The sequence below is a fragment of the Haemorhous mexicanus genome, chromosome 2 (assembly GCF_027477595.1).
Source record: "Haemorhous mexicanus isolate bHaeMex1 chromosome 2, bHaeMex1.pri, whole genome shotgun sequence".
In the NCBI taxonomy this organism is placed as follows: domain Eukaryota; kingdom Metazoa; phylum Chordata; class Aves; order Passeriformes; family Fringillidae; genus Haemorhous; species Haemorhous mexicanus.
In genome coordinates, this window is record NC_082342.1 from 44,640,727 (window position 1) to 44,784,905 (window position 144,179).

Sequence of the window (144,179 nt, forward strand, 5' to 3'; positions counted from 1 at the left end):
ACTGCCAAGATTAAGCTATGTATTTTAAGCTTTGAAAAAATAATATTGAAAATATATGCTCACCCCAATGTACTAAAACATGAGATATAAACTTCTCTTTTTCAGAAAGGTCCTGGATTGGCAACAAGAATTTAGTTGCCATGTGCTCTGTAACAGAGTTTTGGTCATGTTTGTGATAGATTTGGTTAATGGGTGCTTTTGTTTATGCTGACCCACAGCAACACGAATGAAGAAGGAAAAATGAAAATGGTGCAGAGCAAAGAAGATCCCAGCTCATCCATCATCCCTGGGGGATGGGATGGATTCTTGGGAAGGCAAGTTAGATCCTGCCCTTCTCAGTGACTGTCCCCATCAGTTCAAGCCCTTCCAATGAGACAATAATTTGTGATGGTTCATGGCCTGGTAGTGCTCATGAGCTGAGTGCTGATTTCTGACAAACTGGGACTTACACTTCAATAGAAATGTTGCTAATAGCTAGAGTGGCTTTTTCAGAGTAAAAGGAGATAAATGGTCACTTCTACTATATGACTTATCTGGAATACCTGTCTACCTTAAGATGACACAAAATCATGCCTTTGACCATTTCTATCCACTGAACACAAAGAAAGACTAGACAAGCTCAGTTGCATAAGTCTTCACGGCTGTCGTCTAAAATCAGATGAATCTGTAGATGCCACTTCTAAAACCAGTAGCATTCACTGGCTTGGCCTGTCAGCGCTCTAAAACATGGTGTAATGCAGCAGATTTTTACCTGGAATGTCAGAACTTTAATTTGAAATCCTGTAGCTTTTTCTCAGCATCTGTCACTGTAAATCTTGGGGACCTTAGGCTTGCATTGCATGATTGATCTCTAATAAAATTTCCAGTCCTCCATGATGTAAAAGCTTTTTCTCAATATTTTCTCAATATCCAGAACAGTGTGGGAAAACCTTGCACAGACATTGATTTGGGGATTTTCTCACTTCATTGTCTTGGCTTCAGAAGTTCTCAAGTCCTTCCATACCTTTTAGTGAAATACATTTGGGTGAACAGAAAGGAGATTTAGGGATGACGAAATTCACTGATGATATTTCATAATTCAAGTTTAAGACATACTCGGGGAAAAAAATGCATAAAAGGCAATACTTCATAGCAGGTCTGGTTTAGATGTGGAAGTTGCTGCTACAGAAACAGAATTGCTAAGCTCAAGTAATTAACAAGGTTTAAAGAAAAAATTAAGTAGCTTAGGTAGCAAACTATCTTCTTATCCTAATAATTCACAAAAAAAAATCTGGAAATATCTTCTGATCAAATTATTGTTTTATTAGAAACGAAAAGGAGAACTATGTAAGGTGAAAATTATGTTACTGCAAATGTTCTGAAACATCTAGCATCAGGCACAGTCACAAGAGGCAAAATACTTGGCCTTGAGTCTAATTAAGTATGAAAAGACTTCTTTGAAATGTTTTTTTTAATATTAGTGTTGTTAGCAAATGAAAGTTTTTTACCATATCAGTCTTCCAAGTGGGAGCAGCCAAAGGTTCCCAGTGAAATACCAAAATGTTCATACAATGGATCACAAAGGCATTTTTAGTTTGGTACATTTAATTTTTTTTTTTAATCAGCATAATATATTTGGTATTGTGCTCATTTTAAATACTACATTGCTTGTCACACTACATTTGGCAATAGACCTCTTCCAATATATTTAACAAATTGTTCAATGAGTAATAACTACATATAAAATATCTTCAATGATTAAAAAAATCCATATGTATTTTCTTCATGAAATACAATATATACATTACGATCTTATCGTTTTAAGGTACATCAAATTTTGAGTTTAAACAAATTCACAGTGTACATTTGACCTCTGTAATAAAAATCTTCACTTTAAAAGTGCCTGGATCTCAAACTGTGTATATGTATTTCCTCTCTCTGGGTTTATGGAGAGTGAGGGTTTACCATCAATGAGCACTACAGCAGATCCAAATTGTTTGTTACAATGACCAAAAATTAAGACTTCTGATTATTGAAAGTGAACACTGACTGTCCCTGTTACCTCTGATCCTGACCAACAGATTTTCTGAAGAGCTTCTCTCAGATGGGAGATGTGCTTTGAGCAGCATGGCCCCTAACACAGCCCTTCAGTGGAGCTGAATGAACTGCCCACTGTTTCAGAAAACCAGGTCCAAAATCCTCAGGTAGAACTTCAATGCAGAGGCCAGTCCTGGCCAAGGGAGATGGCCAGGAACCATCCAGGAGCCAAAATGCAGTGAAGTTACCATCACACTGCCTCCAGCCTGAGGTCACACCAGTTGCCTGTGCTCTACTGCCTTTGAATCCTCACCTTCCTCCTTCTCCGTCAGAGGAAGAAACCTTAGAAGTTTCTAAACCCTGAGTTCATTGCACCTGAGGCCCACAGGACACACATTGCTCCCCATACTCCCCTTGTGGCTAAACTTTCGTGCCAAGCTCTTCCTCCAAAGCGTGACAAACACTCACGGGGCAAGCTGACCTCACTCCCCCACCTCCACCTGTCTCCAAGCGATTTCAAAACCCATTCTAATATGTCTTTTTTCCCTGAAAATACACAGTGATTCCATCAACAATTTTTAAAAAAGAACTATCAATAAATCCAGCTGGAAGCTAATCTAGACCCAATAAAAATAATCTCCAGCCTGAAAGGGAAAGGCAGAAACATTCTAATACATTCCACAGTACGTAAGTTTCACAAAGCTAATTTTAAAGCAATTACTGACAAGCCTTTTAAAGTCTTGTTTCATACAAGTCTTTTACAGGTGTGTTATACACCTGGATGCCATGTTTTAGTTTTTCACAGCCCTTTCACTAATCTCAAAAAAAAAAGCTTAAAGAGAAGCAGAGATGCCCAATGTAATGTATGTTTATAACAGATTCAGAATTAGTGACTGTCCAAAGAGAGAAACACAAATTACTCTATTAACCAAGGGAAAAATTATGGAATGGAATTTATGCTGTTTCTATCTGGAAAGACAGAAACCATCTGACTGTCCTGCATGGACATTGTTACACAACAAACAGCCAGACAGAGCATGGGATAGCTCATCTGCAGTTTAACAGAAAGAGACTTTTAACTATTGCAGTGGGCAGGGTGAAAATGTTGGAGCTTTCTTTACCACATGGAGTGAAGATTCTTCATTAAAAGAGTCCTAAAAAATACAGCACAAGAGCTGAGCTGTCACCAGTGGAAAAAAGGACAAGGGATGCAAATCCAGAGAAGAGAAGATTTCATAATTTTTTGCAAGAAGACTGTTTTGTTTGCTATCCATTTGTCTGCAGAAAATTTAATCATTTAAACAAGTTTAACATAGAGAAACATGATCCCCCACGCATGACATTCCCAGAATTCAAAAAGAGGTTTGCACTTAACACTTTAGTATCTTCCACCTCAAAAAAAAATGTTGCATTCAAACCCCTAACCTGCAGTTTTGGAGGTTCAGTTCAAGACATAAAAGCTGGAGAACTTGGGAATTCTGAAACAGATTGGAACATCAAGGGTTAATTATTTTGGGTTAAAGAAAGTTTTCTTCCAGCCTCAGAATTAGCTTTTCAATAAACTTGGTGAAAAATATTTCTTTCCTAATGCACTGACTCCCATTGGAACCTAGGTATCTCACAGGATACTCCAATGCTGACAGGGATCAGTAGGGAAAATACAACACAGTGCTCTGAGTGTCCTGATATCTACTTCTACATGGAAACGTTCATAAGTTTATTTTAATATCCTACACATTCTTAAGAAAGGGAGTTAGCTTTTTTTTCTTTTTTTGCTAGTTGGGAATGCTGGAAAAATGAAATAGGTTTTGATATATGTATATATTTAAAAGCCTGGATTTTTCTCTTTTGCTTCACTAAAATATACGTAAGAATGGTTACAAAAGGAAATTTGCAAAAAATAAACAGTTAACATAGGAAAAGTTTCAATCTATTCTTTTAATCCTTCATGGCCGATCTCATCAAGATTCCACTGGAATTCCAGATGGTAAATTGAGTACTTGAATTATCTCAAATCAACTATTCTTCAGCAGGTAAAGAATAAATATCTTTACTGAAGTGGTATGGTCTCCCTACTGTAGATCTAGAGGATTTGCCACTGTGTTCTTTCAATAAAGAATTGGAATGATTTAATTTCTGAATCTTTTTTAGAAATGTGAGCTAGACTTGAGGAAAACAGAAATATGGCTTTAAGTGAATTGTTAACATTCTGTTGCATATCTTATTTTGGTTATCTCTTGCTTTCTTCTTCCTTAGAGTCGAGTGACAGTTTTTCCCCAAGTTTCCTTATAAGTTCTGCCAGATCTTCAGAATTCTGAGATTTCTCCTCAAGGAGTTCATACCGGAGACTTGAGATGTCCTGTTTAATTTCCTTCAATTCACCTGTAACAGATTTTAAAAGATCACAATATTAACAAAAGAAAAAACAGCATACCCAAATATCTTACAATTATGGTTTTTTTCTGTATTTCTTTGTTGAAACAGAAGCAGAAGTAGCTACAGAAGTAGCTGCCCATTGGTGCATCACAGGATAGTCTGAGTTGGAAGGGACCCACAATGACCATTGAGTCCAGCTTTAAGTGAATGGTCCACACAGGGATTAAACCCAGAATCTTGATGTTGTTAGCACCATGCTCTGACCAGCTGAGCTAACCTCAGTGGAATGGGGTCTTGGGGATAGGAAAACAAAGATGCAGTTCAGGAATCAAGGAAATCTGAAGGCAAAAGTGTGAGAGACCATGAGTTCACAAAACTCACATGATCTATTTGATGGAAGATGCTGTTCTGCTGCAAGAGACATCACAGAATCATAGTAACAGAATTGGAAAAGACCGCTAAAATCACTGAATCCAATCATTAATCCATCACTGCCCAGCCCGCCAGATCTTTAAGGAACCAGATGATCTTTAAGGGCCCTTCCAAACCAAACTATTCTATGATTCTATTATTACTAGATGTAGCAACACATTTTACTGCTTGTCAGATCAGTGATAGTTTCTGATGGGAGAGAAAAGACATAAATCCCATCCCCTCTTCAACAGCATGTTAATTTTACCTCTTGTACTTGTAAACATGTGAGGTGGATTAAGTATTTTGGAAATCTATAATCACTTTAGTTTGATTCTCTGATGAAATATACAATTCCTCAGCATACTCACCTTCATTGACTTCATCACTTTCCTTATCGATCTGAGCCTTCAACACGTATCTTTTAATTAGACGCTTCATTATTTTCTGCAGAGAAGAAACAAAGAAAGGAAAAAGGAGTTTTCTTAGTTGGACTAGTATTATTATGACATTTCAAAGTAAGAGCTCTCTTCCTGATTTCAGCTGGGACAGAGTTAATTTTCCTTTTAGTAGCTTGTACAGTGTGAGTTTGGGTTTAGTACGAGAATAGTGTTGATAACACCCTGGTGGTTTAGTTGTTGCTGAGCAGTGATTACCCAAAGGCAAGGACTTTTCAATGCCTCATGCTCTGCTGCTGAGCAGGTGCACAGGAAGCTGGGAGGGAGAATGGTTGGGACAGCTGAACCAAGCTGGCCAGAGGAATATTTCACACCATAAAGTATCATGCTCAGAATAGAAACTGGGGGAGGCTTGGCCTTGAGGGCTGATCACTGTTCCTCTATCTCTCCTTTTCATTACTACTGCTGCTACCACTACTACTGCTTTCTTTTCCTTTATTTAAATTAGTGAAGTATCATTATCTCAACTCACAAGTTTTACCTTTTATGATTCTCCTCCTCACCCCATGCACTTGAAAGGGGCAGCGTGGGGACAGTGAGTAAGCAAGTGTGTGGTTGACAGATGGGTTAAATGATGACACCTCTGTTACCTTCTGTTGTATTCAGATACTTCAGTGTAAAATTTGACACATTAAAGAAATTGAATGTAAAATCTCTGCTTTCATCTGCAGGTGATATTTAACCTCTATGATTCTGCATATATATATATATATATATATATATATATATATACACACTTGAAAGTTAGAGGACTAAAGACAATCTTATGAATGCTGCAATTCAAAAGCTTAAACCTACTACTGGAGGTTGTAAGAGCTATTAATACAGTTGCATCTTTGATCTCCAAATAGATGAAGCCATCTGGCCTTTACTGTTACCCAAAGATGATAATGACCCTGCTTAGCATTGCTAGTTGCTAAATCCTTTTGTTGTTAGTTTATTTGAACCTATTTTGATATATTTGCTAAGTTATGCTTTCCCAATGTACAGAAAATGGGATCCAAAATTCTAAGTCATTTAAGTATCTCAGCTGGGACTCATCTAACCAAAGACAGAAACTTTCTAAGATAAATATATGTATCTGTCATCTTCATTTCCTTCTATGGACAAAATGAGCAAACCTGAGAGCACAGCTCATCTGAGACAACTAAAAGTGATCAAATAGCTCATACCATGAGAATGACCAACCTCTCTGCTAATAATAAGGGGACTCTAGGCCAGCAAATTTATTGTAAATTTTACCTTTCCAGGAAAAAAAATGAATTCTGGCCCTGATTCTCCCAACAGTTCAAATGACTTAAAAAAGAACAAGGTATCCAACTACGTTTTAGGATATGTATTTCTGCCTTTGGCTTTAATATTTTCATAGGGTGTAGTCCATGACAACACAATACTTCTTCTTTTCCATTTTAAGATAGAAAACATTAATAGATTTATATGTCTACTTTTGTCTCCACAATAATAGAGCTGACCAGAGCTGGTTTTGAGGTGAGTCATCTCAGATTAGTGGTCCCAGGCCATCACTGCAGTCACGCTTGCAAGGTCAGCAGCTGTACTGTTTATTATAATGATCCAAGAATCTTTCAAATACAAAGTCACACTACACATGTTTATGGGGTACATTTTTAATCTTAGTATCTATCCCTGCATCATAATGAAATTGGCTGTGAAAAAGTGAGGGAGTTTTTGGAACAGACTCCTGTAGACACTGCATAACATAAAAGTGGAGCGGAGCTAGCCTGCCCAAGGGAAAGTCTCTCTTGTGATCAATAAAGTATACTCATTTTCTGTACCTTTTTCATTCAGATTGTCCTTTTATACTGCCCAGGCACCTCTTGCTTCTTCCTTTCCACCCACTTTGTAGTATTACAGGAAGGAAAGAAGCAGTCTCTGGACCAGAATAGCTGAGATTTATGAGGACTGTGCTGGGTCTCTTTATAGTTAACTGCACAAAGGTTCATTGCAGTTGTTTAGGAGGCAAAGAAAAATCAGACTGCATTGATAGGATAAAGGCTGACAGACACTTGCAGTGCTTGAGGCACTTGTATGTAGAGATGTGCCACAATAAGCTGATCTGCTTCAGAAAATGGAATGGAAAGATTTGGGGTTTGTTTTTGGATTTCTCAGTTCACATTGTGCCGATGAGGACTCAACTCTAAAATTAAGAACATTTTTCTAAAGCACATAAGTACATTGCACTATAAGGGTACCATTTAAGAAACTAAGAGCAGTGAAAAACACTCTCAAACTGTACTGCAAATACCTAAACCATTTCATTTATTTCTGAGATATACAAGGTCTGTGGATTTATTCTTGACTCATGTTACTTAGCATAAATTCAAAACTGTCCTCATGCCATCAGTCTGCCAGTTCTACTACTTCTTGATTTTATTTAAAAATAAACTGGTTTTTACCTGGTATTGTCTTGGAGGATTGTTTAAACTGTTTAAGTGGATTTCATCTGAGCTTCTTATACTCGATTGCTTCCTTTGACCAAGCTGAAACAGAAACATTATTTATAGTGCAAAATAAACAGAAGATCAATATGTATATTTCATGTATATATCCTGTGACAGAATACCTAAGGCATCACAAAAGGGTGACCTGGGACTCCAGCTGAATGACTGGGCTGTAGTAACAGTGAACAGAAACTGCACAACCAAATGGAATTACTTTAGATAAAGAGTGGGGCCAGTTCAACAAATGGCACTGCAAGAAATATAAATCATGGTGGATGTGGATGAGGAGTAAGTGGGACTGTCACTAAAAATTCAGTTCCCTGAAATTATACATGGTCTAACCCAATTTTTACTCTTTCAAAGGACAGGACCATCAGTGCAGGGTCTCAAATCCCATAGGATCGTTTTGTACTTCCATTGAACCTCTCTATGTTGTGTCCTAATACGTCGAGCAGACTGAGGAACTTTGAAGCCTGTTAAATATCTGTGGGATATGCTGGGATATAATTTTTGTGGACATGCTTACGCTGCTGTACGCTGGGAATAATTTGAATACTATTAGATTTTGTCCAGCATTCCATAGAATCACAGAATGGTTTGTGTTGGAAGGAACATCTAAAAACAGGTAGTGCAATGCCTCTGCCATTGGCAGGGACACCTTCTATTAGCTCAGGCTTGTATTTTGATACAAAAATTTATTAAATCTATTGGTAAAATATATTCATTAGCAATTAATGGAAGTGTACACTGAATTTGGGGATTCTCGGTTCTTCAGAAAGATTCAAAAATCTATTTGTCCATACTTTAAAAAAAACATTATTTATCTATTCAGTCTTTATTTATTTGACTAAGCAAAAGTAATGATAAAAGATAAATAGTGTAAAACATAAAAAACAATTAATATTTCTCTGATATATTTATCCACATGTGGACAGGCATGTATAAAAAGGGCAAGTTACTATTTTTTCGTGCTTGAATAAAGCTACTTCAGATATTTTGAATATATATTAGAAAGTATAATCTTATCAAAATGTTTTAACTTAAACTAGGTATCTGATATATAACGAAAAATAATGACAAGTGAATTTACACAGTCACTATCTAATCACTATGTTTTACAGGATTTTAGAATTGATTATACTTTCTTTGGCCTCATCTACAATACTGGGTCAAAAGAGAAAAACAATCTTCCTGCTATTTCAGCTCCTGGATTTCTCATGCATCATTTTTTGAAATAAGATATTAGAATAAGAGTAAGATCACACTTCCTCTGCAGCAGCAGAGGACAGTTGCCTTGACTATTTACTATGTATTTTATTACATATTTTAAAAGCAATGCGTCACGCTGGTTACCAGTTTCAAACTTATGTTACATTGTTTCACCTCAAAGTTAATCCACTGCTCAATTACAATTTGATTTTCATGTGAAATAGCAAAATTGGTAATATGTGGCCAGATGAGTTATGACACTGTAAACTTGTAAAACCAGGCACACTGTAATGCCTTCATCTTAACCTTCACCCTCCAGCACAGCTTTGAGATAATAATGTACCTTTAATTAGCTACCTTGAAAGTTGGCAGGTAAATCAGAAGTGTGTAACTTCATTAGATCTTCTTATGTGTACCAGTAACAGGACACCAGATCCACTGTAAATTGCTGAATGACCACTTGGTGGCAGAGGCTGCCAAGACTTCATTATCACATTTAACATTTTTTAACTCTCTTTAAACTCTCTTTCAGCTTCCTGCCTATTGCTTTTTTCTTTCTCCAAAATTAGTACTAGAGTGCACTCAGATGGTGACGTTGGTGACTGACCTAGAATCCGTATTATTAAGTTAACATTTATTGAATATGAGTAACCAGAGGGAAAATTATGTAAATTAAATAAAACAATGATATAAATCCCAACCAAAATAACTCTTCTTCTAGAGTGTGGAAATATGAAATGCAGGATATATGGATCATTGTTCTTTGAAAACACCTGCATCTTTAAACTTGCCTCTCATTTCATTATTCTCTTGTATTACTTAAAATTCAATGCAATCAGAATAGTAATGAAATTACTGTTGGTGGTTTTTATAGCACTTTAATAATGTCTTAAATCAGAAGCTGCTGTCAACTTGCAATTCCAAAAGATTGTACTTTCTTGGATCAAAAAGGAGAGTTCCCAGAAAGTGACTCAGTTTGTGCTCCTATAACCAGACGTCACTCCTGAAAATTTCAGAAATACTGTCATACACTAGGAAAGTTAAAGTTAAGATATTTTTCTTGTTTGAGTGAGGGCTTAAAGCTACTTCAATAAATAGTTGTCCCTTACTTCTTTTCTGAAGGGCTATGTTTACTGAACTAAATTTAATTATATCATCTCTCACTGATGATTTTTAGCTCAGGAAGATGAACAAGTTCTGTGACACTTGAGCAATAAACTTTCTCAATGCCAAGGCAATTTTAAAATTTAGAACAGAAGTCAAAGTAGGGGTTTTTTCAAAACTCTCTTTTTTTCTTCATTTCTTTCTTCCTTTCTACTGGTTTGAGTTTCTCACTCACTTCATGTTTAAAATGCCAACTCTAGCCTGAAACAAGAAATCTATGGATTGTAATCAACAGCCTGAAAGAAAACATCTCCACAGTCTTTAGTATTGCATTTAGATATGGCTCAGAAAATTAATTTCTGGTGTACTGCACTTTGAACACAGCTATGCAAATTACTTGCTGTTTAGCACTGGCAGCATCTGGCTTCATTTTCTGCTGGCAATAATCAGGGCAGAGCTGGAGCTAGGAGTAGCATTTCCTTCCTTCCCACCCTAGTTCTTGTCTTCCCCCCCACTCTGAAGCTGCTGCAGCTTTTGCACTGAGAAGATGCAGGCTCTGCAGCAGAACAAGCCACAGGCTGGGTGTGAATCAGAAAACACCAGGGTGTGTTAACCTTACTGGGCACTGCAGTGCAATGTCTTCCACCAGTAAACTTTTACTGTCCTCCAGGCAGGACTCACACCAGAGCAGCCTTCTATCTTCCTAGGTACAGCCTGGCAACTGGAATGGTTTGGGGACAAGAGGTTTCCTACTTTGTGAGGAAAACTACCTGAATAAGGGCAAGCCATTCCCAAACTGGTCTCAATACCCAGATAAGCTTCCAGTGTTTTACTGGCACAAACACGGCCAGCAAGTCTTGGGTCTGGTCTTGCCAAATCTTTCCTCATCTTTCCACTGCTCATTTTATTTAAAGTAGCTCCCTGCACGGGTAGCTCCTTGCTCAGCAGTCATGGCAGCATCAACCCACTCAGTACTAAGTGAATCAAAAGACAAAATCCCAAAAGCCTGAGAGTGCCTTTGAGAAGATGCCATGACAGCCTCAACAATAATGGATTGTCAACAGTGGATCAAAAGGTAACACAAAACCACTTAGTTACTTCTTGGAAGTGCATAGGATGGCAATAGCCCAGAGATTCAGATAAATTCAGCATGTAGAAGCCCAGAAGGTAAGTAAAAATGCAATCATCTGCCAGTATCTGCTGCAAAACCTGAGAAATTAATAAATACAACTCAGACACTTTATTTTTTTCAACGTAAAATTTTTTTTTTAAATTTGATTTGCATTTTTATAGCTGCTTTGGCTGCAGAGTAAGCACACTTCATTTAGGATTACTCATACTAAAATCTGAACTCAGTGTAAAAGCATTAATATTTGAAGACTAAAAATTAATTCAGGGCTAGGAAAAATCTGATAAACAATGTTTGCATCCCTACAACTCTCTTTCAGAGGGACTGCTGTAAAAGCTGACAAACCTGCTACTGTTTTATGTAGAACTGGTAATTATTACACTTTGCACCTTTCTAGAAACATGCTAGAAAACATGAATTGCTAGGTTTGAACGGAATGATAAAAATACATCTTCTTTCCTTAGTCTGTATAAATGGGACTCAAAAGAGTACCTGTTTTATGGGAACATAAATTTCATGCTAAAAAGTCATTAACACAAGCTTGTAAGTTACTTATGCGCTTTTCAAATTCACAGAATAAGTGAACTAGGAGAAAAACTATTTGTTGTTTTCCACCACCACTCAATTTTAAGTTTATATGCATCTCCTCAAATGCACAATATTTTAGTGATGGCTTTATCACTCACAGAGGTTTTAAAATTGGGTTGCATCAGGCAGCTTGAAGAAAAGTTTTGCAAATGTCAGATTCATTAAAAACCTGAGCAAATGCATGTGTCATTTCTGTTAGGTCCTAAATACATAAGGATTAGATTTTCCAAACAAAATGAAGTGAGATCTGTGAAACACTAGAAAAATTACTGGTAATAGAGATGAGACCCTTGAACTTAATAACAATTTTGACTTTGATAACAGTGTTTGTAATACCTGTATTTGTTTTCATAAACTGTATAAACTTACCCAGAGGCACAGGATTTTTCTCTAAAAGTCAATTTTTTCTTTCTATGGTTGTGAGCATTTTTTTCTCTTTTACTCTTCAACTAGTAAGTGTAAAAATGTGTTGGTCACACTGGTGACAGAGAACTGATAGATGCATTTAATTCTTTACTGGTCCCCAGTCTAATGACTAATGGCTCTTGACTGCAGACTCAAGAACTCCTAACTTTGAACAGGCCTCTGCTCAGACCACAGCTCATTTTAACAAAAATCCTTCCACACTTAAATTTCCACCGAAGAAAATTTTGTTTTGCCACCATTACAAATTTCTTTTTTTTTTTCTGTATGTTAGCATATGCTCACCTTTGCTCACTACATCTGATCAGCTGCCTTGCACAACTCTTCTTCCCTAAAACATTACAATAGTGCTAGAATAGTGCCAGTCTTTACATTCCCAATACCACCTAACATTCCATGTTTTTCTCAAGCAATTGAAATGATCTATGCCAAGATAGTGCAGGAAAAATACACCTGCTACAAACTAAGCAAGTCCAAGGAATCAACTCAAGTGCTTTTTTCTGAAGCTGTGTAAATAAAACAGGTAACAAAATATTTTACAATAAAAGAAAAGGGCATTTTCAGGGGAAGCACAGACAGGCTACCAAGGGGGAACTCTGGAAACTACCCTGGCATGTGAGGGTGGCGTTAGGAAAGACAAAGCTTGGCTTAAGCTGACATCGGCAAGGGCAGTAAGAACTATTGCTACAGCAGCAATATAAGGCAGCACAAGGAAAATGCAGGCCTATTGGCAGTGGGGAAAGGGACTTAAGTGACAGCTGGATGAAGGTAAGAATGAGGGACTTGATGCCTTTTTTTGGCTCAGGTTTCATCAACAGTTTCTCAGGCCTCTGTGCTTAGTGAAGGCATTTGAGGAGACAGGAAGAACTTGACCCAGGCAAGCCCAGAGTGCTACATCCACAGGTACATCTGAGAGAGCAGGTGCACCCCTTGTAAATATGCTATCATCTCTGAAAGACCACGGGTATTGGGAGAGGTGCCCAAAAGGAGAAAGGCAAATGTCAGATCCATCTTCAAGAAAGGTCAGAATTATGATCCGAGCAACCCTGGGCCACTCAACCTCCCTTCAGTAACTGGCAAAATAATGTAAGGAAGCATGAAACTTCTTGGAGCAAGAACAGATGGTGACTGGAAAAAGTAGGTGTGTATTTATGAAAAGTAAAATCTGTCTGACCATCTAGATGGTATTCTGAGATAAAATGACTTGTAGATAAGAGGGAAGCAGGAGATGTCATTGGACCTGAACTTCAGCAGGGATTGTAACTATTCTATTCTATTCTATTCTATTCTATTCTATTCTATTCTATTCTATTCTATTCTATTCTATTCTATTCTATTCTATTCTATTCTACTCTCCCATATTAATGACTGATTCAGTATGAATTAAATATGTTGGTAAATTCATAAAAAAAGCAGGGCAATAATAAAAAATGAAGTTAAAATTGGCTTTATCTTCTAAAAGTCAATATATACAAGAAAAAAAAATTACCTTGTTCATCTCTGCATCTTCCTGAAAGCTTTTCTTTTGGCACAAAAATGGTTTAGAAATACATTTTTTTATTCTGATTAGGAGATACAGCAAAGATTTTGGGCTTGGCACTAAGTTGAAGGGTACTGGAAGAGTTCTCCCTTCTTCAAAGTAAGAAAACCAAAGTTTAGCCCTTGCAAATTTCCATTCTACATCAGCATCATCCTATAAAACAGAAACACAGCAGTTAAGACACTGTAAATGCCACTTTGACTATTGAAGATGCTCTAGCTAAACTTTATGTGTATTTTAAGTGTAATTGGTTGAAGTAAATCTCAAACAGATCAGGATTTATGAAACCCAAAATTTCAATGAATGGAACTGTTCTTATTAATCCATTTAAAATAATGCAACTGCAGAAGAACAGAATGGATTTAATGTAAATGTTGTTTATTCCAGAGTGAGTGCTAATAGTCCGCAATACAGCAGCACAATGACAGACTCTATTACTAGTCTATAGACTCTATTACTTTAAACATGAAGTTAAAAAACATAAGGTGATTCTTACCTAATTCCTTCAATTTTCTGAAATGTATGATTAAACCAGATTTGCTATCATCACCATGGTTTATGTTTATAATTTATGATCACCAAAATATTCACTTTATTTCCCCCTGTAAAGTTTAAGAGGGTTTTCTGCAGAAAGGACTGACATCAGTTCAAGGTCATGACTCAATATTGCTGTACCTCTTTTTAGAAGCTGTTTTGCCCAGTCACTGTATTTTTAATGCTCCAAAGCTGATAAATTCGCCCTGATCCAGAAGAATGTGAACATCCCTAGACAGTGTATTGCTCTTGCTCTAGCTTGACAATGATACAGGCCCCAGTCAGAGCCCAGAATGTGGGACCAAAGTGGAGTCAAACCTGAGTTTGATGCTTTGGCCAGAGCATCCCCTAGGAAAGTCTGGGATGGCCCAGCTCCTGGAGATCTGCTTACTTTTTCCTGCACAGTGATAATGGTTTAGCCCTCTGTTTTCCATGGAATGCAAAAGGTCATGTTGGATTTCAGTAGCCCTGTTGATTACTTTGCCAAGTAAAGTTTTGTTCACTGCAGAGGTCTAGAGCAATGCTTGCCTCAGTGAAAGAAGAACACAGCATGCTGGAGACCTGCCTGCATGGTCGAGGCATGGGACCTTGCAGCAAAAAGGACCCTTATCAAGTAATTACAAATGAGGCAAATGAAAGCTTCACAAAGTCACATCATATAGCCCATACTCTTCAGGAACATAACACAGTTCACCTGTAGTTTCTTATTCCAGTCTGGTTCTTACTATTGCAAGCACATGCAGCCAAGTAATTGACAGGTTTTTTACAATAAAAATGAACAGTGGCATTAATATTTTCTTCTAAAATTTTCCAAAAGCTTATGTGGTACTTGTCTTGATGTCAACAAGAAAATTTTCCAGGAGCCTGAGACAACTAGTTGCAGCAGTAAACAGGGTGACATTTCATCACAAATGGACTTTTTACCTCAATTTCCTGGAATGAACTGTTGATCATTGCGATAAGCATGTTCAGTAAGACGATGACCATGGTAACATTATAGACTCCATAAAGAACATAACCAATATTTTCAATAAATTTGTGTTTATAATTGATAACAACTGATTTAACTTCTGAGAGTCCAAATATAGCCCAGAACAATGTTTTGAAACTTTCTTCAACACTAAAAGGAGAAATTGGACACATGCATACGTTATTGAAGAAAAGCTGTATATTCTTATTGTAGAAATTGTCAGTTATCATTTTTATACAGTGCACAAATTTTTCCACTATCATCATGTTGAACTCCACCTTTGTGCATTAAAGTAGACTGTCTAATTTCATTGGTACAGGCTGTTTCATAACACAAGATTCCTAACACTTAGGACTAACAATAAAACTATTTGATTTGGATCACATGGTTTTAGGAATCATATATCCACCCTCAAAAGAATATTACAATGATTCACTTGTTAACTACTTTAATCTACATATTACAAGCTTGCTGTTAATATGAAAATAAATTTAAAAAATAATTAACCTGTAAATACTTTATTTAAATTGCACCATTAGTTCACGTACTGGGAATTATTTCACCATTACTATGACAAATATTCCTAAATGACAAAGAAGACAGGATATCTGAAGGCAAATCATCAATTAAAAAAAAAAATCTTAGTTTTATGGACCATAATCTTCTAGCTGAGTTTTTACTATCCCACAATTCCAGGGCACAGTCATGGTGTAGAAATAGTGATTTTTATTTTTTCTTTCAGGTTAGTTAGTTTAAACGCATGCATTTCCTCCTGATCAGTTTATAGATAAACATAAGTCCAAACCTCTGAGGTACTTTTTCCTATTTATTTCCATTTGTTTGAAAACTTATTTTCTCTTGCTTTGATAAAGAGATCTCAGCTCCCCACATCCAAAAATACAGTAGCATTGCAAAGAACATTCAGTATTTTACTGAGTTAATGTTAAGAAAATAAAGGTTACAATTTAATCAGTTGTACTTACGTTGTGAAAGCTTCATTTTGTTTTGCTCCCAGATAGTAGGAGTAGAGATTAAACATGCCAATCATGAAAGCCACAAACACCATGATAAATATCACCATAAACTTGAAGATGTCTTTCACAGTTCTGCCAAGTGATATCTGCAGTGGTCCAAAGCTTTCATTAGCTGGTAAGATGTAGGCTATCCGTGAGAAACTTAACACCACTGCAATTGCATACAGCCCTTCAGAAATGATCTGAGGATCAGATGGATCCCAGTTTATTCTGGCTGGAAAAAAAGATGAGAATTCCTGTCAGTATAATGTGCTTATCCATAGGAGCCCTTTTTGGACCACCTCCTGCCAGTGCTCTCCCTAATGTAGCCCAGGATACCACTGGCCTTCTTTGCTGCACAGGCTCATGTTCAACCTGGTGTCCATCAAGTTATGTTTGCTACCCTATGAAAAAACCTGGCATTAAATACTCACTATTAATACCCCAGATGCTCTTCAAACACACTTCAGTGTACATGCATACACACAAAAAAAAAAAGCCTCAACTAGCTGCTTTTAGGACTTAGGTGAAATTTAAACCCTTCCAGTAAAATTTATAAGACTACAATTTAATGTGTTTTAGAATATAGACATTTTAATTGGTCTGCTTTTCTGCAGTCTGGATAGTGCAAAAATGCAACCTTTTCAGAAACAGTATCTGAAGCACAGAATAAAGACAGAAACTGATGTAATTTAGTATCTAGAGAAAAATACCTACTAATGGTAAGAGAGATGTGGTGGTCTTGAGAGTGAACACAAGTCAATAGTCCTTCATTTTTTCCTCCTTTGGGCAAAATACCTTCTAGGACTTCCCAAATATCCCAAGCAAGTTTCTTAACTTTTTCATCTCTTACTGGTAAAGAGTGTGGATTGAGAAATATTAAAGAAATACAATAGAGTCTCTGAGCAAATAATATATAAAAGATATACTGGCAAAATAGGTTTATGAACTTCCTGCATCTCATTGCTCAGTTCTGTCCCTGCATTACAGTGCATTCCATTCAAAGCTGCACCACCACAGACTGGTTTGCAGGACAGTATTGTATATTTGAACAGATTAAAATGATCTAGAAAAGGCGTGGGTGACAGTGAATTTATTTTGGTATTACTTCATCTCAGTGCTGTCTAGAACAGTCTACAAAAATATGTACAAACTTAGCCAGGGGAACTATGATCCAATAGAGGAATCAGAAAATCACAGAATGTGCTGAGTCAGAAGGGACCCATGAGGATCATCAAATCCAGCTCCTGGTCCTGTGCAAGACCATCCCCAGGAGTCACACCATGTGTCTGAGAGTGTTGTCCAAATGCTTCTTCATCTCAGACAGGCTGGTGCTGTGACCTCTTCCCTGGAGAGCCTGTTCCAGTGCCCAACCACCCTCTGGGTGAAGAACCTTTTCCTGATATCCAACCTAAACCTGCCTCAGCTTCAGGCCATTCCCTTGAGTCCTGTCACTGCTCACCACAGAGCAGAGATCAGTGTCTGCCCCTCCTCTTCCCCTCACAAGGAAGCTGCAGACTGCAGTGAGGTCTCCCCTCAGTCTCCTCCAAGCTGAAGAGAGCGAGTGACCTCAGGCACTCCTCATACGATTTCCCTTCAAGGCCCTTCACCATCATCACTGCCCTCCTTTGGACACTCTCCTATAGTTTAATGTCTTTTTTATGTTGTGGCACCCAGAACTGCCCCCAGCACTGAAGGTGAGGCTGCCCCAGTGCAGAGCAGAGCAGGACAATCCCCTCCCTTGCCCAGCTGGCCAGGCTGTGCCTGATGCCCCCCAGGACAGGGTTGGCCCTCCTGGCTGCCAGGGCACTGCTGGCTCATGCTCAACTTGCTGTAAGGATAAGAAAGAGAAGCAGTGGGAATTTCTTCAGTACTACATTGTAAAACAATGGTATTGGAGACTAATTAAAAGAAAATCAGTTTGTTTTGGCCCAATAAGTGTGCAATCAACTCACCCAAGGTGTAGTATTTTATGTTGGGCTCCAGTGTTGGACTTGTCAGATCTTTCATATTTGCATCAACGATGTTCTGGGCTCTGGAAGCATGCCAAAATGCCATAAACCTTGCTATAAATGATGCTGCAAAAATTGCTAACATACCAAAATCAAGCATATTCCATAACTCAAAGAGGTATTCCTTTGGACCTTGAGACCAAATTTCTTTACATTCAGACCATATCATGCCTGTATAAGACAGAACAGAGAAAACAGTGAGCACACTGTTTTATTCTTTATTCTTTATTCTTTATGCTTGTTTTATATTTTTATTATATATAGGACATGATCTTGGTTGCAAAACTACTTTGATCAGTGGGAGTTTGAACACAAAATTAAATCCTTGGACTGGCAAATTCATAAAGATTCTGAGACTGCTTTCTCATCTGAGTAGTAATAACAATCTTTCAGACTGCTTTTTCCTGTAAAACTACAAAAGCTTTCCAAGAGAGGAATGGGATGTGAGTATTACCATCTGTTACAGACACAGGATGAGACAAGAAATGCAGAAATGCTCTGGCATGAACATACAATGGTGGTAGAGCTAAAGCATAACTCAAAATTTCTTATTTGCCATTTCCCTGGCTACACTCTCTCTTATATATGTGACAAATGATCACAAAAAGTAAGACTCAGACCTAATCCTTCTTCAATAGGAGAAAGGTATCTGTTAGATTCCTAACTGCCCCATAGTATTAAAATGAAAGTACATTATCAGATTATGACAGCTTTTTTTTATTGTAAAAATCCTTTTTTCTTTTCAAGGTAAAATTTATGTAATTATGAAGCAAAATTCTAAAGAGTTAATAACTGAATGGAATAATGTCACTAATTTTTTCACTTATCAAATTGAAAGCACTTTTCATCATTTTCAGATAAGGACAATAATAATGTCAATTACAGTACCTAAATTCAATGTCACATCTCTATGCATGAATCAATTTTTCATAAACTGCCTTATGCATGACACTGATACAAAAATAGATTAAATTAGTAAAGTAGAACTTCAAATTGAGAATTTATTAGTTACTTCTTTATTACCAGATGAAAATATTGATGTTTATAGACTTTGGAAACAGAAGTGCTATATTCTTCCTAAAATACAAAATTATAATAATTTATAAATAGTTTTACAATTAAAAAATTACTGCCAAGGTTTTTTAAAGCTATAAGAATCAGTTGTTATACAAATTTCAATCAGAGGGAGATCATAAAAGCAAAATCCTTTAAATGCATAAGCCCTTCAATGGATAGCTTGAATTAAGCTCTTTTTACTGACATAACTAACAACCAGATCCTTAAAATATTTGGGCATCCAAACCCTACTGGACTAAAAGGTAGTACTCTTGTAAGTACGAATTTGACAGCTAAAATGTTTTGGAAGGTCTGTGCTCAAGTTCTGGTGCTGAAGAGTTCCAAGTCACCAAGGTGAATGGGTCAGCTCAGAGTACTGCTCATAGCACTCATTTCATTCCTGTGTTGGGATGGAAAACACCTACCACCAAATCTCTTCAGGGATCTATATTCTTCTCTTTTGTCACTAATTTATTCAGCTAAACACTATTAGTTCTGCAGGCATGCTTGCAAAATACAAGATTAACTGGACACAAAAAAGTCTTGCCTCATCAGGTAAAAATCTTTCCTCCTGGAAGCTCACACTGGGACTCAACCACCCCAAAAACTGGCAGACACTTTGCTTTGATATTCATAAAACTGAATTAATTAATCTTCATATAACATACATAGATTTCACCTAACTACTTAGTCTGCATGTTTGTAACCAACTAAACACATGAATCCTGCTGCCATCTAATAAAAAACACAAGGCCCATGTGGGAATGCAGACAGCTGAATAATTTCCCTTTGTTGCAGCTTTTACACAAAACATTCAAAGGAAAGGGTTCAGTTGGGTTCAGCTTCACTTGTAATCATAGCAATTTAAGCAAAAATTTTTACCTACTACCCAAGAAATAATAAGCATCTCCATCCATGAGAAACAGGATGTTTTCATCCTAAAAAGCTGTTTTACATTGTCTGTTGTTTCATTAGGTCGGAGTTTGGTGCCATCAAACCTGTCAGCTGCATTCATGACCAGCAGACCAAGAAAAATGGTGAAAGAGGCTGCATGGGCTACAAACTTCATGAATGGTCCACGCATTATCCTCCCCAGCTGCAACAGAGATTAACAAACACAAGGATATTGCACTGATGATTCCAAATAAAACATATATAAAAAGAGAAGTAACACAGATAATCATATATTTCAATAATACAAAGAAAGAAATATCTGAAAATGTTTATATACTATGATGCCCTGTTCACAGTCATCTTTAGAAGTTTCTATTGATTTGCTATTTTCAGAGGACTAATCCATCAGTTTAACTTTTAGGTTATCAGCGATAGATTAACAGTGAAACTGAAATGAAAAAATAATAAAATATGCATTTTCACACAGTGATTTGAAATAATGTTTTAATTATTTTGTGCATCCAAGTCTACTATAGATAATCAAGAGACAAATCTATTACAGTTGGTGAATTTTTTAATATTAGCCAGCTTCTTTGTGAGGCAAGACAGAAAATAAGATTTTGACACACGAAAAGCATTATCACTACGAGTGAATTATGAAGAAAAGAATTCCCTTTCCTGACTGATGTGATACTCAATTTAGCACAGTTATTGTGCAGTTTTCCCAACTTATTTTCTTTTTTTGAAAAAGTCGTGACACCTCAAAAGATTATATTTGTAGTTCTGTAGAGTCCTTATTTCCTCCTGACTTGTACAAAGAAAAAGTTCTCAGCTTTGTAAGGACTACGAACAACTTAAAAAATAGTTTAGTGCAACACTTTAAAACCTGAAAGTTTCATACAAGCTCACATAAGGTTGAACTTTTAGCAATTCTTTATTTTTGAGAGCTCCTATATTAATATTAAAAGTCTTAGCTTGTCCACTTGGTTGGCAGCTGCAGAAAAGTACTTTTTAATTTTAGACTGACTGCATTTGTATATGACAAATAAATCATTGAAAGAAAATAGCAAGAAGATAAGTCACTGCTACAGCAGAAATTCAATTACTGAAATGTGTTGTATCAAGGCATTTCAAGAGAAAATTATTCATAAAACCCCTAGTCATAATACCAAAAAGTGAAAATAATGCAACTGATTTTTATTGTCTAGATTGAAAGAGATGAAAAAATATGGCAAAACATAAAAGGCTACAGAGTTCAACCTGCTAGAATTGTGGCTCTCATACTGCAACATGGTGAATAATCCTTATAGGAGGCCATTTGTCCCCCTAACATACTTTCAAGGGAAATTTTCCATTGGTGTCCACTCAAAAGGGATACTGGCCAGCTGAAACAGGGGTTCAACACAAAGCTCAGTGAGGTCAGAAATTGCAACCCAACTTTATTGGAAAGGTTTTCCATGCTGTATATAAACCCAACCAGATATATTGGTAGCACCTAATCCCACACAGAGCATTGCAAGTGAATGCAGGGCAGGTTGCACAACTTCTCTGAAGACCTCATGAAATATGATGAATACTAGCACTGTCTTGACTTTTATAGAGTTATTTTTGATAATGAAAAAGAAAATTTCTTTTCAGGCAATTAGAATCAACCCAGAGCTTGAGCTTAGTTCACATCTGAATTAATGGAAAATGACTATCCTCTGCATCTGCCTGCTAAGGCAAGAACTAAATGAAAACCTGTTTTACTGGTTTACAAAGTAGGATTTCCTCAATGTAACACTTGGTTGACCACTGTTACTTAGTTTACTTCATATTGCAATTAACACAACACATTTGCCTGTCTTAATTACAACTGCCTCAACGTGCAACCTTGCATCCATTCCATTCTAACTTGGCTTTAAAACAGCCTGTTTCTGAAGAGCTGTGTAAGTGTGTCTTTGTCATACAGGAATCTACATGCTGAAGGATTTATTAGGAGGCCCTGGCAAGGCTTCCCAGGCTGACCTTACTGCAGGGAGCAATCCAATAGGCCATGGAGAGGAAGGGCAGTCCAACTGCAACCGCGAGGACAACCAGAAACTTCACTGCCATCGTCTGCTGCCGCAAACCCGACAGATTCTCGTACCAAATGGAGAGGAGCTGCTGCTGGCAGTTTGGATGTGCTACAAACTAATAAAAAAAGAAGAGCACAAAAATGATACTGCTTTCAAAATAACTTCTCTTAAAACACAGCAAGAGGAAATGGATTAAGAAGGCTGGAATAGTGAAAATGCAGCTTAAATCCAAAGGAGCATTTACAGGGGCATAGGAAAAACTATTTTGATAAGCCAAATCTCCAGCAAAATGGTATGTTGTCATCAGCAACAAATATTTTAACTTAAAAACTTATTTATGAGCACTCTGTTCCATCACAACCTATTAATTTCCTCTAAGGCTAATTTATCTGGGCAAACTCTAGTTGTTTCTGACATTTATAATTTTAATTTTACTGCTTCAGAAATTCCAACACTTTGAGTCTTCTGTTCTGCAAAAAACTCAACACAATCTTCATTTGGGAAAGAAATAATATATCCTATTTTCACATAATTAACACAGAAAATACCTTTTTTTCAGCTGGCATGAGAAAACAGCTGTCACATATGCAGGAAATCAGATGAGGATTACTTACAACTTGGTTCTGGAACCATTTGGACAAACTGCAAAACTGAGAAGTCTGTCCTATAAGGCTCTTTGTGTCCTCTGGACAGTATAAGAAGCACCTTACAAAGGTAGATGTTAAAAAAATTGTAGATTCTTGTGCACTGTACATTTTTAAATCCAAATCTATAAATAAAATAAAAATTATTTGAATGTAGTATTTTTTTCTAGGTCCATTCCCTATACTTAAAAGATGACTGCCTGAAGGTACAAGAAATGTCTTTATTGAGATAAGAGAAAGTGTTGCAAGAAAGTTCACATGTGCAGAAGCACTAAGACCCAAACAGTAAGAAGGACTCAAGCTCAATGTAATCTGTTCTCTTCAACAGCTGTTTCAGCTCTCCTTAGTGACTGTAGCTTGGCAAGTGTTTTGCAGGTTGTGTTCATATATTGGTTCAGACAAAATGGGTTTTTGTCTTTTCTTCCCTGAATCAACACATAAATACACCTCACATGTAAATTTTTGTGTGTCCCCCAGGGATGTGAACTCAATTTCTGTAAAAATTTAGGGTAACAGGCTTTTGAAGTATACTTTTTATCTGTGTCTTCTTGATCTTTGGCCACACAAACTTCAAATCTCCCTGGTTGACACAAGTCACCTAGAATTTTACAACCTATATTAGCCAAGACAAGTTTCCTGGGAAATTTCAATGTTTATGCAGCTACAAACTCAGCTGGTTTTACTGAGCACTATTCAGATGGAGAGCAGAGTATTAAACTGTCAGTAGAAATGAAAGCAAGCCAAAGAAGGGACAACAATTCCTGTAGCTGGCACTGCCTAAAGCCTGCTTTCTCCTGAATTAAGAACCACAGTACTAATATTCCTAGGTTGTGCCTCTGATCCCTCTGTACAGACACAAACAGTTTCTGTGAGACATGCAGTTTCTCCAGGTTTGCTCAAATTCCTGAGCAAGACACAACAGCTTGACAAAAATCTGTATCAATACTTATTATGTAGTGCACTGGTGTGCTATTCTCCAGCTTTTATTAGATCTTACATTTTTCAGGCTTCAGAAGGAGTCCAAAATTTTTCCATCTTTTTTCTTTAAAAAACAGATTTAAAATAAAAATATGTATCAAAAACTTTTGCACATGGCTACACACTGTTTTAGAGTCATTTGCTCTCATGCTTATTGTGAAACCAGTATTCACCTTAAATATCTGCTTCTTGTTCATATTGCAAACAAGGATTCTTTAGATTGTAAAACCACTGTACCCAAAGGGCCCAAATATTTCAGTGTCACAGGCTACCAAAACATAAAATTTAACAAAAGCATAATTTTATACCACCATCATGACACGCCTGTTTGACCAACAGAATTACTTACTTTTTTAACTTCGTACTTGATGGCGAGTTTTAAGCGGCTGAGGCTGGGACGACCATGCTCTCCATTATTATGGCTCATCTCTACATCTCCATTCAGAATAGCTTCCACTTCTTCTGTATTTCTGCATAAATCAAGCAGTCCAACTACAAAATCTTTGCATTGCATAGACAGTTTCTTGTAATCATTCTAGAAAACAGAAGCAGAAAGAAAAAATCTTGGTGTTTAGATCCAGCATGAGAGAAGAAATTCTACATTCCACCTACACCTCTGTGAACATGAATAGCTTCTTTGCATCTTGTTATGCTTTTTTTCCCCTAAATGTTCAAGGAATGGGATTCATCTCACCTTGGTTGTCTTGCACATCTACATTATCAATTTTCACACTTGAGTCACTCGTCTAGACATGCTTTAGAGGAAATTAAAGTAGAAAAAAAAAAACCAAAACATTTTCAGAAACATCGTATGACACATTTTAATGACCAGTTGAAGTCGAGATGTATAGCACAGGGGAAATTTTTCTATTCACTGTTGCAGAAGTCTAGAAAAGATGTAGAAAATTGCACTGTAGAGATTTCAATTGGCCAAGATGAGCATCCTACGCAGAAAACATCTAAAGAAATTCCCAACCTTCTTCAGAATTGCATAAATATACTGAAATTTCTAAGGCTTAGAATTATTCTTGTAAACTTTGTCTTTCCCCTTTGCCAGCATCTATTCTAGCTTGCAAACACAAGGTTTGATTGCTGTACTTCAGCAACACTGCTAGCAGTGGTACAGCTTGTGTGGTGATACCACATCTCTGACTGCAGGTCTGCTCTAGCTCAAGGACCTCTCAAGAGACTTCAGCACATGGGCCAAAATGTTGCTCTTCAACTGCAGCTTCAGTTGCTTACTGCTTTAGCTAACAAGTGTTGTCCTTGGGCACTGTTTTCTAAAAGGCAGAAGTCAAAACAGAAATCAGTATTTTTTCATTGCAACCTGCAGTTCATTAACCACTCCTTACAGGCAGCATAAAAGTTGGGTATAGCTGGGATTTAGGTATAGATGTGTATCTAAAACTAAAAAATCTCACAAGAGATTCAATCACACATATGTCAACCACTTCTGCTGTGACTTTTGTGATTTTTGCCCATTTTAATGTCTAAAGATGATGAAATTACTTTAGAATTTTTCCTAAACAAAAGAATGGAAGAAACCTCCAACCACCCCACACCACACAGGACTGCTCATGTAGTCTCTGTGGCATGTTCAAAGTAATTTTCTACAAAAGCTTTTATCACATGGACACATTTCCCCTTCTCCCAGTCTGTTCTTCAGGGTATTTCCCCTTCTTCCACTCAGTCTCAAGTTAGCCCCCTCTCTTTAAATACTTCCTTCATACTGACTGCCATTGAATGCATCCAATACTTCATCTTAGAAGAGAATGAGCACACAGGACACCCTAATTTCCTTGCCAAGGGTGTACTTCATGCATCTTTGTGCTTTATTACCCACATTACTATAATAACAGTTTATTACTTGGATATATTAAAGGATTGCATCCAAGTTTTACACTTCACTTTGCTTAGATGGATACAAACATTCACAGACAAATATTTACAGACATCTACATAAAACTGCTAGTGATTTATTTTTTTAATAATATAACATAAACAAGGTAACTCAGATCTCTCATAAGAGCAAAAGGCACTTCAATGCCATTTATCCACAAAGACTACAGAAGCTAAATACTAAAATTAATAATTTCCTGTCATTCTGAATAATTTATTGTTTCATTTTTTTTCCTCTCCATTCAGATGAATAACAGGAGATTTTAACCAAAATCCTAACTTCTGGCACTACAGAAAGACATTTTTTTGAAAGTAATACTTCACCTTTTGTTTGGCTTTCATTTTTGTCCAGAAGCTAAAAATCACTATTCAGTATTTTCAACACATGAATTTTCTCTTCCAAATAAAAGGAAAATTAGCCATTTCAAATTCACAGACAAAGGAGAAACAGAGGCAACTACGCACTCTTCCAACCTGCTATTTGACCCTTGAATACCAATATAAAAAAAAACAACTTTCAATAAACATAAGAACAATATCCTTTAACCTTCATAAGAACTTATGAAGCATTGTAATATATTTGTATGTGTGTTTTTTCTGGTAGAAGATAGGTACATGCATCCACACTCACACACACTCTTCATCAGGACTGTCCAGCTTAAGTGACTGACAGGGGACATGGAGTTTCCAAACTGTATGTGAGGAGATCATTACTCTACAGGGGAATTATCCCTTCTGAATTATGTTTGTACATAGTACCACAGTATATTGGCACTGTACATTCATCCATAAAATCCATCTGTTTATTTTCTCATTTGCAAATGCAATAAAACATTTGCCCCCTCCCATGAAACACCATGACAGTTGTGACCAGTGGTGTTAGCTGAGATGAAAAGTTCTCAGCAGTCAGGTTATGGCAAATGAGCTTTGGGAAATTGAGCACTGCCCATCACTCCCTCCACCTCTGCTGTGGCACAGGAAAAGTCAGCTGAAGGCAGAACAAAAATGAAATGACAGCAAAAATGATTGATATACTCTTCAATGTGTCTCTGTCACACACACAAATAAAGGTCCCCCTCCCTGGGTCTCACATGTCTCCTACCATTTATGTGAGCCAAGGGAATGGGGCAATTTGTTTGGCTTAACTTATTTTCAAAAATGGACAAAGGCATGGATAATGAGTTCTCCTTTACTGCATGTTGTAAAGGTAGTGATTTTTAAAAAATCCCACTCCTGAGAAACTTTAGGTGGTAGTTAGAAACTAAGTTATCCGTGGAAGCTTTAAAAAGAATCAGCAATGAATTCTGCAGTAAAGCTTTATTCTCTGCATGTGACAACATTGGCTCAAGGCTCCTCAGAAGTTTAGGAAAAAAAACCAAATTGTGCCAAATTTCACAACACCAAGGATGAGGGAGCAGTACTAGCTGCTCCCACCTGCAGAAGGGAGGTGATGATTTGTGGTGAGCACTATGGGGGATGAGGAACTAGGGGTGAGAGTGAGAGTGGCACTGCTTACCAGAGTCACCTGCCCTTAATGCAGCAAACTGTCTTGGGGTGCCAAGCAAGGGAGCAAGCAGGCTCTCACCACTCTGAAAACCTCAGCTGACCATGCCCTGCTTCACCTCTGACCATGCACATGAGACCACAGCCAGGAGAGCAGGAGACCATCACTACAGCTGTATCTCCCAGAAGAAAGAATCTTTTTTCACACAGTCCCCTGTGACCTGTCACAGGCTCCTGCTGCCCCCCAGACTGTGCCTGGGATGAGAAAGCTCTCAGGATGCAGGATGACACTGAGCCCCATGGATGGGATGGAGCAGTGCTCCACACCATGTCCTGGCTCTGCTCGGTGAACTGTAGAGGACAAGATCAGAAATATGGACAATGCTATACTAGAACTTAGGATTTCAAAGTGGGATGTAATGTTGAATTAGTTGTCACAGCAGGTAGCTAAATACATTTCCCTTTCAAAGGTGGCCCTCATGCCTTCAGTGCTTCACTCCTTCTCTAACTAGTGATGTTACTTTTTCTTCAGGAAAGCTGACAATAGCTGTAGTGAAGATGGGGGTCCCATTTCTGTAATCGGGGTTGTAAAAAAAAAAAAAACCTAGAAAATTAAACTTTTGAGATGGCAAATTGAATTTCACTTCTCATCAGAAAAGCAAAAAAGCAAGTTCGGACAATCTTATTAGGGGGATTAGGGAGTACCTTAAAGAAAACAGTAATATATCTAGGTTTAACTTAAAAACACATTTTCTATTTCATCCCTTTAAACAATAAACCTGTCAGTTGCTATTGTAGTTGCAGTGGACTTTATAATAAATGCTAATCATATCCATTTTGAACAGCACTGGGCCACAACTGTCCCTCTCAAAACTTCTGGCCACATCTCTGCAGAACAACATTTGTCATATATCATCTACCTCTTTATGTAAATAGTAAAGATATTAGCTCTTAGATGGGCAAACCACTGAGATGACAGAAAACATGAACACCATCTCCAAAACTAAAAATATTCTACATAATATCAAACTTTGTAAAGCTGCACACTAAGCCATATCCTACACGTGCACTGAGGCAATCCCAAGTGCAAGCATGAGCTGGGCAGAGAACAGATCAAGAAAAACCATGAGAAGTAGGACTGGGAATGGTGTGGATGAAAAACCCAACATGAGCCAGCAAAGCCAGACTGCAGCCTAAAGAGTCACCTGTGTCCTGGGCTGCATCCAGAGCAGCGTGGGCAGCAGGGCCAGGGAGGGGATTCTGCCCCTCTGCTCTGCTCTGCTCAGGAGGGGATTCTGTCCCTCTGCTCTGCTCTGCTCAGACCCAGCTGCAGTTCTGCATCCAGCACTGGAGTCCCCAACATAAAAAAGAGGTTGCCTGGTTGGAGCAAGTCCAGAGGAGGCCAACAAAGACAATCAGAGGGCTGGAGCACCTCTCCCATGCAGGCAGGCTAAGAGAGATGTTCAGCCAGGAGAAGATGAGGCTCAAGCGAGACCTTATAGAACCTTCCAGCACCTAAAGGGGCTCCAAGAGACCTGGAGAGGCACTTCAGGAAAAGGTCCTATCCTGGCAGGACAGGACCAGAGCCAATGTCCTTAAGCTGAAGGAGCATAGGTTTAGACTACATATTAAGAAGACATTCTTTACTTTAAGAGTGGTAAGGCACTGGAATAGTTTGTTCTTAGAGGACTTTCCATCCCTGGAGATGTTCAAGACCAGGTTAGGGGGGGTCTGAGTAACCTGGTCTAATGGAAGGCACCCTACCCTGGCAGTGGGGTTGGAACTAAATGATCTTTAAGGTCACTTACAATCTTAACCATTATATGGTTCTATGACACAAAACTAAATTAAATGGTCTTCAGAAATACCTGGAGATTTCAGAATTACTTAGGAAGCTTGAATTAGCTATTTGTTTGGTACAGAAATACTTCTACGCTGTGCTTTACATGTCTATCCAGTTATTCTTCCTTCAGAAGTAATCTCCTTTTTTCTGATTTTACTCCTAATAAAGTATTTTTCTCCAAAACACTCTTAAATAATGCAACATTTTTAATACCTGCAACAATATACATGTAATGCTGGATGACACTGCTGCAGAGGTTTGTAGAAAAAAAGGGGTTTATTCCACAGAATAATGGATTCCCCTGACTGTGGCATTTCTTATTTTGTATGAATCACAGTTTCATGGCCAGTGTTCTCTCTAATATTAGAAGAGATAAGCAATTCATAGGACAGTCAGAAAACAACCAGCATCACAGTTTAGCACTGATCCTTCCTATTGCCTCTGAGGAACACCTGGAAATTATCTATGTCACTGGCTGCTGTAGGCAACCACTTGAAAGTTTCCCTGCTACAATACCCTATCAGAAAGCTCAGCTCTAATTTAGGTAAGATTTGAAATACTTTAAATGGCCCAGGCTAACCCTAGGTGGAGCTAAAGATTTGCCATGTCCAGCTAACCTATGCAATAAAAATATACTTGTTTTGATTACACTAACACATGTAAAGCATTTTTGCCAAACCCACACTTTTAGGCAGTGACAACACTCTCCAAATTATTGTAGCAAACTCCTGAAATAAAGCAAGGGTAACATTTTTTTTTAGATTAATTACTGCAACCAGGGATAGAAGCTTGCAGGAGTGCAAACAAGCCCAGACTCAGTAGAGCTGACAGCCTCCATTTCTTGTAACTTTTAAACACTTGCACTGCCTCCCCTGAACTTAAGGCAGGGTATTTTGCAGTCAAGTCTCTGGCCTGACTAGATATTGTAAATATCACTGCTTATCAATAGTGTAAATGTCAAGTCTCATAAATTCAGTTATAAATGTACTTCACAGTCTTTTAATATTTATCCAAAACCACTACATGGTTTTAGTATCTATAAAAACATTCCCAAAAGACCATATGTTTCCAGCTGCCCACTCCTGGTGAAACCTTAAGTTATTGGAGAGTTAAATTTCCACACTGTCTTGTGCTTGTGCTCCTCAGTGTTCCTATTCCACTCCACTCCACTCTATCCAAAGAGTATGCATATTCCCAGCAGAGCCTGGATGATTAATGCCCAGCAGTATGGAGCTGCTTTGTCTCTCATCTCCTGTTTCTGCTGAGGGACAGTATACAAAATCTGTTAAAGTTCTTTTTACAACACTACACTAGAAGGGAAGCTCTCATTTTGGAGAGAACAACTGAGACAAAAGAGGAACTGGAAAAACAGAATTCACCAAAGAAGGACCTCCTCATGGCACTTCAGAGCTGGCTGCAGAAGCTTGTTCTGTGACCCAGCCTACTTGGGTTCTCACCTGTGTGCTCCATTCCCTGCCTGGTGGTGCCATGGACAGGTACTGTCCTCCCACTCATCTCACTGATTGTGTTCTGCAGCATTTGAAGGGCACCTCTTGCTGGCTGCTCCAGATGATGAGTTTACTTATCTTTATAATAATCATAGCTTATGTCATTCCAACTGTGGTAAAGGGATCTATACAGTTCCTACAAATCAGACATGCTATTTAGCTCAACATAGCTGTGAACTTAACAGGCTGCACTTATGGTTTATGAAAAGCAGTTTTTAGTTCTGTTCTAAATTTGCTCTGCTTTAAGTTAATCAAGTCCTTTTGTTGCCATCAGCAGCTGCTAAAGAGAAAGAAGTATGTGGTTTCAATACTCTTCACTGAACTGCACATAAAATCAGTGGATGAAATCTCAGCCCACTGAGGTCCTAAAGGTTTCTGCCAAGGACTTCATGGGGCAGATATTCATTCTCTGCAATAATCTCAAATGGTCCTCCAGCATTTTGGTTTTTTCTCCTTCCCTCCAACTTCAGCAGTTCAGCTGCTGTTTTTAAGATCACCTTGTACATTCCTCTTCCTTATTTTCCCTTTCTTATAATAGAGTGGTGCCACCTATGAGCACAAGTCCAGGGGAATTCATTCAGAACTGCAGCACCTCAGCTCAGGTTGGCTGAGTAGAGACAGGCTCACAGTTTTGTGAACTGTACCACTGTCAAGATTATTGTTAAATATTGATCATGCTAACTTCAAACACTTGCTAACACAATGTAGGAAATTATTCTGTCACACCTTTGGAAGGATGTTGATCTCCTGCTAGTGAAGTCTATATATATTGCTCTGTCACAGGATCATCTGCTTTCGACAGGGTCCCATGAGGCAAACCCACGCTAAGTGATTGCAGCTAACCCAGGGCATAAATAACATTGGCAATGTTTGCACAAGGCCTGACTTTGCATTTACTGACAGATAAAACCTTACATTCTTACTGCCTTAACTCATGCTTCAAGAGTCTGTGGAGCCTGGGTCTCAGCTATTAATATTTTTTTTCAAAAACAAGCATTTTATGAAATACGTTTATGAAAACATTTCTATGTAACACTGAAAAAGCCTTTTAACTCCACAGAGTTTACATATAACTAAGCACAAAAAACTAAGAAAGAGGAAGAAGTGAACAGAAATAACAGAACAGCACATTAAAAAGGGGGACATTTATTTAGAATCCTCCTCATGAAGGAATGCAATACACTGTAAGTATGAAAGCTCCAAGTCCGAATACGTGAAACTAAAGAGAATGCACGAGGGTTTGATAAAAACATGCAACTTGTCTGTCATAAGTGACTAAAATGTACCTCTTTAGTCTCCTCTTTCCCCTGCCCTAAACCAGCTTCAGCCATGGGTTTGAAGGGCCTCCTTCACCCTCCTGCCTGGTAGGAAGTAGAAAATTAGTTCATTGGCACATTCTACATGAGCAGCATGAATTACAATTGGCACACAGCAATAAGACATTCACAAAGATTTAAATCTTCCACTCAGTAAAAAACTGTATCTTTTCCCACATTATATCGCTGATTTATGAAGGATAAAGTCTGCAGCTCCGCGTCTGCCAGAATCAGCATCCCCCTACTCACCTTGAACTCTTTTTCAATGTTGGCAAGCACAGCCAGCTCATTGCTGAGCTCTAAGGCAGTCATGACAGGGTCCTCACTGGACAAAGACAGGTAAGCAGGGCTGGCCAGGCCTTTGTAGGCATTGATCCTGGACCTAGAATGGCTGAAAGAGTCATGCTTCTGTTTCTGGTTGCACTCGCCGCACTTGCAGAAGTAGTCGTGCGGCCTGTCGATGCGGGCCCCCTTCCGCAGCAGGGTGTGCACGATCTCGTACTCGTGGCAGTGAGCCGCCAGGATGATGGGCGTCACGTCGTGCGAGAACCGCGTGCCGTCCTCGTCGTACGCGTAGAAGTCGTCGTGCTGCAGCTCCGACTGGCTGGGACTCAGAGCCAGCCTCTTGCCCTCGGCAAACGCAGGGTGGCTCAGGATGGCCTCCACTATCCGAACGTAGCCCTTGCTAATGGCCAACAGCAAGGCGTCCCCCACCCGGGCCAGGTTCTCCTTCTTCAGCAGCAGCTCGGTGATCTCCAGGTGCTCGTTGGCCACCGCCAGCTGCAAGGCGTTCTGCCCCATGTAGTCCACGCAGTTGACGTTGAGCGAGGGACATTCCTCCAGCATTTTGCGAACCACCGGGATATTTCCGTACTCGGCGGCATCCAGGAAGCGCTCCTCCTCCAGGGAAAGGCTGGTGGAGCGGTCATTGAACATGTAGGCTGGCCCCCGGCTGGCCTGCCTCCTGCCCTTCTCCCGCAGAATCGTCTGCCGCCGCAGGGCCAGTCTGTTCTCGCTGCCCCGGCTGTGTGCACACAGAGAAATCGTTAGTTCTGCTATATGCAAGGGCATTTTGAACAATAATTAATAAAAATATCCTAATTCTTTATCTGCTGTGTATTTTGAATGCAGCACGGACACCAGAAATCCTGCCTTCGATGCTTTTTGTAACCACCGTTACTAGAATACCTGAGAATCAGTAGCCAGCTACGTTCTATTTCAACAAGAATGAAAAGCTGCCATCAGTCATCGTTTAAAACCACCCTTTTTTTCCTTATTTGTCCTCCCAACTCAGAGTGAGAATAAGACACACTGCAGAAGGAGTCAGCAGTCATGGGATGGGAAATGAGGGATTGCTCAGGACAGCAGGGCACACAAAGATGAAAAATGCCTAAATTCCCTTTCTGCTTCCCAAAAGCAGTCAGGCTGACTTCCCTTGCTCTTACTCTCCCCACTTCAGCAACCATCTAACTTATATTTTGGTTCTGGTTTCTCCTCTTCCCCCTGCTGATGCTTTTCTGACATCTATAATGGAGTGCTCAGGCATAACTGCATCTGGACAAGATAAAAGCACATCAAATACATTGTATGGCATCTCCTACATCCCATCTCTGCCATTCTTTTCATTATTTCAGTCCATAACCTTGATATGCTATTTATACCTTCGCTCAGGGGCTTGCCAACAAATCCTGCTAATTCTTGATTCATGATAGCTCTGAAATGTTGTCCAGTCTGCTACTACTGAAATCCTCAGCCATTTCCAACCATAATTATTAAATACCTCATTAATAATTATTTAGTCATTATTATAAAGCGAACATGGCAAACTTAAGTTTTCTGAGAATTGCTACAAAATATGCTACATTCTCTTTAAAAAGAAGGAAATCTAATTCGCTAATTCTATCTTATTTTTTCAGCCTATTAAGATTCCAATCTTCAATATTGATTAAATTGCAAATAATTTTCTCTTCTAGAATTACTCTGCTAAACTACTTAATATTCCCCACAATGTCATCTTTTTTCTTTATTGAATAGTAATAACGAATTACTATTCAATAGTAATTATTCTTTACGTGCATATCCTCAAATACACTTCACTACATTCAGTATTTCCCACAAAAAATAACCATAATCAATATTTTGTTCATTAAATATTTAATGAATATGAATTTAAATTTCAGTTTAAAAATTAGTCCTTTGTGATTCAAAATTTCTTCACAAAAAGTAATATTACAAGGTATTTATTCTAGGTTGTTTAGATTTAGCTTTAGTATAAATTTCTTTTCTGCTTCTTGCCTTCTCTGTTCTAGAGATACAGTCTTCTGCAGCACTGGAAATACTTGAAATTTCCAAAGTCTTAAATATAAAAGGATGATTTTTCTGCAAGGTAATAATAGGTATGGAATGTGGAATATATCACAACTGACAACAGTAACTATTAATTATAATTATTAATTTCATTATTTGACATTTTAATAAATAATTATTCAGAATTGCTAGTAGGGAAGCACAAAATATTTAAATCAAGCAAAGAAATGTTTAGTTTTATATTTAAATTCATTTTGAAAGCAAACTTTTTTCCAAGTGATAAATGAGGAACCTATGAACCGTGAAATGTAGCTCTGAAAAAAAAGCTGTATGAGCTTTCTATTATATTTAGCCTAGTTTTCCTGTGTATGTGTTGAATTTTGTAAGCTTGCTATATTTTCACAATACAGTGTGCTCCTGTGACATCACATTTGTAGAAAGTCTGAAAAGCAGTGCAAAGTTTTCATACACATTTTTTATTGATTTGTTGTTTTGTACCAGAGAAGGTCCTAAGCAGTGTGAGGCATTACCTACATTTAAGGTAAACTGACCTGGGCTTCAATTTAACCAACCGGACACAGAGTCCTGAGACTCCAAGGGTGCAGAGGGAGAAATCATGGTAAGGTTGCTCTCTACCATCCTTTAAGTGCACCAAGTTTTCCAACTTTCTTTCCTCCACATTGGCCTCTCAGTTTTGAGTAAACTGATTATTTAAATGCAGTAGTTCCCTATCTATCTTGAACTGCTTCTTTCTTCACTGCAGCAACCAATTACTGCTGAACATAATTTAAATCATTTATACTGAAGTTATTTCACAGAAGGACAGAATCATTTAGGTTGGAATAGACCTCCTAGATTATCAAGTCCAACTTTTGACTGATCACTGCCTTGCCAACTAGACCAAAGCACTAAGTATCCAGCACCAAGTGACTTGCACTCCTTTCTGATGCTTAACAACCCCTTCCATGAAGAAATTCTTCCTCATGTCCAACCTGAACCTCCTCTGAACGGATTATAAACAGATAAATTCAACTCATTAAAAAATCAGAATATATTTTTTAAACTTCTTCCAAACAAAAAAGATGTGTTCAGTGTAGATTCAAACCTTAGTTAAATTGTCAGTAACAAAATCATTGATATAAAATATGTATCTTTATGTGCCTTGCAAAACTAACCCAGCATAAAACTATTTTGATAGTATTTGATCCTTGAACAAGGAAATAGACCCTTCACCAGAATCTTGGTCATTATTTTTTCCTGAGATGCATCAGCTTCAGCAGTCTGGGGTGACGACCTGACCCAATATAATGCTTGTGGGGACAGATCTTACTGTTTAAAACTGAGGCAAAGGAAGCATTGAGTACCTCAGCCTCACCTGGGTCCTCTGTCACTGGGTGCACCAACATAATCAGTCTGTGGTGGTGAACTGACACAGCCCACAGCCAAAAAGTGCTGTTCATTAAACACTTCCTCTTCCATTTTTCAAATTAGGGAAAGAGATTCTATTTCTATTCTAGCAATACATTCAGTATGGTTTATCAAAGCAAAGGGTAATCATTGCAGTGAAGAATACTTTGAATTAGTGTCTTTGTCTAGTACCATTTCCTCTTTCCTTACCTGCATTTAGAAGAAAATTATTGCTTAAATGGGATATTAAATACATACATTCCTTCTACAGTAGCTCATCAACAGAATTAGAACCTATTATAGAATGAAATAGAATATATTTTTATTGTTTGCTGGCCTGTACCACATGTCTGATGCAGACCACTAGAATCTCAATATACCCAATTTTTCCTGCATCAATGTATTTCACATGTATGAAATCAAGGTCCTGATTTGTCCATTTGCAACTACAGTTAATTAAATTTAAAGATCTGTCATTGAAACTGGTTCTTGCAGCACAAGGCTATAAGTATGTTTAAGTGCAACACAGAAAGCTGAATTTCCTGGTTTATTATTTCTGCTTAACTAGACAGAGAAGCAAACATTGCTTCAGGAGTTTGTTTAGAAAAATGTAAGACACTTGATTGCCTCCAAGCGCAGGGAAAGGAATTTGACGATCTAGAAGAGTATGTTCAGTCTTGTTTTATTCTGATTTTCTTACATTTATTTTACACTCAATAAGTTCCTTTCAGTTCATTTTTTCTTAAATAGATGCTCATGTCACAGTACTGGCCACATAAATCTTAAAGCCACTTGAAACCTCATCCTTCTCAGACTATAACTGTTGGTTGCAAGACACTACCAATGTACTTTGGGGAAATGCAGCCTGAAGTACCATACTCATTACTCCTTAGCACTGAAGAGCCAGTATGACCAAGGCTGGAATATTGTCATCATTTTTGATATCATATTGCAGGAAGGAGTTCTACAAAATTAGAAATTAAATGCAAGAGAGCACCAAAGGTCACACAGTCTCTACCATATCTTCCACTTGAAGCACAGTAAGATTGATTTTGTGAATTATACAGGATGGTACTCCACTCAGACCTCACTTCCACCACTTCGAGGATCAACAGAATTCTAGTATAAATTAGTCATTTCTATCTCCTCTGTAGATAAAGGAGAGGCATTTCTCCTACCTACTTTTTAAATGGAGAACCTATATTTTCCCATTGTTTCAAAGAGAATCCCAGCAGATTAGGTGAGAGGCCTCCTTTAATGCATAGAATTTAACAGGAATATAGACCACAGAAGGATGATGGAGTGAAGTTCCTTACAAGAACAGATATCACCTCAAACAATTCCCATTAAAATATCAGCCTCTGTCTTGAAAGAAAAGGCTGTCTTGCTGAAATTTTATTGTCTGTCACTAATCACACAGAAAGACTAGTCTTGAATTTGACTGTTCTAGAACTCAGAAACATTAACTTATTTTTCAGCCTAAATTTAAAAATCACAAATTTAGATCTATTTTATTCAAACTAAGTATCACTTTCCCCTACAGTAGTCACCTGCCAAACACGAACTCATAGCAATCATATCTCCTCTCAACCTTCATCTTGCTGAGTGAAGCTTCTCTCATTTCCTGCTACATCCATGAAGTTAAGTCTGCCCCAAAACCCTTCTTGAGTACACCTTCCTAAACTTAAAATACAGTAATCCCTTGTGTCAGTGTCTGTAGTAAAATGATTAGTCACCTTTTTTGGTGCAGTACATCTTTGGCATCTCTCAGGTGCATTTACATCCAGGAAATCATTTAGGCACTATGGATTCTCCTGTGAGGAAGAATTCTGCCTTTGCTGACTTTCCTTAATCAGGTCTCAGACAATGAGTCTCAGATTTATGAAGTGAAAGAACTATGCTGAAAGATCTGATTTTGACCTTCAACTCCCTTTGAGGATATGAATTGTCATTACAACGAGTTGTGCAGCTGGGAAAGTTTGGCATGGGAAACAACTGTGAGTATCCACAGCATTAGAATCCAAACTAAAATGTTTTTTAGGAGATCCTCCAATATCTGCTAGAAGCTGAACAAGCTGGTATATTGCCAGGTTAGAGTCCTCATCTTCCTTTACTCACTTAAAAGAGCTTATAATACTTTAAAATTACCTTTTAAGAGTAATCTCTTAATGCATTTAAACTTGAGGCTTGGCTTTCCTTCAAAAGTTTTTAACCTATAGAAGAAGACTGACATCTCAAGGAATTAGAACATATAAACTCAAAAGATCCAACTTTGCTACATACTCTTCAGGACCATGCTTTAGTTAGTAAGAGACTGCACTGAAGTCCCTGAATATGAATATTTTATATATGAATATAAAACCAGACATAAAGCCTGCTGTTCTCATGAAAAGAAAATAAATGTGTACTCATGTACACTGCCAGCAATGCAAATCTACCGGCTGGAAACATGGCAAGGAAAAAAGGAGGCTGACACTACTGGCAGCATCGTGAAGGAAAAAAAAAAAAAAGTCACAGACACAAATGCTGTCAGAGCAAACCAAGTGGAGAAAGTTGTGTTGACACACTGGTTTAATCACCAACTCCTCAGTCTTGTGAAGCTCAAGAATTTTGAAAATTGTCCAATCACTGTGACAATAGTTTGTTCAAAGTCAAGTACTCAAGTACAACCTTGTTCTGAAACAAGGTTGAAACCATTAAGAATCACTTCTGAACCAACTCTGTGGGGAAGCTTCCAGAAAGCTTCGAAGGCCATGAGCCTGTTTTTACAAAGAGAAGAAAACAGCTAAACTAAATCAGTCATTTTCAAATTTAATTCTCTTATGCTATTGGTAAACTGTCCATAATTAGAAATTAGCTAGGACATCACCTAGGAAGTAATACCAAAGAAGATCATCAGCACCAAACACCCAATAATAAATTAGCTTGAAACTATCTAATTATTTGAATTTGGATGTTCTGTTCTTCTACTGTCCTTTATCATACTTCTATATAAAAAATTTAAAAAATATATGTACTATATAACATAATAACATATATAATCTGCCAAACATAAAATTCTATATTGATATACACAAAATAATAGCTGCATATATAAAATTAAATAATATAAACTCCAACTAACTAGAGATAGGATGGGAGCTTAGACAGACACATGGTGGAAACCTCTATATGATACCATGCTAAGGGACAGAAAATGACAGGCTGTAGAAAGCAAGATTAAATTAAAATTCTAAATGTAAAGATTGTAAACATCTTGAGACAAGTATCTGAAAAACTTTGGGTTTTCCATCCTTTGGCATGAGCATCCAAGGTTCCTCCATAACCCTTAGGAGCTGGTGGTGAATTGTAAGTGAGCTGAGGCTGAAAAACACTGTACATAACAAGCCAAAACCACCTGTGGACATGTACAATAAAGCTTACAAATAATCAGTGACAGCGACTGTCTTAGAAGTAAGAAAACCCCATAATGAACAAGCCTTAAGTATTTAATTTTTTAGCAGATGAAAGGTACAAGTAAGAGTATTTTTACTCTTGTGGGGTTTTTACCAGAAGATGTACATCTAACACACAGTATGAAATATAAAATCTTTAAGACTATTATTTGAAATTTTGGTGAAAACTGATTTGCCTTTTGCAGCTGTCCCAGAGGTCTTCCTTAGAGCTGGAATGTCAAAGCTTTCTTGCTTACAGACTGCTGAGAAGTGTTTTCTCCAAGCTGATTGATTATGTTGTGCAAATGCTTTTGTACAGAAGCAGTTAAAAACAATTATGTTTCACTGTGTGTTTCATCAGTCACAGTTTATGAACCTGGAAGGGTAATAGTCTGACAAGCACTTTCTTCAGGAAATAACAAAAGGTTTTTCTCTCTCTCCTGAAAAGTAGTTTAGTGGCTATCTAATGGATGATGGAGAGAAAGAACCCAACAAAAGGCAAACAGCTCCCGGGTAACTTATTTCATTTGTCATTCATTAACCCTAATTTTTACCCTTAGTTGAGTAATAAAACCAGTGGCTTATTATTGATGAAGTAGCTTCCAACCACGGAAATGGGAATGACAAGTAAATAGAAGCATTTAGGGAAATGATTGGGAAAAGTGTGTCTGAATAAAAATGGCCTCAGGAGAAAAAGTAGCCTGGAAAGCTGGAACCGAGTCAGCTTACAGATTTATCAGGAACAACACACAGAAGGCTGTAGCACTCACATTGCCTGAAGCTTTTAAAGAGGGGTGTGAGACTTAAATTCTTTCCCAAGAGAAAAAAAAGAGAGAAGAGAGTGCTTTACCAGCCCAGAGGCTTTTATACATCACAATTGCAAAGTGAAGCAAACAGATTCACTGAATATTCTGAACTGGAAGGGACCCAGGAGAATTTGAGTCCAGCTGTGGTGTAAATAGGCCATATGAGGAACAAACCCAGAACCTTGGTGTTACTAGCACCATGCTCTGACCCCCCGACTGAGCTATCCTCAGGGTCAGCCTAGGATGGAAAGGCAAGGCAGGTGACATGAAGAAATGGTCTGAGACTGCTTAGGATGGAGTGTCAAAAGATATCACCCTTTTCTTTGAGGATTACTATCATTTTAAGGTTTTTAAAAGACTTCTATGGATCTGGATTGTGTAGGTCTGAAGATTGAGATGTACCTGAGCGCATTCATAATTTCATTCTGGCTGCTGAAAATATTTGACAATAAACTTTAAATACAATTTTAAAGCCTAATTTTAGTGTGATTACTGAAAAACTGAATTCCTACTTTCCAGTAGTTGATCTTGCTCAGAATGGTGTCTAGCTATGTCTGCAAAACTAGTTCCTCTATGTGTAACACCTGCTCAAACATTTTTCCTCAACTGTAAAAAAATGTTGAATGCATTCACCCTTTAAAGCATAGTTTAATTAAAGTGTAATTGACTATTTTCACAGCTTATTTGATCAATGTGCATCTTCAACTCTGAGGTTGCTTAGAATAGGAAATATTTATTTTTCTGCACTGTTTCTTGTAGAAGGTGGCAAAGAATACTGGTGTGTGCCCACCAGATTAAACACTTTATTAAGCTTGGAACTGGATAACACCACTGTTCTCCTCTATACCCAGCATCTAATAAAAAATACAGGATTCCACATTCCTTACATGATTTTCGGGAAGTTCCTCTTGGTGCCTCCTATATAAGTTGGTTACATCCTCTGCCCTTCTGGAGACAGACCATCCAAAGTTCATTTGTTTAAGAATAGTAAAACAAAGATCAAACAGTTTTAACAATTCAAATTAAAGCGTGTATTTTATCTTCTGGACTGGGAATAAAAAGGAAAATTAGAAGAAATGAAATATAAAGCATGACTTTAGCATAGTTTTATCAGCTGGCTACTTTGCTAATTTGTGGCTTTTATATGAATACCTGAAGTACATCACAGTCACATGCTTATAGAGGTATTCCACTTGCACATGCCAAGGGATATGTAAAATTCTGTATTCCTACAGTCTTACGCATCACCATTGTGAGATGAAGTAAATAATTATTCATTTCTGAAGGTTTCTATATGGCTTTGTATTTGGGGATTAAATTTATATAGGTGTAGCTGAGCTTACATGTTTTGTAAAATGTAATGTCTTGTGCCTTGTTCACTCCCCAGTAACCTGGCCATGCCTAACTCTGTCACTGCAGCTGACAGTCGTCACTGAGGCTCCTTCTGTTAGCCCTGAAACCACCTCCCCTTTCAGAAAATCCATTTTCTGGTCAAGTGCCTTCTGTCCATTTCAAGGCACACCTTTTGCAGAGCTATCAGTACAGCACAGTGCAGCTGCCTGCCAGCAGCTCTGGTGAGTTATGGCTTTCATCACTCACCTCGCTGCAAGATGACTGTCAGAAGACCACTGTAGACAACAACTGCAGGTGCCTGCTTGCCTCAAGCAAGCTTCTCCTCTCCACTAAGTATCACTGGCCTTTCTGTCCTAATAAGCCACTGCAGTTAGCAGTTTAAGATCTGACTTTATCTGAGATGGCAATTTAAGAACCATTTGTCTACCTAGATAGGAGCCCCCTGAAAAAGTACATCCAGTTCATATTAGAGTCACCACTGAAGTTTCCATAACTCTCATATCATTATTAGCATCATAAGACTGATGATTTGTAGATCAGATCACTGGAGCTAACAGGTCATGGATTTTTAAAATGAGGCTAAAACTTTGTTCAGTTAGAAGGATCACAGTCGATATAGCAGCTGTAACACAAACACAGCTGTCTGTAGATGACAAACGTGCCTCTATAAACAGAACATTATTACATTAGCAGTGAAATAGCAGACATCAACACCACAGCCCTTGTTACTTTCACAGAGTTCCTTAGGAATGAATTGACAAGAAATCAAATAAAAGCAAAATCCATTTCTCTTATATCTCATGGAACGTAGTACTTCTGTGTAGCATGTGCTTTAGTGCTGTGTCCCACTGGTTATAAATAAAAGTACTCTAAATAGAGTGTGGATACTTGTACCAATGCTAAAACTGAATACAAACAAAGCAAACTTCTATTATATACAAGCAACTTGATGTTGGCCCTCAACTGTTGGAAATGCTGCAGAGGATCCCAGAGATTGGTTGGGAGCTGAAGATCAGAAACCCATTTATACACACCCCCCCTCTACCTAGAGAACATGTGCCAATGCACTGACAGAACAATAAATTTGAACCTATCTGGAGACACAACATCACCCTTTTATAGTGTGCATTTTCCTTCTGCCATGTCTTCTTCAATTTTGACCACAAATAGGCATGGTTTTAAGTAGCACTTGGAGGGAGAGCTGATCACTTATTCTGCCTGTCCTCCCTTCTTTTGCATTTATTTTTTTTCAGGAACAAGTACAAGCAGAGCCTGCAACTTACCCCTACAAAAGAAACTGAAGAAAAGGGAGCAGGAAGTAAATCAGCAGATTACTGATCCAAAGGAAGGCAAAGGAGGTGCTCTGTCATACTGTGCAGCTAGTATGTGCAATGTGTCACACAATGCTACAGGTGATAAAAGCTAACAACAGGCTCAAGGGCCAACTAGACAAAAATCCACTGCTGGGATTGAATTTCCTCTTTCATAAAATATATTTCATATATTTTTAGACAAAGAATCATGTGAATACCAAATAATATATATAATTCCATATAGTTGCCTACCTGAAAAGATTTTCTTGAACCATTCTCATGTCTGTAGGTGTTTGCACAGCCTACAGCACATTCCAAAAGTTTCTATTATAATCTATTCCAGTCTCAATAGTCTTAATATTTGTATCACACAGATGTTGTGAAAATTCAGCTGAATAAAAAAAAAATTATGGACATTTTGTTATGTAAACTTCAGTAGGGATAAAGATTATTCAATTAGGCAACAGGAAGGTCCATCTATATCCTAGAGACAAAATTACATTTGTGTTGCTCCTCTGAGTAAAGCCACAATTTATCAGAGAGACATGGAATCTGATTTAGTACAGTGGTAATTTAGAGTTAATGGATTCATGTTTATAAAAATCTCTTCACGCCTAAGAGAAAAATATAAACTCAAGAGGTTAACGTAAATAAATTTAAGGAATAGAAACTGTCCTGAGCTGTAGTCTTTCCTGAGAACTGGAAGAAGCATTCAGACAGCTGATCTTGATTTAAGTTCCACTCAAATAAATATCAATGTCTGAAATTAAACAACAGCTTTAAAAGACATCTGTGCATGATGTACCAGAAAGATGGAGGAATCAACCATTAATTGATTAGATCTGGAGCAGCCCATTTTTCTCAGCCATTCCAGGGCTGAAACATGAAAGTTCAATGGCACAAGCTCTCAATGCTGCTGCAAGAGCCTCGAATCTCTCCAGCAACACTGGTGGGTGTACTACTGGTGCCAAATACCATCCTCTAAATCTCACCCCTCTTGCCTTTGCAAAATCTTATTCACCTATGGCTCACAGCTAGAGAACAACACCCATGTAAGCCTCATAGTTCTGATGATCAGCTTCTTCCTACATGAGTAATTACCTGTAAAAAACACAGGTGAGGAAAACTTCCCCCTGTGCTCTTCCAACCTAGTCTGAACCTCGAGTTCTTTAAAGTACCTGACAGCACAGTCAGAACCTTTTCCTAATAGCTCCCCTCATCTGAATAATCCACACCATAATGTATGAAACATACTTTGCATAGTGTCTCTTGACCTTTAGAGGGGAAAAACCACAAGATGTAAGTACATGGGGTTTCAGTTTAATAGGATTTAATCCCATTTAATTGTGCTTCACGACTTGTAAAGCTTAATACTGCTGGGACCAGGGGATTTTGAAATGAAGGCAGGAAACCTCAGATACCTAATTTAGGATAACTGGGCAGTTCATACTGTGTGAAACTATGGCTCCAGGATGTCTGCAGTCAGGAAAGTGACACTATCCACAGCCACTAGCTGATATTCCCAAAGCAAAGAGTAATGGCTGGAGAGGTAGGGCCCCTAAGCACAGTTGCACATTTCTGAGCTCCAGCAAAATCCCAGCTGTGGAACTGCAGGGGCTGGGACTCCAGATGGCCACAGCTGAACACTGTGGGTAGGTGCAGCACGTGAAAGACTGCCTAAATCTGCAAAACAATGAGTAAACCTTACCTAGCAGCCTGTTTTCTGTTCTGCTTGCTAGAATGGGCAGATATGTGGATACTTCACAGAGGTAAGAGAAAAAATCTGGTTGAATTTTGTTGACCAAAAAAATGGAAAACAGAAATAAAAACTCAAGCAATGCTGGGGAAGGGTATATTTAAGTCATGACTCAGATATGAAGCAATGTCCTATTACAGTCCTGAGGCACTGGCCTTCTGATAGCAGTAGAGTTGCTATCAGATGTTTAAAAATTAATTTCACTTCAGCTCAGAATGTTGTCACGTTCTGGAAGATATTTTAAAAGCAGGGAAACTCCACACCTTTGCTAGCATTGCTATTCTTCAGTTTATTTTAACTGTGCCCTTTCACCACAGCCATTTCCATTCTCCTGGGTTTTTTCATAAGCTGAATGCTGCTTACTGACATATGTGTTAATTAACCTCATTTGTGAAATGCTTCTCTCCAAGCACTTTCTTAACTCCTTCATTTATTTTTAAACCAACACTTATTAGAGACAAAATTGTCACCTACTTTATCCATATTCAAAACCTGCCAGAGGATATTAACAAATTGCTTGTAAACAATAACATACTATGAAATTAATATACCAGGAAAAAATCTGAAAAACACCACAACATTCTTCTCAATACTTTGGGTTGAAGTTTCATGTGTAAAATTAAAGGTATTTAAGGCACTGATGGGCTGCACTTCACATGGTTTAAACCTAGAAAATAGCTGTTAATAATCATCAACTGAACCAGATCAGGCAGAAAAGGCATCCTACTTAGAAATTCTTCAGAGAATACACACAGTGAAAATGTTGCACAAACATTGCAGGGGGATACACCAGATTGCAGCAGACAGATAATTACCTACCCAGGTAATCAGGGCTCAAAATCCCTTGCCTTGTAGTTGTAAGAATAAATGTAGAGGTTTTACCCCTAAAATATAACAATCTTAAACAGATTAAATTAAAAAAAAAAAAAAAGCTCATCTATCATTTCTATTTCTGATTCTTTAAAATACAGAAGGTATGTTCACTTTTCCAGAAAACATGGTACAATTTTTTTTCAGGATGTAGGACAGCATTTGTCTCTCCTGTCTGTGCTATTACCAGTCTTCAACTTATTTCACCCCTGAGACATAAAGAAACCCAGCAGTATAATAAAATCTCCTTGTGACAGAAAGAGGCTGCTGGATTACTCCAACCTTAGCTCCCTTCCATTAGGAAAAGATCCATCTATGGCTGTTTCTTGGTTTCTGGAAACTGGCCAACATCCTATTTCATCTTTCACTCAACACCATTTTACCACAGCTCATAATCTCCTGCAAGGAATCTTGTCAAGTGATTCCAGAAAACATAGGGCATATCACTTATCTCATGCAACATTTTTATGGTGCTTAGAAAGGACTTTGGAAAATTAACAAGGCGTGCTCCCTTGTTTTCAAATCTTCCTGCTATTGATGGATATAAATCATTTGTTTTCAGGGACTCTCCAACTCCCCGAACCATAGAAACTTCAGAGGGTTCATAGAACAAACAATTCATTATTACAGTTATACATAGTGTAGATGCCTGCTTGTCCACAAACCATTTTAGAATAGAATGGAAGATGAGCATTGTAGTACAAGAATTGAAAATAACACAGGAAATAACACAGCTATGTATGTCTTGTCATACACAGCTTGGATTCACTTTCCACTTGCAAAAATGCTGAATTTCCATCCACACATTTTACACCAAACAGTGCTTCATCTGTACAAAGAGCAGGTCATCTCCTAGGGCTGCAGATCATTGTTTTAAGTGGTAACCTGGGCATTATACTGAGCCCAGACAGTCATTACTTTTTCAGCAGAGTAAAAAAGGGAATCATTATTCTTCATTAGATTTACTAACCACCTCAAGCAATTACTTTAGAACACTGTTTAATTAAACTTTATACAACCACTCCCTATTCCTTTTAATGGATTCATTACCATTTTCTTGCTTTTTTTTTTTTTTTTTTTTGACTGAGCTTTCAGAGATCACTGGTGATGCAGAGGAATCAGAACATGACAGGTCCTTAGTTGGATTATCCTGATGCAAATTTCTGATTTTATCCAGAATATACTTCACAAACATGCAACTGTTATTGATACAGAGATGAAGTATATATATGGAAAATGAAAGTAACCAGATTGAAATTGCCTCTGGAAGGAAAATGTGTGCTGAAGTACTTCAGGCTGTGTAAGCTTCAACTGTACTTGATAACAACTGCTGTCTATCTCCAGCTCTCTTCTGGTTAGGAGATATGTCTTGCATTGCACAAAAAAATCTCTCTCTCAATGCAAAGCAATGAATCTACCTAAAATCTATGTAAATCTTGATCTTCCAGGATCTTATGCTGAACTTATGTTGTGGTCAGTTTTGATGAAAATAAATTCTCAACATCAGAAAAAAAAATGTACCAGACTGGGATAAAGTGAGGTAATTGTGTTCACACAAGCTGTCATCAAACAGGGTTTCAAACATTTAGTAACCTGTTAAAGAGAGGAGCATTTGTGCAATGCTTTAGTTCCACAGTGATAAAGAATATTGAGCAAATGTATTGGACTGTTTTAGAAGGTATCCAATCCACCTATTCACTGCTTATTCAACATCAATCAAGCTGGTAAATAGTCCAGGGTCACCCTGAACTGCTTTTTCCACTAGTGAGCAAAGAAAGGGATGCATCCCAAGGTCTTGTCCTCAGTTCCTTATGCCAATGATCAAAATCTCCTCACAGACAACCTGCACACTGCCCAAAGGAAACCTTTAAACAGAGACACCTGATATCTCCTTATACAAGGCAAACAACAGGAATGATCTTTGCTCTGAAAACCAAAGTGAGAGCATTCCAGTGCTTACTACTAAAGGCAAAAAAACAATCAAATTATCTCATTTGCAGAAGCAGAAATAATCCTGATCACCTAAAACTGTTCAGAACTTAGCTCAAAGGAGTTTGTGGCCGGTGTTACTGTTACTCTTGCCTTAGTTTGCCACAAGTCTCATTGCTGCTTGATTCTAGAGTGGTAGCTTTGGTTGGAAACACAGACAAAACTAGATTTCCTCATTCACATTTCATTTATATTACATTAAATTTCCCACTGTCTTCTTTCTGTGTGACCTAAAAAAAAAAAATCTTGTAAGTAAAGAATGAGCTTTTACTTTTTTTCTAAAAATACTTTGCATTTTACCTATAAATAAGTAATAGTGATATGAAGCATCTGGGCCAAATTCCCTGTAGAAAAATTAGGTCAGCTATCCAAAAAACGAACAGATTCATTTAATGCTACCTCTAGTTTCAGAATGGATTAATTTCTTACTGAAGCACCTTTTGTGCCTCTTCAAATGCCTGCCACTAACAGATGTTGAAAATTCTATGAAAAATATGGTGGATTATCTCAGTCTTTCTTTAAGAGATCTGTATTTTGGATATTGTGTTTTCTGTTTCTTAGTCATGAAAAATACTACTGGGGGAAAGGGACAGGCATTATGGAAGTCTGAGAAGAATTATGGAGAAGAGAAGAGACTTCTCTTACCCATTACAAGACAATTTAAACCAACACTTAAAGAATTCAGAGCAAATCAAAAATAGCTTCCAAACTGAATAAAAGGAAAAGATGAAATAAAGTGGATACAGATGTAAAGAGCTGACTATTCAATGTTCCTTATAAAAACCACTCAGTTTTACCTTTATCCTGATTAAAACATTTTGGATAAATAACTGCCCCAAATGGCACACAAATACAAAACCTAAGGACTTGTTCTCAGGTTTTCACATATGAGTTGTTGTACTATTTCTTCCTGTCCCCTCTTCATCAATTTCTACACTAGTCTCTAACTCTGAGTCTTACAAACCTTCTGAAAATTGGGCCAGAAGTTTTAATAGAATTTGTTCTAGTTCTTTTTAGCTTATTCCACCCTCTAGACAGGTCAGTAATAGCAAAAGTATTTGCTGTGTCAGTCTCATCCTTTCCAAGAAAATCAATGCTTTCATTGCTGTGGCAGGGAGAAAATAAATTTAATACATTTTGTTCCCTTTGTCTGCGTCATCAAACATAACAGTCTATTTATCATGGTCTAGCTCTTCAGTGCTCCTTTGCATAACTTTTCATATATAATCCAATTTCTAGAGCAATCACAACAGCTTTAAAATACTGAACTGAGCAATACTGAGCAATAATGAACTCGTTGAAAGGATGCTAAATTTATTGGAGAAGAAAAATACCATGACAGAGAACACATATTTCCTTTAACTTTTGCTGACTCTGGGGCATAATTTCTCAAATTTTTGACTAATTTCCATTACATAAGAAGATAAGCAAACATTAAAATATTTTTACATTAGTTAAAATCAGAAAAAGGCAATCAAAATAAATATTATCAAATATCAAACAATAGCACTGAAACATCATCAGCAATATGACTCTCAATGGTAAATTTTTTCTTAGAGAAAAGAAAACCTGAATGAAGTCTGAGAAACTTCTGAATAGGATTAACTTTATTGGCTCATAAAAAATTGGTTGAATGACCTAAAAGGGTTGTGTTATCATAACACAGCTCTATCAGGAAGCCCTGCTGACAAGAAAGAACATTATGCAAGAAACCTGACTCATAAACATGGCACTCATGTTGGCACCTAGGTTATCTAGGGCACTTTAAGAAATGAAAAGATGGCAGCCAGTTGATCCAAAGGGGAAAAATGTTCTTTGAATAGGAAACAGCATGAGAAAATTAAAGAAAAAGTTACCCAGGAATTCAGGTCAGGAAATTACTCAGGAAAACAAACTCTGTTTCCTGAAACAGGACACTGCTTTGGACATTTCTCTGCAATACTAAAATCCATGGGTGTCAGAGGCAGCCTAAAATTGGATCATACACACTCCAGAAAAACACGCTGCCCGCCCCTTTCTTTTGCATGTCACCTCTCCTTCTGCATCACAAAATCAGCAGATGCTGGTTGAGGCTTTTGTCTGGCATAACAGGATTACACCAGCTCTACTCCCAGGGGTACTGCCACTATTCAGGGTCTGTGTGGCAGGAAAAAAAAAGAACCAGCAAAAAATCAGAAAAACAAACCCAAACTCAAAACCAGTGGAATGGGAGCTGGTGAAGCATTCTGATTACTATTTTCAAATGAAATTATGCACAGCATCAATACTGTATTAAGAAAACAGTCTGAACATGTTGCTGTCTTACATTGCCAAAATTCATGTTACCTAGTACCCAGAAAAGGCTTCTTACACTTATAAATTCCACAGAAATACTGAAAACCTGCAGGTAGACCTCCCAACTGAGTTAATATTTCAGGGGAAGGAAAAGGAAAGTAAATTCCAAGTGAGAAACTTGCAGATGTCACTACGTGAACACTGAACATCCATAACCCACTTGGCTTTACATCTGCTGGCTGATTCTGCTTCCCTAAAAAAGGTAACAATTCAAGCCGAGTCCTCTTCCCTCAAAACAGCAGAAACTCAAATTCAAAACCTGAAGACAACAAAGGAAAACATTCCCCTAGATGTTAATTCATTTCGAATAAGACCAAATGATGAAGCAGCTTATTTTCTAGGGGAACTTGTTTTTTCAGTTGTTCTGAAATTCATTAGTGAGGAAATGAAAGGTTTTAGTGACTTCAGGCATGGAGAAAATCCCAAATATTAACTTGGGATTCTCTGCAGGGCAATCAGTGCAAAGTTTAAAAGAGGTCTCAAGTGGTTTGCTTAGTGTCAAAAGGACACGTTTTAATCTTGATCTTTAAGGTCACAAGCTAATTGCTAAATTGCCATTTTTGTGCCTTAAAAGGAAAAACAACTGCTTATGTCTCATGCTTGATGTCAGTGGCCCCAAGATGTAACCATTAATTTCTGTCTGCTTTTGCTTCTGGAAAGAATATAATTGTGTCACCAGATCCCTGAGCACTGAGGCTTTTTCCAAAAGCAACTCCACTAAGAACTGAACAATAAATATCATCAAATAGATCTGGAATAAAACACCACCTTTTACAGTAGTCATTGCTATGTCTAGGGTGTTTTTGTGTTGAACACTGTCAGAAACTAAATAATGCTCCCAAATCACCTGTTCTGCTAGGATTAAAGAAGTATGTCCTAAATGCTGCCCTTGGTAAAGATCTAATAAATGCCCTGTGTTTTGTGAAACATCACTTTTTGTGTTCTATTTTCTGAGCTTCTGAAACTGCTTTTGTGACAGGGAGCCACAGCTCTTTGCATGAGTTACCCATATCTGGTTATGACTGTGTACATCCAAACAGCCTTTGAGGCTATGCCAGAATAAAACCTCACATCCATTTCATGTGTCCAGAATTCAATGACGTGACAGGAGTTATTTGAAAATACCATGCAAAACTAAACAAATAGCACTCATCTTATGAGAAAGGTTTTGCCCTTATGATTGTTTACTGATGTAGCTCCTAATTCTTATAATCCTTATTTTTCTGGCTACTCCACCGACACCCAGGAAGCCTCAGAAGAACTTAGAGGAATCTTGAGCTCTACCTTTATGAGCACCATCTGTCATAATAGCCTTTTTTCAAAGATGGCAAACTGACAATCAAACACAGTAATTAACTATCACAGCTGTCCGTGGGTTCCCTATACATGCCCTGTCACATCAATCAATTTTATGGCAAAGCTAAATATGCATGAAAATGCAGGGCTCATATGGTCATTAATGACCTTGCCCCTCTGCAGGTTTCATTTGGAGAGGTTTCAGAGAACATTCTCTCATAACAATGTTTGGTCATCTCAGTTTTCAAAGTGACAAGCCAATTTGTGGCTCAGCTCATAAAGGGACACTTTTAGATAGGTTAAATGAGCAAGGAAGGGATGTGTATGCATTTGTGGATTATAGGGTTTGAAGGAATCAGGATATAAAAGCTGGTGTTTAAGGAACAAGTGCTACAATTGTTCCCAGTGCTGAAGTCCAGACACTGGGCAGTAACTTGTAAGAAACATCAAAATATGCCATCAAATTCCAGACACAGATTTAGCAGAGCTTGGTATGGTTAAGTCTATATAAGTTTAATTTCTAAATCATTGCTTCTATGTTTTACTTTGTTTTAATCACAACTCAGAGAACAAGAAGTTCCTTACCACCTCTTATTTTGAATTTTATTCCTAAATACTTCCTTGACAGAGTTAGTAAACAAATCACTTTCCTTTGAATGGCTGCAGAATTTTTTGCAGGACTGCTTGAATGCCAACAACTCTGCCTAGAAGCAACAAATCAGATTGATGCTCATACTGTTGCACAGAAGATTTCAACACACCTGAGCAGAACACCCCAGGCATTTCTAAATGCTCCCTAAAAATGGCTCAGAACACTGACTTACTCACATTTCTATTGCTAATGAGATCTAGAGGAACTCTTCTGTCAAGCAGTCGCTCTCCTGCCATGCACAGTTTACCTCACTACACTAGATCTTTCTGACTTTAGCTGCACAAGAAACCCACCAGTAAGAAACCCAATGTATGTCAGAATGGTCTATTTTTCTTTTAAAAAATTTAAACATGAGTCACTCAGCACAGTAGAAAATAATCTGATGCTTTTAATGGGGTATACTCATGTTGACACCAGAACTGACTTGGGAAATGAGATAATATCTAATCATATCCATTATGTGTGACACAATCAGACACGATTGATTTGACTAAATATAGATGCACACAATGCAGACATCTGCAACTGAACTCGGCATCCCCAACCCTCCACGCTGCTGATGGACAGAAATAAGCCCTTCCACAGCATGACTCACTGCCCCAAGTCAATGTCTGAATTGAACTGCACATTAGAAGTGTCTGTTTATCTCCACTTTTTGTAAAACAGCGAAGCATGGCTGGTTGAGACGGAGATACCTACATATACATCACTAAAACTATCTGAGAGGATTACGACTTTTCGTGCTCTGATTCAGGTCTGCACTCACTGGTCCAAGGAAGGTATTACCTTCATCCCAAAACCTTATCTTTCCAACATCCTTCAATCATTCTGGCTATAATGTTGTCTGTAAATTAAAGCATGCCATTTTTTTTCAAACTCTGCCACTTTGTAAAGAAGAATGCAGGTAATTTAGCTAGAAGTTGTACCAGAAATTAGATTTAAAGCATAGATCTGAGAGATTTATGTAAGAACAGATGCCCTCTTGAAAACACACTCTTGTGATATTCAATCTAAGCTCTAGCAAAAGGTCAAATAATGCAGTGAAAATTCCCCAGGCAGTTGCATTTTCACCATGGCAGCCTAAGCTAGATAAAGCCAAACATCTCCTTGAATCTGATCCAAATGTTACTGACTTGTGTGGGAACTGGTCTGGACCTTTAATGTTCAAAAAGGATTAGAAAAACCTTGTAATGAGATGAAATAATGCTATCTGTTTGGAAGAGATGAATCATTATTAAAATATGCCACTATCTTGCTTTAGTTAGCACAATGTATGAGAACATCAGTCTTTGAAAAACTAAACAAGTGAACAAACATCCATGAAAAATCTACAGGGATAAAACTCTCACTTCATCAAAGGCAAAATAAAGCTCTGTTGCTCATTTTAATGAGGCTGGGATTTTACTGTATGACATGGCTGTATGTCATGTATATCAAAATGAAAACTCTTAAAAAATGTATTCTGCTTTGCTGCAGTATGTAAAATGTTAGTCAACCTACGTAAATACGGACAAATATTGCATAGCATATTTTCTGTGTGTACTTGAGTTTCACTCTATAATTAAGATATAAATGTTCACATGTGGAATCCCAGACAGAGAGAGAGGATGAAGCTCATTCATTTCCCTGGCTTTCAGCACACCACTCTGTTTTGTTCATTCACTCTTCCTGATCTCATATGCCAAGTGCCACGAGTTGCTGGATCACAGGGAAGGCTAGCGAGCTGCCTCTGGCACACTGGGTCCTTGAGGGTTTCACATTCCTGCAATACAAATAATTTCCCAAGAAAATACAGACTCCTCCCTTTAATGCAGGAAACTAGTCAAAATGTTCGATGCTCAGAACAGGATACACAATGTATGGTTATAGAGAAAGAGAATTGCAGGTGCTTTCTGCTACTTGCTCTGTTGTCCTGTCCCAGTCCCTGCCCATACTGAGGACCTGTCTGGAGCATGCTATGATTGCCTTTCAGCCAGCAGATTAATGTTCTTGCTTTGGAATACTCAAGACATAGGAAAGAAAGCTGAAGAAAATGATGAGTCAGAGTATATGTGGAACCCACATAAGAGAACTGGTGTATCTGCACCAAAAACTGAACTGGTGCTGAACAGCCCTTGACCCTTTATTAAACCCTGTTATTTACAAAAACACAGTGGCAGCATTCAGACTCACTAATGGAAATTTTCCATGGCCTGGGTTAACTTCTGAGTGGTGCGTGGGAATATTTGGGAATGCTAGTTGGCTTATCCCAAAAACATACCAGGGACCATTCTAATAATTTAGCCATACAGAGTGAGATCTGGTGCCCAGAAACATTCCCTGGCACTTACTCATTTACTAGCACAGACAGAGCCTAGGGACTAGACATTGCACAGAAACCTGTTGTGTGAGATGCTGTCCAGACACATAAGAAAATGGTAATTTTGTGACCAACAGGTTTACAAGTGAGAAAATTACAAGTTTTCAATTCAGTTCCCAGGAGTTACTGATTCCATTTACAGGTGTTGTGTGAAATTGCTGGGCACGTTCAAAAAGTTGGAAATGGCACATTGGGTCCTGAAAGAAAAATGTGTAGAGAGCAAATGCCCAAGAATAACCCTAATACAGCTCCTGTGTTTCCAAAACAAATACTAAACCTTGAATATCCCAGGAAACATGGCCAGCCGAATGACAAGATTTCCCTTCCCCCATATATTTCCAAGGACAGCAGATGTAAAAAAACAAAGAGAAGAAAAGAATATTGTGTAGTTATTGATGAATTTAGGAGGAGAGGGAGCAAAAAAGCCTGAGGTCTTGCATCCATTACAAATGTAGGACACTCCTAAAACCAAAAAAGCCCTTTGTACAAGAAGCAGCAGCTTTTCTTCCCAGTTTTCCTTAACTTTTTTTTTTTTTTTTAATCGATTCAGACTTACATCTATTAGAAAAAAGTAAGCCATCTGTTTTGTCTGGACATGCTGTCTGCAATGTAAAAATGTAAATATTATTGTACAATTAGAAGATATTTGGGATGGATCTGCACTAATGCTTATGTGAATCCGAAATAGGAGGGATTTTGAAGAATGGAAAACTAAAACAATTGAAAGAAACCGACATTTCAACCCATGATATATCTAGGACTACAATTGTTTTATGCTACATCAAGATACGTTCTAGAAAATGAAACAAAGTGAGGAAAAGTAATTCAAAATGGGCAGAATATCAATTTCATTATAATTAATAGCCATATCAGGATCCTCTGGGTCTTCTGAATCCTTCTTTGTAGATAATTTGCAATCTTTCACCTGTTAGTAAAGACAAGCACTGAAATGAGTGGAAAAATAGAGCAGTGGGAAGAAACAAAGACTTTCAAAGTGCCCTGAAATGTGAAATCAAAATAAAACTGAAATAAATATTTTAAGGGAAAGATTGTAATCAATATGCTATTGATAAGCAGCAGTGTAGTACCTTAATTACACTTAAGGCAATGGTAGAAATAGAATAGATCATATACTTGTAATCACTGCAAGATTTTCCTTTTCCCTCATGCAGCAGAAAAGTCAAATGGAAGTTCCTGGGTAAATACATTAAATGGACATAAAAATTACACTCTGACATCTGCAGAATCCCTGCCTGCAGGCAAGGGTTCATTCTGCTGACTTTCTACGCTGGCCTGACGTGAACCTCCACCAAGTGCAAAGCTGAGTAATCACAGCTAAACCACAAGTTCAGCCTGAGCCATCTGCCTTCCTGCTGGGTGCATTACCCAAAGGCTGCACCATACCAATGGCATTTGCAAGCTAAGGGCAAGTTCAGGCCAAGCTGGCATCCACCTGGGCAGGACTGTGAACACATATCCATGTAGAGGTTCTCTGTGGGAACAGCAAGATATTTATGTAATCCACACAAAATACCTGATGTTGTAGACAGCCAGAAACATTAAGTGCATATATGCTGAATTAAAATGAGAATGACAGGTAATTTCTTTTGAACACAGAGCAAAAGGCTGCCAATAATTTTGAAGTCAGATTCTTGAAGTTCAATTGAGCAAGACATTCTTAGTTAGGCAAGGATCTTCCCCCCAGTTATAACAGCACAAAGTGGATTTGAATCTGTAATACAGAAGTATAAATCCTTGTATCCTGTCACCACAGAATCTCATTATTGTTATGTAATCCAGGCAATAATTTTGAGAAATGCTCAAGGAACCTGCCTTCACTTTTCAGATGTGAATTTATTGGAGGAGTGAAAGATTCCTAATTTTCTCATTGCCTCGTTTTCACAATTTATTGGAATAATGCATGTTCTTACATTACCAATATACATCAGACATATTTATTCAAATACAGCCTCATGAAACAGAAATTATTTATATGAAAAGAGGAATCTCAACTTTCTGATGGAAATTCTTCCTACGTATCTGCTAAAACCAGAGTTCTAAGATAGTCAATCACAAATACCTATGAAACTTATAAACTGAAAAATCCTACTTTTGAAATCTGTGGTTGGAACTAAAGAAAACTCTTAATAAATTGAACCTAAGTATTTAATAAAATACTCCAAAATCTCTTCTACAGGATTTGAAAGAGGAATTTATGTGACTTCTCATGTTGGAGGCAATATTGATAAAATGTAAGGAGCTTTTAAAGAAACCACTATTCATCCAGCAAGGTTTTCTATTCTTCAGGATGAATTAAGCTTTAGCTGATGAGTCTTTTTGCTGTAGCTATTTGCACACTTTTGCTATGTCCTTTCTCCTACTGTTTTTAATATGGGGAAAGCACACATCAGACACAACAGTAAGAAAACAATCTGTGTTAAACAAACAAAATTCCTGTAAGAAAAATGTCCCATAAGCACAGCACAAAGAAACATTTATCAGCCTTATATGCATCTTGACCTGTGGCAGATACCTCTTTCAGTCATGAACTGGCTCCTACTGAAATCCTCAGGAAATCTCATTCCATGATTACTAGCATATGAGCATTTTTGACCTGTCCTGGCTGAAGAGCTCCAGTTCAGTACAAGTTATGACATCTCCATCCAGAAGATGCCCATCACTGCAGAATTACATCAAAAACACAGATTTAAATTCTGCCCCTACAAAGGCAAAACCTTCATAATTAGTTTCAATCAATTGATAAGAAGTACTATCTAGAGGAGTACATGGAAGTAAAACATCCAGCAAAAAGACTGCACAGTAAAAAAAAAAAAGTTAAAAAACATTAAAAAAAACCCCCATACACTGTGAGTAACTATTCAATTAAATACTATCATACAATAAATTTGTAAGTGTTGCTCTAGCCAATTTCTCCTTTTTGCTACTATGACACTTTTTTTTTTATTGGAAATATTTGAGAACACATTTACACCTCTATTGTATGACTATAAATATACTGCCTTCCAGGGTATTGTCAGAGAAGATTCTTTTCAATGGTTACATTGTGGCTATAATATGCAGCTAGATTAAACTGTCACAGGAGATTTATTTATTAGGATCAAGTCCAAACTCTGCTTTGACAAAACTGCAGAGTTATGCAGTTATACAGCTCCCTCCCAACCTGCATATGAGAGGTTCTTTAGCACAAAGCCAAATGGAGACAGGCTGGGGGAAGATGGAAATGGGGACATGACACTGTGATCCCAGAAGCTTCCAGGGTATGTGTCAGGTGCAGGGCTTTGGAAGTGTGCACGGACAGGTTTAATCAAAGAGCATCAGCTACTCCTTCTGGAATCAGCAGGAAGTGAACTTTTAGAGCAAGGAAAATCAATATAGCAGGTGGGGGGCAGAGGGGGTCTTAAGGGACCACTTGTCTCTCACTATCAGTGAACCCTCTACTTAAAATTTTCCCGGGTCGGGACTGGCTGAGTGCTTGGGGGAACACATACAGACACACACTTAAATTTCTCTATCATTTGTTCTGTATCTCTCCCCTTTTTAGAGTTAATGAAAGTCTTCTTTTACAGAACAAAGAAATGTGTTCTTTAAATTGGCACTAGCTGGTACAGCGTTTTTCACAAGTTTAGCCAACTGCTTGCATGGCACGCCTGTGAGGCTAATCCTCATCCACCTCTACGCTGGTTAAAATGAATGTTTCACTACAGCCGCTGTGCTCAGCTCCAGTAAACTCTCCCACTGTTGAGAACAGGGTGGCTGCATGAAAATGAACATTTGGAAACAGGTCCAGAAACACTCTCATTTTTTAAACTGTGAAGGGAATTGTTTGCAACACTGTATATGGATTAGGCAAAAAGCAGGACAGGGAAATTTCCAACTTCTTACTCACAAACTAAGAATTGGCGTAAGACACAAAGGTCATCAACAGCCTTATCATCAGGAACTGTGAGGTTGTACAGCTTAAAACTCTGAAAGAAGGTAGCAAGACAAACAATAGAAATAAGAATCTTGGACTTCAGGAGAGTAAACATGACCTTGTTTCGAAAGCTGCTCAGCAGCATCCTATGGGAAGGCAAAAAGTCAAAGTGCACTTGCTGGTTTTCTGGACACCCTCCTCAAAAATATGGAAAGAGCCCCTTGTGATATATCAAAAAAGCATTGCAGGAGGCCAGCATGAATGAACAACAATGTCCTGACTGAGCACAGGTGTAAAAAGGAAGCACGGGAATGGTGGAAGGAGGAAACAATGTCATTGAGTACAAAGATACTGTCCAACCACATAGGGATGGAGCTAGGTGAACCAAAGTCTGGGTAAAGTTACAATTAGCAAAGGAAATGAAAAAAAAAAAACTCTAAAGGATATTAAAGAAACCAAATAGTAAAAAAGGAAGGCTAAAGAGAAGATAGGTCCATTACTCCATGTGGCAGTGAACCTAATGGAATGAGTAAGTCTGAAGAGCTTGGTTTTCTTTGCCTTGATGGGCAAAGTTTATCACGTCTGTGAGCCAAGTATCAGAGTGCAGGGGAGTAAAGCATTATTCTACCAGAAGATCAAATTGGGCCAATTGGATATGCATAGGTACAACTGATCACATAAGACACATGCTAAGTTGCTGAGGGACCTTGCCAATACCACTGCAAGATTGTCATGTACTATCTTTCAAAGGTTTTGGCATTTGAGAAAAGTTCCTGATCCTTGATATGCAGAAAAAGGCAAATGTTGCCTCCATTTTCCAAAAAGGGCTTCCCCAGAGGTAACCTGTGCACAGCTGTAGGTGAATCAGCCCAACCTCAGTATCTCAGGAAGTCTGTGGTAAATTCTCCCAGAAGACATTTCCCACACATGAAGTATAGCAAGGTGGAAAAGGCAGCATCAATTTACTAGCAGCAAATCACATCTGATAATTGGACTTCCTTCCATGACAAGATGTTGGGCTCCCTGTACCAAGCTAGAGCTATGGCATCACTGACCTTGATTTTAGCAAGGCCTTCAATATGACCCCACAGCAAGATAGACAAACTGATGCATTATGGTTTGGAGAGGGACAGGATAATGGGAGCACAAAAATGCCAGGGCATTGGGGCTCAAAGGGTAGCAACAAGCACTACAAAGCCCAGCTACAGCTGGTTACCAGCATCCCTCCTGGAACAACACTAGTGTTTAATAGTGTTTAATGTGTGACATGGATGACAAGGTAGAGAACACCTTGGGGAAGATGGTGGGAGCATCGACACATGGGAAGGTAGGGCTGCTGTTCAAAGGGCAGGCCACAGAAATGGGCCAAGTGTAACATTACAAACTTCATCCAAGGCAGTTGTGAAGTCTATGTCCAGGACAGATTAAACCAATGCAGCAAGCTGGAGAACAACTGGAGAAAATGCAGCGTTCCACAGAAGATCTGAAGATCCGCAAGGTAAAGAAGACTCAGCAATGTGCCCCTCTGGCAAGGACAACCGAGCCTGTACTGTGCTGTATCAGTAAAAGCACTACCAGCAGATCAAGGGAAGTCATTCTTACCTTTTTCTGGGCACTGTTGAGTCTCTGTTGGGCACATCTGGAGTACTGTGTCCAGTTCTGGACTCACATGACTAAAGTATGGACATAACAAGGCAAGGCCAGCAAGTGCTCAAGGGTGCTGGAGCTCAAGAAATAGAAGAAGAGATTGAGGAAACTGTTCTTAATCATCTGGAAGGAAAGAAAGCTGAGGCAAAGATCTTGCTGCTTTTCAGGAAGACCTGCTGGAAGGATATGAAAACAACTGAGACAGACTCATCTCAGTGAAAGGACAAGATGCAAAAAGCAGAAGTTGCAACACAGGATATTCTGATTTTGTTTGAAGAAAAAATGCTCCCCCCGGCACAGACTGACAAAATAATTTGTGGAGTCTCCACTGCTGGAGACTGAAATCATTCTAACTCAGCTGAACAATACCATGCGCAACATGAACTAGCTGGATCTTCTCTGAGCAAATAAATAAGTATATTTTGGAATAATAAAAAGGTATATTTTGGAAACAGAGAAACATAAGAAACAGGAACTGTTTCTGAGAGGCAACTATGTTACAAGTGATTGAATGGACCAAATCACCAGCAAGGTGTGATGTGTGGTAATAAATTATTAAAAATCAAGAAAAGAGCTATTGAAAAAAAACTGAAGGGACTGGATTGCTTCTTCTTGATCTGGAGGACCTCCACTGCACAAAAAATTTCCAGATACATAATGCTTCAAAGACAAAAGAAAAAAATATTTCCTTGAACTAGGCAAGGAGTTACATCATGAAGAACTGTACAAGTTAAGCATTTGGAAACCAGAATTCAACCCCTTATTTCCTTCCACCAAAGCAATTTCTTCAATGACAACAATATTTCCTAATTTCACAAATAAATTCCTATATGACATTATATCAAATGCATTACTGAGTCCTGGTACATTAACTCTTACTGGCCTTCTTATTAATATACAATTAATCTTGCAGTAGCTGGCAATTTGTTACATTTCATTTTGTCATATTATTCCTTTTTTCAATTTTCTGTCTAAAACTGTATTCTGTTCTTGAAATGGAGCTGGTATATCTACCATTCACTAGTCACAAAATATCACCCCTATCTGATAGAGCTATTAAAAACTGAAATGGCAAAGAAAAGGTTGTTTGTCTTTACAACTGAAAGCTTCTGATAGGCTTTGAAAAAGTTATTTTAATATTTTCCATATTCCTTTTATAACCCATTTTTAACCAACTCTATAAACATGAAATTCCATTTTAAGAGACAGACTTCTAATTCTTCCTCTGAGCATCTATCTGACTGAAATGTAGCTCATTTTTTACCAATTGTATTTCACAAATTTCTAGTTACTGGCCATATTTAGAATGCTTAAGCTTGTGTGACAGTGAAAGGGCTTCTAAATTTTAAGGACTCCAGCTGGTGATCCACACAACCCTTTGACATTTCAACACCCACAAGAGAATATGTCACAGAGCCTTTCTATTGTGACTTATTGTGTCAAGTGCAACGATGCCTTCAGGCTCTAAATGGGAATTTTGGTCATTGAAATGTACATTTTAGAGTAAAGAAACCATAGATAATAATCTGCTTCACTAGACTTGCCCTAGGATATGGAAGTCACAGTATCCATTTGCCCTGAGCTGGAAACCTATACCTATTGCAGAAAAACAAATCATGACCTCTATCTGGTTCAGAAAGTCCCAAAATCAAAATGTGATCAACTCACAGTATACAAGTCCCTAATGAAAGCTCTCTGAAAGTGGAATATATATATTGAGATGTAACTTTAAAATTGAGAATGCTTCAGTGTTTTTTAGGCTTGAAAGTCAGCATTAACTTTCCTTGAAGTTATTACACTTGTAACTGGAAAAATACAGCTGAATGAGTACTGAGTTGCTGACAAATTAGTACGTTTTCAGTAGGATAAATTTTGAAAGAATGCAGATAAAAACATCCTGCCATGATCAAACCTTGAAGCTCACATTAGGAAATTCAGTTGAAAGTCACAAAATCGGAGATCTTTTAAATCCAGTGCCAGATAAAAATAATCAAAGACATTTATTTTCACAGTAGTTATAGTTGCCCATGCAGTAAGTTCCTCATTCTGTAAGTAGTGCTACAATATGAACATCCATAATCACAAAAAATAATCTTCATATTCTTAAAATAAATTTACTATTTGGAGGGCTTTGCATGTATAAAAAATGGCTTTTTAAAGTTCATCATAAGTTAGTCTTCAAATAAAACATATCTCAGTGTTGTCCATCTACATAAACTTTGCACAAACACTGCTCCCTTCCCACAGTCAATGCCATAAATAAGGGAGATCTCCAGATGGCGCAAGCTGTTACAAAACCATTCCTCTTTTCCCAGTTATGTTGACATGCATAAATGCCCATTATTCCCACTACATTTATCTGTGTCTCAACTGCATTTATGACATCATCTGTACCATGATTCCAAAGAATTGTTTTTGTAAATGACAGGAACTCCAAAGATAAACATAAAGAGGCCTGAACTGACATTAAAGAAAGTGGATGACAGTAAACTTATTTTGTGTAGTTTTTAGAAACCATCCCGTCATCCACTTAACAACAAAAAATGCAAATTTTTAAGGTTCTCAAATCAATACACAACACCCCTCACAAGACACACACAAAAAGCAGTTTAATCAGTAAGAATGTAAGTCATCCAGGTAATTGAGAATCCACACAGCCCTTCAGCCTGCACAAGGAAAAGCCAACCAGTCAATTTCTGGAGAAGTGCAGGACACAGAGCACAATTTTTATAACTAGAAATGAAAGTCCAGCAACACCCAGTCAAATACAGTTCACCTTCTGCAAAAGGTGAAACAAAAAGGTAAACAATCTGCAGAGATGTGAGATGGATAAATTAAGCTGAAACTTGTTTCAAGGCTACTGCAGGAGAACTATACAACAGCACTTGTTCTCCCACCCTGACTGTCATCAGTAAGAATATCTGAAATTCTGTCATTAGATACTTCAACAACTTGTCTAAAGCCAAGATACACTCTATGTTTTCAAAGACTTTCTCAGATATATTCAGGTTTTAGTGTTAAAGTACTGCAATTTGCTCTTCAAAATTAATTCAGTGGCTGTTTTTTTTCCCTGTAGTCAGCAGGCCTTATTCTCAATTTCTTGCTCTTCAACCTGACATGAAACATTGTGATTCTCTGCACTGACTCTACTGTGAGTTAACAGCACTACTCAGGACTGACATATTTAAATCATGTCAGGTAGCAAGAAGTAAGCATCACTGTTAAATTAATTCTCATTCTAATACTTTACAGTCAATAAAACCTCTTAGGAGATAAAAATCCTACTGTTCATCTATGCCAGATCATCTGTCAATCTTCATTTATGCAAATCAACTTGTGGTTTTAACCCCTTTAAATCTGCAAAACTGACAAGTGCATTAATGCCTTATAACATGCTTTATAAAATCCACACACAGAAGCAGATTAGCTCAATAAAAGTATAATGGTTCCATGCCTACCCATCCTTCTGTCAAATCATATAAGCACTGTTAACTAATGTTAAATGCCAGAACTAATTTTTTACGCCTTTCAAAAATTCTCACTCATATTATTATCAACTCCATTAAATGACTCATTAATATTCAATTAAATACTAGAGCAAATTTAATTTATTGCTTCCAAATGTAATAAATCATAACAATAATTTAAAACATTTAGAAGCACAGAATGCCAGAATCATGTTTAGGAGTGTGATACAATATGTGCACTAGGAAAATTAAATTAATTGGTTTAGTATATCTAAAAGTCTATTTTTTTTAAGGTCAGTAAGATGAATATACTATATATGCAAAACTAGAAAAAATATTTTTGTAGAATCAAAAGAATAGTAAAATATTAGTGTGGGTTTTTTCCACTTCCTTTTATGTAACTAAAGTCTAAGTTCATAAAAGTAGTTTGTTGCTTTTCACTTTAGTTGCCTTAAAACCATTAAGACTTAATCACAGGGTAAAGTGCTTTCTGAATTGGAGGGGTCTTAAGGTTGAATAAACATTTATGGGTAGGCTTAGATAATTTACATTTTCATATTACTTCCACTGCTCCCTACATACCTCTGGTGTACAGATTAATTCAGCAGCTTAAAGCACTGCAATTTAAGCAGAGAGAATCCTGCTTGTCAAAACAAACTGATAGCTATCAAGTGCCTTGTAGTCCTCTCATTTTTAAGCTGCTAACAAGGATTCTTTCATGCATTCCTGGTCACAAGTTAATGACTATTCTGCTTGAAGGGAGCCCCTATACTCAGACAGCCTCAGAAGAAGCAGCAGCTTCTGTAACCCTGCTTGCCTGCTGCCCACGTCTGGGATTTTACCTCCCCAGACACAAAACCAGAAAACACAGTTCTGTGTGTAGTAGCCAGCCACCCCACAAGGCTGGCTGCTTAGACACCCCTTTCATGTACCTGTGGGACTGAGACATGGCCCCATCTTCTCCCTGACACCTCTCTGCTTAGGGTAAGCCTACTGAAGGGTATCCAGGCAGCAGGGCCATGCATTTCCTTAGCTCAGAAGCTGCAAGGCCCCTTAGGGACCTTAATCCCATGTGATGGGAATGGGGAAGGAACTCCTGACTGCCTGCCTCTGTGCAGTTCTTATAATGTAAGGTCCAGAGACCATCCACTCACAGAATTTTCAGCAGGTGAGGACAAACACAACAATACAGTGACAGAATAACAACACAAGCTTGTGGTGGCAGTGTCAGGAGCTCTGCTGAACTCTCTCTACTTTGATCATTTAATGATAGAGGATAATTACCTTTAATTCCATTTAATGCCATCTATTTTCAAAAAGGAGAAAAAGGGGAACCTATATGAGCATGTGCATATGTTATACATATATATATATATTTATATATATATAAAAGGAAGGAAAACAAACATTTATGGCATAGTAGAGATAATAGAGCTCATCCTAGACACTGAATGTATTTAAATCCAACTGCAATACAGAAATCCAGGAACTGCATGGGGGGATTCAAGCAAAAGGTGAAACACTGAACAGAATTCAGACCAAACTCACAATGTCTTGTTTTATTCCTCTTCCTTGGTCTTCTAGAGGTATGAATTACATCTGGCATGAGTCAGACACAATTTTCACCAACAGCTTTAGCACAGTTTATTTTACAGCTGTGGTTCCAGGCAACAGAGTATGGTATCAGCAAAAAATGTCAGAGAAACACAAAAACCATCTTGAACAGGAGACCTGGAGATGATTAGAAAAAGAATGATTAAAGTAATGTAAAATACCTTTAAAAGACAGCTCTTCAGGTAGCTGCTTCCTCTGCTACTTGGTAGGAGAAATGCTGCTGAAGGTAACAAGTCTAAATACATCACTTTCACTTTATATTTATAAAGCTTTATTAATTTTAGCTAGTCATGGTTTTTTTATTGCTTGTTCTAAACCAAGACTACTGGGCATCTTTTAAGAAAAACATGCACAAGAGCCTCAATAGAATTGTTCTTATCCTCTGTAAGGATAAGAAAGCCCAGAGTTTACAACAAAACCCCATCAAGTTGAAAAGGATAAATCCTAGACAGGAAACTAAGTGGCAAAGATTACTCCAATGTTTCCATATGCAACACAAGTAAAGATAGAAAAGAGTGGAACAAAATGAAAAAAATTGTTAACTGAATGAGGAGAAACACACCTACATGGTTAAACCATAAAGCCTACAGTGAATGACACAAAACAGTGAGTCTGTAACAGGACAGATCAACATGCCCTCCAGTCAGCACTGAACTAGCACTCCAACACAGAAATAAATTATGACTTGATCAGATTAGTCATCTTCTGGGTTGTAATCCAAAATTGAGTATTTCTTTTATCCTCAGAAGATCTATTCAGTCTGTATTTCTTTCTGGTAGATCCGACTGCCAATATCAAATGTAGCTGAAATCTGAGGAAATCTGCAAATGTGAAATACAACAGCCCTGAGATCTCATCAAATTTCTAGGTAGAGTCTCCACATTCAGAATCTTTCATGGTGAAATACTATCCAGAGCATATTCTTTTTTTATTTCAGATGCTATTCCTTTTTATACATATAATACCCTTCAATATATTCTCCTTTGCATATCTCTCACTAATCTTGACCTGCCATGGGTGAGGGCTCTGAACTGAGGAAAACTGCCAATAAAATCAGGATGGGAGAAAAATATGGATTTTAACATCATGGATCTCCATGCTGAATATATGTCTCATGATTGCAGGAGAACTAGAATAATTTATAAGTGCATGCAATTGTGGATAAAAGAGACTGGATATCAAATGAAAGCTGTGTAAACAACTGATTAGGAAAATGACAACCAACAACCTCAGGACTCCTGAGTACAGGAAAAAGTCCTAAAGATCTTTTAAACATCTGAATAGATAAGAGCAATAGGAAAATCTGTTGGAATTGGATGAGCCATCAGAGTTTAGGGACAGAGCTGCTTCCTTCTGCAGAAGCAGCATGTGCAATTTCTGCCTGGCATCTGAGGAAGAAGGAACAGTAAGCTGTCTCTCCTTTGCAAAAAAAGTAGAAGAGAGTATAATTGTACTAAAAAGAGTAACTAACTTACAGATAGTCGTGTTTCAAATAACAGAGATATGCAATAATATAGCAAAAAGAAATGAGAAAAAGGTAATGATTGAGATTATTCCAGCAGTCACATTGGACTGATTCATGAACTTAATATGCTTATACATTTGTTCTTCCATATACTCTGTATAAAATAAAATGTGTCCATCATCTAATATGAATCTAGGTCTGACCTCGTATTTCTACAAAATTAAAATTTCACAGAGGAACTGCATTTGTAATTCAACCAGGGATGAAAGGCTGACACTAACTTCAACAACTTCAGAGAGAACTCTAGATCTAAGCAAACTTTTCCTACCTAGAGAAAATAAAGATTTGCACAATATACAAAGCTCATGTCCAGGAGACCATTTCTTTAACAGCTGTGTTTGTAGGAAAATAATGAAGTGTGCCTATTGATGCTCTTCCTGCATCAATGTTAGGAATAAGCCATTTTCATCATGTAAATGTGATGTACTTCCAATTAAAGAATCCATGCAGTAGCATTACATTTACCTCAACATACACACAATAAAAATTGCAGCAGTGCAACTTCAGGATGAAGAAGCGTTCCTGCAGAAGATCTTATCATTTCAATGTGTGCTTACATAAAAGGGAAAGCAGTACAAAAAAAGGGAATTACTTTGGTTTACTTCTAATATTTGTAATTACTGTTATGCAAATTAATTACCTCATTAGAATAAAGAAGCAATGATGATGGTTATTGTTCCCTGATATGCACAAGTACTTGGTATCAGGACCTCAGTGACACTTTGAGAGAAAAGAGAATTGGTGGCAAGTCACACACACAATTCCAGCAGGAAAAGATCATTTGGCTCTCTCAGATCTGAGATGTAATGGTGGTTGCAGCACAGAGCACAAGTTACAAAAGAGCTGTGATCGGATTTGATAGGTCAAAGGTTTAGAATGAGACCTTTAACAGATACCATTACTCCATAATTGCAGAATATTTTGCAGAATATGAGACATTTGCAAAAATTGTCACTCAGAAGAGATTAAAAGGCCCTGGTCTACACTGAACACCATGTTGCCTTTGATCCCACAGAACAGAAGAAAACCATGAACTAGTTAGGCACATGACAATGTTATTACCTGTTGTTGCTCTCCAGTTGGGTAATAATAATAGAATAGCATGGGGAGGATTTTACAATCACCTGACAAAGACTGGTATTATAACTAAAATCAAGGAGTTTGCTTTCACAGGGGGAAAATAAAGTTTCAGAATATACAGAGAAAACCTTGAGACCTTTATCTTCAAGAAGAAAACATAAGGAACAGAAACAAGAAGAGTTCTGCCTTGCTAATATTTTTCTGGCAGGTAGCTGCTGTGGATTGAGATTTCTGTTTTTCCTGAGTTGAAACTGGTCTTGCAACTTGGTCTTTGACACCCCACAAAACAATCTTACTGCTAAATAATTCACTGCAGTGAAATATAGATATAAGAAATTTTCCTAAGGGGTATTTATTCAAACTGACAGACTGATTCAAACTATAAGAATTTGGAGCACTGACCTTTGGGTACAATGGTAAATACCAATCAAAACCAGTTCTCACATGGTCGTACTTATTATCAAATTATACTGGATTTGTAAAATGCTCCAGAGAAGAACTGTAATTTAATTAATACTTTCATTAGTTAAATAGTGTTAAGTGGTAAAGAATGCTGATTCAAACATCCAGAGAATCCAGTGACTCAAAGCAGAATAACAATGTACAGCATTTTTTAGCATGAAATTGCATGGGCTCTAGCAGAGTTAGGACTCATACAGTAGCAGTTTGTTGGGATGGAAGGGAACTCTCCTCCTGGAGAAATAAAGTACATCAGGAGAAATAAGAATCGAAGTGACCTTTTCATTTATTTGGTGCTGTATACAGGTTCTGAAAAAAAAAAAATTCATCAGGAATTCTTCTTGCTCGTCTAACTGCCTAACTTAACTTACCAGATTTTAACCAAATACATTAAAATTAAGGGGAGAAGGGGAGGCTCCATTACCTGAATCCAAATTTTCATATTGTTGAGGAGAAGAAAGCATTTGTACGGCTGCTTTGTAACTGATCTGGAATGTACAGCTTTGCATCAGCTCCACAGCAGAATCAGCTACATTTTCCCACTGAGGGGAGGCAGAACTGTAGTTTTGGTCACAAGAGCTGAGCCTGGGCTGGTCTCTTGAGAGAAGACCAAGAGATGAACACCGACAAGCAGACACACCTGAGTACTGCCCAGGGAGCTAAGTCACGTCTGCAGAGTGGGAATGAATTCAGCAGAGCTGGAACTGGATCCCCCCTCTACAGCCATTCCAGGGGGAGGTCCAAAAGCAGTAAATATTGCATCAACCCATGTATGATTTATGGTGGCTTCAACAAGCCAAACACAAACATTCTTATTTCAGCCACATTGAAACACTTTTGTTCAAAAAGCCAGTGGAGAATACTTCTGAGAACAGCGCTGTCAAGATTTATTTGGAATAAAAAAATGAAAGTGATTTTTTAAACCATGAAAACAAATAGAAAACCAATAACATTCCACATGAAGAGAAGTTTCAGATTTACTCAGCTTTCATTTTTACATAGGACTTGGGAAATGGGAACACAGCCTTCATCTATATTCTCTATTGGAAAAATGAAATTGTTCTTTTTTTGCCAGGCATAAAAGGTGACATCCAAGAAGAAGGGAAGGGGAAGGAAATAAACCCAAAAGACAAAACACGCACTTTCAGAGTTTTACTTACAATTTTTATTTACTGAGAAATTGGATTTTTTCCTCATGATCCTCCTGTAAGTGTTATGGTCTGTACTCTCTGGAGCAGCAGTAAGTGCAGCAGCAGTAAGTGCAAAAGTGTGAGGAGCAGAGGGTCATGCTCTCAAGCAGCAATAATGTCTGGGATATAAAGTTAGTCTAGTTGACATATCATTTCTCTAGATGCTGCACATGAAAAGTGTCATGAAAATAGTTTTACCATCCTTCTCTCCCTCTCTGCAATGTTCCATTCCTGTACACAAGAATATACAGCAGCTTCATCTGTCTTTGCTGCTTTCTGGAAACTACCTTATATTTTTAGGAAGATGCTAATTGATGACTGGAGACAGGTGGGAAAAAAAGGCAGTCTTATTTTGTAGATCCATAACTTTTTCAATTCCTTTTAAACATCCCCTCCAGTTACATCATTTTTAGCACCCTGCCTTTTTTTTTTTTGGTAAGGTATTTAGCAGTCATAATTTCATATTTACTGTCTCTTATATTCTCAGAACTAGTACTTTGAAGAATATTAGAAGAATACTAGATGTTTTCTTGTTTTCTTCTACCTTTTGTCTCAGTCTTTGGCTCAGGGGTTACCAAGCAGAGCGAGAGGCAAGTTGATCCTATCAATCTCTGACTCTTCAGCCAAGACAGTGACACCTGCTAGCATATCTGAACATATTCCACTAATGATCCATTGCCTACACTCAGGACAAGTGTTATGATTACAGCAACACGAGAATCAGCCCAAGGAGCATGACAAAAAGTGTCCTTACCTGAACAAACAGGATCACACAGCTGGAATGATCTTGAGCACTTGCTACCATGACATAGCAGAGAAGTACAACCCCAGCAGGCACAGAGGCAGGACCCCAGCCCTGCATCACATGCAAAAAGAGCCACCTCATGCCCCTGACCAGCAGCAGCCTGCTGCTGAGTCTGGATGAGAGCTTGCACAGATGGGCACACTTCCACTTCATTCAGCGCTACAAATCTTGTTCCATATTTCTCACAATAAAGAGCACTCACCTGTCCTGTGCCACTGCCAAGGGGCTGTCTGGTTGGAAAGTCATGTTTGGGGCAACATTCCCCTTCTGCCAGTATAATATTGAGAGATTCAGAAGAATTATTCCAGACGTAAAAATTATTCAGAAATTACATCTCACTCAACAAAAGACACTTTGCCGTTGAATCTGTCACGTAATTCTGATTCCCCAAAAGTGTCCTCAGGCCTCTAAATACAAGCAGGAACTGGACCACATGCCTCTGCAGTGATTCTACTTCCCCTCCTCCTCAATTTGTACTTCCATGCTTTTTCTGGAGATATCAAGACCTGTATGCAGTCAGAAATCTTGTCACAGAGTTTGAGAAAGGCACACAGACACCCAGCAGTGCTTCTACCAGCACCTTCCCCACTGATCCACGTCCTGCACAAAGCTAGTTAAACCAGAAAGGATATTCTTTCCCTCTAAGGCATCATCACTGATAACTAGGGAGATTTCTGCTGGTTTTTAGATTTGATGTAAAATCAGTAAAATAGAAACCTCAGGTCATGAAAGATCCTCAGACAGCTTTGTAAAATGAGAGGCATTAGAATTGCTGCCTCTGTAAATCCCTGCCTAGGTTATTTTTTTTAGTTTCTCTTCCTGTTATGCATTAAATGATGTTGCTGATTCTAGGATGGAAGTGGCTGTGGGGTAAGAAATCCCAGTGTATATTTTATATATCAACTGGTTAGATAAGACCATTATTATTTTATCATAAAAAGAAGCTCCGAAATTTCACTGTCACATCATTTGCTGTTTGCCTAAAAATGTGCTCACATCAGATGTTGCTAAATGATTAAATAGCTGTCTAACTTAAACCTCTAAAATTCTTTTCTGAAGAAAAGCAGGGAACATTAACTTCTTCAGCTTTGTACCATATTCAGCATACATTCTGCAGACCTGGAGATACTGTTGCTGACTTTTTTGTAAGAAGTGCTTTACAAAATGTTTCAAATAATCTAAACTGTATCTTCAGAAACTTAAGTCCCTCTGCCCTCCTAATTTTTGGTGGTTTTATTTGTGGCTTAGATGTCAGCTCAAGATATTGCTATTTTTGCTCCACCATATCTGCCATGTTGTTCCAACTCCGTAGTCTTCCCTGGGCAGCAAGAGCTTGTTACAGGCTCCCAGCCTCACTGACATCCAAGGGACTTGAACAGTAAGATGGAGTACAGCCCAAGTTTTCCAGAGCTTTTGATACTGTGTGGTTGAGTTTTTAAGATCCTGAAGTGAGAACATCTCACAATGAGAGGCCACACAAAATACCCAGCATCCTTGAAAAGCTTCATCCCGTGCTCACTACTCGAAAATGAAGTCATATCAGCTAAGTTTTGTAAGTGCTACTGCACTTCAATTGTATTTTTATCAGGGGTTGTTGGAGTTTTCAGCTCAGATTTCTACACTTAGAAGAGAGAAAACAAATTTTTGTCTTGTATGGGGAGAAGTACTATTCTAAAACTCACTTGAGCCACACGAGATTCACTCTAAGACTCACAAGAGCAGCAGTCTTCAAAAACTGTCCTGAGTAATTACTAGTAGGAAACTTGTTATAAAAGGGAGAGGAATATAAAATCTACAAAGAGGAAGAGTCCCTGCTGCCTTCCCACAGCCTGCCTTTTGCATCTGATTTGTTGGCATAACTAGGTAACCCACCAGTGGAGCAAGATGATCCTTTGCAGAGCCTGAATGAATCCTGTGAGCAACCCCCCTACTCTGTGTGCTCCTACAGGACATTGGAAAGCAAAAGACAAGCAGTGGAAATGGCACAGGCATATCCTCCAGCATTCAGAATTATCCTTCAGGGCTAAGAGAAGCTTGCTCTCAGAGCACAGGATTTCTCCATGAATAAGCACCACTAGTGTAGCACACATGTAACTTTCAAGAACTCCTCTCCCACATATCCCCAAATAAAGCTCTATAACCTTTCAATTACCATTTCAAAAGCTTTTTGTAGGTAAAATACTTTGATCATTGTGGTTTCACTGGAATTAACTATAAATTAATAAATCCAGATGGAAAAAAACCCAAAGAAACATAACTTCAACTCACAGACAACACAACAACCTTAACAAATAAAGATAATAAACTAGAAAATCCTAGTGCATGTTTCTTTCATTAAGACATTTTTTATAATACTTGAAAATTGAAAGCAATTTTAAGTTATCTTAAGGAAGAAAAGCATACAACTAAAGATTAACACAGTGGAATTAAAACTAGTACAGAAAATCAATTACTGCATTGAAAAGCAAAAAGGAAAATTGGGTTATAATTTTCTATCATGAAAAACAGTTACTTAAGAACAATTCTCATTGAAGTTTACTGTGGGCTACTACTTGGAGTTTACTGTGGGTTTACTACTTGGCAGGCCTAGGACAGGCACACAGAGTAGGACTAACAAAGTTTATCAGTCTGGCCTGGCTAGCTGTGCCAAATAAGGGGAGGCAATCATGACTAGAAAAGCTGAAACATGTTGATGGCAGGCAAACATCTTACAGATGGAAAAGAAAACACAAATCACTCCTCAAAGATAAGGGAATCTTCCCCTTTGAAAAGCTGCTAAGCAGTCAGCCATCAGTCCTAAAGCCAGCCAACGTGCACCATAGGAGAAACCCAGGCTGGGCCAGGAGGAAAATCAGCACAACCAAGTGTTCCTCTGAACTAACCCCAGCACTGACAGAAGATGACAGGAGGCAAAAGACCAGCTCTGAGTCCACCCCTCCAATCTGCAGGGCACTCACCTAGCTGCTAGTTAAGCTGATGTGACGTGTGCAGACAGGGATAGGACAAGAGGGAATGGCTTTAAACTAAAACAGGAGAGATTTGATTAGCTGTTATAAAGAAATTCTTTACTCAGAGGGTTCTGAGACAACTGGAACAGGTTGCCCAGAGAAGCTGTGGATGTTCCATACCTGGAAGTGTCCAAGGCCAGGCTGGATGGAGCTCTGAGCAAGCTGATCTAATGGGTGGCATCCCTGCCCATAGCAGGGGTGTTGGGATTACATGACAATCTTTAGGATCTCCCCCATACCAAACCCTTCTAGGATTTTGCAACATAGCACAAAGCTTTACTGAAATTCTCTAGACCGAATACTCTGCAAAATTGGTAGTGCTGCAGCAGCACTACAGACCTTGTGGTCTGTATTCTGTTTTCCACAGATCAGCCATGATCCTTTGGTTTATGATCCTTCTTTCTACCTGCTTGAAAGGCCTCATAGATGCCAAATATTTTGTAAAATATCCCCACTTCTTTGTTCTCTTCACTAAGGTAAATACTGACATCAAACCCAGTGTTTCATCAAGTTCTAAGACCAAAATGAACTCCAGCCATGCTCTTCTGAGCTGGCATCTGAGCTCACAACCACAATATTGATATTTTATTCATATGAGTAATTTTTTAACAAAAGGGAACTACATTCAACTCTTTGGAAAACAAGTTATCCACTTCCCACACAGCTTTGAGAAAGCACCTAAAAATGACAATACTTGATATGCCATTATTTCACTTGGGATTCTTGTAGTAAATCTCACATTTTATTCTTAATGCGAAAGCTCGCCTTTTGGGGTTTTTTTTCAATATTGACAAAAATTTATTCAAACATATCAGACTAGGGGTTACAATAGAGCTGTGCTGAAAAATGCACTATTATTAGGAAAAATTGTAGTTGGACAGAAATGGATATGGAGGATAAGCCCAGACCCAGACCTTAGTCAGTCATCTTCACAATATATTCCACACATTTTATTTCACTAAAAATAGTATACTTGATAGTGTATGGCACTGCTAAATAAATAATAAACTTTGCATTTCAAGACAAAAATGTTAATCCATTCCAGAGAACACTGCCTGTCATTTCATTACCATTAAGCTTTTTGCCCACATTTAATTATCAAAACTTAGGTTTAAATACTGCTTATCAACACAAATCCTTTAAGCCTCCTGTTGAGTGGACTCCGTGTGCAAGTGGCTACACCAACATATAAGTGCACAAACCTGTATATAAGGCTCACTGTATGCACTTCAAGTTTAGGGGTTTCTGCTAAGGCATTACCTCACATAGCATAACAGCCTGGGGTATGAAACCAAAAGAATTTGATGAACACAGTTTAACCACCAAGCTCTTCTTTTGCTCATGTTTGCAGAGCTGGAAAGTCTAACGCAGCCTGATGACGCAGACCCACTGTGAGAAACAGCTACTCACTTTTTAGAGTTTAGGAAGGTTCATCAAACCTTATCAAAAATACAACAGAAGACTGAATAAAGAAAAAAGGTCATGGCACTGGGAGCAAAAGATTTTCCCCGCCATGTGCTCAGCCCCCTCACAATGGAGGTTTCCCCTTTTAACCCTTTAAACCCTCCCAAAGTTCTCTCCATCAACCCTTTCTTCGCTGTCCAGTGGTGGAGATCTCTTCCTCAAATCCTGATTGGAGGTCAGATGTCACCATAGTGACAAGCAGGCCCTACCAGATGTCCCAACTCCAGCTGTCCCTTGATAACCACACAAGGGGGTAACACATAACTATAAATCTATAAAACTTTTCTTAACCTATGTACATGATATTTGTCCATTAATAGTGAGAGTCAATCCTCCCATTATTCATCTATCACACCACCATGCCAAACCACCTTTATTTTGGGATACCAATACTGGCAGGACTTCTTCAAGTAGCCAATTATTATAACCTTCAGCTTCTGTGGTGGAAAATGCTGCTGGGACAGTGTTTGACAAACAGCATGCTGGTTATTAACATTTACATTGAAAAGTATGCCATACACATCCCACACATTTCTGAATCACTACTCCACCTTCCTCATGCAAATTTAAAAAATTACTTATATTTTTATGGAAATCTTACAGTTTTATAAAATTATGTCCCCCAGGGAGGTGACTTTCATTTGTTTGGTGACTAAATGAGAGTTAGGGTATAAATAAAATTGCAGATATATCACAATGGATCAGGCAAAATAATTATGAAGTATTAGCATAGGAAACTGGGTATTGTAGCTGACCAAAGAAGCTCACAGTTAAATTAGTGAGTGTACACAGTGAACACAAGAGTGCCTAACAACTAAACCCAAGAAATTCCACAAGTCTGCACCAAAAAAAGAGCACATGTGGGGGAAAAAGCCTACCTAATAAGAAATAAATACAGATATGTGTGATATTGAAAATGAAGCATTCTTTTCTACCTACTTGCAGGATACACAGACTGAACTAAAAGCTGGGGGTGAAGTAAAACATTGATAACAATGTTGTTGTCCTTTTAGTCAAGACCTAAGGGACTACCCAGTCACCCAGAATATGAGAAATTCAGACATGATTTTTTTTTTCCCAGTGCCCAGCATGAATTAGATCCATCAAACCTAAATCACATGATGATTTGTGCATTTGTTCCGTACACTAGGCTATAAAAAGAAATTAACCCCCTTCCATACCAACTCTTCTACCTTTTTGATCTCAACGAGACTATTGCAACATATTTTCAGAAGACAAAGCATCTCATCAAAGAGGCTGACAATCTGAAACACAGCTGCCACATTGTACAGTACTCCCTGAAGAGATTATGTCTAATGAAGAGTCTGGAAAATAATTTTACAGGTCATTTCAAGCAAGACAGTTGAGACTAGAGATAAAAATTACATTATGTCAATGACAGAAACCATTATATTGCAGGCAGGAAAGAAATCATTAAACATGTTATTTAACAAAGAATAGGGTTTTAAGATGTACTAGGTTTGGTAATTTCAAGAAACACATAGCTGGAAAGCCACAAAAGTTGAGGAACAGTCTATGTCTCAAGGCAGTTATGCACATCAGAACCCTTTTCCCCTTGTTTTCATCTGATAATTTGTGTGCCTCATTTACTTTACAACTGACATTTTAACACACAATTATCCCTCCTCACATCTGTAAGAAAAACATCTATTTTTTACAATGCAAAATATGTGAAGTATAAATAGGCAGTATAACCAGATGTCTGACTGAATTAGTGCCTTCTCACTAGCTTAGTACACTGACAATCTGTCCTTCACTAACATTTTTTCAGCAGGGAAGTTTACATACAAGTGCTATCACTTCCAAATCCTACTGCTCATCAGCACTCAGACTTGGGGTTAGACATTAAAATGCACTTTTCATCTCAAAACTGGGCTATTTGCCAATGAAATACTTGCACAGAAGGGACAAATCCTAGCTTATACACAGTTTTGCCTTCCAGGAGACAATCTTCTGACATGTATATTGCAGTGTATTTCTTGATACATAAGGGGCTGGACTCAATGACCAGATGAAAGAGCACTACTAGAAAGAAAATGTTTACTGTCATATAATTTCTAACACATCTTATAAGTCTTAAGTCTTAAAAAGTGAGACTTTTAAAGACTTACTTTAAGTAAGTAAGTAAGTCATCTTTTGGAAATAATTGAATTACAAATTCTACAGATTGCCCAACTTTTGGATTTCCTGCTTAAGGTTCTGAATTCAAAAGAACTGTAGGATTCTTCAGCACAAAATTCCATTCAAATTTTGGTTTGCATTATACCACATATAAAGGTAAAAGCCTTCCATCCACTTGCAAAAGACTGTGTGACTCGGCACAGCTGATGAGCTCAAGGTACATTCTTGAAATCTTTTTTGCAGTAAAGATACCTTGGATACCGTAAAGCTGTCCTCCAGAAAGAGGAGCTAAAATACAGGAAATAGATCTCTGTAAACGGTTTGGGTTTTTAATATTATCCAGAAACTACATCACTAAACAGCAGTCCCAGAACAGCACATGAAAAGCATGTTCTACAAGCAATGTCCTCAGTAACATCAGCATTAGCACTAAATCACCACTTGAAGAAAACTATTCCTTAGTATCAAGCTACTTTTCAAGCAATAGTCCCAAGCCGTATTATGCCAGTAAGTGTGTTACCCTCTCAGTAATATTTAAAAGGAGGTAAAACTAAGCAAGCTTTTTTCGGACATCAGCTGTACTCTGCATTACTGTTCTCCATTAATCACCATAAGAGCATCAGGAAATACCAGTAATTTGAGGATTAAAAAAACAAAAGTAGAAAAAAGAATTCCTAGTGCATGTAGATGATAAAGAGCATAAAGAGCATATGCTACACATGGCCCAGCTCATTATTTATTAAATTCTTGGATATATGAAGGCCTCTAGCAAAACCAATGACTTTTGGCTGAAAAGGCTTATCTACCTGAAATGTGCCTGAAACGTGATAAAGCTGGAAGTCAGGCAGAAAAATTCAAAAACTGTTTATTAACCACTGTACCCTGGAGAAGCCTATTCACTCTCTGCATTCATTCCTGCCAGCCAAGGAAGTCCTGGCAGTGGCCACATGTAGGCATTGCCTATGGATCTCTGTGAAGTGATTCTTTTCCACATCCAGAGAAACCCCAAAAAGAAAAACTTCTCCATGCCTAACGTGTATGTGAAAACCAAGCCCTTGATAACTTCCTGTGGTTAATGCTACCCTTGTTCTACAAAGCAACTAGATTAGGATGCAGGCTTTCCTTATGACCACTGTGAGGTGATGAGAGGCAGTCTCCACATTGAGAGAGTGCTGCACCAAGAGCTGCAGGCACAGGCACTTTCTTCACTTAATTCTTGAATGGAAATTATCAGCACCCCACAGACCTTGCAGACTTTGGCTGAAGAGATGATCTGAAACACTTAACACAAGATCTATCCTCTCACATCTGCACAACCACTCTGAGTGAGTAGATGGCAAAAGAACTTCAGAATTGCCATATTAGTTCAAAGCTGTAGTCCACTAGTGAGAACCAATCCGAACTAAACATCACAAGGCTTTTTTTTCTGAAAGGATTCATTAGATTTATGCATTAGATATATGCATTAAATATATGCATTCATATATCTTGAGACAGGGTTTAAGTCCAATGTGCAGTAATATATGCTGTTACAGCTACATGAGAATACTGAATTAGTGATCCACAAAGACACTCAAGAATAGCAATACAGCAGTAAATTTTGAAAACTGTGGTTGTTCTTAGCTGAGTTGATAAATATTCAAGCACTGTAAGTGTTCCCAGTTTCATTGTTGCTATTCCTTTCCTATATCCAGGTAGCTGTCAAGTGGCTGGTAGGTGGCTCACGGATAAAACAGCAAATATTAGGAGAGCCTGATAACTGTAATTTACCATTTAAGCAATAAAATATAATTTGTAAAAAAGAAAGTACACATCTTCTGGCAATCATCTGAGATTTCAGGACTCATCTTGCATTGCTTAATACCCATTTTCCCCCTCTGTTGGGTAGCTTCTCCTCAGAAGCATTAACAAGTGGTAATTACAGTAGTCATGCTGACAGCACATAACCAAAGGGACACTGCCAACACTGAATGCCAATAGACGTGGATGTTAAGTTGTGGTTCCTGGAACCTTTGTAATTTATGTTTATATAATTCAGCTTTTATTGCATATGTTCTTATACTCTGCTTTAAATGGTAACTACCTGCCAAAACTCACATAATGAAATTACACAAGGCTACACGGCCTTGACAAATATAATGATAGGAGAATGGGGTTTTTTTGTAATTATTTTGCAATAATGAAAGGAGGATGGTTTTATGCACACACCTGCAATGTGCGCTCTCTCGGTGGGAACGACCGGTCACAGAAGTTAAAATTTCTGCCATTACATTAAACCCATTAGACGCCATCAGTTCTGTGTACACCCGACGTTTCTTGCCCTGCTCTCCACAGCGGAGCCCAAGCCACCCTTCGCCTCCCTGCCAGCGGGAAGGCGCCACGCTGCGCTCAGAGGAGACCTGCCAGCCCGGGCACGGCGGTGCCAACGCTGCTCCTCCACCTTTCCAAACACAGCTACCCCGCTCCGGCCCCGGGCAGGCGAGGGAAGCTGGCAGGTCCCCACCAGCGGGGCCAGCCCCGCGCCCTGACCCCCGCCCGCCGCCTCCCCCGCGCAGGGACGGAGCGACCCCCGGCCCGGCCGGCGGGACTCACACTGGGTAGAAGGCGTAGGGCGGCAGGGCGCTCTCCTCGCACAGCTCCGCGTCCAGCAGCAGGTAGTCCTGGCTGTCGTTCCGCCGGGCCCCCGGCGCCGGGGAGCTGCCCTTGCGCGGGCCGTAGGGCTGCGCCTGGCTCATGCTGTCCCGCGGCCGAGGTGCGGGGCGGCGCGGCGGCTCCCTCGGGGCGCGCCGGCAGCGCCGCGGAGGCGCCGGCGCTGGGGACCGCGCTGGGCTCCCGCCGGCAGCGCCGCGGCCCCGCTCGCTCCTCGCCCCGGCAGCGAGGGGCTCCCGGCAGCCGCGGCCGCCGCCCGCCGCGCCGCGGGCGAGGCGCAGCTCGGAGCGGGGGCAGCAAAGTTTGCGGCGCGTCAGGCGGCGCGGCTGTCCCCGGCCGGAGGGAAGGGGCGGGAGGTGGGAGGGCGGCGGGCTCCGCTCGCCTCCCCTGGGGCTTCGGTGCCCCCTGCGCGCCTCCCCCGCCGGCGCCGCCGCCCGCAGCGCCCCGGCCCCGCGGAGCTGCGGCCCGAGGCACCGTCCCGGCAGCGCTGCCCCGGGCAGGGGCCATGTCCCACCGACCGCCCCGCCGGGACCGAGCCAGCCTCCCGCCGCTTCTCCCAGGGCACGGCCCGCGGTGGTCTGCAGTGAACGCCGCCGAACGCTCCCGTGGGAGTTCGGCAGGACCGGCGGCGCGGCTGGCGGTGGCTCCCCGCGGTAGGGGAACAGAATCCTGCTTGGATTTACAGCGGCTTGGTAGGACAGCCTGCGCTGCACTTGTGTCCTCGTGTAAGTGGCCGAGGAAGTGCATCAGTGAAAATGAATGCTCATCAAGTACACCCAGAAAATCTGCAGCTTTAAGTCTTCCCCGTAAACTGGAAAATTTATTTGGAAATTCTGCTTCCTTTTCAAGCTTTTCGCCTTTCTTTCATCTCTGAAACATCCTCTTAAAAACGCTGTTCACCTGTTTCACAGAAGAGCTAGTTTTTAATCACCTCTAATAACGACATTTAAGAGCAGGGGCAAAATATCAAATATCATAGTAAAAAACACCCCAGAACAACACAATATTTTTGCAGTAATAGCACTTAAGCAAAACTCAGTCCACTTGTATTTCTCAGTTCTGCTTCACTGGTAGCACTTTGTCTGATGATAGTTTGCAAATAAGTAATTACAAACTTTTCTAGGAAAAATGCATGGCACTGAAGAATTAACATCTGACCTTGAGGTATCTTCCACATTAAACATAGTACTTACTATTTCATAAGGGGATATTTAGAATTAAATGTTGCAAATGTACAGTTAAAACATTAGTGCATCCAAATAAAATCACTCCTTCATTCCTGTCCATGTTCACATACTGAATTGTGTTTGTGTTGGAATAGCCCTGGACTCTCTAGGCATGCACACCTTCCCCTGATTTAGTGATGTGCTGAGAAAATAACTAGGCAAGCCCCAGGAGAGTCGTTTGCAAAGCAAGCTGACACTGCCCTGCTCTCCAGCAGCCCCAGCCAGCCCATGGTTTCAGTGGCTGCCTGGGCCACTGGGACTCATCTCACCTACTGAAACTGCCAGAGGAAGAGCTGTGTAAAGAGACCTGCAGCTCATTTATGTGGTCTTTAGAGGAGGTGCAGAAATACCTGCAGTCAGATTTCTGAAATTTCTTTTGTCCTAGCTATGGCTCTCAAAATTGCACTCTAATGAGTTTTAGGAATCTTCCCTTCTTTGCAAACCATTTTTTTTCTGGTAAAGGATATTTTATTTTAAATAGGAAGTTTAGTACCAATGATACCATGTGTATTTTATAATTCTCATGCTGCTACTTCTTTCATATTACTATAAAAACAGTCAATACAAAATTATGTGCAGGCTTTGCATTTGAGAAATATGTTGTTGATAATATCTCACATTTTTATTGAAAGAAAATTGCTTTCTAGAATACTTTGTGATGGAATTTTGATGTGTTCCACTGCTCATGTGCGTAACCATTTAATTTCCTTTGTTCTACTCTGTTATGAAGAGACAGTACTTCTCCACTTAGTGCCTTTCATATATTCCCCAAATCTTTGCAGTTACTTTTTATTTCAAGTAGTCTATTTGATATTAGGCTGTCATTTCAAATGTTTTCTTCCAGGTACCTTTTTTTTCCCCTTTCCTTCCTGCTGTTCTTTTTTCTCCTCCCCTTTGGTATATTTTCTTCTTTCTTAAAGTGAATACCATCCTACTTTGTTGATGGACCATCAGATCCCTTGATTTCAGAGTCTGCACTAGAGCTACAATAGAGCCACTTCCTCTGTTTCCTTTTGCTGCTTCCTTCAGTCTTGTGCTTACTGATTGAATGCCCCTAGATTGTTTCCCATCTTCCACATGATACCTGTTCCTCTCTCTCAGCTTCCAGGTGACATTTCTCATTTTCTCAGTTGCTGCCCTTCCTAGATGCCAAACTTTCCTTGGTCTTCATTCTTATTTCAGCCTCATAAGTTCTGGTATTTCCCAAGGCACTCTTACTTTCTCACCAATCCCAAACCTTTCACAAATCCCAAAGCCATGCTCAATAGGTGTTATTGATGATACAGTAATGACACAGCTGTGTGATTTTCCAGAAACATTGGGAGGATAAATTATAGAAACAAAAAAATGTTCAATGCCCTTGAAAGGAAAAAAAAAAAAAAAAGATGCTGAGGTGAAATTCTGAATCTTTTCAACCTGATTTATATTTTAAAAATACATCTTTCAACATACTGTAGCAACTGCCTTGTCTCCATTGCCTGGTTACCGGGTGAAAACATGCAGCACTATGGGAGTGGGCTGTACTTCTACTAGAGGTCAGATAAGCACAGATGTTCTGAAATCTGTGGGTTTTCAAGAGTCACAATATGATGGCAATGCTGGCTAAAGGTGGTGTGCCCTTTGGATGCATTTATGTTGGAATGGTTCAGGATATGGGAGTGGACTTGCATTTTTTCTTTTTTTAGGCTAGGGATGATAATCTATTCTGTAACTATCTGAAAGCTAGTGAGGTTAAAGAGAATTACTTTGGATGCCAAAATGCTGGAATGAAGAAGCAAGGTGTGGTCCTTTCCTTCTGTGAGAGAGAAGAAAAGAGATTCTTAGCAGAGAGTTTAGCTATTCATTACACTTTGTGCAAGTCTCCACAACACCAAATGAAATTTATATATTATTCTGGCTTTCCTAATGACTTGGTATTTCTGTTGTAAAGATGAACATTTAATATTTTTTAATTAATTAGACATTATTGATATTTATGCAGTCATCTATTAGACATTTAAATTGCAAATTGAATTACAATGAACTTGCTGTTCTGGAGAAAGTTATCTTATCTTCACTCTAGTATTTCCCATAAATATGTGTGTGTGTATATATATATCTATATGTAGAATCCCAGAGCAGCTTTGCTGGCAGGACTTTGGAGCATCTGGGGACTTATGCTGGAGCAGCCTGTTCCTCATGGACTGCGCCCTCTGGAAGTGACCACATTGCAGCAAGGGAGTGTAAGGAGTCCTCCCCTTGAGGAGGAAGGAACAGCACAACGTGACTTCTGCTTCCATTACCTGTCCCCCCATGCCACTGGGGGAAAGGTGTTTTAGGATTCAGATTTTATTTCTCATTATCTTCCTTTTATTTGATTGGTAAAAAATTAAATTGATTTTGCCCAAGTTGAGACTGTTTTCCCTGTGACAGTAATTGGTGAGTGATCTTTCCCTGCTCTTGTCTTGACCCATGAAACTTTCCTTATATTGTCCCTTCTGTGTCCAGCTGAGGAAGGGAGTGATAGAACAACTTTGGTGGCCACCTGGCATCCAGCCAGGGTTAAACCACCACTGAGATTTTATCTGACTTGTACACATATTAACCTTTCATTCTTTAGAAGTAAAAAATACCTAACCTTGACCAAAAAAATTTGCAGCATTTACATGCTAAATATCTCCTTTGTGCACCTTTTTTAGTACATTATCAGAAAATACATCTGTCTTCCCAGATAAAAAGAACTGATGCATTAATGTGAAGTGCAAGTGTAGTTTAGAGTTGGTTTAATTGGTTTTATTACAGACAGCAAGTTACAAACTATTCCATCATCATTCACTCAATCAAGTCTAGTGACTGGGATATTTCACTCACAAAGATGAAAAACAAAAGCTGAAAGCTCCTGTTCCCTGTACAAGGGAAAGGATGAGAGATGGAGTGAGCTTGCCTAATGAGGCACATTGCTCAATGCACTACTAGAAGTCACTTGGGTGCCATGGCAATGAAAGCTGCAAAAGATGCCATGCAGAACAGCACAGTACCATGATTCAGCCTCATCGCATAACTTACAAAAAGGTAATCCAGTGGAATAAATACAGGTGCAATTGTATTGCTAACTTGTTGACTAATCTAAACCTCTTCAGGAACAAGAGAAAGTGGCAACATCGACCTGTACTTCCAAGGAAATTTTCAAGGGTTCATACAGTGATGTTTAGTTGCTCACATTTAACCAGTCTCGTTGTGCAAGCTGGTTGGAATGCACTAATAAGGATACTCCAGCACATGCCACAGTCAGTTTCCTGGCTTTCTGTTCTGCCATGGGAATACTACCAAAACCACAGTTGAATAAACCAGGAAGGGTGCAAGTCTGTTTAACTGTGCAATGGCTAAGCAGTGTCACTGCTGTGGGTGTGAGTATCACTTGGAAAGAACAGAAGAATGCTATACAGCCTGGAGGTGTGAAGGATGTGTAACCTGCCTGATGGAATTCTTCTCTGCTCTGTAGTGCAGAACTCACAACTATCTTTTAGAAAGCCTGAAAATGGAGCCATTACTACTTAGTAATTTTGTTTGTTCTCTGCATAAGATAAATGGAATAACCATTGTCAACTACTGATTCTAATCCCAGCTGCCTTCTGCCTTTCTTTAAAAGTGAATGAGGACAGAATCATATCGTGCCAACCAGAAACCCTTCCCCATTTCTAAAATTCTTCCTTTGTATAATCTCTTCTGGCCCCGATCCAACCTGCTGTTTCACATTCAGGTTAGATATTAGAAATAAATTCTTTACTATGAGGGTGGAGAAGCCCTGGAATAGGTTGTCCAGAGAAGCTGTGGGTGCCCTATCCCTGGAAGTGTTCAAGGCCAGAAAGGATCTGACCTTGAGCAACCTGGTCTAGTGCAAAGTGTCCCTGCCCATGCAGGGGGGTTGGAACGACATGATCTTTAAGGTCCCTTCCAATCCAAACTGTTCTATGGTTCTGTGACTTGGCTCTCATAGCTGTACCCCTCTTGTCCACAAGGAATGCTGCCTGGATACATGTATGGAACTGAAGTGCACATTTTAATCACTCAGTCAGAAATTACAGATGAACCTTTTCTCTTCAAAGGAGAGCTTGATGAGGAGTTAGGCATAGATGGCTGCTATGGAGACCTAGATGAGAGTATAGGACTGGATCACAGAAACACATTCAGAAGCTGTACAAAATTTCTTGGCTAGGAGCACTCTTGGATATTCATGTGCCAGAGATACAGAAGGATTTTTGAACTGCAAAAGAGTGGGGAGAGAAATAGGGTCTACAATGACAAAGAAAATTTAAGGATGTGTTCCTACCAGAACATTTATACTCAGGACTCGAGTTTGTGGGGACACAGAGATTTCTGGGAACATCATTATTGCTGGACTGCTAGGGATGATCCTACTCCCATCACTTAAACATGTGTACACACACACTACCCCCTGCCTTACAAGATCCAGCTTAGCCTTTATATTTTTCAAAAGCATATACAGTTCTTCTCTATACACCTTCACATAAGATCTGTCAGGCTACATTTGCCTTGGTTTACATGGTGTAATTAATTATTGTCAAATAATTTTAAAATTTTGAAACGTACTAACACCCACTTGTGCTACATCTACACTGTGAAAGTCAGTCCAATTGAAATACTGTCACTAAACCCATTGCAGCTTCATTGCATATAGTTTTGTGGGTTTTGAATAAATACTGTGTTTCCAACCCAGCAGTCTGAGGTATATTGATTCGAGATAAAGAGCTCTACTAGTCATCAAGCCCCTCCTCCCATTACAGATAATAAGATACTCCTTCTCTATTTTAAGTGAGTAAGAGGATATTTGAAGTCAAAACAAGATAGAATTAACTAGAAAATGTATTTTTATTTTCCAAGGAAGTGGAAATGTTTTTAACCTTCTAATCAAAGTGTACATGGTAAGAGATATTGAACCAGAGATCATGCATGTCATAAAATGCAAGACTAATTTGACAGAAAACAATAGATTTACAGCATAAGTGAGATCAAGATTATATTTTTTCCCTTTTCTACCTTCTTTCATTACAGAAAGGAATAAAGTATTTTCAATTTGTCATTTTAATGACTAACCTAAGAGCTTTTCAGCTTCCATTCCATGTTCATGCAAGGCACTATATTAACTTCTGTGTCCTGCCTGAGTGGTTCAAAGCATCTCCACTTGTCACCTAAATTTGTCACAACAGCAAAGAATGTAAAAAATGTGATACACTGAAGCCTTCTGTGTGCATACTTTGCAGAATCATTTTCTTATCTTGGATATTTGATATTTAGACCTGCAAATGTGTAAAGAGTAAACAAGTATCATAAAGAGTGACAAATACATCACAGCTCCAACAAAAATAGGTTCTTAAACATTCAAACAACTATTCCTGGTATTTAACTTTTGCCTGCAAAGTGTGTTTGAATAACAAGTTGTTTAGCTTGGCATGATCATATACAGCCACAGCAGTGATGTGGTTAATAATTTGAAAAAAAATTTCTATTTGCTTTTTATTTTAAGTTCTTTACAATTTGAAGGTGTGAAGCTTCTACTAATGAGAAGATACTAATTTTTTGGTTTGTTTCTTTTTCTGGTGCATACTAGAAATCTCAAGTTAGCCTTGTCAACAATAACATTTGTTACTGTGTCATATTAAAAGATGACATCAGTAGTTACTTTAGTTCTCAAATCATCTATGGTTATTGATGATACTATTATAAATTTATCAGTTATCTGCCCAGCATTACACTAGGAATTTTCTACCTCCTTTGAGAAACATACAAAGCTACAAAAAGTGTGGAAAATATGTTGAAAGAAGACCAACAGATTTGTTTAACTTGAAAGCAGAGTAACTGCAGTGAGTACATCCTGAACATCTCACTGCTATGTCAGCTTTGTCATTTAGGGATCCTGACATGATGGAGATTAGTGCCACCATTCTGCCTTCAAGGTGAAATTTATAATTATTGATATACCAATAATTTCATCCTTCTGTATTTAAAATATTTAATCACAACAGTTTATCTGTCAAAAATATATTTTATAAGTTATGCACTAATGGTATCTTACTTAAGTTTTCTCTGAATTACATATGTGCATCCTATTCCTTTACAGTAAATCAGTTTCTACCCTAAGTTTCTTTTTAACAAGCTCTAAGTAATAAAATAACCCTGTCTAGATTTATATTCTATTTTGTATTTATTTTGCTAAGTGTGTGTGCTACACCATCTTATTCAGTGACTTCAGGCGTAGAGAGCTTTAGTGCTTCTCAGCATTAATATCTTGAAAGGGTCCCACCTTTTAAAACATAAGACAATGATTTTTTTCCCCTTGTAATTCTCAGGTCTGAGAGCATCGGTCTTACAGAGAAAACATGATGTGGTATTGATTGGCATCAACACTGATCTTTGAATTCAGGCATGTCCTTTTATTTGTTTGTTGCTGCTATACCTCCAACAGCTACCACAGAGACTTCTCTACTGGCTCCTGCAGGCAGGCTTGTGGTAAACTCTGTAGTTCTGCCACCCTGACTTCTCTGTGTTCTTGCTGCTGGCCTCAGTTGGTTTGTTTGGAAATTGGGAAAAAGGTAAATTGGGAAGAGAACATTGTGCTGCATGAAGGGTTGCAAGCGACCTCTCAGACAGCTCCATTATGTGGTGCATGACAGCCTTCCCCTCTGAGTGGTTCTCTGGTTTCTCTACATTCATGCCTACCAACATTTGTCATTCACATATTTTTAGATTTGTAAGGGTTTGTTTGAATAAATGTTTTAAGAGAAAATTCCTCTCTGTAATCACACATCAACAACTATATGCGACCAAGATTGTTCGAGAAAAGATAGTCACTATCTTTTACTTATTGTTACTATTTTTCCTTTTCTTTTGTTCTTTTTGAAGGTCCACCAAGCATTCATGAAGAGAAAATAATACAATTAAATGGGGATAATTATTGTAATTATTGTAATAGTACAATAAAATGGGGCTAATTATTGTAATATGAAGTCATTTATATACATTAATTGTTGAATTCTAGGAACTAAATTGCAAGATCTAATCTACAATACAAATAATATAAAACACAAGTATACATATATCTTGAGAAAGAAAACAGAGCTGATACAGAAAATGTATGACAACTCAATCTGCTACATAGTGATTTTGCTACAAACAATTTGACAAGCTCTACCCAACATCCTTGGTAAGATAAAGTTTTTATAAATATATCCTCCATGTTTATGTCTTCTATTCTACAGTTTGAGCTGTGGTGGCATCTTTCAGGACATGCTTTGACAATCAGTTCTACCCATTGTGACATCAGACCTGAATGAGCAGTCACTCTGTATCCTGCCACCAGATGGGACAGTTGGGCATTAATTACCTGAAAATCTTCTATGCTCCCTATTGCAGTTCCCACACCAACACCAGATGCATTTTCAGTTTCATAAACTACAGTAAAGGAAGTTAAATTGCTAACATACATTGCAAGATGCTTATTCATTGTGTCTGGCTATGCCACCACAGTGTTAAAAATACTTCTTGCTGTGGTTGATTACACTCTTTTAGTAATTCATAGGTTCCCCAAGGCTGGCTACACCAGATTGTGTAACGTTTGCCTGCCCCTTTTACATCATGGCACTTCAGGAATGATGGTCACTACTTACACAGTTTGTGAAATTTCTTTGATCCAGACCATTCTGATAGCATGGAAGGATTTAGCTAACACCATAACAAGCAGATAAGAACACAAAACCAGACATGAATATATAAGTAATAAATTCATTAAACAGAGCATCCAGTAAGTTGAATCAATTCCAATCTAGAAAGGTTGAAATATGAAACATGCCCACCTGCAGTTTCTCTAAAGAAACTGATGGACTTTACAAAATGCACTGCAATGTCCATCTGCCTAATTTGCTACCAGATTATCTTCAGAAAGAGCAAAGTGATAGTGTCTGGGAATAAAAGAGGGAAGGTATGTTGGAGGCAGAGATACATCATCCTTTGGCTGTTAAGAATACCATATGGGGTGGAAGCAATTTTCTCTTATCTTTAGATGCTTACAACACAGGCATAGAGCTATTCAGATTTCTTCTTTGGCTAATTGTCTATCCAATTCTTCTTCTTTGGCTAATTGTCTATCCAATTCTTCTTCTTTGGCTAGTTGTCTATCCAGATTTCCCCCAGTGATTGTCAGGGAAGCCTAGATAATCACCCCAGTAGATGTTCTTATATTGCAAATGGGCAAAAGCCAAGCAAAATAAATTCTGCTCCACAGTTCAGTTCCTACCTTTTAGGCTCCCCCACAATAGTCAACACATAAAACTTAGACCATGTTGTAGTAATAGATGCGTGAACATCCCTTGAAATCATAAGAAACTAAACTGTGAAAAATATTAAGCAGGAGTATGTTTCCAGACTCCTACTTTGCAAATGGAAGTGATCAGATAGTATCTGCATTTCATGCCATGACCACTTGACCCTCCAAAGAAAAGAAAAAGACAATTCTAGGATTTAGTAGAGACCTTTGAACATAAAGTTAGCCCACTAAAGGAGTGGGATGAGGCTGGGGCATGGGAACAGACAGAACAGCTCTAAGGAACATTATTTTACCCTTCTGATTAAAAATATTTATTAAAAATTGGAGAAAATCTACATCTTTAGAAAGATTTGGTTAGGGTTTTTTTCCATTACCATATGACAACTGTTATGGTGTAGGAAATATCTCCAAAACACTGCTCTCTTACATTTGGTAGCAGTAAATTGAAGTCTGGTTCTTACTTTTGTTCAGGCCTTGTAAAGTATCTGCATGGCTGGTGTATTTGTAAATAATGCTAGCAAAGAAATCAAATGTGATGATGAAAGCATTTAATCTTTATGCTAGTATCCTTTTCAGTAAATATGCAGGTTCTTCTTTTATCCCCTGAGAGCAGATGTACCACACATAATGAGATTTGGCAAAGTATCAATGTGCACAAATATCCCAAAAGGAATCTGGGTATTCAGTTCATTCCTGGGAAGCAGGATTAATGAGTAATGAATAAACATGAATGTAAAAAGCAAGACATGGTCAATGTTTAAAGATTACTGATGATCAGTACATTGGAGAAATTCTCCCAGAGAAAATTTTTCAGGGGAAAAAAATAAATATTTTGAATATATTTTTGAAGTATATGAAATAATTTTGAATAAAGCAGGCCTACTGAGAGTTGAGCTAGAGTTATTTACTCAATACTTCCAGGTAAAGTTTAACAGTTTTTTGATTGTTTAGACAGCAGGTCTTTGTGTTCTTCACCAAGCTGAAGTTGCTAAATAACTTGTAGTTGCAAAACATCCTTGTCCCAGACTTCACAGTTCTCAGATTCTCACCAGTCTGGTGATTCCTCAGAGCTTAAGAGAACAGACTGCAAAAAATGCCTTAACTGTGTGCAAACTACAGCAGTTATCTACTGCACACATGAGTCATGTGGAGCACAGTTTGTTCTGTGAGCTTCACCTTCATTCTGAGATGGTCTTTTACAGAATTAGATGTTACTGAGATTTTACTCCAAAGGGAGAATAGCTGCAGTAAAAACTATGCAAATGTCCTGCACTCATTCTGTTGTAGTCCATGTCACCCATATGGATCCAGAATTGTAGGATGTATTTTTCATCTTGTCTGAGTCCTCCAAACTACATCATGGATGAATCTCCTCATAGAAAAACCCTCCTCATTGATATAAAGAGGTAAACCACTGCAGTTCTAACTCTTCATGGCATCTTTGAATATATGGCAAAGAGAACATTCTGGTGGGCTCTACAGGATTCTTCTGTAGATTACATTTATGTGACAAAAAAAATGTATAACAAGGGCAGAGCAAAAACTTACCCGAAATACATAGTATCCACAAAACTATCCATACTGTGTCACATAGGTCACACCCCTAGTTTTACTTCATAATATTGATTAATAACAACAATAAATTCATACAAAAAGGAATAATTTTATTCTGTCAAAGCAATTTGTGTCTTTAGGAATCAATTCAAAGGAAAAATCAAAAGGAAAGGATATTAAAGAATTATAAAAATATGTAAATGCTGAATCTTATCCAAGATACATGAGCAAACTTGCATAATGTTAATTATATTCTGATTTGATAATTTTTTCAGACAAAACTTCTCTGCAATATTCAGCAGATGCAGTGTCCACAAAATTATCAGTTATTACTTGACAAGTTTTTTTGTCTTGGAAAGAAATTAAATCCCCAAATGTTAAACAGTCATTCTTTGTCACTTCAGAATGTATCCCTTGATTATTTTTTCGTGATTACTTTTTTTTGATTTTAGTAATTACATTTGAAAATCTAAAAACAGAATTAAGTACTTTAAACACTCTCAAAGTTAAATGATTCAGGGAGCCATATAAATTTTTTTTTCCCCATTAATTAAGCACTGGAACAATTTCATCTTTCCAGACAGTTGACAACTGGTACAAACTGTTTGAGTTACTGACAAAGAAAAAAATTATTGGTGTCAGCCACCTCAGTAGGTATTGCACCAGAAAACTAACTATTGAGATGAAATTCTGATTCCAGTGGAATCCATGGAAGTCATGTCATCAATGGACTACAACAAAACCAAGAGTTGATCCTGGATATTAGCAGTATTGGTACAGGCTTTAAGCAAATCAGCCCAGTGGAATTCCATTTTATTGTTTTGGCCTTGCTTACTGGGAATTGTTGAAAATTACTTCAAAAATTATCATTGCATGAATTATGTTATCTGTGCTTGCAATATAATATTCTATAGAGTCATGAATGCTTGATGAATGCTTTTAGAATCATCAGCTATAGACCCAGTCACCAAATTTAGAAGAACTAATGGGTTGCTAAACCATGGGATTTTATAACTAGTAAATCCTGAAATCCTACAGGATCTTTTAGGTCTCTGAAGTTGTTGGGGTTTAGGAATGGTATACTGAAATTTAGTGCTCCCACTGAGACCACTCCATACCTTGCACTGCTCATTCACTCCCTCCCACCCCACCCCTCCCCTGTGGTGGGCTGGAGAGAAGAATTGGAGGCACAAAAGGCAAAGATCATGGACTGAGACAAGAACAATTTACTGGAAATGGCAATGAGATAAGAAAAACAACAGTAACAGCAACAGTACTGATGACAGAGGGTACAAGAGGGAGGTAAAAAATTCATATGAAAACCCCCAAAGAATACCTGGCTGCTCCCTCTGCCATCCTCCTTTATTGACCCTTAAGGGAGCCCTTATCTCATCCCTGGAAAATGGAAATGGGAGGTGGTATCACATAACCTCTGGGTCCTGGCCATTCCTCTCCTGCCTGCTGCCAAAATTATCCACATCCCATCTGTAACCAGGACAGTGGGCACCCTTGTCCTCTGTGGTTCCACTATGTACAGTTTTGGAGATAAATACATCATCTTTGCAGGACTGAAGTTTTCTGGAAATGCGCTTCAAATCCCATCATAATCTTTAGTATCCACTTTCTGTGCTGAGGTACCTGAAGTGGACAAATATTAGTAAGTTAGTGTGGCTACAAGACTTTTCCTGAGAGTGCATGTTGTTCCACTGGAAAGGAACATGTAAGCTGTGAGACTGAAGGCAAGAAATCTCTGCAAAAATGAATCCTCAGTTTCTGTCCCCTTCATTGTGTCTTTTCTGAAACACTGGTATTTCTAAGAAGTCCTAAGGTTTCCGAGGCCACAGCAGCATTCTAAAGAGCATTTTTTCAGGCAACAGCTTGCTTCAGAAGTTTGTTTTCGTTGGAGAAAGTAAGTTGTTGTGACTTTTTTAGCGTTCAGGAACACATAGTCACGAGAAATGATTATATGCAGGTGCTTTTATTGAAGAGCTCTGGGTGTCAGGGGTACAAACCCAAATCTGACCCCGACATAGGTTCGGGATGGATATGCTTTTATATTCTATCCTTATATAACTTTCATGTTAATTATTAAACTTACATTGTTCTATAGTATACATAGATTTCAGCCAAGCCTAGCCACCTTAGACCAGGGACATACAGTTTCTCATTGTTCTTCTTATGATTATACAATAATTATTTTAATTACTAAACAATCATAACAGCTAGCAATTATACTACTTATGCAGGTAAAACACAAGGCTTAACATTTCAGAGTTTATCTTGGCATTTTCCAGGGCGCCACTATCAACTTAACTGATTAAATTAATAAATTCTTGGATGAAACTCCCATGGAACTGTTTCAGAGCTACAAGACTGCTGTTATTCATCTCTAAGTGTTGTATATTGTAAATAGCTCTTTGGACTCTTGAGTCAAAGGGGCTGCTTGCCTTCTTCACTTAGCAGCTCTTGGGACTAATGTTACTTGCATGAGGGCTCTCAGTGAAAAAAGCCTCTAGTACTCTGAGTTGCAAAGACAGAAGTGAAAATAATAATCCACTTCCCATTCCTCTTGGGAATAATGCTTAAAATAATTCTCAGGCTTTAATGTTAAAATTAATTTTGACTTCAAGAAGAATAGGAATTGGTTCCAATTAAAAGGGGGAAAAAAGCAGTAGACCCCCCAGTTTAGACTCAGTAGTTCTGGGAAGTTCCCTTTGCCTGTATCCTCTTATTATCCACTGAAGCAGCAATGAAAGGGCCTTTCCAAGCCCTTTCAACAGGACTCTGGAAGAAGCTCTTTTTTTTCAGGTAGGTTAAATTTAGCACTAAATTCCACTCAGTTATGAAGTGCTGTGCTCAAAGTGAGAAAACTCCTTCAAAATAATTTCTTGCAACTGAGAGGAGCTGAGATGCTCTTTTGTCAGATTTAAATCAGAAGAGCTGAATCTCCAGTTGTGGACTTGGAAAGTCTTAAACTTGGCCTTTTGATAATCAGTCATAATAGATTTGGAAAATCTATATACTTTATCTGTAATAAACACAATTATATGGTTTTGTTTAAAATCATATTTTAAGCAACATCCAATACGGTCCTGGTGAGAACAAGGCAGCAGCTGCTCAAGGACAGAAGTATAAATTTTGAAACACAGAGATATTGCTACATGGCATAGGATGCAACAATATAAGAATACTACACAATGTAAAATATATCTCTGACAACTGGGTAGTCCTCCATTCATAGGTTCCAAAATCTGCTTTTAAAAAAATAGTAGATTTTTTTTTTTTCCTAGACTATTGGCTTTCATTCTGATTAAAATAAAAGTGTAATAACTTAGTCCAAAGCTGCTTTCTGGGGAACTGAGGGGTTAACACTTGCTGGTGTCATCAATGCTCTTGTGCCCCAGCTGTGGTGCTGCACAGGTAACCCCAACCTACCAGCCTAAGGCAGTAGAGGACCTGATTGAATGGTGAACATAGTGGCAGTGCTGAGTTGGTGCTTAGACTTAACCATTCTATGATTCTAAACCTAGCTGAGTTGCTCTGATCCCTGAACTCCACTGAGGTACATACATACTTCAGCAAGGTGTTCCATGGAGTCGCCTTCTCCTGATTTGTTTTCTCTGTATTTTAAATTTAATCCTACTGCCACTGTAGTCACTGTTCCTTTCCTCATCTCCTACTGCTCCTTACTTCCATTTCATGCTGCAGTTTTTGATGCAATATGTTTTTGCTAGGCTTTTGGATATAACTACTGGTGTATAGTAGGGGCAGAACCCATCTAACAGTCCATGATATATTGAATTTAAATAAGGCAATCTAAGGACTTGATTAATTTTCCATTAGCAGTAAGTCACTATTATGCAATCTGTTTCTGAAGATATCACCCAGTATTAAGCAGTTATTATGTACTCCTTCTTTATGAGTCTGTTCCAGTGGGTTTTTTTCACAGTGACTGAGTGCTGCATCACAATTTACATATGCAAATTAAAGCTGCCATATTAAACCCTTAATTCTTAATTGCCTTTAGGATATTAGAAGAATGGCCTGGCCAAACTTTCATTCCCCAGCCAAATCCTTAGATCTGAGAAGTTTTAAAAACTTTTTTTCTCCTCTCTTAATCATCAAGCCCCAAACAGATGTTGATTTTCACCTGAACCATCTTCAGCTACTGCAAAATCCTCACAGTATGCTTCAAAGTGACCCTCACTCAGCAAAGCCTCCACTAGAAGTTTCCTGTAAGAGTCTGGGCAGGAACAAAGGCTGAGCAAAGATCTTTGAGTTTGTCCCAGAGGATTTAGTACCTCCTGTGTACCCACAAGTTTTATTGTGCATGGCTTTGCATTTTTAAACCTGAATAATTCAACCTGTGTTAAATAATTTATTTGGGGGAATTAGCATTTCAGAGATCCCTTGTATGAAAAAAGTCAAATCTAGTGTGCTGCTATGTTTAGGTTTTATCATGTAAAATTGCTCACTTGATTTTATATCCATGTTTTTATACTTTACAGTCAGACAGTATAAATAATAAAACTAGCCACAGCCTTACTCTTGTTATTTTGATATCTAATAAAATGTACTACCACTGAACTCCCTCTACAGTTTCTATAATGTTCAATATGTATTTTTTCTATCATATCATGTCAACACTTACACATTGCTTTATCTAAGGACCTTGAATTTTACATGAACCTTAATTCATTAATGAAACTTTGAAGCAACTTTGAGAGACAAGAATGAATTACGGGTAAATGAAGACACAGGAGATTTTTGATTTACTAAACTTCCACACAAGTGAGAAGCAGAATGAAGAACAGAGCTGCAGCCCATGGAGGAGGCCATGCCAGATCAGGCTGATGCCCAGAGGAGGTTGTGACCCTGCGTGAAAATTGTATTGAATTCAATACAATTTGAAAGTATAGTAGAGACAGAACCCATCCAACAGTCCATGATATATTGGATTTAAATTAGGCAATCTAAGGACTTGATTATTTTCCATTAGCAGTAAGTCACTATTATGCAAAGTCCTTCAAAGCCATTCAGACTGTTGCACACAAGCTCTTTGCTGGTGCAGCACAGTCCTGTCCATACTGGGCATTTAAGTCCTTCTTTAGGCAAGCAATTAAAATATCCAAATAAAACTCCTTGCTTAGAAATAAAACAGCTAAATTCACGAGACCTACTCTTGTTAACAATTAATTTCTGAGTGTTTTCCAACTAAAAACAAATGCTCTTAAAACAAAACTAAATAATCAGGCCAAAGCCATTCAAAATTAACTCATTTACCAATCAACTCATCAGCATCTCTTTCATCTTCTTAGTGTTGAAGAATAGCACAAATTTAGCTTTGGGAAATGAGACTCCAAGCATATGAGACCCATATTTGTCAGGACTGATCCAACTAAAATGGTGAAATATTGAATCCAATTCTGTGGTTCATATTCTGCTTTATTTTACAACCGGATCACTGTGCAGGAGGAATCCCCTATATGAATAGGATCTGAAAGAGAGAAGGAATAACAAGCCAACATTTTTATTTTTGTTTCATTTTGACCTCTACATACACCTGTGGGGACATCCAGGTCCACCACGAGTCCGGGGTTCTGGATATTTTGAAATCATTAGTCTACAGATGGTGTGGAGATGATTCCTCATTCTTGCTCCCCTCACAGAATCAGAGAAAAAAAACTCAGAAGAGTTGAGCTACTACTTTCCCTCCATCTCAGACCAGAGACAGAGGAAAAACCCTTGGGAAAATTCATCTCAACAAAATTGTATGTTTCATTTGTTCCTCTTCTGGGTTCCTACCTAGGAATGAATAGCAAAAACACATGATTTTCTCACAGATAGGTATCAGTGTATTCAGTAGCCAGCTCTTTTAAAACTGAAACATGGCTCATCTGATACTCTTTGTGTGATTTGCACTAGCCAAACATCTGATTTAAAGAAAAGATACCTTTTCCAGTTATGCTGTTTAATGTTGCAAGGTGAATGGTTTATAAAATCCCATAGCATTTCACAGTAATACTGTATAATTAGAATTCTAAAATCTTATCTTTCTAAAGGTTGTTTCTAAAGGCACATAGACTTTTTCAGATTTATCTTTGGGATTATGAAGTCTTGCTGCTACTAACCATCCACCCTGAGTCTAATATGTTAACAAAAATCATGGAATGGTTTAAGATATCTATGGAACTTTCTTCTCTCCAAGCTGAACAACCCCAACTCTTTCAGCCTTTCCTCATAGCAGAGGTGTTCCACCCCTCTGATCATTTTTGTGGCCCTTATCTCTACTCACTCCAGCAGGTCCCTGCCCTCCCTGTGCTGGGGCCCCAGAGCTGATGCAGAACTGCAGGTGGGGTCTGAGCAGAGCAGAGGGGCAGAATCCCCTCCCTGGCCCTGCTGCCCACACTGCTTTGGATGCAGCCCAGCGTACAGCTGGCTTGTCTGAAGCTGAGTTATGTTCAAATGCAGCACAATGATCAGCAGTCAGCACCATTGGATGGAGTTTTGAGGGGGCTGAAGGGTTTAAAAAGTCCTAGGTCAGTCTCCTACAAGTAGTGGAAGGTAATAGACTAAGACATATGTGCAGGGGGCTGCTGAGCATGCCTAAGACATTTGCTGTTCAGAACATAGATGTCACCAAAATTTTTGTGTGTACTGTTTCAGGTGCCTGTACAGAGGTTGACTTGAAATTGATTCAAGTCTCCAACCTAGAAATTCGAATTTCTTTGCAGTCCATCCTAAGCATGATAGTAAGGAATTTCAAGGTGGACTAGATTCTCCCATCAACTGAACAATCCTGATTCATGACATCCATCTTTAAAATAAATAAATTAGCTAATCTAGGGGGTGAAAGAAGAATAAACCAGCAGTTAACTTCAATATTTTGGACACAAAATAATTTTATTTGATGTATAACACTGCAGGCACTACTTTTTTTTTTTTTTGTTTCACTCACACATGGTGGGGGGTGGTGCTAAAATACCTCACAGTGTATGCTCTGGTTGTTTTATTTCAAGTATTCATACTATAATTGGATAATACTGACAGTCTGGGTTTGGCTGTTAATGGTGGACTTAATTTTTTTCCTATCAGCCTGAATGGTGCTGTGTTTTGGATTTGTGATTAAAACACTGTTAATAGCACACCAGTGCTTTGGCTATTACTGAGCAGCACCTGCACAGCATCAAGACTCCCTTTTTTCCCCATTCTGTTGCAACAGCTAGTAGGCTGGAGGTGGGCAAGAAGCAAGAAGCTGGAAGGGAAAATAGCTGGGACAATGGAGTGCAGCTGCCCAAAGGGATATTCCAGGCTATGTAATATGTTCAGCAATAAGCCTGAGGGAAGGGGGCTCTGTGGGAGGTGGCCATTGCTTGGAGACTCATGGGTCATTGCTCTGCTGCTGGTCTTCTTCATGCCTACATCACTCAGGTTTTGTTTGTTTGCCTTTTCGTCTTTCTATCACTCACTGAACTGTCATTTTCTTGACCCAGGAGTTTTTTTTTTTTGTTTTTGCTCTTCCTACTCTCTCTCCTCTCCAGTTAAAGGTGAAGACTCAGTGAGCAGCTGGGTAGGGCTTGGCTGTGGCCACAGTGAGTCCAGCACACACAAGTGCATTATCAGAATCTCACAATGTGGCAGACAGAAGAAACTGATTTCTGAAGATAAAAGATAGGAAAGAAATAATGGAAACATAGTGATCTGTCAAAATGTCAACCCATCTTATCTATGTAGTCAGAAGGTGTGAGTTTATGTGAACAGGATTTGAAAAATATAAAACCAGGTATAAAGATTAAAATAAGACTAGAGCAATGTGAAAACTAATAACACACAGGTCATAGTAACCATCATAATAGGAGCAAAGATTGGTGCATTTTCTCAAGAAGTATTCCATTATCTCCTGAAAGAAAAGCAAATATGACAATTGTCTTGTGCAAAGTGTGACAATTGACTTGTAGTCAGCAAATTAGGAAGATTGCAAACATCCTGTATTCTTGAAGTAATGGTGCAAGGTCTGCACACATCCTTCTCCCTCATCTTGCTTTTTTCAGAAGAGTGTAGTTCTCCTAGAACAGATGAAGCAATGAACACTTTGCAGAAAACAATGTGCAGTGGGACTTGTTTGCAAAGTAAATATCTGTCCAAAATCTTAGTGTAAGAGCTTCTTCAATAAAATCTTCAGCCATATCCCTTTCAGGAGAGGCCACCCCTTAGTCTGAATGAGCCATTTTTTTATCCTTTTGTAGTCTTCAAAACAGCAGTAGGTGTCATTAAAAATAAATTCAAACTCTGGAGCAGAGATCTGATCTCATTACAGTTTCTCAAGTCCATAATGCCTTTGCTCACTAGATGAGATGGTTTTCTTGAGAAGGACTCCTATTCCAAGTGCACATACAACATTGCCACCTCTAAAATACTTCTAGATCATTGCCTTTTTTTAAATCAACAAGCATGTTGAGAAAGTTCTTCTGTACAGCAATGTCCTTTCCCTGTCCCACAGAGGCAACTTGAATGCTGTGCTCTGGGTGCCCTGTACACTTAGCAGCACTGAAAACAGGTCTTCAAACACAAGATACTTCAGAGATTTCTCAGTTCTGAGTGGGAAGAAACTGAAGGAAGCCTCTGAGCTTTGTCCATGTGTTTGTATGTGTGTCCATGGCTCAAGCACATGGACATTTGCAGACTTAGCTAACCACTACAAATTCCTTGCTACTCAGTAGGACACTGTACATTTGTTTTATTAATGGAATTTTAAATGCTCATTTTGCTAAGAAAGAAGTTTCCAATAGTATATATTAAAACTTAATTAAAGTATTTATGCTTTCTCCTTTGGATGTCCTAGGAGCAGTAGTCAGTGGTTACAACTGCTCTGCTCCAGGGCTTTTTCACAGCTCTTTCCCTCTCCTGTCTTGATCCTGTTGTTGACACTCAGCAACTTGCACAAATCAGACAGTTGAAGCTGGATGAAGTGAATCCCGAGAAAAGACAGATAATAGCAATCTTTCCCTGGCTGGATATCCACTCCTGGGTGTAAAACTACCTTTTAAATGGGGAATTAAAGAAGGACTCATTTGTCTTCTGATGGTATGCACCTTAATGCTTCCTTACCATCTCCCCCACCCCAGCCTCTGGCAAGAAGGGTTGCACAGGGTCTTTACAGGAGCAGAATCAGAGAATTCCCTTGCTTGGCTGAGGCAGCAGCTCTGCCCTGGCTTTTCAGCACACAGACTTGTGAATGATGCACCAACACAACTCCATCAATTCAAGCACTGAGTGATAAGAACGCACTTGTTGCCACTGATTTTATGCAACAATTTGGCTTTCTGATGACAAGAGTATACAAAAATCTGATTTAGCTAACTATTCGTTGTCGCTCCTCATTTGCCCAATTGATGAAGCATTCAGTGCCTCAGAACACTTTTCAGCAGATTTCTTGAAACTCTTTCATGCTCTGCAAGTTTTTGCAGATCTGCTACATTTCCAATGTTTATAGTTCTGTGACGTGGGTGAGCATTTTTGATGTTCTGAAAATCTTTTATTGAGGGAAAAAAAAGTCAGAAATTTACTCTTCATAATTGGTTACAAATTTTAATGTTATTTCACACAAGAAAACCATCCTTCAGGATTAGGTGAGTCCTGAAGATCATGAGGTCAATTCAGAGATGCAAAATGTTCAATCCATGCAAATCTGATTTTGGCTTGTCTTTGGCATTTAGGGGAGAAAAGATTTCTGGTAGGGTCATAGTAAAACTGGTATGTACAACATTGCAATTATTCCTATGAAAATATTTGAAAAACAATCAATTTTATCAAAAGAAAAATTAAGGTTAAAAATTCATCTGACTTGATCTGTGCTCTACCTAATACTCATTCTGAAGAGAGGATTACAAGAAAATATTACTAAGTATGTCAAGTGTTTATGAGGTCCAGATTACCTACTGTCTATAACCAAGAATGGAGATAGAGCAAAGTGCAATAACTTAGCCATGATTAAGGAAGAATGTCTCTGGCAGACCTACCCCTCATCCTTCTGGTTGCATGGTGTCCTGGAGGAGTGACAGTCTATGCTTACATTTCAGTTAATTATGTTTTTTAAAATCTGAATGTGATATTCTTTTTTTTGAAAATCTGAATGTGATTTTTTTTATAAAAACCTTACCCAAATGAGACATTTCACAAGCTGACAGAGGCTTCATATACTTGATTTTTTTTTTTTCTACTACTTTGTAAAATGTTTTTTCATCTGACAATTTAAAACACATCCCACAGATGGAACTGTGCAGGCCACAATACACATGAAGTGAACAGAGACTTTAAACATAGTATTTGCCTGTAAAGGAAAAGAACAGCAACTGAGATCTATAAATCAAACACTTGATTGTGGAAATTCTGCAGTGAAAGATAAACCTAACAAGAATAGAGAAATGTATGAGGCTGCTTCTATGCATCACCAGCCTCTGTTTGCTTGAAAACCTGGATAATAAGCCATCTTTTTGTAGAGTAAGATGAAAGGCTGTTGTGTTGGGCACTTTATGAGCCAAACTAATTAGGCACTTGCTCCAATCTAAATCATGATGTTGCAGAGTACCATAAAATAAGGAAGATTTATAATATAAAAAATATGGAGGGCATTAGTAAAAATTAGGTGTAAATCAATTGCTGTTTGCTGTTTGTTTTTGGCTGATTTCCCAGAGCCATACCTCAGAAAAACAAATTTGATAAAGTGCACTTGAAGTTTTATCTGCATAAACTTCTGTAATTAGGCTTCCTACAGCAAAGTAACACAAATGACTCTCTGCTATGCCTATCCCCAGAAAAATAATGCAGAATCCCATTTGGGCTATTTCTCTGGCCCAGAGTGAGTGTCTTGATTTCCAGGGATTTCAGGAATTGCACCTGCAAACCCAGAAATATTTGTAATAATTTATTCTGGAAATGTAATACCAAAATTCTGGATTATTTTCCTTGACTGGATTTTGTAAACAGAGTATGATATAATGTTTAGAAAGAAGGATTAGAGACAGAAGTTTCTATCCTCAGTGTTGGTATGTGCACTGTAAAATGTACAAGTCACTTAAAATGTTCAGCTGTATGAATAATGCCTCTTTGGTTCATGTTCAAATGAAGAGGAGAGAAACAGAAAAAACCCAACAGCCGAAATAAAGTTGGAATGAAGTGGGAATATTTTAACACTATTTTAAAACTCGGGGAAACTTAATTTCAGATTAAACACAAATGTTTCACTCTTCAGAGAACACATTATTTGTATTCCATTTATTTGAAGAAGTTGCCCTGTTCTACAGAGTATGGCAAGCCCAGCACTGCCAGAGAGGGCGAGCTGAGCTGAGGGGGCTGGGAATGCCCACCTCGTGCCTCTGGCAGGGATGCTTCCTTCAAACATTCTGGCAAAGACTTAAGGAAGCAGTTGCACAGAGAAAAAATTACTTCAGGCCTGGAAGAGGATAACATAGCAACAGGACTAGATGACTATTCAGAATTTAATAATTCATGCTTTCCTGATTGTTAGCAAAATCAAATTAAATGATTGTCATTTCTGCCTGGAATTCTTCAGATCTGAGCCACAAGTCTGCTCTGTAGGATCTGCCAGGTCACTGGACACCATTGAACATTTACAGCCATTTCAAAGCATGTCTGGATTTTCTTGTTCAAATGTGAACAACCAAAGGTAAAAATCCAATTGTGAGCATGAGACAACTGTAATATTTTAAAGTCAAATGAAACTGCAAATCATACGAATGTTTTGCCTAAGCAATTGTGAATATATTACGATGGCAATCATTCTTTCTTGTGCACTCAATAATTTAATGTCTTTTAATTCCACGTGAGGAAAAATATTGTATGCTTTTCATCCATTTTAACAATAGAAGGGAAGTGTTTATTTTTTATTTCTTACCTATGCATGCTTTTCCTATAGTGATTGCATATTTGCTGTAGCCTTGCTCTCCTCAAAACAAGAATATTTACTAAAATTGCTGCTATAAACCAAAGAAGTGTTACAGCATCTCAGATAAAATATTCTGAACAAACCTTTGCATTTCCACAGCTCTATTTCAAAAAGTTGGCTGAAGAATAACCAGGAATCTTGATGATCTATAGCACCTAGAAACTGCATAGCATAAGTATCCCATAAGTTACAAGATCTTTTAGGAGACCAATATGAATAAGGATCTCAAATCCCATTTGGACTTCCCATAGGAAAATCACCTACTCATCAGCTGAGCTAAGTTGAATTAGTTCTGGGTCTGAGGAGACCCTGCCAGGATGGGCACACAGCTTCCAGCTTCCCACTAACACACTTAGTGTTAGCTCAAGCTGCCTTGTAGCATTGCTACACACAAAGTTTCAAAAGCCTCATTCTAAAGCTTCAGTAAAGATCCATGTGTTTTCACATTCAGTTGTATTAAAACAAAACTGTCATGTTAAAAAGTGGTTTGTGTTCTCCTTTGTCCACAGCCTTTTCAAGTGAAGGTAGTTGAAACACCCCAACTGTTGAGTGAGTTTCTGAGAGAAGTTAATAAACCTGTGACCATGAGTGGCATCAGCAGCCACTCAACACTTCCTCAACACACCTTGTCTCAAATAGCAGCTAAGTTGCTGCTGGAGTGATGAGTCCTGTGGCTGAGACACACATTGAGGAGCCAAAGTGAATCCTGGGCTGTGCTTTTCATGGAGGGGTTAATTTCCACCATCACAATGGAGATTTGAAATATTTAACTTCAGGCTTTCCATGTAGCTTTTCACTATTTGAGGAATGATCCATTGCAAAATCCTAAAGATTTTATTATCTCTGGATATTTGTTCTCATCTATTCCTAACCTTTCTCTCACCAAACAGTGGGAGGAATCTTATGGGATTAAAATCTCTGCTGTTACAGCAAGGGCACTGCATTAAAAGGTTGCTAGGGCATCAGCACATGATGATTTGGCCTTTTTGTCATTTCTAATAGGCTTAATGAAAATGGCAACATTCACCCTCCTTCCTCGAGGCATTTAACTTTGTGCCTGAGGTGGGAGCCCATGTGGGAGTGGAGGAGGCTCCCAGCATGGCTGTTCTCAATTACCCTCCAAAGGCTGCCTTCACTGCTAAGGGGCTCTGAGGTCCCAGCCCATGCACACAAGTCAAAGGTCTAAAATTATCTCCTGGCTCTGTTATAGCCAATTTTCCTGCACTTCACATGGCCAGGCTGTGTGGGACGCTGTGATTAGAACCACACCACACAAAGGTGTTCAAACCATCACTCACGGGAAATTCTGCTGCCTTGGTAAAATATAATGACCTCTAATGATGTATAATTCAGTTTTGGAGGATTGTAATTAGCGATAAACCAAGGCTGAAAGATTGTGTAGGTGAATTGCAGTTTATAGAATTATAGGGCCTGCCCTTCCTGCCATTCAGTTCTGTAGGCTCTGAGCCATGGAGCAGTTGCAGCTCCACTCCTCACACCCCACTGAGCAGGGCAGAAACTGAAACTTACTCAGTCTCCCATTGGGAATTGCTGCTCAGCAAGTACAAAACCAAGAGAGGTGGAGAATATCATAACCCAAGAATAACCTAAAGTTAGGATGTTTCCAGGGGAAAAAGAGGCTGGATTCACTTGGGTTCAAGAGGGAATTAAATGTGAGGATGCCACATTCTGAGCAAGTGCTAAGATACTGCTCAAAAACAGCAGCATAAGACTAAAAATTCAATTTTAAAAGATGAAACTGCTCCTGCTTCTGCTTTAGAAAGAAAGAAGTTGTGCTATCCCTGCTGTAGGATTCAGAGGTAAGAGTCTCAAGTGGAGAGAAGCACTTATCTACCACCCTGCATGAGGCATCTCAGCCCTGGAGAGCAATGGCATTCATCACCTATCCTGTTTTCAGTATTTCTCACAGCCTGACCTTGGTTGGCTTCCCAGCCAGTGCTCTGCTTTAGCTGCTCTCATCTTTGGGCACTCCCTCCTTTGGGGCATCACTCTTCCTTCCCAGCACTTGGTGAAGACATCAAGCAAATAGGCAGGGACAGGGCATTTCAGTGCAGCAGTGAGGCACCCAAACAGCTGACTGCACCAGCCCCAGAAAAAATAAACATCCTGCTATTTCCCCATCTCATAAAGGAGAACACCTGTGAGAGACAGTGCATTAAACACTGTGAGATGCTCAGAAACCATCAAAATTAGGGGCTGTGGAAGAGAACCAAGGTGTGCTCAGTGGCAGCCTCTTTGATTTAGGAGCATCTGAACTGGCCTCTGGCTGAAGTTACTGTGGCAGTGATTTTCTGTGTCAATGCTTAGCACCCAGGAATTCACATTAAAGTTAAATGAACAGAGAGTACCATACTTTCTTCTCCTAGATGTTTAATGCTTTTTAATACATGTACATGTTACCCAAAAATTTATGGGGGTTTTTTAAATTCATAAGTTGTTTTTCACTAGGTCTTAGTTTCATTTACAGCCTTCCGAATATGGTTCTGGGTCATAGCAGTGTTATAAAATGAAAGCAAATGTTTCCCTGTTTGGGAAAAAATAGTGTTGTATAACTGACAATTACTTCTCTGGCATAAGGCACAGGGACCTATTAACTTTTTCACTGGAGTTAAAGTGTCCCTCATTTTGATGCATAATCAGAGATATATACTGGGGATCTATGGAGAACATGAATTCCTATAACTGAAACCCTGGCCTTTTCTCAAGCTGTGAAGTGCTTTTGTGTAAGAGCACTGTTATTATGAGTATATGCACTTGAATTGTAAATTCTCAGGGTGTAATCTCAGACTTGGGTGTGCATATGTGAGATAGTGATACAAGAATACATACGGCTTCATTGCTTGAATAAACTGATGTTAAAAGTAGTGATTTACTTTTCATGGTATTTTTGTCTCTTAGCAACCTCAATTGTTTTCATCATAGCGCATTTCTGTTTGAGTTATTCATTAACTTACAGTACTTGAAAGTGGTTATTACTATAATCTTTTGGGTTATGAACTGTTCTTTTAGGCTACAAGCTAATAACAAGAGAGGCAGCCACTTTATATTTAAAAAGTTTTTAAATATTATCAGATGAAAAAATTCTCTTATTGGAGTATTAACAGGGTTACCTGTGTTAACAGGATAACCTGAGAGACATCATTTCTGGATAATTTAGTCTCAGACCTCAAGCATGCATAAATTAAAACATATTCCAAACTTTCATGTACTTTATGCATCATCTGTGGATCTGAATAACATATTTTGAGCAAATGCATTTCTTGGTTCTATTTATTGGCCAAGGCTACTGACTACTTCTCTGCTTTGGTTTTCTATTAAAGTTCTGTTCACTGAGGGTTTTTTTTATTAACTTACTTCCAGAAGATTAACGTGACATAGCCTAATAGTTGTTATAGCTTTTTAGGAAGCTCAGTTATTAAACTTCTTCTGGGATGTTATCTCATCTCCATCCATTACATGAAGTAATCATCTCCATCACAAAAATTGCAAGAGAAGGAAAAGAAAAGACAACTCTTGCAAAGATTCAAGTTTACATTGGTGTCCTTTTCAAAGGATGTAGGCTCAGATGATATCCATGAAAATGTACCAAAAATACATTAACTCTTCTATACATTTCTCAATATTTATTCTTTCCTTATTTTGAAAACACTTACTACTTTTTATGTGTGTAAATTATTAAAATCATACAGTACTAATATTTCAACATGAGGAAATTATTGTCTTGGAACAAATATTTCTCTATAGCATCCAAATCATGAATAGAACAATTAATAAAAGTGATCTGTACTGAAGCAGAGGAACTGAAATGAAACTTGACAATTAGGAGAGAGATCTGATTGTCTAAATTAAATAAGGGCAGAAGGTGAGTCACTGGTCTTTATAATCATGACAGAAAAAATTCAGTTCTGGACTGTAGCAGTCAAATGTTTCCTCAGAGAAACAGAAGTACCTGATAGCTGAGTCACTGTGGGCAATAAACTGATGTACCTGAGACACCTGTATGAGGAAGATGCATTTGGTAATAAACCATGCCTGACCTACAAATGGCAATGGGAAGCTCATTAAAACATCATCTTATATTGCACTTGTCACAGATGTTTGGGCCTCTGCAGTGCTCCCTGGGATTTGTACCTGTTTAGGTTCATTGATCAGTAATGGAGAGAGTGGAGCCCAAGAGAACATGTTTCTCCAACTTGACGTTGAAGAAGTTGTGAAACTGTTCCTTTAGGCCCTTTCCAAGAAGTCCATTCCATTCCCACGCAACAAGAAATTTTACTTTCCTCAAAATAAAACTTTCCTCTAAAAGCAAAGAAACAAAATATTTTTGGCTATACCTAAATGAAACTACAACATTTCGGGGCACTCCCCATGCTCTTTTAAAGCTCATGATTGCTGCTTTGATATCTCCTTTAATAAATGAAGGTATGTCAACATTAGCTGCTGTATGTCTGCTGCTCCATGGCCTGGTTATAGATACACTGAAAGTTTCACACTGAGTTTTGCAAGAGCGTGTGAAGCAGAATAAAAATCTTCTGAGCTTTCCAACTTAATTTTGCAAATGCCAGTAATGTCCACCACACACACCCATACTCATCCGACACAAACTGACTGTTCATGTGCACACCCAAATGAAGACTGGTCTCATCAGGATACCTGTCTTTCCCTTTGTCAAGTCTTTTCACACAAAAAATATGAAACAGGGTGAATTTACATCCTTATGTTTCGAATATAGTTTCTTGGAAGAAGGATAAAAAATCCACAGTATAGACTGTTCTATACTTAAATATATTCTGATGTTTGGCATTCCAAATCACTCGTATTTAGGTGTCTTCTAGAGGAAGACCAGCCTGTTCTGGCTATTTTATGCCTTTGATGACACATCTTCCAGGGTCAGAAATATTTTTTGCTGCCAGAGAACCTCATGCTTGCTGTACATAAGGCAGTGATGTGGAAGAAAAAGGCAGGCAGTGCCCATATTCAGTGAACATGTTGTTTCATGTATTTGAAAGTTGGCTTTGGTGTAGCTGCTACATTCCCTCCTGCTTTTCAAACCTAGTAAAGCACCATCCTGCTAAAGGTCACCTGGCTACAGTTAGCCTGTGAAAATTACATTCTTTGTTCCAATATATAAGTAATTCCTCTCCAGATTTTTTCCTTTTGTTTTTCCAGAGATAGCCCAAACTTACATATGACTTCTGTTGCTTCTGGAGAATACATCCTTCCCCCTAAGGAACACTTTATAATTCTGAGAATGTTGAAAATGGAAAATATGGAATACAATAAAAAAGTCTGTAAAAGTCTTGTTTGCAAGATGAACCTAATATCCCAAATTAACAATGAAATTTGGTCACCACATATTTTACAGAGCTAGAACAAACTTCTTGTGCTTTAACTGAAGGACTTCCAGAAAAAGAGATACACAGTCTGGTGAGAGAAAAAGCACTGCAATTCTCTCCACAAACTTCACAGATCTTCATGACTTGGCTGTTGGCTTTTACTGATTTAATTTGAGTTGCCATGGCTTTTCACTTTTTATTAGTGAACTCAGTTTTGTGGTCATACCCAACAGCAACAAGAATAAAAGTGTACTGAGGTGGAAACTTTATCAAAAGAAAGCCTAGAAGACTGTGAAAGGATGCTGAAATCCAGAAGGGGAACAGAAGGAAGGCTGAAGACAGAGATGCCAAGAGGGAAAGAAACATCTACTTATTTCTGCAGAAAATCCTCTAAATGTTTAAAGGCCTGTTTGGTAATGTCCACAGCTACTTCTACCAGCTGATGTTACTTGCTGATTTATCTTCACTACAAAACCCCAATCAGACAAAACCCCAGTTTAAAAAAAAAATCCAAAAAACAAAACAACACCCCCCCCCCAAAAAAAAACCAATGAGATACCCCCACCCAAACGAAACGAAACAAAACGAAACAAAACGAAACAAAACAAAACAAAACAAAACAAAACAAAACAAAACCGAACAAAACCCACAAAGAAACCAACAAAATTCCACCACTCTCTGGTAGAAGAGAGTGAATGGAGAAAGGATTCCCCAAGTCTGAAAAATTCTCCCTTATGCAGTTATTTGTTTGAGGAAATATAGAAGCAATTGCCTTTTAATTGGACATAATCTTATTGGAACAGGGAATAGTGAATTTAGCACATTAAATAAATACAATCAAACTACTTTCTAATTACCTTCTTACAATCTCAGTAAGGATTTTGCAGTTAGATTAGGGTGTTTCAGGCAATTACATTAAAGACTTTCTAATTCAGAAAAGAATCCAGCTGTCACTTGAAAAGCAATATTGTCCTTGCAGTGCAAAATGCAACATTCTCCTGGTTTCCTTTAGTCTTTTTTTATCAGTTCTTTTGGTTTGCTGGGGTTTTTTGGTTTTGTTATTTACGTTTTTTGTTGTTGTTGTTGTTATTGGGGTTTTTTGGTTTGGTTTTTTTTAAAAAATAATGGAGTTTGGAAGGAAGTTTTAGATGCTAGAGCAGTACATCTTAATGCACGTTTCAACCCACAGAACACGGCAGAAAAAGGAACTGAACAGCACCAGCCAACACTATTGCTGCACGTGCTCTGTGTCCTGACAGATGCTACAGACAGACAGAAAGACAGGATATGGTAAAATGCAAGTAATGTTTTCACACATTCATTTTTCATTCTAAAACTACAGCTTAAAATGGACAGAGTAGAGGGGGAGCACTCCTGATAAATGTCACCTTAAAATACTTGGAACTGGCTAAGGCAGCATCAGAGGAGTGCCTGCCCTGTTTGAGAAGTTGTGGAGAATAGAGAAAGAAGGCAAACACAGTGCCTTTCCTTTAAAAAAAGTCAAGCATTTACAAACTAATCCACTTAGTTTACCGTAGAAATTTTGCTAAAAATAATTAACTAAGGTCTCAAATGAAGACATGCTAAAACAAACTTGTTATGATCAAATACTCTCAATCCAGCACAGCTTTTTCCATGACTGCATGACAGGCAGAAGCCCTTGTTTTGGCACAAGCCATTTGTTTGCTTATCAAGTATTGCATAGAATTTGATGGGCAAAACAATGGATTAGGCTTCACTTTTCTAAAACATGATACAACTACCATAGGCTGGATATAGCATTAGTTAGAAAATCTCATTCAGGTAGAAGTCTTTTGTTGATTATCAAAATGGAAGGTTGAACTATTCAGTAGGGATGTAGTGATAGCACAGTGGGCTATCACTATAAATGGCTATAAATGGCTATAAACAAGGAGAGGGTAGGTTTAGATAATAGGAAGACATTTCTTCTTTTGAGGGGTGTGAGGCACTGGCACAGGTTGCCCAGAGAAGCTGTGGATGCCCCATCCCCAGAAGTGCTCCAGGGCAAGTTAAGATGGGGCTTTGAGCAGCCTGATCTCACGGAAGGTGTCCCTGCCCATGGCAGGAGGGTTAGAGCTGGATGCCCTTTAAGGTCCATTCCAGCCCAAACCATTCTGAGACTCTGTGGCATGCACTGGAGTCAGTACTCTTCAATTACCTCCTGTACCACCTGGAAGACTGAGCAGAAAGTATGTGCTATTGAATTTTCAGGTGACAAGAGGCTCAGAAACAAGAACTGTCTTGGAAACAGAATTGCAATACAAAATGAACTCCTGTGGAGGGTTCTGTAAAACAAGGACAAAATTCAACAGGAATAAGTACTCTGTATTCATATCAGGATATTGAATTTTAAAGTGTCTAGGGAAACAATTCATTAGAAATATTTTCCTAGAAATTCTAGGGACATCACAAGCTGGAAATCAGTTATAATCATCTTAACTGTTAAAAATGTGTGTGTATTAGAATATAGCCTGCAAGACACAAGAAGCAGTCCCTACTCTTTGCCCCATACTGGTAAATGTTTTGCCCTAATACTGTGCTCAACTTCTGAAACTGCACTCTAAGGAAAACCACTTAAACATCAGGGATAGTTCAGAGAAGAAACTGGTAAGTGGTTTATATAAAAGAAAGGGGAAAAGAATTGCTTTTCATTTTCTTGCCTATTGATTCCAGTAGCAGAAGGCTAGAAAAGTTCCATGTTAGATAGTATGAAAACTTTGCTAATTATATGGCTCTAGACCTCTACACTGCCTGGGAAATTGGGTTGGAACAACTGATTATGATATGGAGCAGTGCCTTTTTACAAACTTCCATGAAACATATTATATTGTCAATTTTTAAGCAAATAAAAATGTTCATACTATTTAAAATCAGATGGAACTAATACCTGGAGAAATTTGATTTTTAAAATACTAGCAATTGTAAATAAATTTGTGATGATCTTACCAGCTGCTGTTCTATCATAATAAGCTTTTATGGCAGCTCTTTTTAGACTTGTAAAGTTTATATTTTGAAAACTGCATTTCATAACTATCTAAATTCACTGAAACTGACATATTCAGTTAGTTCCTATCTTGCTCATTACTTATAGCAAATTGTAACTAAGACTAGTTTATAGACTGAATTACAGGAATTAGCCAAAAGCTGTTCATTTCAGCTGTCTGAAAGCATTGAAAACACCCAGATTTCCTATCAAAAACTCAAAGAGAGTAAAGTGACATGACAGACTCATGTGTGGCCCTAGTAAGTGCAAAAAACCATATCATGGTGTAAAAGGGGTGCTTTAACTGAATGAGTAGCAATAGTGTAGCTTACAATAAATTCTGAAGCACCATAGAACAATACACAGATTTCAGAAAAGGAGAATTACTACCACTGTGCCAGCTTTTATGGGAAAAAGTCTAATGACCATTTTGAGAGCAAAAGAAAAAACTTTAGATTTGAACTACAGGTTTCATAGAGACAGAACCATAAAGAAAAGTATTTTTTAAAAAGGGTAAAAATCATTCTTCCTCCAGTAAATCACATGAATTTAATTTTTCCATAAGTAAAATTTTCTTACATGAAGATCTGAGTAATTTTCATTACTTAAAATGAAAGCACAGATGTTTTGCATCAGTTTTTTGTGAATTCACATCACTGGGTCTTGCTTTGGGGATTAGGAGAATCTTTTTTAAACCACCACAGGCAAGACTGTGAAGAGGCCCAGGTAGCTCAGCTGAAAATGAGGCTTCCTGAATTGGAAATATTTATAATATTTTATAATAATACTCAGAGGTCAAGGTCCATGAGATTCTGTTGCATCATCTCTGTTCCCAGTGCTGTGCCTCCTGCACAGTCCCCTGCATCAGTGAGGTGTATGTCTGGGTTCAAAAACATTATCTAGATCAAGAGTGTAACTTTTTTTTTATTTAGCACTTTTCAAAAACTTTCTGGGACTCTTCAGCTTTTCTGGGACTTTTATTGATATTGTTTCATACCTGCTACATTAAACCAATGCCTAGTAGTTCACAATTTATAATTAAAATTGAATCTGTAATCTGACAGACCAATATTAACTCTCCAGTAAAAAAGATTAGTTTAATTAAGAATGAATCTCATTCTTTCACTGTGGCAAATTCTCTAAGCTGGTAATTTTTATCACCTGGATTTTTCATTGAAATAACTGCAGGTATGCTATCTAAGCAATGCAAGATATTTTTATCACACATGAAATTATGTTTTTAATATGGTAAGCTCATTACTTAATCATCCCGATGAAACTGCATTCATCAGCAGAGTAGCATTTAAGTACTGCCATGACTTCAGCAAGAGCACATCCATGATGCAGAAGATGTCCTTCAGCTGGCATTAACAGGATTTTGTGCCACATGCAGCAGTGGCAGCACATTTCCTTTGCTGGGAGGACAGAGCTGTGACATTGGCATTGGACAGTGACTGATGCAGGACGCCCCCAGCCATGGAATGATGTGCAACGACTCCAATGATTTCAGAAGGCTGAAGAAATGCTTTATTAAGATATATTATATTACACTACATACTATACTGTACTAAAACTAAAACTATATTATACTAAAGAAAAAACCTATGATCCTTTCCAGACAGTCACGGCATGGCTTTGACCCAATTGGTCAATCAGTCCAAACAACCATCAGGAGAGTCCAATTAACAAATCCCTTTGGTAAACAATCTCCATAATACATTCCACATGTGCCAAACAACAGGAGCAGCGAATAGAGATAAGAATTGTTTTCTCTTCTCTCTCTCTGAGCCTTCTCACTGCCTTCCCCAGGAAAAATCCTGGGAGAGAGAATTATATCTCTCTCTGTTCAGAGAATGTAAATACCACAGACAGTGGTTCCCTCCATGCCAGCCAGTGTCCAGCTGGGCCTTGGGGGCAACCAGGAGCAGCCTCTCACTGGGGACACCTCTGCAGGCACTGCTTTCCTCCTCGGCACTGACTCCCTTCTGCCTCCCTCCAACAGAGACCACGTGCTTATTTAGGGGCTGGGGCAAAGAGAGATGCAGAGACAACGTGAGGTGAAGAGAGATGGGTTACATGTCTTGCACGTTCCTTCACAGGCAGGGCTCTATCCAGCTGGTGTGTTTTATGGTATGACTGCACCAGGAAGCATTAGTTTGGGTTAATTTTTTAAATTTATTTTTGGGAGAGGGTTATCATTCGTACGAGCTTCCCCAGACTCTTTTGCTCCAGCCATCCAGCTTCTGAGATATTAAAGGCTCTTGACCACCTCTATGGCACAGTTGCTTATCTAAGGCAGGACTAAAACATGGGCTTTCTTCACAGAAATTTTAAAATCTGCACATGATATTTACATACTCTTTTTAAGATGTTAAACAATTAAAGTTCTCTGTCCTGTGGCTCTTAAACAGAATACCCGTACTGGCTGACATACCAAGATCAAATGTTTCATTATGTCATACTAAGCACCAGAATTTTTCTATGAGGTAGCTAGGGAAACCAGAGCTCCTATTTTGCCCCAAGTTCTTTCCCTAACATTGTGATCTGATGCCAGAGGCAGAAGTAATTTCTCTCACCATGGATACCTAATACCAACTGAGGTGCTCCAGTGGTATCAAATAAATTCCAGAAAGGACTGGCACCCACTAGAAATCCATACTTCACTGGTACAGCCAAAGGAAGTTCAGCAAAATCAGCCATTGACCTACAATGGCATTAAACATTCACAAATAGGCAAACATGTGCTGCCCAATCTATATCTCCTCTGGGTACTGGAGACATTCATGTGAAACATGAAACTGTACTTATATATCTGTACTAAGTACTTATATATCTGTAATTAACTTAAGTTTTGAATCTCTGTGGGCTCTACTAGAAGTTTGGACAACTGCTTAAGCAAATATTTATTAATGTCTTCAATGAGGTATTTATTTGCAACCTGATTCCCATTCTCCATGGCTTGAATTGCTCTAGGGCCATGGCAGCATTTCTAGTGTTTTGACCTGGGATAATTGAGCTTTTCAGCTTTAGTCTGCAGAGGTTTGTGTCCTGTCTGCTGGACTGTCCTCAGACAGTTTATTGCCCTTCCAGTGGCTGCCTTGTAAACAAAACTGAGAGCTTCACCTTCATCCAACCCACCTTTTTCCTCTTCATTGTTACAGAACAGATTCTCTCCCATCTGGTGTTTACCTGGATAATCACATCCTCTATTGTATAATCACATCCTCTGTTGTAAGACCAGTGTTACACAGCCCAGCTTTTAGCTGTTTCACTTCCTTTTTGTACTAATATCATTGTTTCTGGCACAGCTTTTGCTTCTTCACCTTTTTCTATCCAAATCAAAATCTGCAAATATTTTGTGTGCTTTTGGGCTGCTTGTGCATTTTTTGCTGCAGTGTCACCTTTTGTGTCTAGCACTAATTCTTTTGAATTAAGGGCACTGCCTCAATCCTCCAGTCCATGCTGGGCACACTGCTGTCATTTGCAAAGCCCAGACAAATAAAATAATCTGTTGCTAATTTCATCTTCCCAAAAACTGCTGTTAGTTCTGGAGCCTGATAGGGCAAATATATGCTGGCTCTGAGCCATTTTTCACCTTGGATCATTTTTCTTCTGTTTCATGTTGTGCCCCTGTCATGTCTGCAGTGTCAGAACCCTCTCCATCCTTTATCAGCTTCAGCCTGAATGGAGATGTGGGGGAATCTTAATTTTCTTGACAAACCCTAATGACTCTGAAGGGTTAGCTCTATTTCCTAGTGTAAGTCTGCACATCTGCCTCTTCTGTTGGCATCCAAAACAAATCTAATTATATAACCAGTATAAGTGTCCTGATCACTGAGAGCAGTTAAAAACTAATCATAAAATCCACCACCAGAAGCATAGCTGCCCTCAGACTCTGTGCTTTCCTGCTGCAACCCACCAGTTGCAGATTCAATGATGTGTGAGTAAATCTCCACATTTCATGAGTGTCAAAGCTAGTAGAGCTCTTATCCTCACCAGTCTCTCTCTCAGGGTGATGTTTTCATCACCATAAAACTGACTTCTTATTCTTATTGAGCAATTTCAGACAGGCATTTCACTGCAGGAGCATGATTCATTTCCATCTAAAATAATTTATCCTGTACATATCTCATGGTATTATGTTGCAAAAAATTTCCATGCTGTTGATTTCACAAAGTACAGACAGAATTGCTTAGATTTATTGTGGGAGGGGTGCCCACCCTGTGAAGTAAAGCACAAATGTCATCCTGATTATATTCCTTTCAAGCTGACACAGTAATTTCACCTATCAGTGACTACATATCAGTTCATACAAGATTTTAACCTATTTATTCATTTAAGAGCTGTCTTCTGATTAGCTTCTGCAAAGGTGTTTGCCACTGTGCCCTGCCAATACACCAAACTCCTAATTTTGATCCCCTGATGAGGGTGTGGTCGAGGATGTGTCATTCCCTCATGTCCCCTATTTAGGATGCAAGCTCTGGTGTGCTGCCCCCTCTTTGCAAAAAGCACCTTCACAGTGAGGCATCATGTTGCCAGTTTGTGCAGTGAGTGCAGGAGGCAATAATTTGCCACAAGATGCTCCACAGTGAAGCCTCATTAAAATATATTTCTCATATCTATTACATAATATAGTGACAGAGATTAAAAATCTCATTTAAAATGCCTTTGGGTATTTCAATTGGTCCAGGGCAGAAGATGCAGCTCTGAGATAACTATATTAGTGTTAGAAAAGCAATTCACAATTATCAAATTCAGTTCTGTTCTTTCTTCCTCTGTTATTTACAGAACATTTTACATTTTTGTAGACATTAATCCAGAGCAAAACAGAAAAAAATAGTAAGTTTTTGGGGGTTTTTTTTAATGTGTGTTGTGAAAATCATGTTCTAGGCACAGCTGCACTATTTTCTAATAGTTTCTTAGCAAGAAATGAGGCTGTGATGAACACCCATTACCCAACCCTTAGCCCAACATTTTTTCCTTTCTTCTTTACTGCAGAATTTCAGGTTTTGCTTGTTGTTACACAAATTTCATTTCCAGCTGAGCTACATGACATGGTAACAGCTTCCTTAGGGTTGGTGTCCATTTGAAAGATTAAAAGGCTTCTGGTTCTTCTCTGGGGCATTTTAGAAGTCAGGTCTTTAGAAAAATTACTGTTTCCTATGTGAGAGCAGCATCTCAGTGCTTCAGATATCTGCAGGAAACACTGCTTGGCATCTATTGCACATGCTTTATAGACCAATCAAGGAATAATTTAGACAAATGTGGGAAAAAAAAATTATTACAGTCCTATTCCGCATTCAAGTTTGATTTTGGTCCATAACAGCAGACAAGCATGCCTCTTTGCCCTAAGATGAACCATATATACATTTAAATACAGACATACACTAGCAACTTCACAACTTTTCCATGTACATGTGTATAGTTGATGACATCAGAGCATATGCATGAGCAGTTCTTTGCTCCATTCTTTGAAATGTTCAGCACTAAACAGTTCTAGTGATGCAAGGACAAGGGCTGTTTTTAATTCATCTTCTTTTTCCCCCTCAAAATAATCTAAGAAGAAAAAAAAGTATCAAATCTCTTCAAAACTGAAATATTTATGGCTAATTTGAAACAGCTTTTTTTTTCTCTGACAATTTTTAATCAACTGCTGTATAAATGATGATACAGATGCAACACAAATTACATATTGCTCACTGTCAATAAAAATTATATATGACACACTATGGATTTGGTCTATAAAAAATTTTCAGAGAACACCTTTACTTCAAATCATTTGAAGTAGATTTGAAGACCTCCTGAATCATTTAGGCTACAGAATGCACTCTGTCATATAATCCCCATCATAAATTTATTATTGAATTTCACCTAAAAGTAAGTTCATATTTCACTCCTCTCCTCACTGCTCCAGAACTACTCTTGTGGCTGTATTTAAGGCTTTTATGATTTTTAGCCAAAATTTAATTATTACCACCTTATTCTTATCTGGTTTTATATATCTGTTCACCTCACTCTCTCCCCTTGCAGCATGTCCCTTGGAGGTATTTGTAAAGAGGGGACACTTTTTCCTGGAGGTTTCCTGTGTAAGGGACCATTTTTCCTTTAATGCACAACACATAGACAAACAGGAAATGATTTGCTACTGATTTTCCAACAAGTCTTAGAACTTTTGTATAAAAAAATCTCAAAGTATCAAATATTGCATTTTCCTACTGGCTTTTTCTTTTACAGCTTGTGTGCCTTCTCCATAACCATGCTTTACTCCACCCCATGTCTGATAAAGCTGTAGGTCAATATGTTAATAAGATTTTCTTAATATTTAAACTTAAAGGTGAACATTTCCAAGAAAAAGTAAGCACATCAAAAAATTCCCTTAAAACAGAAGCCTCTTCTCTTCTTGCTGGTTACAGGAACTCCTGACGACCTACATCTGGTTTTCAGTACAAACATGTACTGATTGACAATATTTGGGATTGTTGGTGGACCTCACTATCATCTTGCCTACTTATAGAGGGGTAGTTCAATAAGAAAGAGAGGAAAATTGCAGCAGGCCAGGAATTCCATCAGTCCAGGTCCCCCAGGACCTGTATACACAGAATTCTGAAAGCTGGAACCTAAAGCAGTGGCAAGAACCCACATCTCCCTTCCCTCCCAGCAGTGAGCCCAGATGGCAGAGAAGAACTTCCCCAAGAGGAGAATTCCACTGTTACCTGATGGATCAAAAGGGAGAGAAGTAAAAGACACTAATGGACAGGCCTAAAGCCCATGGATTTTGCACATGCTTGCCAGGAAGGCACCCCCTGACCTGCAGAGCAGCTCCCCTTACAGCAGTGGGAGAGCTAAGCTGGAATCTCCCTTGCTGGGCATTGCACTGGGGCAGCAGCATCAGTCACTGCAGGGCAGAGGAAAGAGGCATTTCAGGAGAGGAATGGGAGAAGGAATTTGAACTTCTTGCAGTGGAGGGCTGTGGGGGGCTGTGTTTTGGCAGGGTCTGATAGAAGCACAGCTCTGATGACCAGGGGTGGTTACAGGGCAAGGAGGAAGAGGCAGTGTGGAGCAAGGGGACACCAGGCAACAACCAGTGCCACAAGTGGTGGTACAAGATCAGCTGTGAGATCAGAGTCACTGCATTTGTCCGTGTCTTCAGGCTTATCTTCTTCCCTCTAGTAAAAACTATTTGTTAAGCCAATTTTTAAGCTTTATAAGTGAAGAAAACTAGCTCATATAGTATGAAAATGTTAGTTTTCTTCTTTCCCCTTTTACTGGGAGGCACAAATCAGCATGTTAGCACTGGCTCCTTTGTATCTAAACTTGTCCCTTTTTGCTTCTAGTCAGATGCTGACAGAAGCACTGTACAGGGTATAATGAACCTTGGCTTTCGTGATTAAACACATTTATCTTCAAACAAACTCTTCAAGTCACATTGAACAGCAGTCCTCCCTGGAAACTCCCTAACTTCAAGCCCACTGACTGATTGTTCAGGCAGCAGTGATTTTTCATTGAAAGTGTTACTGTGTGCTAGCCAGGTTCTCCTAATTTTATTCCAAACCATGTCAAGAAATAGTCTGGGACACAAAGTAGCAGCATAAATAAGTCTGTAGGAATATTAATATCACCCTTCATAGCAACATCCAGTGAGGATGTCTGTATATAGTCTGAAAGGAGGTTTAGGTGTTAACACTGGAGTCCTTGAAGCACCTCTTCAAAAAGCATGGACACAGCACAACTGTGCTAGAAATATTAGTCACTGCAATTAAGGCCAATTTCTATGCAGAGATGTCAAGTAGGAGCTGATTTTTTCCTACTTACTGCAGTGATGGATGATTAATTCTTACCCAATTACTTCTTGTAACATATGGGTTCCTAAAGTTCAGGGAAAAAATCTGGTATTGCTTTCAACACTGTGCTTTCCTAGCCTGTACTGTTACTGGGCACACAATAAAGAAAGATGGATAAATTCTCTCATCCATACAAAAGCCCTATAATATTGGTCCCCTTCAGCTTTTATTGACATGCTTTAATCCCTCCCATGGCTAGTCCATTTCACCCTTGCCTCAGAGTTGTCTGCAAGCACCATCTAGTCTGAAATTGTCTTGGAAAACAGCCTCACAGCCCTGAACAGCTTGCACCTGGGCATTCTCTAATCTTTTTTCACCACTTCACCAGCAAGGGCATTTTGAATTGCAGCAGCTGGCACAGAGAAGAGTCACCAGAAGCAAAAGATTAACAGCTCATACATTAAATAGTACCTTAGCCAACAGATGTAAGGAAGATGTTACAGTGATTTACTCTCATTGAATAGAGCCTTTATCTTAGTCCATTTAAACAGATATTTAATGTGGATTCTCTGGAGGCCAATCCCTGGCTGCTCTGTGGTGTCAGGCTTAGCTGAGCAAGGGCTTCTGGGTTCAGGCACTCTTTTAGCCCATGGAGTAAAATGGAAACTAAAGTTCTTTTCACCCCACAATTATAGAGTGCTTTGTTTCCTACTGCCTCCCAGATTAATATTGTATCTAGTATTTCCAGAAAACCCATGGCCTCCTTGCCACCACCAAGTATTTACAAAATTGTCTGAAATGTCCCCAGTGTGCTCCAGAAAGCTGGAGAAATTCAGTGCAACATACTATGTTATAACAGCACCTAGACCTTAATTTATTTTCACTGAGAGAAATATGAAATATTATCATTGATTCATAGAATGGTTTGGGTAGAAAGGGTCCTTAAATATAACCCAGTTCAATTCCCCAGCCATGGGCAGGGACACCTTTCACTAGGGCAGGCTGCTGAAAGGTCCATCCATCCTTGAACACTTCCAATGTATATTGATTTTTTAATTCTTTTCTGAAATGCTCTATCAGATTTATCATGGGGAAACTTTTCTTTGTGTATTTCCACCCTGTAATTTACTGTGCTGATGCCTACTTGTAGCTGAGAAGCACAACAAATCTAGAGTCCATCTTGAGAATCTAATTTCCTGACATTACTCCTTCTCTAGAAATGTCATTTATATTCTATGAGAAAGCATCAAGGAATTCCAGATGCTCAGAAATCTGAAATGAAATCCTATAAGACACAACTGATTCTTTATTTGTTTACCTTTCATGCAAAATAGTTTCAAATTGTACATTTTATCATTATGTTTATTTACTGTTTACTATTAGTTACGATAATTTACTTTTCACTGATTAAAAGCTTAGCTTTTTCAAGTGTTTGCTTGGAGTTTAATCAGCAAGTAACATTTCCAGAAATAGTGTATGATTTTTCTGTCAATGCAAAACAAATTTCACTGCTGTTATGGCAGCATTTTCTGTATTCCTTTTTGCCTGGTGCTAAACTTAGCTTTATTATTGAAGTACAGAAATTGCACATTACTTGAGATTTCAGGAATTTCTTTACCGCACCATGAGCAGCTGTAAGAAACCCCCTTAAGAACACACACCTGAATCACTGAAGTTTCTCTGCAGCTGTGCACAACTGGGCTAAGGAAGGATTCAACCTCTTGTCCCAGGAACTGGGACGTCCATCAGCTCTGCTAAATTGACATCAGATGAGTGGCAGCACTTGAGCTAAGGACTGATTTCTAAACAAGGTTATAGAGAAAGAATACGCTCTAAAATGAGGGCTTATTATGTCAAGTTGTGTAGCAGAGTTTCCTTCTCCTAAAAATATAATTTTTTAGCATGCATCTTTCTATATCGAATCTAATGGGGAGTTTTGGAGGTTGTTTTTGGTTTTGTTTTGTTGGGGTTTTTTTGTGTTGCTGTTTTGATTTGCTTTGGTTTTTGTTTTTTCTTGCAATTCCAAAAGAGAGCGGTATTGAGAGCTGCATGGACTACAGAATTCCTGTATCCCTCTATCTAGTTTTGTCTTTTGGGAAATTGCACACAGAATGCAGGATACAAAATTCAGGCACTTGACATGAAACATGACATCTCAAGGATCATCTGTCTAGCAGAGTTACTAACATAGCTACAATTTATGTGTAAGCTGCTGAATCTGTCAGCCAAGTGTTAGGAACTGGATACAGCCTCCTGAAATAGAGGCCCCACTCAGAAGTCCTTCACTGTCTTTCACTAAAAAATACACATGATAGTCATTGGGGTGACATGCCAAAAGCAAAGCTGCATTTTTCAGAGGTAGAGAAGTTTTAGCCAACACATACCCACAGGTTTGCAGCTGCGTCATCAATATTGCCCAATGGCTTCAAAACCATTTGAAAGCCTTAAAACTCTCTGGCTGCTTAGGACATGCTACCACCCCAGTTCACATGCTTGATCCAGTCAGAAATTTGACTGAACTCACTATGCTTCTTTTCTTTTTTCCTTCTTTTTTTTTTCCTTTCTGTTCTGTGAGTGGTTTTGGGTCTGTTTTCTTGAGGATCTTTTTGTTCAGTGTTTTTTAATGAACAGGAACAAATCTCAGAAGATCTAGACCTATTAATTGATGAAGCTCACAGTTCCAAGAAGTAAATCCATCACTGTTTTCATATATTAGTTATGAGCAAAGCCCTGGCTGAAGTAATGATAAGCAGCATCACTGCAGTGCACTCTGAACACTAATTCCAAGAAGTGATGAAATTAGCTTTTTGTGACAGTATTTGAAAGCAGCCCTCCTGGAGCCTGACTTTCACAGTGCATTTGGATCTCAAATCTACAATTTACATTGTAACTTAAATTTATTTTCATCAGCTTAGTAGAAAGGAAAAAAAAAAAGAAACAAACATGACAAACAAGGGCTCAACCCTTGTGTTGCAGGTTAGTCTAACAAGTGACTCACTGATTCATTGATTAGTTCATGAGGTTCCTAACTCACAAGTTCTCTAATTTACAACTTAGAACCTGTACCTTGTGCACCTATGTGCAAGTTAGTGAGAGAGCTCATCCTCAGTCCTCTGCCACACCTCAGTTATGCCCTTTATCACACTGAGCACAAAAGGCTCAGCAGTCCAGCTGCTGTTGGATCTGCTTCCAAAACTTTTTGGGCAAGGTAACATAACTCTGAGCTTGGAATTTGGTCTTGCAGGAGACAGCAAGCTGCAGGTGGCAGTGGCCACATGATGACCTTTAGCTGTCTCTGGCCATGGTGTCCTGCCTAAATGTTTTCCTTGCTTTGACCTGATGGCACTGCTCCCAGCACACACCAAACTTTAGCATGAGCTGGGTAGTAGGCCAAATCTAACAGAAATTGAGCAGTCCCAGCTAACTCATTTTCCCATTGCAAGTACATTAGAGCCTATGGCTGTTAAGTGACTTATTTGGTTAAAATTCCTTCCATTTAAATCCCAGGTGTGTAGGACATTCTCTTTTCTTTCTCTCATACACTCTTGCATTGCCAAACTCTACATGGAAGTGAGATGTTGGACTGCAAATATAGCCTCTCATATCTGCTATTGTCAGAGAAGGGACAGAGATGCAATTTGCACACAGAATGGTTTTCAGAATACATTAGCTCTCTCACTCACTGCAGAACACCAAAAGGACTATTTTCTTTCAGTAAGATCAGGGGAATTACAGGACTGTCACTGTGGCCTTGATATATTCTATAATATCTTCCCTTGCCTCAGATAGAAATAATTAATTTACATAATAAATGGGGAAAAGCCCAAATGTTTTCATCAAACTGATATAGCAGAATTGATACTAAACAGCTTAGTACTTACAAATATTAGAAAGCCAACTGCACCCACAAGAATAAAAAGAAAATTACAGAACTCTACAACCCCTCCCTCAAATGCTTTACAATGAAATGAAATTTAGCTCACTAGCTGCAAATAGAGACAGACTTTTGAGTAAAGCACAATATACTAGTGAGAACAGAAAGTCAAAACATGCTCTGTCCCAGTTCTGTCTCCCACTGAACAGACACATGCCTTAGGCTTACATGCCTTGTATCTGCTCACATACACACTTGCTAGAGCTTGGCTTTCATCCTGTACACAAAATAATTCAACATCAGCCTCAGGTTTGTCCCTGCAGCTTTGAGTAAGCACCCATAACTTTAATTCTTTTGTTCATGCTACCTTCTGTGCTGTTCATGTGTCCCTTTCCAAATTACATCTTCCTTGGAATTTCTTTTCTGTACATCTTTTTTTATATTTTAAACACATTATTCAAAGTCATCTTTTGCCCTGTTTAACATGTTCTGTCTTCTTACTGCCTAAACTTCAGGCAAACAGGAGTTCAGTTAGAAGGGATGACAAATGGATGCCTTAATCATCACACATTATGGAAATGGAGTGGTCTAACAGACACTCTAATGGGTTTGAAGTTTTACAAATGGGTTGAGCAGCTCTAACAGTTATTACCAAAATGTAAAGCCTGCTTCCTCTTCCCTCTTTTTCTCCTCCTTTTCCAATTCAGCTCTCCTGGTTTCACATCACAGCCCCTCCCATGAAACCACTTTAGTTGCCATCAGGATGAACCAATTCCTCTCACTAAATCATCAAAGAATGAGCCCACCAGAAACAAATGTGTCATTTTCTGCCACTTTAAGGAGCTGAATCAGCTCGTCACAAAACCTGATGTGCACCAGTGCCAAGCAAGGGAAGTATGGGCAAGAGAGGAGAAAGTAGTGGGACTGCATCTTTTGGCAAATCCAGGCTGCAAAATCTTCTTGTGCTAAAATTGCTTGCTTGAAGTAAGTCTGCATTGGAAGAGGTGTAATCTTGGTTTTGGTTCATTCATCATCTCTAGACCAGCTTTGCTATCAGCCATCATGTCAGCACTTACTTAAAGAGTAAATAAAAGCACTACTTCAAACACAGTCACTCTCAGTTTTCAACCTTGCAGAAGTTCCTCGTATCAAAATATCATGCAGTAGTTCCAGCAAAATTAGGGCTTAAGAGCTGTTCAGGTTTCCCACTAACTTTAGTGGGAAGCCTGTTTTTATTTATATAGCTTGATCATACTGGGACGAGTTACAAGATTAAGTTATAGGGCTTAGATTTTCTGCTGTCTTTGTCAGAAAGTAAATATCTCAACAGAGTGTCACTAACTTTGTAGAAGTACAGAAAATCTCTGTCAAATGAAGATGAACAATTACTAAAGCCAGAAAGTAGTTTTCTATCACTTGAAGCATAAGCCTCACTACATAACTAGAGAATAAAGTCAATAACTTACATTAACTGCCTAATTTTTATTTAAAGATAATTTTATCACCCATTAATCACAGTTACATCCCTTATAAAAAACCCTTCAGGGTTAACAATGGCAGACAAATATTAAGGTAGATTAAGCTGATCTCTAAATGAAGAGAAGAATCCACAACCCACCCTTTACCCTTCCAGGTGCCTGGCAGTCCCTGGAGGGGGGGGCTTGCTGTCTGATTTAGAAAGGCAAAAAGTCTTACAGTCCTGCAATGATAAGACTGTGATGAAAGTATAAATAAAGTTCAACCTGAAAAAAATAAGAGCCATTTTTACCACAAGGCTGGGCAGCATATCCTCATGGGGTTAGGAATTACATCCTTAGCATATCCTAGGGTTAGGAATTTTGGCAGTCAGGCTGTCAAGGAGGTTGCACCTTTGCTCTGGTGTGACCCTCTACAGCTGTGCCCAAGGTGCAAACCACGGAGCCTCCCAGCTCCCAGCCTTCTCTGCTGGAAATTGCACAGCTTTGTGTTGCTGCTGTTACCAAGCATGGGTGCAAGATGGCACAAGGCAGAGGGAATGCAGGAGAAGGGGGAAGCTGGGAAGCAAGAAACAAAACTTCTGACTCCTGTTAGATTCCAGCCACTCAGCGATTTATTGTGTGCCAGCACTCAAAACACATTTCTTAACAATCAGGGCTCTCCCTAAATAAATGAGAAATTATGTTGAAGTTTTTATATGAACAATACATCTTGAAAATTGCAAAGTAATATTTTTTTGTAAGGCCCTTGAGATCATGAAATGTGTATTGCGTTCCCCTATAATTTTATCAGACATCTTCAAACACCAGTAAGAATCTTCTGAAAGATCACATGAAATAAAGACTTGGCTTTTATACTCTTCTCAGGAAGAGTATGAAAGTGACTGGTGCTCTCTCTCATGGAAGTTATTTCAGCATAGCAGAATATAAAATCATAAGTGAAAGAAGTGATTATTTCCTATTGAAAATATGCTAACTTTTTTTACTGTTGAATAGTTAATAGTTTAATCTAATTGTTTTAGTAGTTACTAAATTATCTCAGCAACTTACAAAATTTAATTGCAGCTGCTTTTTTAGAAAATTACTTTTGAATAAGAAAGTTCTTGACAAACAGGCTTTTGAAGCTATTACAATTTCATCACCAATGTAGGCTAAGACAGTAACTAAGGCAGGTCTCAGTTATGCCAACTGTGAAGATAACTGATGAGGAATATCTTTATTCTTGTTAAGAAAAAATTACAAGTTTGCGAGGTACCTTCATGTTTTGAAATTGACTAAAAGATTATGTAGGTATTGACAGATAATTTTTCACAATGAAAAAAATAAAACCCAGAAAACATAAAATTCCAGACCTAAACTAAACCATTAAGTTTATTTCTACTTGAATCCTATGTCATAAAAGAAATTTAGAGAGAAAATTTCAAACTTGGCCAAATATTATAGCTATATTATGTAAATTTTGAGCTAAAACAAAGTGCTGGAGGAACTAGTGCATTACTTCATCTGTTAGCTTGCAAAAATTGTATTTCAAAATTCTTATTTTATTAGATATGAGGAAGGTGACAAGTGAGCTCAAAGAAAAATTAGATAACTATTAAATGACAAGATTTTGACCCATAATGAGTGCTGCCATCACAGGTGATACAGCACTATTCTAACTATAAATTAGCACTCTTTCCTAGGAACTGTGTCAATTATTCTTAGGGTTTTAGTGAAAGTTTCGTATGGGCAAAGAATCTTGGGCAAATCAATTAGCAGAAAGAAGTTGAGTTCTAGGTTTTTCCTCAACAGCAGCTACCTTGAAAATCTGAGCTCAACTCAGTTCACTAAACACAAGTTCTGTGCTGTTTGAGACACCACAATTTTCTGAGATAGCCTTACAGAGCAGGCTGGTATTGCACAAGGCCTGTCAGAACAGAGTCCTTCACCAGTGGTTTCTGGAGGTCAAGCAGAAGGTCATGTCAGACACCTCTGGCCAGGGGTTGCAGCCTACAGTGAGATATATGCTGCTGAGATGATGCTAGAAAATTAAGGTTAGGTCAGTCATGTCTGCATCAGGAGCAGTCACTAAGAGAATAACAAAACCAGAGGAAAAGGGGATCCAGAAAACCTGAAATTGCAGTAGTTTAGGGGACCACTGAATTTCCTGAAATTTCACAACTAGAGAGGTTATGCACATGGAATTCTCACTGATGCAATACAAAAATGATAAACTGTCTTTCCTGGCACAGAGAATGACCAGAAATAGGTCCAGTGATCCATCATCTCTTTTAGCCTTCCTCTAAAACTTTGTCCTTTAAAGACATTATTTATTGACACATATTGTCCAAGGTTTGTTCTGAATCAATTTCAATAAGCTTTAATTAAAGCAGAGCTGATTCCATAAAGGCTGTGGATATAATTAAAGGTTGAAACACTGATTTAGTGAAGCTTATTGATTGCCTTTTGTTGCATAGTTCATGGATTCAAGGAACTGAGGGCAATTCATAAAAATTAATAGGAGTGACCTTGCCTGTAGGAAAGCAATTTTTTATAGAGCCTGTAATAGTTTGAGCTCAAAGGTAACTGCAAGAGAGGTTCTCACACCATCCTTGACATGCTCTTTGTTTTCCACCTTTCAAATGGATGACAGTGATTCATCTTCTTAGTTAGCCAGTTGTCTGAAAGCCTTGGAGATACATAATAGTGCCTGTGGAGAGAGCCATATTTGACACTTCCAATTCTGGCACTAACAGTGCCTAGAGGGTTTAAGAGAGAGTGGATTTTTGTATTTGTTTCCCAAATTGAACACAAGAAAAATATTTAGGGGAGATACTCCAACTCTGGCATCTCAAAGCAGTGCTTTATTTCCCTGGCAGGGGCCTGGACTCGGCTGTACAACTTGCTGAAGAAAGTAAATCAACCCAAGGCATGCAGCAGGATTTACCAGAATAAAACTTATGTTTTTTAAAAAGACCCTATATGCCCTGAGGCAGAGGCATTGGGCATTATTTTAAAACAGTCAGTTCCTCCTTACCACTTCCAAAAAAACATGCACCAAGACATACTTTCTACTCACTACCATGAAATTGTCCCCATGCAACACTGATTAAATTTTCCTATACTTCCCAAAGGACAGCTCTTTGAAAGTCTAAACCTCTGCCACCAAATAATCAAGTATCCTTCCATTATCATCCCAAAGAGGCGGGCATTTGTCCCTCACTCCTGGCAAAGAAGGAGAGCCAGTGTAGGGAGGATGAACAGCAAAGTGTGTTCAAGTCACTCTGCCATTCTCAGCCAACACATTAAAGTTTACCCACATGGCTGGGGATTTCAAGTATTAATAGACCACATTTGCTTAAATTCTTCCATATTTTCCCTAAAAAGAGTGGAAAATTGCTAATTTTTGAATCAGTTTTGCTGGCAGCAAACAGTCATGGTTTGAGGAGCTTGTGAAGTTGTACTTGGGCATCTAGATATGTCAGTCCTGGGGCTTCCTGAAAAATGAGGGCAATGGGCTTGCTAGGGCTGCTGACTGTCATGTGGAATAAGAACTTTTATTGATATACAGTCTATATATGGGCATTTTATTTGATGATCAGGAGTTATGGAAACTGAGGAAAGACTTGTCCATAAACTGTCAGTACCAAAATGATAGCTTTCATTGCTATTTAATTTTTGGTTTATTTTTTATCGAATCAGCAGGTGATTTTAATTGAGTCCATGTTTGACAGAGATGTAATTTGTTACATTTCAAAAATCTATTAGTCCAGAATAGAAATGTAATTATTTCACCAACATCTGGAATTTACTGAGCCATCAATTCTGTGCTGTTAAGCAAGTGACTCAAGACTTTGGGAATCTATTTGGTACCAGTCCTCATTGGGAGCATCAGAGAAAGGTCAGAAGGTTCTTACAGTACCTCTATCAGCCTTTTGATTATTTTTTGAGAATTAGCTCAACAGAGTGGTAAGTATGTCCAAAGGAGAATAGAAGCAATATTTTCTGAAAATAGAACCTTTGAGATTTTCTTCAAGTATTGGATTGAAAATAGTTAATTAATTCAAATAAAATTTAATAGTAGTCAATATAAATTACCAGGAATCAATTTTTCATAACCTTGAGTAAGCTTACTTAAAAAATTAATTAAACACCAGATTAAACAAAGGAATCCATAAATTATTATAATGAAAGATGTATTTCTTTATTTTGTCATCATCTTCCACATTGCTGTCAACTTTGTTTGGTTTAGGCTGAGGCTTTTTTAATTGATTGTGACCAACAGAAGGACGAATATGAAAAAAAAATTAGGTGGGAAACAAAACTGTGTCTGCAAATGAAGGTCAAATTCATGACATCTGATCTTGAGAACACAAATTTCCCATTATGTCTCAAATGAAATACCACAAGAACTTAGGCTGTAATACTTGAAATCCATGGACTTTTTAATACTCAAGTAACCGCTTTTGCTTATGAGAAGAAAATTAACACCTAGTCACTAATGTGTAGTGATTAAGAAAAGCCCAGGTCTGATGCCAGGCCCTGCCCTGCCAACCCAAGGAACCCCAGGCTCCACATCTCCCCCACACCTCACTTAAATGCTCTTTAAACTCTAACTGGGTTTTAGTTTCATTAGCACCCAATAGCAATGACTGCTGAACAGTGTCAGTCACTTAATTTGAAGACAACACAGCACTTAACAATGAAGATGAGTAACAGTCCAAAAAGAACATCTGCTCCTGATATTTTCTACAGAATCAAAATGATTTCAGAAAGCCACTGCAATTAAGAAATAAAAAAATCAATCGTGTTCCATTCAGTAAAAAGCAAAGCATTTGTAACTACCAAATTTGACACAGAGGGAAAGCATCCAAATGAAGCATCATACTGACCTGCCCTAGCACCCAAGTGAGAATGTCCATCTTGTGTCATCCTGAGTCAGGTCAGAACCAGGTGCAACCAAGCTGTGGGGGATCTGCAGCAGCAGCAATAGTTCAGAAGCAAGACATTCCCAATGGCAGTACTGAGAGGAGCCCTCAGTTTACTCTGTCAAAGATTTGTAAGGAAAATTAATCTTCAAAACAGATTTCAATAAATTTGGGAGGTGAGAGTTTTTCATATCTACAGGGTCTCATTTTTCAGTGACACCCCTATTTGGCCTGGATGTTCTCCCAGTGAAGACTGTGGGGTTTCACCACTGGTATTAGCCTGATTTTGTACCTGTGGTAGACTTCATTAGATTTCAACATAGGCTAAAATTGAGGTATTTTGTGAATCTTATTATCTATGAACATTAAAGAGAAGGAAATGGTCTGCAACGACCCATGAAGACAGAAGCTAACTCACATATTTTTTTCTAGTGTTCAGATAGAGAATGTAGCACAGTGTTACAATCCCATGTTCAGCTCACTTAAGGGAGAGAAAAGTACCAGTCTTGCAGTTCATGCTGGAACATCCTCAGCACTGTCAGATGCTCCTGGCTGCAGGGTTTGGGGTTGGGCATGCCTTTAATTCCAGAGATATGAAAAAATACCTTCTGTCAACTAGACGAGCATTATTCTTCCAGAGTTTAGTCTTCAAATCCACAAACTTCAGCAGCAAGTACCACACAAATCTTTGACATAAATTTGGGCAGCAGGTAGAACTTGCTGCTTTTAATTCTCTTTAATCTTTGCTAAGCTGCTTTTCTTTAAATCGCACTACAGGTACTAAATTTCTCTCCCCAGCATTACAAGTTTGTAGGGTTTTATGTTTGGGGCTTTCTTATTTAATTGTTTCTTCTTGCTTGAATGGTGGAAGATAATAGCTATCCTGTGGCTAGCTGGAACTGCCTCCCCAGAATGGATCAGATCACAGCTTCTGAACAGGTTTCTTTTCTTTGAACTGTTTTGCTGTATCCTTACAGGGAGCTCTGAAAGTTTTCCAAGCCAGGATTAATGTGCCATGGCTGTGGAATGAGCAGAGGGCAGGATTAATAACTCAGCACGAGCATAGCCATAGATTGAAGTGTTTGGGATTCCTGACTGCAGAGTACTGTCTTAAGCAGGTTTCAGGTACAAGAGAACAAAGAGAAGGCGCTGGGGGACAGACAGCAAAGGGCTGCAGTGATCTGGAACAGCATTTGCATGAGCCTGGGGATCCAAAGGCCATAAATGCCTTTGCTTTGCCTCAGCGATCCTGAAAGCACCAAAACTTGCTGTGTGCCCCTCACTTAATGTTCAGCATCCTAATCTCTTGTTCTATATCAGCACACTCTGAACTAAGCTTCGGGATTCTGAACTGCCTGCTGTGGATCATTATCCAAAAACCAGGAGAAATAATGCCTCTTCTGGGACTCATAACTGGTTCAGGTCCTCAAAAATCTAGTAATTGCTGCTTTTCTAAAAAAAAAAAATCATAGGATTCATAACCTAATCACAAGTCCTTTCAACAGAGAAAAGGGAACCTTGAGTTTTAGGCCCTGTTTAGCCTAAGGATTTCCACAACTTCAGATCTACATTCTTGGAGAAGGGTGCTAGTGTTGGCTACCACTGATGCTTTGAGCATTTCTTCCTTTTCTCCATTACTCAAAAATATTTTTCCTTCCCTTTCCAAAAGAAAAGATTGCACCATCTTGTGCTTTGCTCAGCCAGTGAATTTATGGTTTTTGGGTTTTGTCTTTCTTGTTCTTGGCTTGTTAGGTTTTGTTCTTATGGAAGCACTGGAGGGCAGGATTTAAAAAAATGTGGAAGAACAGAAGAATATATAACAGAGAATTTGCTACAAAAGAGAGGTAGTATCAGGAACTAAGAGTTATGTAGGGACAGTGATTTCTAATTAATGCAAATCTTTACAGTTCAGGAAAGAAAAGAAAAATAGGAAAATTTAAGCAAAAGAAAAGGCATTTTGCAGTGGAGGCAATTTTATTTCTATTAATGCTATCCTAATATTCTTTTTACAGTATTAACTGAAACAGTGACAGAATCACAAAGGGAGACAAACTACAAGAAGAAACTGTCTTTAAGCACACCACTACACATAACATATAAACTTTGAATAGCACAGGTTTGTGTCCTGTTACATCTCACACAGTTCTGGCACCTCAACTATGGCAAAATCATCATGGCAACACTAAGGCAAGTCTTAGCCAATAAAAACAGGGAGCAAAAAAAGTCAGTTCATCTTTAAAGAACTATCACAAGCATGTTTAAAAATGGAGCCTGAGCTCAATGATGAGTTACAGATGCCTAAAGCAGCATTTCAATAGAATCAGATTTTGTCCTTCTAACCCTTCAGACTGGGAGTCTGAGTATGCAGGTGTTTTTCACAGGCCAATTCTAGTGCAGTATCCATCCTGCACATCTGACACAGAAAGGAGAAAGAAATTGGGGATTATTGAAAAGAATGCCTTTGGGATCTAAGCCCTGAATCAGAATATTAGCCTCTCAGGAATGCCTAGAAGCAGGCTGGAATCAGACTCCCTATCTCTGTTCTTCCTTTGGCCCTCATGACATTGATCTGTGAGGAGCTGTAGGAAGAATTCCCAGTTCAACAACAACAGTGCTGGTGAGGACATTTTCTCAGAGGTGGAAGAGTGAGTGAAAAATATAGACAGGGAGGAAGTTTAAGATGGCAGTGAGTGCTTTATCCACTAGAGGTTAAGTGCAAAAACATATATAAAGCCTCTTCTTCCAGGAGTTGCACAGACTAGATGACTGTCTGCCTAAACCTGGATTATGATGTAAGTATAGCCTGCTCATCCTCCCAAGGAATGTTTGTTCCCCTTTGGAGCATGTTTGAGGAGCTAGTGAGGGATATCTGAAGGTCTTCAGGCTAGGTAGGTAAGTATCTACAGGACTAGGCAATATTTGAAAGCTGCAAGTCTAGGTTGCTCTCTAGGTGAAATGCACACAGCTTTGATTTAGGTGCCTATGTCTCAAATTGAATAAGATTTTGGCAGCCTGGCTCCTATCCAGGGTGAATTTAGAAAACATTTTTGCCACTTGTTGATGTAAAAAAAAAAAAAAAAAAAGATGAAAAATGTTATCAATACAGAATTTCTACAGTAGATTAAAACTAAATTATTTTTTGTATTTTAGCTAAACCTAAGATGATAAACAGGAATAGACAGGTAAATGATAAATTAATGAAACACAGATTCTTAATAATCCTTGGTCTCCCGTGCCCAGAGGATTATAAACTCAGGAACAGTTGCAGGCAAGAATAAATGAGGTAAGAGCCAGCAGACTCACAATGGCATCACAAGACCTGGATTTGTCCTGTCGTGCTACAGAGGTACAACTGACCTTGTAATTGCTTCTGAGAAATCTGAATGTGCTTACAGAATTATTCTAGATCTCTCTAACCTAAATGACGTTTCTAAGACTTCCCAAAGCACCCCACAAACTGTTTCATATTTTAGAATCTAAATTGTATTTCTGGCTAAGTGTAATGTGCTTATCCTTGAATAAAGGTACGGTGGCTCTGAAAACAGCAATTTATAATTAGAGGTAACTACATGGACATAATGAGCAGGGAAGGAAGAAGTAGCTATTAGAACTAAACCTGTCTTCTCTCCAGACATCTTCACAGGAAATATTAAAGCTATTATTTCCTGTCTCGAAGATTTAGACTCCATCTGACATAAACTTGGAATTTTCATTAATGTTAATGAAACGTATGCAGATGCATCAAGTGAAAAATAGTCAGTGAGTAATGAAAGCTGTAGTATAGAAGAAACAAATGACACCATACAGAGATGACTCAGCAAAGCCAATATTTAAATATTCCCAAAAATTACAGTAATTTAATGAATTATAGGTATTCTAGCAACACTATTTACCTGTAAGGATGCAACTGGACATAAATAGTTGGACAATTGTTTGGTCTGTCCTTTAACACCCATGTTTCCAGCTGTCCCCCTAAAGAAAAAATCTCCTTCTCTGAGTGTATGCATTGCCCAGATTCCATAAGAAGAAAGCATCCATAAGACACAATTTCTCCCTTTCCCATAAAAAAAAAAAAAAAATTTCCTCTGTCTGAGGACTATTTTTTTATAAATATCCAAAGATAAATATAATTTTTATGGTCTATGTCTCTTTGCCTACTTTACATATATATATATATATATATATATATATATATGTGTGTGTGTGTGTGTGTGTATATATATATATATATATATATATATATACACACAGTGGATTTTTACCTGTTAAAACAAATTTAACAGATACTTTTAGGTATCTGAAAAGCTGGATTGGTGAATGCTTAAAACAGGGAAGCTCTTTGGAGCTTGGTGTCTTAAGTACTAAAGTACCCCTGTTTTTAAGGCTGGAGAGATTCTTCCTGAGTTATTAGCAATTCAAAGGCCTCAAGATTCCTCTGCATATTTCACAGAGAAGCCAATGACAAATTATACATAAAAAGAAACTATTCTGTGTTCTGGCTGCTCTTTGTAGCAACCAAAGTATCTACAGCTACCAACACAGTATTTTTATTTCTAAGTTAATCTTCACATTCCCAAATGGGAAGAATGAAACCAAAACCAATCCTGTTTGTATGAACAAGACATACTTGTTTTCTTTCTTTCTGCTTCTTGTTTCAACTTTTCTGAAAAGCTGTGCTGTTCACTACTGTTACATCCTTAGGCTGCAAAGTCATAACACTGAACTGAGTAGCCTGGAAGAAACTGATGTTTTCCAGATGAAGGTGAATAAGGAACTGTAAAAACTGCATCTGCTTGAGCTACATAAGGTTTAAACTCTCATCCAATTAGCAATTAAACTGGTAGAATCCTAAATCTGTGTCCTGGGTCTCCTAATCTCATGTTTCAAAACTTTCTTCTCCCCAAGGGCTGATGGCTTATCTGTGTAGTGAAACAAGTGTGGGCTAGTTTAATTCAGGTAACTTCATTTTCCCTGATTTCTACGTTAATCTTTGCAGATCTATTCAGTCCATGCTTAGGCTATGGATTGAGTCTAAAATATGTTTGTAAAGATGATGATATAAAATAACACAGAGCCCTCTCTCTCCTGTCTGCTGATTCCCACCCTGTGCCTGGGAAAGGCTTTAAGGAAAACCCTGAAAAATATTAAACAAACAGACAAATAAACAAACCACCAAAATCAAACACTAGATTTGTTCATGGTCTGACTGGCAGACCAGGCATACATGCTGGTGTCAACACCCCAGGCAGCGACAGCAAGCAGGGAAGGGCAGCAAAAGAGAGTCCAGTAAGGGCAGTTGTGATGAACCATTTGTTCTGTAAACAGGGACATGATTTCCATTTCCCAGATGCTCATCCAGCCTTTCATAAATTGGCAAGTGACTGCTCAAACACTAAACAAAGAAAAAGCATTTGTAGAGGTTTAAATGATCTTTTAGTAGGTAACAGGCAGATGGACTCTGCCTACCCAAGGCAGTGAGTATGCTGGCAATTGCTGAAAACAGCTGGCTGGAAAGACGTGTACTTGTCTCCTTTCCTGCTCTACACCAGCACAGGCTGCTTGATCACTACATTGACTCTGCAATTTGCAGAGGAACAGCAGCTGGCTACCATCAGGTTTTTTTGGAACACTAATAGTTTCACTGGGTAAATGATTAGTAGCATTCATAACAAACTGAAATTTCTTCCTTTTTTTTTCCTTTTTTTTTTTTTTTTTTTTTTTGCATGCAAATGCTGTCTTGGGTAACACATACCAAAATTGTCATATAACATTTATCCAGCCATAACCAAACCAACCAAACCTTTTCTCCATGAGGAAAGAAGGTTGACAGAGCAAACTGAGAGTATTTTGAGCTATAGTTAGTTCCTCAGCTTTTGGGAAGTTTTTGAGACAATTGCTACAATCTGCAGTGCAATAGAGTACAGAGCATAATGTAATCACAGATTATTCTTTAATTTACTCAGTGCATAAGAGGATGAACAAGTTGAACATCTGGTTGTAGAGACATCTACCAATGAACTTAGAGCTGTATTTTAACTCATGCAGCTGTCCTAGCCAGCCAGATTAAACACTTTTGTTACTCTGAATGTCTGCAACACGTGTAAGAGTCTGTGGGAAAAAACTAAGTCTCACATCATTTGCAAGCTCTTTTTGTGAAGAAAACTCTTCCTCTCATAAAATATGTATTCATTCAGACTAAAAATAGAGCTTTGTAAGTCATGTTCACATGACCTATGTACTGAGAATGTGCCTATAACATCAAAATAGCAAATGTACCAGAAGGACTGACAAAACAGTGATACCTGACTCTGGACTGACAGAAGGTTTTCGTTCCCTTGTGAGTTTTTTCAGAATTTTTCCCAAGGAATTGAAACATCACATACTTCTTTCTATCCCTTGAAAATTTAATGCATTTCAACTTGATCCAGGCTAAGAGCCTCTTTCTGCCCCTCTACAAGTCAGTGACCTTGTTCAGTGTGTATGTCAGCAAATAACTTGGAGAACAAATATGGCATGATTTAGGCACCTTGGACCTTTGCACTGGTTTTGCACAGGAGGACAAGTTGATGGAGTAACTTTGAGAATGTTTCTTCTTCAGGCAGTGGAGGAATGGGTAACACAGCCCTGGCTACGCTGACCTGAGGAAAATGAGTCTTGCCTGCCACCATGATCTGGGACCTTTTGGCAGAACCAAATAGTACAGGATGAGTTTTATCCATTGCCTAGGAATGATTTTCTAGGGATGTGTGGCTGAACATCTAGGAAACTATTCCTGAGATGCTTGAAAACTGCTCAAATTTTCTGTCTTAAAATTTAGTCTTTTTAAGTTTCCAACAAGAGACATGAACAAACCAATATTAGAAGTCTGGCGTTCTAAATTTTCCTCACCATACCAATATGGAATTCCTTCAAACTGAAGGATGTTTACTCGAGCCTGGCTGCAAATGAGACACTTCATTAGGACACAGACATTTGACTAGACTGTCCTTATTACATTATTTTTATTAGTTATTGAAATTATTTCTGTTTATAAAGTCAGCAGCCTCCAAAAATTTTCGGCTGTCCTGAGCTACCTTATTACCAATATATTATTTGTGCTTCAGTATGCATCAGTGGCTCCTCATCATTAGTCATAATCCTAGAGTTGTAGGATTTATACAGACCCTTAAAGGCAAAAATGAGTTCTGAAGGTGGTATTCTAAATCTAGAAAAGACATTAGTATCATAGTTAGTAGCAGGAACTGTCAGGTAAAACATGTGTGAGTGACTGGATGTTCAAAGAATCTTAACAAAGAGCCAGCCAGACACCCTGTCAGCCTGCAAACTCATCCCTTCTCCTGAGACATTCCTGCTTGGTTTGGGCTCTCGTTACTCTGACACTACACAGCTTCCCAGGCAGGATGGAGTCTTTAGTAATCAAGCTTTACACCTAAAACTCAAAGAGACTGGAATTTTACTTAGGACTGGGGTGGGACTGGGGTAGTAATTTGCAGGCCTTGTTTAGTAAATGTGTGAACAAAACTTCTTTTGTGTTCACGTTAGTGTAACTACATAGCAAGAAAATGGAAATTTCGTTTTGTGGGCTACCATTGCTGTGTTAAAGAGCCTCCAAAATCAGTATGACTTCTGCTCAGTACATGCTGTTCTGGACTGCATGAGACTTGTGCTCCTGGGAAGTGGATTTTAATATCAACAAACAGGGAAGTTGTCACAAAGGCGAGACTCGTGCAGCACGTAGCCTTATTTCAAGAAAATTGGTGACATCTGAGAGTTGCTGTATGCAGCTGCCTTGTCATTTGGGTACTAAACAGAGGACAGTGTGTTTAATTAACAAAGCCAATATTAATTTTCTAGTTCCTATTTATTAATAGGCAAGCTATTAATAGGCAAATGCAATTGACAAACACTCATATGATGCTGAAAAAAACATCTGGAAGTCCACCAGGATCATTGATGCAAGCAATGCTGTGCATTTTTGTAGTGCCTGTGAAGTGTCAGTGAGATCCATGGGCACTCTCCTGGAAGCGTTTGGAAACCTGAATTCTCTGTGGGCACAAGGATAGTCATCCTGATACCCAGGGCTGCACCCAGTGCCAGAACGGAGGCAGCTCTCCTTGGGAGGCTGCATCACCTCTTGGAGGGACAGCTAAGATTATATTTATAGCACAGCTGAGGGCAGGGGTCTGGGATACCATATTTGAAACACTACATGACTGTCTACTACATTTCCTGCCAGCTTTGCTTCAAGGCACATCAGACACTGCTGTGAAATGTGCTCCAAAACAGAAAGAAAGTTAAGGCTTTTGAATCAAAGCTATTTATAACTAGTTACTCTGCTTCTCTGCTTTTTAGATCTTTCTTGGATTTATGTTATTTGCCTGCTTACCCTGTTTACCATGTGTAACTTGATTCCCTGTAATACCACACTTTTACAAATCATCAAAATAAATAGTTTTTGGATCTTGTTTTCTGTCCTCATTGTAATTTAAATCAGAAGTACAGAATTTCACTTTAATCTGAACCACTTATCTGAGATTTTAACACTTAACTCTGCTGCTCACTAATAATCTATTCATCTTTACAAGGTTCAAAACCATACATAAATTAGTATAGAAAATTATGGAAACATAGAGAAAGGCAGGTAATTCTGTGGTAGCTCAAATAAATTGCTTTATTCAGTTTCTTCTCAAATTAAAAAACAAAACCAAACATAAAAAATAAACCCAAATCTACAGAATCTGAAAGGTAGGAAGATATTAAGACATGAAATCATGGTAACAAGACTAAAAAATTTTTAAACATAATTCTGTTCAGGCTGATAGTGTCAGTTCTATCTTTTTTCTTGTTTGAAAGTCTCTTGTGTAGAAATAGTACCAGAGACATACTGAACAGGTTACAAGGTAGGAATGAGAGAGTGAATATGAAATGAGAGAGAAACAGGGATGTGTGGGCAAATTCTTGGATAGTGTAAGGTCCTTCAAGGGAAATCCAAGACAGAAAGTATTGCAGATCCAATTAGAAACTGTGGACAAAGTGGGACTCATAGATGAAACACCTTAAAATGGATGAGTGGATGAGAAGGAAGGACACACCAGTGGTCAAATTTGGGGATGTCAATGTCTCTGCTTTATAAATATAAAGATGCAAGGAAGACTCTCCATAAAGACAGCCCCACAGTCTCCCCAGGCACAGGGGAAGAGAATGTTTTCAGGAACATATGCTTGACAATTATAATAATTGATGTCTTGAATTAGTCAATTTATTAATTTTAGTTATGATGCATAATCCAATATTTTGGTGGAAGAGGCTAATGACTGCAAGAGATAACCCAGTTAGGAATGTCTGAAACAGAACACAAACCATTCCTCATGGAATAAACCAATGGAAACAAACACTGTATAACTGTTCCTCCATAAAATCACGTGCATGTGTTCCTGTATGTTAATGTGGATGCCTGTGATGAGGACAAGCAGAGTTTAAACACAAGTTGGTAGCATGCTGGTAAAAAAAAGGAAAACGTTTGAAGACTAAAAAAGCTGCTTGAGAACCTTCACTATATGAAAAGTCATTCTTCTTTTGGAGTAACATTATTTTGATTCTCTTCATCACTTGACATAATGATCATAGTTCTTAAGCATGCTGAATCCTTGAAGTAATACCTGCAGTAATAAACAGCAAATCAAACCTTGGCATAAGTCCAACCCTTGATATTTCAGACAAATCTATCTAGTTATCTCTTACATTACTTTTGAGTAGAGTATTCATTGGCTCAAACAATGAACACATCTCTCAAAATGTATTGTTAGTGGTTGCCAATTAAAAATGAGTTATATTTGTTGGATTAATTATTGTGGTGTCCTGGTTTAGGGCAGATTTTGGAGAAAACCTCTGAATTGAGATCCCTCTAGAAAGCAAATCCAATAATAAAGTCACCCCAGGACATGTGGTTACCAGCTGTAATTGGGAACATGCTTGCTCCTTTCTTCTGTAAAGAAAAACTAAGTACTCAGGCAATGTCTGATGGCTCTGGCTGTCAGGCAGGTCGGGATCACCGTGAGAACAACTCCTCAAATTTCATTTTGACCCTTCCCTTTCCTGTTTTTTCTAGTAAACAAGAAGAACAGAGGTAAGCAGAGCAAGTCACAGAAAAGTACACGAGAGTTTCTTCAAGTCTTAAAAAAGTTTCTGTCCCAGTTTGATGTGAAAGTTCATGAGACTTACCAAAACATTTCAGCCCTATTAATAGCCTTGGTTTAATATAGGCACAGAGCAAAACCACTGTGAAAACTTCCTGACACAAATCTCTTAATGCACTTCAAGTTTAAGCTACATAATTGCTTTTCCACTTCTAGAACCTCTTCAGAAGCCAAACCATATTAAGCAAAATTTGAAGTTTTCTATGTATGGGTCAGGGCAGTGCTGGATAAGGTATTTACAAGCAAGCAAAGAGAAGGTCTTAGGTACCAGCTGGTTCTCCACCAGGTTAGTGCTGTGGTGTTCACCAACTCACATGGGAGCAGTACTAGCGAGGTTTTCCACAACTTTGGGGGGAAGTGTCCATAGGGAGGTGTTCTCTCAAGCCTGGCCTTAGCTTTGAGAGCTGCAGATGGAGCTGCTGAGCTATGAGCTCTTCTGAAAATTGGGTTCTTAATGGAAGAATCAAATGGCTTGAAAAAATTATCAGTCATCACCCATCGTGCAGCTGTTTCAGGACTGATGTCACTCTTGATCTCAGCTTACCAGACACAGTCTCTCAAAGGTCATTTCACTGTCATACTTTATAGTGAAAGATGCTAGGCTTGGCAGCAGCAAAGGAGACGCTCAGTGTCTTTAGCACTGGAGAATTCCTGTGAGTTATCTTGAGGTTTTGGCATCTTCTTCTGAATGGTGATGAAATGTTTTAAAGTCTGCCAGAGATTTTAACTCCTATATTTCCAAATTAGTAATGCTTTGGTCTGAAATTTTGTGCATTCCAGGTGCTTAATTTTGTGAAAAGATAAATACAAGCATTAGTTTTCAGTGTCTCTTAAACTACAGCAAGATTCTCACTTATTTCAACTTTTTTTTTCAAAGTTAAGTGCAAACATAGCTCCCCAGGCTTTTGTTTCAGCCCTCCTACCAGCTAAAACAGGATTTAATTTGCATTCACAAATGTACACAGGTGATATTCCTGGGTAGGAAGCACAGCATCCATGGGATAGAGAGGGCAACCAGAGCAAAAAGGGTTCTCAGATACCCCCCAGGGAGTGGGTGGGGAGAAGAGAAACCCAAAAAGCAAAATTCAGGGATCAGCCACAAAATAAAAAGGGCATTTAGTGGAACTGTGTAGTGATAATTTTGCTTTGGGCATGAACAAAGTCATAGGATGACCTGGTAATGACTTTTCCAGTGATTAACTTTCTGGCTTAACTTTCTGACTACTGTTGGAAATGACAGTGGAATACTTTTTTTGCAGTGGTTACAGAGAAACAAATGATAGTGCCAAAAATGAGGGATGCATAATAACATCTGCGAGGCTCTCAATGATGGATGCTCCAAATGTGTCTCCTGGGGAGATATGATTCCAGTGACCTTGACCCACAGTAGTTGTCTCTTAGAGAAGTCCCTTTAAAAGTTGTTGTTATTCACAGAAAAAAGGCATGTGTGAAACAGAATGACATGGCATACAAATAAAACTGTGTTACAACGAGTCTCATACTGGGGGGGGAGCCCAGAGTTTGTTTTTATTCAGGGTAGGATCACATTTCAATGATCTCAATTGGAAAATAACTGAGTATGCGGCTAAGAAGATGAAGCAAGCCCCTCATTCCAGCACATGATGGAATGTTTGTGTATCCCAAACTCAATCCTATGGGATAAAACATTCCCAGTTAATATTAAATCATACTGTGTTTGAATTTTATGAGAAAGGTTCAGCTTTATTTCTTATTTCTCTAAGTAAATTTTTCCTACAAACAAAAATAAATTATTTTAATTTCATTTTTCCTAAAACAGTATTAATTTTCTATAACAATTTATTTATTCCTCAGAGAGAACCTCTTTAAGGAAAACATAGAAACAAAATTCCCTATACTAAAAGTTAGCTCCTTCCTACCTTCACACCAATTTTTTCCTGCAGGGTAGGAGGATGCATTTAAAATTACAGCTCTTTGAGGATGGGGCTTGTATTTAAAGGCTGCCCTTGAAAACAATCTATGAGATGCTTGATAGAGGAAGAACCAAGGAGACAGAAAAACCTTCATGTCCATACCTACCTATTGGAATGATACTTCCAAGAGGCAATTGATTTCCTAATTAATTTCCCAATTAATTTCCCAATTAATTAGGAAAAATGAACACATTTCTGAGAAAGTTTTGTGTTTACTTGTCCAGTCCTCCACCTCAGGATTTAGATCCAGATAATATTTCTTTTTTTCCTCAAAAATAGTTTTACTTTCATGGGCCTGTCACATTAAAGCAGGAATAAATGCTACTCACAGTATGTTCGGGGGATTTTAATCCTATAATCTTCAAATAGGAAAATATCTTCAAATGAAAATTACATACTTTCCAAGAACGAGCCTTCCAAAGAAGATAGCTACAGCAAAAAATGATCAAAAATTATTTTGTGAGAAACTGAGTACCACACTGAGTCCTCTGCCTGAGTAATCAGTTCTGTCCATATTCTCTGGCTACCATCAATTTGTAGAATGTAATGCCACAGTTCTGTTTGCTCCAAGTTTTTGATGGTTTCCTTGTCAAGACCAACAGAAAATCGGTTCACTATGATTAGCTATTCTCCAGAAAGGAGAAAACAGTAAGAATGTTACACATCACAGCATTTAAACTACTAGTTCCTCAATTACAGCGCTCATCCTCAAGCAATTCAGTCTTTGCAAGAGACTGCAGGGAAAATCTGGACCTTTATAAAGTGGTGCTGCTCAGACTCAGCAAGCAGGAAAGGTGCAACCAGAAATGTTAGATCTATGCAAGCAACTCTGCAAACGCAGAGGTTTTGTTCCCACATGAAGCTCATTAGGGCACACACTGAAATCTACTTGCCCAGTACAGACTTTATTACCAAAATGTAACTTGATAAGAGACATGAAATTAGTAGGATAGGCAGAAGAGGAAAGAAACACCACACCTTTATCTCAAAGAATGCTACAGTGACCAAATTCCGGAATTTCTGTTCTGCATGCCTATTTAGTTCTTCGGTTTTCCTTTTGACAGAAACTGAAATAAAATGTCCAAACTTTCCATGAAGTGAAATTTCTAGAAAAATTCACTTCAGAATTATTGGGTATTATCTGGATTTTCATTTCAATGAATCAAAAAGACTCTTCTCACTAAAGCTTTCCATGATAAATTTTACTATAAAAATCAACATGCTAAAAGAGAATAAAGCACTTCAGCTTTATCACAACACTCCATTAAGAATTTACTTGCAGCAACTATGAGAACTGACAGTTCCTGGAACCACAGGACTTAATCTGATCTCTCCTTTCCAAGGAGAAAAGTGTTCAGTGGCCTTTAACACAATTATACACTCATATATCAATATTCCCAAACATTCTCAGAAATTTCAAGGACTGATAAGACCTCTGAAAGTATTTTTAGAAGTGTATATTATTATCCACAGAAGAGTAATTTGTCTTCCTCTGTTTGTGTTTAGCTTTCCTTGATGCACTTTTTTTTTTTCTTTTTTTCCTAAAAAATATTGCACAAGAGCAGCTGCTTCCCTCCAGTCCCACAGAGCCCCACAGCACAGCTGGCAGACACCACAGTCCAGGCAGTGGTTTCTGGCTGTGCTTTGAGATCCTGCCTGTCTTCTGGGAACTTCTCCTGACACTGTCGGGGGACTCCTGGGAACCCTTTGAGGAACACCAGGGTGCCTGCTGCTGCTGGGAAAGAGGAGGCAACCACAGCATCCACAGGGAACTCTCACAGCAGGAGGAGGCCAGGACCCTGCAGAGCCTCAGGATGAAGTGGGAGGGTGGCAGGGTCCTCTCTGAGACCTGCAGCCTCGTGACCTTCAGCCTCAGCTGCCCTGAGAGAGGGATCAGCAGCATCAGTGGTACCCTCCAACCAGGGGCCAGCTGGCTGGAATGCAGCTTTGCACAGCAGGCCTCGTGGGTCCTGGCAGGGAACAAGTTGCCCATGAGCCAGAAAAGTGTCCTTGAGGTAAAGAAGGCCACCAGCCTCCTGGGCTGCATCAAGCAAAGCATCACCAGCAGCTGGAAGGAGATGATCCTTGCCCTCCGTTCAGCACTGGTGAGACACATCTGGAATGCTGTGTCCCTGTTGGAACCCAGGGCGCAGGGAATGTTTCTCTGCCTGTCCTGAGAAGTCCTGATCCCCAGGAGAACACTGCTTTTAACCTTCATCCATGAAGAAAGCTTCCAAGGCTTTGGGATGAATTGGAATCTACAAGCGTGTGGAATAGATAGTAGTCTAGTTTATCACAGGGTGAAAAACTGAGAGTTTTGAGATTTAGTATGGAGGTAGATAGAAGACAAGATGGAGGATTTTGGGCATTGTCTGATCTCCTTTTTGTCCTTCATCTATTCCATTTTCTGCAGTGCTGGTGGCACAGAGTGATTGGTTACAAAGAGCCTCGATGCAGACATTATGTGAACAGACAAATAATAAGTTATTGGTAAAAAGGTAGAAATAAAGTACGTTCTAAGAATTAATTGGACAAAATAGTTTTAAAAGACCTTGAACCTGTGTGTCTTGTGACTTTTGGTACCTTCTCCCTGTATGCTAAGTCTGGTTTGTAGACAGCACACTGAACTGCTGATAAGAGAAAAAATAAACAACAACCTGAAGACCAAAATAAACCAAAGTCCCATTTGTCTCTCAATTCTGGCACAGAAGTTTTTAGGGGTCTCCCCATCAGGGGATCCGAGGCGAGGATTTCACATGTCTGGACCTGGGCTCCCCAGTACAAGAGAGACATGAACATACTGGAGTGAGTGCAGTGAAGGGCTGTGAAGGCCATTAAGGGCTTGAAGCATCCATCATACAAGGACAGACAGAGATGGGTCTGCTCAGCATGGACAGACAGAGACTCTGGGGGATCTCAGCACAGGGTATAAATCCCTCATGCTGGCAGTAAAGAAAGCAGAGCTAGAGTCTCCCCTGTGGTGATCAGTGACAGGACAAGAGGAAATGGACACAAATTGAAATTAAGCACAAAATACCATTACAGATAAGAAAAAAGAAAGTCACTGTGAGGGTGGTGAGATACTGAAACGGATTGCCTAGAGAGTGTCTAAAGGCTCCCTTCTTGGAGGCATTCAAAACCCAGTTGCACATGGCCCTGAGCAACCCTCTCTAGCAGACCTTGCCCTCAGAGAGGTGATTGAACTAGGCAGTCTCCTGAGGTGCCTCCCAGCTTCTGCCCTTCTGCTTGACTGATAAAACTACTTTCAGGTTATAATCATGGCTTTGTCACAGCAACATTATTGCTTCATAAGCAAGAAACCACATCTATAGTGTCAAATCCTTTCTCTGCAAACTTGGTTTACTTAGTTTCCTATCCCTCATCTCCATATGAGTGCTGTCCCATTCTCTTTGTTATCTCCACCCTATTCACTGACAGACAAAATATGTGTGATTTTTCTGAATTGTTGAATTTTAAATGAGCTGAAAATAGGATCCAATTTGAATAAAATAGATCACGGCTTCATAAGAAGATTTAAAGTGGTTTTGTAAATTTAGAATAACTACATACTTCCTTCCTTTCATGAAATTCATCTGATATCAACCTCTCTGTTTGGCCTGATTTTTATTCAGTTGGTGTGTTCATAATTTTAAGAGAAGAAGAAATTACTAATATTTGCTTGATTTTTTGTAAGTTTTCTCTCCTTCTTTTTCTTTTCTTGTACATGATATACATTATGGTAATTTATGATAAAAAATTCTACATTTG

At 38.5% G+C, this 144,179-nt stretch overlaps 1 protein-coding gene across 1 annotated transcript; it reads right to left on the reverse strand.

Annotated features, from left to right (window-relative positions):
• Window positions 1-1,281: 1,281 nt before the first annotated feature.
• On the reverse strand, window positions 1,282-78,886 carry TRPC6 (transient receptor potential cation channel subfamily C member 6). The gene is made up of 12 exons (XM_059838604.1): window positions 78,744-78,886; window positions 32,190-32,964; window positions 24,221-24,406; window positions 22,200-22,364; window positions 20,181-20,394; window positions 18,186-18,413; window positions 16,201-16,465; window positions 15,172-15,367; window positions 13,663-13,866; window positions 7,676-7,759; window positions 5,175-5,250; window positions 1,282-4,398 (listed from the first exon to the last, which is right to left on the reverse strand). Exons 1-12 carry the CDS (start codon window positions 78,884-78,886, stop codon window positions 4,247-4,249), a joined length of 2,688 nt encoding a protein of 895 aa, XP_059694587.1. The 3' UTR covers window positions 1,282-4,246.
• Window positions 78,887-144,179: the final 65,293 nt, after the last annotated feature.

Excerpts from the sequence above, each read along its gene's own strand:
- TRPC6 (XM_059838604.1), bottom strand. The coding sequence starts at position 78,886 with ATGAGCCAGGCGCAGCCCTACGGCCCGCGCAAGGGCAGCTCCCCGGCG. Across the intron at positions 18,414-20,180 it reads TATTATTTCTTGGGTAGTAG|GCATGATATGGTCTGAATGT; the intron begins GTAAAAATTTTT and ends TGTCTTATACAG. Across the intron at positions 7,760-13,662 it reads AAGATGCAGAGATGAACAAG|CTTGGTCAAAGGAAGCAATC; the intron begins GTAATTTTTTTT and ends TTTCTGTTTCAG.